Source organism: Equus przewalskii, chromosome 18 (genome assembly GCF_037783145.1).
Source record: "Equus przewalskii isolate Varuska chromosome 18, EquPr2, whole genome shotgun sequence".
Lineage (NCBI taxonomy): Eukaryota > Metazoa > Chordata > Mammalia > Perissodactyla > Equidae > Equus > Equus przewalskii.
In genome coordinates, this window is record NC_091848.1 from 39,290,583 (window position 1) to 39,409,421 (window position 118,839).

Below are 118,839 nucleotides of genomic sequence, written 5' to 3' on the forward strand. Positions count from 1 at the left end.
ATCATCCAAATTTTGACTTTAAGAATCTTCTAACAAGTAGGAAGAGGAGGAGAAAGGGTGGGGCATGAGATGGGAGCCATGCTATGTTTTCTAATCCTGACCTGGCCCCTGCACGCTCCCCATAAATTATGCTTGCCAACTGGTCTATTCTTTCATTAGCTCATTTTCTTGTAGTTTCTTACCATACTCATCTAGTAAGATATTTTTTTCCCCCAAAGTTTCATTGGTCATATGCAAAAGTTCATCAGATAAATTTTCACTCTGCCAATTTTCTGCAGGTTTACAAATAGTTTCACCACTACATAATATGAGTTGCCAGTTTTCCACTTTCCTTGCAATTTTTTAGCCTATGCCCGCTGCCTGGTCACAAAGCTAGTGCCACATATTACAAGATTTTTCATGGCAGCATATCATATCCAACTATCAATTTCAGTATCATTTATCACTGTATCACAAACTACCCCAAAACTTGGTAATTTAAAACAACCATTTCATCCAAGATAGAATAATGGGAACCATATTGACCCTCCCACCTGAAAAACACAAAAACAAACAAATAATATAGAAACAACAGGTTTGAGGACACTGAACTTTGAGCACTGAGGGAAAGTCTCTACAGGAAACAAATAATGTAAACCCAATGATTGCCCCAGTTTAATATCATAATCCAGGTCATGGCGGGTCTTTCCCAAGTTCTGCCTTCTCCTTCATTTCCTACACTTGCACTATAAATATCCTCCATCTCACATTTCTTTCATATTCCTAGAGGAGTTGGTGGCACAGCACAAAAAAATTTTCTTCATCTGTTCAGAGAAGTAAGGGGCTTCACATGTAATACTGTGGTCCTCTGCATCTCTCTAGAATGTCTTAAGAGGCATTCTTGTCCATGGTTTTATATATCCTCCTTCTAGTTATGATTATGCCCTTTGTACTCATGAGGAAGCTGGGGCACTGAGACATGATGATTTTTGCTCCAGTCACTCCAGTTACATTAATGTTCGAATGGAAAGACACAGCGAAGTGCTCAGAGATTTGGCCTAAACTCAACATCCTAGGGAGCAGGGCAGTGACAATGACAAGCTCAGATTTCCCCTCTTTCTAATACATTCTCCAGCCAAAGCAACATGCCCAGGAACTTTCCCCTTTTTCCTGTTTTGTGCCCTCTGCCTCCTAACTCTTTTCCCAGCTGTTTTCTGCTTCAAGCCTTGACAATCACTAGCCAATCAAAGTTTGCCCTACCCTTTCTCCTCCTCCTCCTACTTCCCAATGCCCCAAAGTTTCTATGGTGATAGCAAAGCTACAGACTGCCTGTTGATGTCAAGAGACAGAGATAGAGGGGTCTTGCTCTTGCCTAAGCAGAGACGCTGGAGTAACAGAACCAGAAACAGGGAGGAAGAAGAATGAATGGCAGGTGGTAGGTAGGTAAGGGCAGGTCTCTGTGCAGGAGAAGGGCTTAGGATACTTAGATTATCTGTGCATGAGGTTGCGTGTGTGCAGAGATCGCGGGTGTATATGTGGGAAGAATGTATTAACATCTTCTTCATCTTGCTTCATCGTGTTCAATGTCCCTATTGCTGACGGACAAAAAATGTGCAAGTAGACCCAGAAATTTATGTTTGGATACCTGTACCTTCTTCCTCAATCAGTAGGGCTACTATCTATAAAGACTACTATCCCCTTTTCCCAAGTCTCTCTCTGTCACTCTCTCTCTGGATCTTTGTTTTTTTTTTAAAGATTGGCAACAGAGCTAACATCTGTTACGCAGTACACAGTTGTATATTCTAGTTGTAGGTCCTTCGGGTTGTACCATGTGGGAGGCTACCTCAGCATGGCTTGATGAGCAGTGCTATGTCCACCAGTTTCCAAACCAGCGAAACCCCAGGTCAACAGAGCGGAGCACACAAACTTAACCACTCAGCCATAAGCTGGCCCCCTCTCTCTGGATCTTAACCCTTTGGGTGTGAAGATGGGTTTGGGCTCATTGTCCCGCTCTCTCCTGAGCCCCCTTGCCTGAGCACTGGGGCTATCCTGGCTGGCCAGTTCTGCTGTCTTCCATTTAATTTGCTCTCAGAGTCCGGTAAACACCAGAGCCTAAGGTTAGGAGGTGGGCTGCAGGGGAGCTGAGAGGGTCTGGGTTTCTGTTACTCCCCTTCTTCTTTCTAACACACACCAAGAGCTTACAGCTTATAATAGCCTTAGAGTTCCTCTGGTCTCATTTCTAAACTGCGGACAGACAGTTATTTAGCCTTTAAAACATCTAATGTGGAGATTATTGCCTATCTTAATTTTACAGAAAGGATAGTCCTCAATTAATTTTGACTTTAGGAAGGTAGTTCTTAATATCTAACTGAATTCAATAGCATTCAAAGTACCTTCTCTGGTTTAATTTTTTGGGTAGATGAGGAAACAACTGGACAGCAACTGTTTTTTTTCCTGGAATCTTTGTTAAATTACATGTTCCAACTTTAGACAGTATCTATTGACTCTCTGCTATAGAAGATAAGGAAAATAGCAAACGTTCATGGTTTCTTCCTTTCTTCCTTTAGGTTTTTGTTAGTTCTATTTTTTTGTTCTAATAACATTCATGTTCTGTTCTCTTGCTTTACCCTCCACGTTGTTCAATCTCCATTTTATATTGAGATAGATTCCACACTTACTACTAGTCTTTTACCATTATGTCCCCATTTCCTACTATTTTGATTCACCCCTTCCTTCCTTTCTTCCTTCCCTCCCGTTCCTTGCCTTCCCTTCCTCTTTCTTTCTTTCTTTGATCTTTTAGATTAAGAGAGCATGCATAATGTGCACTACTAGTACACAGTTGGGTGAATTTTTGCATATGTAAAAATAACTCCTTCAGAGCCAGCACCTTTTCATTTATAATTCATTATAAACTCTATTTGAAGACTGTTAAATGCCTCAGTAATTTCTCTTCTTTAGGCTAAGCAGTGCCAGCTCTTCTTTTTTCTTTTCTCACGAATACTGTTTTCATTTTTATTGGCTGTTCTCTGTAGATTTTCCAATATTTCTATAATTTCAGTATAATTCCTCAAATATTTTGGAGCACCTATCATGTTCCAGTGACTGTGCCAGGTGCTGGGGATTCAAAGAAAGTAACAGAGGTCTCTCAAGAGCTCTTCACCTGGAGGCAGGAACAAGATTTGAGAGAATGACAATAACATAGCATGATAACAGTATAAAAGAAGTGTTTCGGGATTCAGAGAGCAGAGAGGAGGCATGATTAACTTTCTGTCAGTAAAGGGATTGGAAAATTGGGGGCTGGGCCTAAGAATGTGAATAGGAGTATGGTGGAGGAAGTGTAAGTTATACCGGGTAAAAGCCTGTAGAACTACAAAGAGTTTGATCAGGAGAAGTTCCTCAGAGTTGAGAATTCAATGGCTGAAAAAGTTTTGTAATACTTTAGTGTTTAACTAATTCAGAATACGGCAAAAAGATTTCTTCACATGTTTGCAGTGCTAAATTCTGTAACACAATCCAATCTCTTCATATCCTCTAAAATAGCCTTATTTTTAATTTGATCCACTGGCTTCAAAAGTCTGGTTCTGCCCTCATATATCATATCGGCCCACATATGTCATAGCTGAACATCCACCCCAGTGTTGTAGACAGAGATTCCAAATTCTTATTTAAAAATTTGGGAGAGAACACTCTGCTTTTCTTAACTCATTGTTAATTATAAAATAGACTCAACCCGTCACTCTTCAGCACTAATTAGTGACAGCTCCAGATTTGTCAAGGCTTTCTCCTCTTCTTAGTCTCTACTTTTCTCTTGATTATTTTGCACCTTTCTACTGCAAATCTTAATCCATCAATAATTAACTTTTAGCAAGGCCTTCTTTGCTTGGGTTCTCAACTTTGATTGCCCATAAGAACCTCCAGGGCCTTGCTAGTGAAGTGTAGTCCATGGTCCGTGCCAGCAGCACTGGCATCACCTGGGGGCTGTTGGAAAGGCCAAATCTCAGACGCTCCTAACTCAGAATCTACATTTGAATAAGATCCTTTCGTGATTCATATTTACATTAAATTTTAAGATGCACTGACCTATGGTGCTTTTAAAAACTCAACTGCTGTGCCCTACATCTAATTTTATTACTTTAGGGTGGGAACCAAGCATCAATGCATTTTAAAAGCCCCTCAGGCGATTCTAATTTGCAGCCAGTGTTGAGAAACTACAACTTGCTGAGTTTTAGTGTGGAAAGAATAGCCACAATTTTCTGAAAAGGCTATTAAAATCTTCCTTTATTTTCTAATCACCCAGCTGTGTGAAGATGGATTTTCTTCAAATACTTGAAACAAAACAACAAATCGCAACAGATTGAATACAGAAGCAGATATGAGAATCCAGTTTTTTTCTCTTACACCAGATACTAAAGAGCTTTGCAAAAATGCAAAAGAGTGCCACTTTTTCCTTTAAAACTTTTGTTTTGGAAAACATAATTATTTTTCATAAAAATGTTTTTTATGTTAGCACATAATAGCTTATTATTACTTTTTAAATTAATCAATAAATATTTTTAATATTTCTCTGTTTTAATTCTAATACGGTAAATATCAAGAGATACAAATAAGTAGTGGTGTGCTAGAGCTTTCTCATACTAGTTTTTACCAAAGCCAATTGTTAAATTTTTCAGGAATATTATGAACTAGTTACTTATTAAAAATAAATTATATATAGAAGATTCTGGGACGATGGTATAGTAGGAAGCACGAGGACTCTGTCTCCCTACTTAGACAACAATTGCACCAGCAGAATCTGTCTAAAGTAGCTATTTTGGATCTCTGAAGTCTATGGAAGGCTTGCAACTTACACGGGAAGACTTGGACAGTAAATTGCTTTTAATTTCAATTTCAGCTCTAGGCACAATAGCAGTTACTATTCCCCTGACTCGCAGCTCCCACTCCCACCCTACAGCAGGCAGCTCTGCACATGTTCCTGGAGCACCTTGTACAGAATTTATGGGAGCCAAGATGGACAAAAAGAACCCTGTCCTCCGAATACTGGCAATCTCTTCTCTGATGGATGATTGCTGCTTCTGATCACAGAGGTCCAGACAAAGGACAGTGTGGTTATTGCTGCACCTCCTCACATTGTTGCAAGCCACTCCTCCTCTGGCTGAAGTGACTTACATGAGATTGAAAGGACTAGTATGCCATTTTCCCCTCCCTTCATTTTTCTCTTTTCCCTTTTTGGGAGCCAGACATTCAAAAGACTAGGACATTCAAAAGCAAATGCATATATGGAAAACATTAGAAAGTGACCACACATGCCCAGAGAAAGGCAAAGGCTCAGAAAAGACCCAAGAAGATCTTACGTTTACTACACTTTATGCTGACCCTTGGCACAGAGACAACCTACAACAATCAAAGAAAACAATAACAAAAAACAGCCAACACTGGGGAAGGGGGAGAATCTGATTTCTAGGGATACCACACTATTAGATTCAAATATCCAGTTTTCAACAGAAAATCATAAGGCATATAAAAAAAAGGAAAGAATGGACCCTACAAAGGAAAAAACCCAAAGCAACAGAAACAGTTCCTGAAAAAGATCTGATGGAAGATCTACTAGACTAAGACATTACAACAATGGCCTTAAAGATGCTCAAAGAACTAAAAAAGGATGCAGAGAAAGTCAGGGAAATGATGAATGAACAAAATGAAAAAATCAGTGAAGAGACAGAAAACCTAAAAAGAAACCAAAAAAGAATTACACAGCTGAAAAGTATAACAACTGAAATGAAAAATTCACTAGTGGGATTCAAAGGCAGATTTGAGCAGACAGAAGAAAGTCAGTATGGAAATTATTGAGTCTGAAGAAAGAAAAAAAATTGAGGAAAAGTGAACAGAGCCCAAGGGACCTGTGGGACACCATCAAGTGGACCAACAACACACACATTGTGGGAGTCCCAGAAGAAGAGAGAGACACGGGCAGAGAGAATATTTGAAGAAATAATGGCTGGAAACTTCCAAATTTGATGAAAGATATAAATATACACATCCAAGAAGCTCAATGAATTCTAGGTAAGATAAACTCAGAGACCCATATTGAGACACATTATAATCAAACTTTTGAAAGCCAAGGATAAAGAATCTCGAAAGCAGCAAGAGAAAAGTGACTTGTCACATACAAGAGATCCTCAATAAGATCAGCAGATTTGTCATCAGAAACTTTGGAGGCCAGAAGGCAGTGGATCAATATATTCAAAGTGCTAAAAGAAAAAAAACTCTCACCCAAAAATCCTGTATCTGGCAAAACTACCCTTCAAGAGTGTGGGAGAGGGGCCGGCCCAGTGGCACAGTGGTTAAGTTTGCACATTCTGCTTCGGTGGCCTGGGGTTCACCGGTTCAGATACCAGGTGCAGACCTACGCACTGCTTGTCAAGCCATGCTGTGGCAGGCATCCCACATAAAATAGAGGAAGATGGGCACAGATGTTAGCTCAGGGCTAATCTTCCTCAAAACAAACAAACAAACAAACAAAAGAGTGTGGGAGAAATTAAGACATTCCCAGATAAACAAAAGCTGAGGGAGTTGGTTACCACTAGACCTTCCCTGCAAGAAATGCTCACGGGAGTCGTATAGGGTGAGATGAAAGGATACTTGACAGTAACTCAAAGCCATATAAAGAAATAAATATCTCAATAAAGGTGGTGGCAGGCATCTGAGTGAACACAATAGCATCTGAGAAGATGGAATCAACCATTTGGATGATTCAGCGTACATATGGATGCATGGCTGTGGTTTTTCTGTAGCCTCTTAATCATTTCTTACTTAGGACTGTTGCAAAATAATTCATATGTAATGGGGATATTCAAAGTCCCAAATGATGCCAAAAAAGTTATACATTTCAAATAAGATCAAATAAGATGCTTTAAAATAGAAGCATCTATAGAAATTGTTCTCATAGGCCACATTTACATTTAAAATAAAAGCAACCACATGGAAATATTAGGCCAGTTTGTTTTTAAATGTCTTTTAGGCATCTATTCACTAAACATAATATTATAAAGAAATCAATTTTAGCAAGATGAAGCAAACATTCAGTTTCCAAATGTCTCAAAGAAATGAGGGAAACATGATGTTCTGAAAGGCCTATTTCTCTTTGCCAAAATGTCAAGGACATTCATGGCAACAGAACTACATTTATATAGCTGTTCTAATGTACTCATGAATTAAAGAAGTTAAAAAGTTTACTTCTAAAAAGTTATGTTCCCTATTTCTTAATAAAATTTTTAAAATTCTACTTACTTCACTTTTAGGGTTCTTTGAAGAGGGGTTCTACAGTTTTGTTGTCAGCCAAATAGAGGAGTGACTGAAGAGCTTGTGTTCCATGGGCAAAAGTTAACTGATGCATACCTAACATCTGTAAAACTAGAAAGGCTTGGAGAGTTGCTCATCTGCATATTGTAGAGGGGTAAATGAGTTTCAAATTAGGTAACATAAGCAACATAATTTTTTAAAAAATATTAAAGTCAATCTTTTCCCGTAGAGTCCACAGTATAGAACAATGGTTCTCAATGTGTGATCCAAGGTCCCTGTCAGAGGGGTCCCAGGGACCCTTTCAGTATAGAAGGGTCAAAACTATTTTCATAATACTACTAAGATGTTATTTGCCTTTTACACTGTGGTGATATTTGCACTGATAGTACAAAAGCAATGGTGGGTGAAACTGCTGGCACAACTCAAGGCAGGGGCACCCAACGCTTGTAGTAGCCATTGTATTCTTCACAGTCACACACTCACAGTATTGAAACCAAAAGACGACTTTCACTTAAGAATCTTCTTGGGGCTGGCCCTGTGGCCTAGTTGTTAAGTTCAGTGTGCTCCACTTCAGTGGCCTGGATTTATGGGTTCGGGTCCTAGGCATGGACCTACATCACTTGATGGCCATGCAATGGCAGCGACTCACATATAAAACAGAGGAAGACTGGCACAGATGTTAGCTCAGGGCTAATCTTCCTCAGCAAAAAAAAAAAAAAAAAAACCAACACAAAAAGAAATCCTCTTGATGAAGCAGTAAAAATTAATTTATTAAACCTCAATTCTTGAATATATTAATATTAATTCATATTTGAAAAACATACTAATATTAATAAAAAGGCATTAATAAAAATCAATTATATAAACTTATAAATAAATCCTTTTTAAAACAAAATTAATATGTCTACTGTACCTGTAAATAGAAGATACCGTGTGTGTGTTTTCCTGAACATCTCTGCATACTCAGTTATGACACACTGGTAGCTTGAAATCAGTCATGCTAGGTGTGCCCATACCACAGAAATCAGTAAGTGGTACATATCCAAAATTTCACCCCTGGAGAAACATTTCCCCTGGTTGTTAAACATTTACCAGCACATTACTGGATATAATCCACCTAAAAAAAAGTTCTTTGGGATTTATGATGCTTAATTTTACGTGTCAACTTGACTAGGCTAAGGGATGCCCAGATAGCTGGTAAAACACTTTTTCTGGGTGTGTCTGTGAGACTGTTTCTGGAAGAGATTAGCATTGAATCAACAGACTGAATAAGGAATACCCACCCTCACCAATGTGGGCGGGCATCACCCAATCTCTTGAGGGTCCTAATAGAACAAGAAAGTTGAAGGAATGGTGAATTCTTGCTGTCTCTTCTTGAGCTAGAATGTCTGCCCTCAGACATAGGAGCTCCCAGTTCTCAGGCCTTCAAATGGGACTGGATTATACCACTGGCTTTCCTGGTTCTCTAGTTTGCCAAAGGCAGATTGTGGGACTTCTCATCCTTCATAAGTGCGTGAGCCAATTCCTATACTAAATATCTTCTGTCTCTCTATATACATCCTATCAGTTCTGTTTTTCTGGAGAACCTTATATAGAGTCTTCATTAATATTTAAGTATATAAAGTGGTCTTGAAACCCAAAAGTTTAAGAACTACTGATCTAGGATGATTATTTCAGCACTAGTCTTTAACAGTTGGTCCCTTACCTAATCTATCTGAGAATGTAAGGATATGCTATTCATTGACCCTTCATCAAATCATCCCACCTTGACTCCTTCCAGGAACATAATGATATTACTACTATCACCACTAAATAATAACATTTATTGTGTGATATGTGCCCATCTCTGCTAAGTATTTTATGGTCATTATCTAATTTAATCATTACAACAACCCTACAAGATAGGAACATTTATTATTTCAATTTTATAGACGTGAAAACTGAAGCTGAGAGACACTTACTAACTTGCCCAAGTTTAGCTCTAAAATGAACCACTTACTCATTCATTTCAGTTAATCATTCACTGACTCACTCTTTTGGTACTCGGGATTTATGTAGGTATTTAATTAGTTGCATGAAAATGGTCCATCAGCTTCATGGGAGCCCTCTTGAGGGCTGGGATGATGCCCTACATTTGTTTAGTCCCTCCATTACGCATTATGCACTTTGAGGTATGCAATTAACTGTTAAATGACTGAGTTCTCAGTATTTGAACAAGTGTCTATTATGTCAGAGAGGTTAAGCTCTAAGATACAGCTATTCATTCAATGGATACGTATAAGCATTATAACATAAAAGATGCTGTGCCAGATGCAGAAGATAGATGGTGTCTGCAGATGGAGTTTACATTCCAGCGGAAGAAAAAAATATTAAACAAGTAAATGATTTTTTTTTTGAGGAAGATTAGCCCTGAGCTAACATCTGCTGCCAATCCTCCTCTTTTTGCTGAGGAAGACTGACCCTAAGCTAACATCCGTGCCCATCTTCCTCTATTTTATATGTGGGATGCCTGCCACACCATGGCTTGAGAAGCCATACCATGTCCGCACCCGGGATCCAATCTGGCGAACCAAGGGCTGCCAAAGTGGAATGTGTGAACTTAACCGCTGCACCATCAGGCTGGCCCCTAAACAAGTAAATGATTTAAAGTCTGGTGACTGTTATTTTGCAAGGAGTGATACATACATGAGAATCACTAACTTAGTCTGGGAGATGGACAGAAGCCCCTCCAGGAAGCGAAGTGAAGAATGAACTGACCAGGTGAAGGAGCAGAAGTGTTCCAGTCAGAGGGAATGAAAAAAAATACTATGTCTATTCAACCAATTTATTATGAAGAGGCACTGAGCGACTATTTGTTGAGTGTGGATTTGTCTAGCACACATGGAAAAGTGGGCTTGCCCTGACGTTAAGAGATCCAAGCAATTTTTAGCACTCTGGATTTTCACGTAATACACTCACAAGAATAAATAATAAGCAGAATAAAAATATTAATAAAAACAAATAAAATAATAAATATGGAATGAATAAACTGGCTTCATAGGATGCCCATAAGACATAGAGAAGACAAGAGAGTTGAGGCAAGGTCTTGGATGGCTGGCTCTTGAATGTGCAACCCTCAGCACTACACGGGCATAAAGAAGTCACACATTTTCATGGAAAAGAGACTTCCAGAGATCAGAGACTCAACACCTATGTCCTTACAGGAGTCCAATAAGGTGTCTTATTACCAGATCTATAAATTATGCAGCCAAGTCCTTCATTCATTAATCAGTCTGTATTTCTTGTGCCTGTTAGCCTAATTAAAATGTAAAGCAAGTGAATGAGAAGGTTGTTAATCTTGAGGGTGGAGAGGGATTAGGCAGGAGACAGAGGCTAAGGCTGCATTTCCTTCAGGGGTCAGAAGGGAGGCTAACTCCTGGTTATACAAAACCTATTAATAACTTGGTTTTGACTCTAGGTTGAATACACCTTCCTAAACAGCATGCTTAGCACTCTAAAGCAGTAAATGGAGAAAATCTCTTAATTGTTAAAGAAATCTCCTGATAAAGATCACAGGAAGTTTACTGAGTAGGACACACCTAGAACAAATTAGAGACAATTAGGAAGTCCATAGACTTGCCCACATTATGTGCTCTATATGCAAATCTCCAAATTTATTACTTATATCAGCAATGGTGGGGTGACTTGGTTAATTCTGGTGATGCTCTTTGCTAGGAATATCGGTGAGGGTAGGCTCAGTGATGCAGTCCTTGAAAGCACCTATGAAGAATATCAGAGATGTCAGTTTGATACATACTTTGAGTTCTAGTGGCCTCTTTGTGCTAGTATATTAAGTCATTAAATATAGCTGCATCCTGAGGAAATTTTATAGTACTTGGGAGTTCTCCAAAAGAGTGACCTGCCACATCGCCTAAGATTCATGATAAGAATACCCTTCAAACTGATGGGCTGGAGGAGCTCCCATCACAAATCTTGCTTAGAGGCCTAGGATTTATTCTTAGAGCCTAGATCAAAAATAAGCCACTCCAGTGCCTGGCACATGGTCTGTGCTTAGAAAGTATTTGTTAAATGAACGTTGAATAAGAGCTTTATGGTTACACATCCTAGGAATTTTCTTCTCTTTGGTTTCAGATTCCTCATTCCTTTGGCTCTAGGTGCCTCAGGGTGAGAAAGTCACTAATGCACCCACTTGTCTGAGCCATTCCCCACCCTTTGCCTACCATGGCTTCCAAGGTTGTCTGCCTGGCTCTACATGCTCCATGAAGTACCCAGAGCCCGCTGATGCTGTGGGGAAGACTCTTGAAGTTAAAAGAGGCCTCAGTCAATTCTCCTGGAGCCTAGCCTATTCCAGGCCTTCGAGTCAAACAGCTCTAGCATCTCTAGCTCCTGCAGGCACTGTGGGAGTCTTAACAGTGATCTCTTCTTTGGCTGTCAGAGGAGCAGCTCCCAGACAACCCCATCACCCCCAGGCTAGAATGCCTGGTCTGTTTCTTTAGCTCTCCTGCTCGCCCATGTGCCACAGTCCCTACTTTGCCCTGTCCACCTTTGGGAAAACTGCTACTGCTTGAAGACGCTCAGCAAGAGCTGAAAGACAAGCTTGGGGCCTTAACATCAAAGTAGGAGCAGAAACCGGCAAGCTTCTGCATCCCTCAGGCATCTCTGATGCCTCTGAGAAGGCTGGAACCAGGACACCTACCCATTCCACACTTACAGCCCTCCCAAGACCAACCTGCCACCCCTAATCCCCATCTCAAAGCTCATCCAGCAGGAGGCAAGGAGGCATCATAGACAGACTAGGTTCCCAAACCTCAGTCTCTTCCCTCCTCAAAGACAGACTATATACAGGGACCTGTGGAGACCAGGAACCTGGAGTTGGGCAACAAAATACACATCAAGGGCTGCGGTACATTCTAAATTTTAAGGAGTACAAAAGGATGAAACCTTTTACCACACCTAGTCTCAGTTTTCCTAAAGCCAGCCCAGTCTCTCCATGGGTCTGTGCCTACTCAGGAGTATCAACATTCCCAGGAGGAAAGTCAGGAGAACAAAAGTCCCAATCATTGTGGAAAGCCTCCTCTGGCATCTGTTTCTAGCAGTCAATTGGTATGAAGGATGAATACCAACTGTGATATGGAGACAAATGGTCCGAAATCTACCCCATGCCATATTGGCCCCCTTGGAACACCAGAACAGGGTTCAAACAATTCACAGAACAGCAGTCTCTCTGTCCTCAGCATAGGTGGGACCCCAGTTCCCATCTGCTACAGCTGCATCCTGCAGGCAGGCTCTAGTCAAGAAATGGGCACCAAAGTATAGACAGGTATCCACGCTTCCAGAGGAGATATCCATGACTTACTACCTATGAGGGTTGGGGAGTTCAGAAAAATGATCTTTTCTCAGGCTTTGAGTATGGGGTGTTTGATACTCTGGATTCTTCTGGGACTTTTGCTGATAAAGGGGAATATAACCGATAAGGACCCAGAGCTCTGCGGGGCAAGTATACACAGATAGTTTCATACAAAATCCAAATCTCATAATTTAGACTTTTCTTCACCCCTAGGGAATCCTGACTAATGAGTGTTTTATTTAACGAGAACTATATTTAAAATATAACTCAGACCCGATATGTGAGAGGTCTGCACATCATCAGGGAGCAATTTCAGCTGTCGATGCAGTGGGCTGGGTGCCTCAGCCCTAAACAGGTGCAGTTGATATTCAGCAACATTCCCTTGCCCCCGACCTCAATTAGAAGCTCATGGGAGAGTCTGCAGACTACGTTCCAAGCCCTGGCTCATGTCTCATGTTGGGCTCTGTAAGGGCTGCCCTGTACATTCCAAGTTTTTAAGTTCAAGAGCATGAAACAAGTCATCAGGCCTGGTCTCAGTTTTTCTAAAATGCTGTCCCCTGAGTGCACTATACCCCTTCTTGGCTTATTTTTTCCCTAAGCATTTCACCATCTGCCAAATTATAATTTTCATTTATCTTTATTTTCTCTCTCCTTACTAAATTATTACCTCCAAAATGGCAGGAGTTTTTGTCTCTTTTGATCTCAGCTCTATCGCCAGATCCAAAAGCAGTGTACACTAACCACAGGGGACTGCAATTTTAGACGGGTAGCCTGCAAAAGCCTTACTGAGTGGATGTTTGAACCTCAAAGGGGTGTGTGAGCATTAGGGAGAGGATGCATATAGTGGGCTAGCTGAATACCTGGCACACAATAAGACTCAATAAATTCAAACTAATACTCTTCTTGTCAAGAGTGCCTGAAATCACGGGAGCTTTTGTCCCTTCCCTTAGGGGCTTCCGGAGATAATGCATGATTTCGGCGACTGTTACTGGAGTTCCTCACTGACTCCCATTTCAGGACTGGAGCCCTCAAATTTCACCGTCTGCTTAAGGCCCAGCTCAAGCACCACTACTTCTTGAGACACATTTTCCTAGTATTTACTATTATCTCTCGCTCGTGTCCTTAGAGACATCTCTGACCCACTTTCATATAGACGCCGGGTTCTAGCCTGAGTTCCATCACTAGGTCGCTATTTGTCTTTGGGGGAGTCACTTTAATCCGGTTCTCATTTTTCATCCCTAAAAGGTCATATGAGACGACCTACTTCCCGGCTCTGATATTTAATAACTCTAAGAGCAAAACCCACATCCCCACGCCCTTCTCACAGCTCATTCAACAATCCTAAGGGTAGCTGGTGCCCGCTGTACCGGGTCTCCCGGAAAACCGAAGCCCTAGCCTAGGGCAGTCACCGCCTACGTGGCGGAGGAACCGGAGGAAGCCAGCCGACCTACCACCCTCTGCAAACACCTGACCTTTGCCAGAATGCCCGCCCTCCCGGCATTTCCGGCTCTCCCCCAGATTTTCTTCCGGAACGCTCGCTCGCGTCTGACCCCGCCCCTCCACCACTCTCTAGAGCCCATTGGCTGTGTCTTTGAGGAAGCGGAGCATTTCCTGACGTTGATTGGTTTCTGTCATTATTGATGGGGTAGTTACAAACAAGGCGTGCCTGGTCTCCCTGGTAACGCTCTGCCGACAGCCCTGATTGGTCCTTGTCCTAATTCCATCTCCGTCCCAACTGCGAGTGGTTGAGTTCCTTGGCCGGGTTCGGCGGCGGTAGGTGTCGCGTTTGGGATTCCCGAGCTGACGTGGCTTAAATTTGGGAGGCGGGGCAGCTAAAGCCCCCGGTGGCAGCCTCTTCCAGGTGAGTGGGGGGACGCTCCCCAACTCCTTCCCTTCTAGAGTCACCCTCACCACAGGGGCCGCGGGGGCACACTGGGGTCCTCTCCCTGCCCCGCCTTTCCCTGATTCAGTCCGGGATCCGGCCCTTCATCCGCTTCACTTTACCTACCAGGCCTAGTTCTAGTCGCCCACACTCTAGCTCGCCCCGCCAAGAGGGCCTCGGGGTCGCCCTGCGCGGCCTTGGGGACATATGTGCTGTCGGCCCCCACCCAGGACGTTTCTTCTCCGGAAGCGACGGAGAAAGGCGCTCGGGTCAGTCCTGTCCGCGGGGCCCTGCTCCCCGAGCGGCCTGCTTGTGCCGGCCTGGGTTCGCAGCAGCTGACGTAGGAGAGAACCTGCTGGGCCCGTGCGCTCAGGCCCGGAACAAACTTCGTGTCCGGAAGGGGAGGCGGGACCCAAACAAATCAAAGGTCGTGAGGGCGGAGATCACAGAAACGCTGGGGCTGTTAACGCCAACGAGGGCCTGTCGAACAATCCTGCTAATGAGTTTCTGGAGCGATTCGGAGACAAGGATGATCCTTGCGATCCTACCAACACAAAAATCCCAGGAATAAGGTGGGCAGGCTGTTAGAGGAAAGGGAGCCCTGAAGAAAGTTCTGGAGGAAAAAGAAGTTGATTTGGTGGTGTGCAGGATGTTTATTCCGCATAACGGGAGTGGTGTGTAGGAGTGTGAAGGGAAGGTTCAGCCCCTTGACGAACGAGGAATATATTTGTCTGACTTATTTAAAGAGCTCCAGCTGGTCTGTGGGGAGAGGACGACTTACGAGTGAGACAGAGATATTTAAGATCGCTGGGTAGATAAATACTACTTTTGAAGATAGTTGGAAACTTTATGAGCTTTTAAAGAATCTTACCCTTCTGTGCAAGATGGCAGTAAATTCTCTGCAAAAAGGCAAGAGGCCTTTCCAGAAGCATGAAGTAATTAAATTTGGATGATCAGAATGATTACGAATGGTCAAAATCAGGAAATGTTCTTCTGGAAAGTGACAGGATTTGGTCATGGAATTAGATGTCCAGTTGAAAGTTGAAGAGAACTAAAAAATTGCAAGACATTGTCAATTGACTGTTTCACAGCTTTTACTTCATCTCTCGGTCATGGACTGACCGTTTAATGCCTTCCTCTTCACTGCGTTAAATTTGACTACATTAGTAGCTTCCAAATATTTTTAATTGCATACCCTATGACTAAAACAGTTTTGAGCAAACATCCTCCAAATATTGTATATTTAATTATGGATAATATATGATAGCCCTGTAAATATATTACTTATATTATAAAATATTCAAAAACATTTAAAAAGATGAAAGAAGAAATTCTTGCCCATTCCCTGGGACCCTCTCAACCCAATTTGGAGATCACATAAAGCTGTTTCCTTATTTTTCAAGAAGTCTGTTTGCATCTCTGAGCACTTCCAGACTGGGGGGAACTTCCATTCTTTTTTTTTTTCTCTGAGGCCTGGGATCCAGCCTCTCCTAAAAGTAATCATCTTTAAGGGAAAATTCCTTTTTCCTTTGCTTGATTCTTAAAAGCCTCCTCTCTTTTTAACCCTTTGTGTTAATGGATTAATTAAAGGGATATAGGTTTTACTCTTGTTTATAAAAAGTAAGTCATAAACTTATGTAGGTTCACTACTATTAGGAATAAATTATTTGAGACATATCTCACCACTGGTCATTACATACTAGTCTATTGTTAGGAACCACTATATAAGAGGATGTTAGGTTCTGTAATACTCTATTTTTAATTAAGCTATTTTAAAATCAGCAATATGTGCTTTTGGCAAAATTCAATACGAAAGGATTTAATATTAAAAAAAAATCTTTTTCTCCTCTGTCTGCTGACCCTTTTCCCCATTCCCCGCTTCCCAAGAATAGGCACTGTGAATAGTTTGTTTATTCTTAAGAAACTTTCTGATCATATTCAAGCACATATATATTTATCCCCCTCATTTTCTCTCTCACACAAGTGGAATCATAATACGCATACTATTTTATACCTTTCTTTTGCCACTCAATACTATATATTAGGTATTTTTCTATACCCATAAGTATAAAACTACCTCATTCTTTTAAAAGTCTATACAGCATTCCCTTGTAGAAATATAAAAATGTATTTAGCCTGTCCTCTATTGATGGAGGTTTTGGTTGTTTTCAGTCATTAACCCTCACAAATACTGCTGTAGTGAACGTCCATGTTTGTATATCCTTGTGCCCTTAAGTGAGCCCATCTGTAGTATAAACAATATGGAATTCTTTGGGGTCATACTACTCTGAATCATTTCATTTTGGTCTGTGTATTGGTCAAAAATAGTGCTTATAAAACTGTAAGTAAATATAAAGGATATGTGTGCCTTCATGCCTCCAGCCCTATTTTCAGCCCCAGTGAAGAATGTTGGGTGATGAGGTTACTCAGAAAATAGATTATCTTCTCTATCTCGACCAGCCAGGAAGCTTTGTTGAGCTCTGTGACTGGCAAATTACTTAATCACCCTATGCCTTGGTTTACTCTCCCTAAAACTGGGGATATTGTAGGCACCTCCTCCTTGGGGTTGTTTTAATAATAAAGTGAGTAAAATAATAAGTAAGTTATTATATGTTAAGTAATTGGAGCAGTACTTAGTGCATAGTACTGTGTATATAAATTATAGCTATCATTTACTTCTAAATTTGTTATTGAAAATAGTGGAGTTTTGTGTCATGAAAAGGAGTTTTAATTTTCTAATGGTAAAATTATAATATTGCATTTGCTTTTCCCAGCTATATAGCACTATTTCCTGTCACCTCCTCAAACTAGTTGAGAATCACTTTGAGAATTAAGGAAAACTGCTGAGGCTTACCTAAATATGAATTAAATAAGTTTGAGGAATGACCTAGAGGTCTAACCATTTTCTGTGTTGTTGTTTCTGTGGGAAAATGTGATTTAAATTCCAAAGCAAATGGTGCACAGGCATGTGCACACAGGCATGCGCTCACTGTCTTCAGTTATTTCATTTTCCCATGCATTTTGTACTAGCTTCTCTGTAGTTGGGGACTAGCCTTATATTTCTTTTTATATTTTGATGGCTCCCAGTGTAATACTCTACATCAAGTAGGTATTTAGAAAATAATTATTGATAATGGTGGAGACTTTGAGAAAGTAAGCCTTATTGAATTCTGTGTGCCACCGCAACATACAAGTGTCGAGATCCTGTGGCAGAGTTTGTGGAGGGTGTGGCCGGCATTGACTTTGAGAGACTGATTTATTTGCCTACGTGTTTTATTGAAGCCTGGCCTTGGCATGAAGCTCCTTATTCTTTTTCCAAGTTGCTACTCATGATTCTCGTGCTACATAAAACAATAGCAAGAGCATTGCTTGTCCAGCAGTCACATATATTCCTTACATGAATTTATTACTATCAACATGAATTTTTCCCCTATACTGATTTTTATACATGCATTTGTCCATTTTTGTCTTACAGTGAACCTGAAGGGGAGATCCATCTTTCTTCATTTAGGTTAAGCATGGCTACTTAGTGGCTCTCTTGCCCTCAAATTCCCAACCTTTGAGCTACCTAAAGCACTTAACTGTGCCTGAGAAGCCTTTCCCATTTACATTTCCTTATTATTCCTGTCATGTCAACAGCTGTAGAAATCACTCTTGAGTCATGGAGTCATAATAACACTGGGCATTAGACTGCTCCTTGTCAGTCTTCTCCATTTTAAGATGAGGAAACTGTAAAGTGACTTACCCAGTATAATATAACCTCTTTGTGTTGGAACTCGGACTGAAAGCTCAGTTGCTGGCTCCCAATGTGGTGCCCTTTCCACTGTGCCATATGCTTTCTCACGTACCTCTCAGAGTGTTGAGTCAGTATATGAGATGCTCCTTTCACTTTGGCCTAGAATGGTACATCCCTGATACTGGTCTTTCCTTTCTTCAAATGTACATATTTTTAAATGGTTATGTGAGAAAAGTAACCCATTTTCCATTCAAAGAGCTTTTTAATCTTATTCAATAATGCTAATTTAGCTGAGGGACTTTGAAATGTCTTAACTTCTCTGACTGTCAGTTTTCCTCATCTATAAAATAGGGATGATGATAATACCTACCTTGCAGTTTTCGTAAGAATTAGAGAGAAATGTATATAAAGTGTCTGATACATATTGCTCAGTAATTGTTACCATTAATATTATCATTATCCTGTGTTCATCTGTATGTGTCCTTCACGTGCAATAATTTTCACTAGGATGCTGATGGAGACACACCCTTGTAGGGAGGGTGAATCAGAATCTCATGTGTGGTAGTGGTAGATTGAGGGGGAGTTTCAGTTTCAAAAAAAACATTCAGGATTTTCATTTTATATTTGGAAAATGAAAAAAATCATATTTTCACAGTAGAAATTACATATCCATCCCAATCTTCTCGGCTAATGGTGATATGCAAAAGATTTGATCTAGGGCATACCACCTTGGGTGTGTATGTGTGTGCCCATATTTGCTCACACACTGTAGTTTTACTTTTCTCTAAAGGGTGTATGGTTTAAAAATGGTTGAGAAACGTTATCACTGTGTCTAAATCTCAGTACTTTTCTGTTTAGCCCTAAAAGTAGTAGCAGTAGGATCCAAGCTACGTAGGGCAGAATGTGTGGGTGCAAAGAGCAGGGCTATGATAGAGGTGGGTTGGGTGTTGCTGGGGGAGTCTGAACTGAAAGTGAGGTATGTATAGATCAGGGTGTGTGACAAAGCTAGGAGTTAAGTGGAGAAACTCCCCTATGGACAGCTCTAGCTGTTAATTGATCTTTTAAAAACCTTTTTATTATAAAATAAAACTCAGGTTCAAAAAGACACACCAAAAAAATGTATACTTTAATGAATTATTATAAGGTAAGCATTCTTGTCAACCACCAGGTATATTGTCAGGACTGGCAGTATAACTTTGCTAGTTGTCAAGAAAACCCTCCCTGTGCCCCATCCCAATTATGGCCCTCTCTTTCCTTCCAAAGTAATCACTTCCTTGTGGTTTCTTTATGGTTTTGTCACTTAAATGTGAATCTTGTCTCCCTCCTTTTTTTAAAGAATAACTTCATATGTCTCTTACGTATTTTTCATAGTTTCTGTTGAAGAAATTAGGCCTTTTGACCTGTGGAGTTTCCCACACTCTGAGAATTGCATTTTCATGGGGCTGTTCAACATACTCCTCTGTCCTCTTCATTTATTGCAAATTAACAGCTGGATCCAGAGGCTTCACAGGACTCAGGTTCGATCCCTTGGGCAAGGCTATAGGTGGTGGTATATTCTTTCATCAGGAGGTTCATTATGTCTGGTTTTTGCTCTTCTTTGTTATCAGCTGTTGATGCTCAATGTCTCGATCCATGAATTCATTGAGACTTGTGAAATATTAGACTAGATATTCCAGTTCTACCATTTTGTTTTCCTTTAATAGCTGGAATAATTTTATAAGGAGATGTGTTCCCTCATCTACTATTTGCTTCCCAAATGGTAAAGTTCAAATAGAAAAGACAAGATAAATCCTTGTACTTACTGGTTTTCAACATAATTAGTTCAGATGGGGACCGGTTTATTATTATTACGAACTTGTGGATTTAAATATTTTTGGTGAGTTTCAGTTTGTCGCAATTCATATTCTTATTAGAAACTCATAATTGTTCCTTTGGCCTGTGGGAACCTCTTTAGTTTGGCTCCTGGGCCCTTTTGACATGACTCTAGTAGTCTTTGAAAGCTTCCTTGCTATTTTGTATGACAAGATGTTTCAGGCTCATTTTGTACATTTCCTACTTCAGGACTGAAATCAGCCATTTCTCTAAGAGGCCTTCCTGTTTAAGAAAAAAATATATATATATTTTTTAAAGATTTTATTCTTTTCCTTTTTCTCCCCAAAGCCCTCCAGTACATAGTTGTATATTCTTCGTTGTGGGTCCTTCTAGTTGTGGCATGTGGGACGCTGCCTCAGCGTGGTTTGATGAGCAGTGCCATGTCCGCACCCAGGATTCGAACCAATGAAACACTGGGCCGCCTGCAGCGGAGTGCGCGAACTTAACCACTCGGCCACGGGGCCAGCCCCAAGAAAAATATTTTTAAGTGGGAAAGGGTATTTAAAGATTCCAGTCTAGGCAATAGAAATGCTCATTGCTTTACAGTTTGTCATTGTTTTTAAGCCTTTTCAGTGGACAGAGATAGGAAAATATATATACTAAGGTAAGATAGTTTGTAGGTGCATGCTGATACTTTCAATTCAAATTCAAGATCAGTTTTTACTTTGGGGGTTCTTAATTTCTTCTGTATTATGTCTGTATTCTTTTTTCCTACTGAAAATATGGTAGAATTACTATGCCCATAATTACTCACTTACTTTAATTCCATGTGGCACATACAGTAGTCAAGGAATAATAATACTGATACAACCACCATCAGTTTTGGTTATTGAAAACAATTTTGAAAGGTTTCTTTTGCATATGGTATTCACATTCTCCCCCATCTTTTTTTCATGGCAGTCCCATGTATTGTCAGAGCATATAAACATTAAATATTATGCTATCTCCATTCCAGGCTTACTTTTACGAGTGACCATATATTGAATGCTCACCACCAGTCCTTGTGATGATGTTTCTTTAGTCATTTTGGTTGTCTCAAGCTTTCCCTCTAATGATTGCCTTAGGAAAGGCTCATAGGAAAATTTTTCATGAATTTTCTTGCATGTTCGTAACATACTGTCTGTGCTCTTTATATCTGAAGGTCATTTTTGCTGAAAATAAAATCCTTGGCTCGCATTTTCTTTCCTTGAATATCACAAATCTATAACTCCATTTTTTTCCTGGCAAAGGCATTGCCGTTGAAAAGTCGGATGATAGTCTTATTTTCTTTATCTTACAAGTTGCATGATCTTTTGGCCTAAATATCAAAAGATTATTTTATTTTTAATTTTTTTAGTTTTGGTTTTTTTTCTCATTGAGGTCATAATAGTTTATAACATTGTGAAATTTCACTTGTACATTATTATTTGTCAGTCACCATATAAATGTGCCCCTTTATCTCTTGTGTCTATCCCTCCAACCTGCATCCCCTCTGGTAACCACTAAACTATTCTGTTTGTCCGTGTGTTAGTTTATCTTCCACATGTGAGTGAAATCATATGGTGTTTGTCTCTCTCTATCTGGCTTATTTTCCTCAACATAATACCCTCAAGGTCCATCCATGTTGTTGCAAATGGGACGATTTTGTGTGTTTTTTTTTTTTAATGGCAGAGTAGTAGTCCATTGTATATATGTATTACATCTTCTTTATCCAGTCGTCAGTCAGTGGACAGTTGGGTTGCTTCCACTTCTTGGCTATAGTGAATAATGCTGCAGTGAACATAGGGGTGCATAAATCTCTTTGAATTCTTGATTTCAAGTTCTTTGGATAAATACCCAGTAGCGGGATAACTGGTTTGTATGGTGTTTCTAGTTTTTATTTTTATTTTTTTGATGGAGATTAGCCCTGAGCTAACATCTGCCACCAATTCTCCACTTTTTTTGCTGAGGAAGACTGGCCCTGAGTTAACATCCGTGCCCATCTTCCTCTACTTTATATTTGGCATGCCTGCCACAGCATGACTTGACAAGCAGTGTGTAGGTCCGCACCTGGGATCCGAACCGGTGAACCCCAGGCCGCCACAGAGGAACCTGTGAACTCAACCACTGTGCCACTGGGCTGGCCCCTCTATAATTTTTTGAGAAGTCTGCATACTGTTTTCCATAGTGGCTGCACCAGTTTGTGTTCCCACTAGCAGTGTATGAGGGTTCCCTTTTCTCCACATCCTCTCTAACACTTGTTAGTTTTTTGTCTTGGAGATTATAGCCATTCTAAAGGGTGTAAGGTGATATCTTAGTGTAGTTTTGATTTGCATGTCTCTGATGATTACTGATGGTGAACATCTTTTCATGTGCCTATTGGCCATCTGTCTGTCTTCTTTGGAAAAATGTTCATATCCTCTGCCCATTTTTTGATCAGGTTGTTTGTTTTTTTGTTGTTGAGTTGTGTGAATTCTTTATATATTTTGGAGATTAACCCCTTATCGGATATATGATTTGCAAATATTTTCTCCCCGTTGGTGGGTTGTCTTTTCATTTTGTTCATGATTTCCTTTGCCTTGTAGAAGCTCTTTAGTCTGAGAAAGTCTCACTTATTTTTTCTTTTGTTTCCCTTGTCCCAGTAGACAGGGTATTTGAAAGGATCCTTCTAAGACCGATGTCAAAGGAGTGTACTGCCTATATTTTCTTCTAGGAGTTTTATGGTTTCAGGTCTTACCTTCAACTCTTTGATCCATTTTGAGTTAATTTTTGTGTATGGCAGAAGATATTGGTCTACTTTCATTCTTTTGCATGTGGCTGTCCAGTTTTCTCAACACCATTTATTTAAGAGACTTTCCTGTCTCCATTGTATATTCTTAGCTCTTTTATGAAGATTAGCTGTCCGTAGATGTGTGGTTTTATTTTGGGCTTTCAGTCCTGTTCCATTGATCTGTGTGTCTGTTTTTGTACCAGTACCATGCTATTTTGATTACTATAGCTTTGTAATATATTTTGAAGTCAGGGATTGTGATGCCTCCAGCTTTGTTCTTTTTTCTCAGGATTGCTTTAGCTATTTGGGGTCTTTTGTTGCCAAATCTGAATTTCAGGTTTCTTTGTTCTATTTCCATGAAGAATGTCATTGGGATTCTGATTGGGATTGCATTGATTCTGTAGATTGCTTTAGGTAGGAGGGACATTTTAACTATGTTTATTCTTCTAATTCATGTGCATGGAATATCGTTCCATTTCTTTATGTCATCATCGATTTCTTTCAGTAATATCATAGAGTTTTCATTGTATAGGTTTTTTTATCTCTTTGGTTAAATTAATTTCTAGATATTCTTTTTGTTGGATTGTAAATGGGATTGTATTCTTGAGTTCTCTTTCTGTTAGTTCGTTATTAAAGTATAGGAATGCAACTGATTTTTGGAAGTTGATTTTGTACTCTGCAGCTTTGCTGTAGTTCTTGATTATTTCTAATAGTTTTCAGATGGATTCTTTAGGGTTTTCTATACATAAAGTTATGTCATTGGCAAACAGCAAGAGTTTCACTTCTTCATTGCCTATTTGAATTCCTTTTATTTCTTTTTCTTGCCTAATTGCTCTGGCCAAAACCTCCGGTACTATGTTCAATAAGAGTTGTAAGAGTGGGCACTTTTGTCTTCTTTCAAAGGATTATTTTTAAGTCTATTAATTTTATCAGAATGTTTTGTTAGTCATTCTGGGTTGATATTCTTAGGTACATGGTGGTCTCTTTCAGTATGTAGCTTCAGATCTTTTAAAATTTCAGGTAAGTGTTCTGGATTTTGGTTTTTCGTTCTGTACCTTTGCTTTGGTTTTTTTCTTCAGGGAATCCTATTATCTGCATTGCTTATCTTCATTATTTATAACTTTCTCTTGATTCTTTTTTATTGCTTATTTCTTTAAAATTTTTTTAAATGAACAAATTATTGGGCATAGTTTTAGATTTACTGTAGAAATTTGCAAAGATAGTTCAGAGTTCAGTGTACTGCTCACCCATTATTCCCTAATGTTAACATGTTACATTAGCAAAGTGCATTTGTCAAAACTAAGAAACTTAACATTAATTCATTACTATTAACTAAACTCCATACATTATTCAGATTTCACTAATTTCTCTGTTAATGTCTTTTTTCTGTTGCAGGGTCAAATTGTAGGACATCACATTGCATTTAGTTCATTTCTTTTTTTTTCTTTTTAAAATTGAGATAATTGTAAAGTCACATGCAGTTGTAGTAAATAATACAGAGAGATTCCTTGTATAGTTTGTTCAGTTTCCTTCAATGATAACATTTTACAAAATTATTGTATAATATCACAACCAGGATACTGCTATTAATATATTCCCCAGTTTTATTTGTATACGTGTGTGTGTGTGTATGTGTGTGTGTGTTAAGTTTTATCACCTATGTAGACTCCTGTATCCACCATTACAGTTAAGATATTACACAGATCTGACACCACAAGGATCCTTTGTGTTGCCTTTTTATAACTACAACTACCTCCTCCCCTCTCATTTCCAACCCCTCCCTGAGTGCTGGCAACCACTAATCTGTCCTGAGTCATTTAAAAAATGTTATATAAGTATGGAATTAAATAGTATGTAGCCTTTTGGAATTGGGTTGTTTTTCATTTACAATTTCCTGGAGATTCATCTAAACTGTTGAATGTATCAGTGGTTGGTTTGTTTTCATTGCTGTGTAATATTCCATGGTATGTATGTATCATAGTTTGTTTAACCATTTACTTGTTGACAGACATGCTTGCTGATTCCAGTTTTGGGCTCTTACAACCAAAGCTGCTATGAACATTCATGTACAGGTTTTTGTGTGAATTTAAGTTTTCATTTCTCTGAGAGAAATGCCTAGGAGTAAAATTATTGGGTCATAAAGTAGCTACATGTTTAGTTTATAGTTAATTTCTTTTTGATTCTTAAAATTATGCTTCATTTCAACTTTCTTTTTTTCTTAAGGTGTTATTTGTTGTAATTATTCATTTTCCTGTTCCTTGATTTCCAAAATGGTTTTTAAAATTTTCTATTATTTCTTGTGTTTCTTCTTCATTTCTGGGTTTTTCTGTTTTGAAGGAGGGGGTAATTGATAAATGTATTTGTTTTAAGTCATTTGAAGAAAACATCTTATATATATGTGTTCAGCAAAGTTTGCATCATAGAAAATGGTGAGAATGTCAAAGTTTGATTTTCCTTTTGTGAAGGTAAGTATGATGTATACCGTTTGTGCTCTGCTGTGCTACAGGTGCTGCACACACAGTTAGCAGTTAAGACCTGGCCTTTAATTTTGTCAAGGAGGTGTTAATATTGAAAGTAGACATTAGGGTTTTTTATAGCTTTTTTGAGGTATAATTGACAAATTAAAAAACGTATGTATTAAAGATACACAACACAATGTTTTGATACATATACATTGTTAAATTATTACCACAATCAAGCTAATTAATCTGTCCATCACCTCAAATAGTTACTTTTTTTGTATGATGAGAACATTTAGGATCTACTCTCTTAGCAAATTTCAAGTATGCAATGCAATATTACTAACTGTAGTTACCATGCTGTACGTTAGATTCCAAGAACTTATTCATCCTGTGTAACTGAAACTTTGTACCTTTTGACCAACATCTCCCCATTTCCCCTACCCACTAGGCTCTGTTAACCACTATCCTACTCTCAGCTTCTATGAGTTTAACTTTTTTAGATTTCATATATAGGTGAGATCATGCAGTATTTGTCTTTCTGTACCTGGCTTATTTCACTTAGCAAAATGTCCTCCAGATTCATCCATGTTGTCACAAATGACAGGATTTCCTTATTTTTTAGGGGTGAATAATATTCATTGTGTGTATATACTACATTTTCTTTATCTCTTGGTCTGTTGATGGACACTTAGGTTGATTCTGTATTTTAGCTGTTATGAATAATGCTGCAGTGAACATGGGGGTGCAGATCTCTCTTCAAGATACTGATTTCATTTCTTTTGAATATATACCCAGAAGTGGGATTGGTGATCATATGGTAGTTCTATTTTCAATTTTTTGAGGAACCTCCATACTGTTTTCCATATTGGCTGTGCCAGTTTGCATTCCCACTAACAAGGTACAAGGGTTCCTTTTTCTCTGCATCCTTACCAACACTTGTTATCTTTTATCTTTTTGATAATAGCCATTCTGACAGGTGTGAGGTGATATGTGATTTTGATTTGCATTCCCCTGATGATTAGTGATGTTGAGCATTTTTCATATACCTGCTGGCCATTTGTATGTCTTCTTTTGAGAAATGTCTTTCTAAATCCTTTGTCCATTTTAAAATTAAGTTATTTGTTTTCTTGCTATTGAGTTGTTTGAGTTCCTTGTGTGTTTTGGATATTAATCCTTATCACATGTATGGTTTACAAATATTTTCACCCATTCTGTAGGTTTTCTCTTCATTCTGTTGTTTCCTTTGCTGTACAGAAGCTTTTTAGTTTGATACAATCTCATTTGTCTAATTTTGCTTTTGTTGTCTGTGCCTTTGGGGTCATATCCAAGGAATCATTGCCCAGACCAATGTCAAGAAGCTTTTTCCCGTGTTTTCTTCTAATAGTTTTACAGTTTCAGACTTACATTTGAGTCTTTAATCCAGTTTGAGTTGATTTTTGTGTATGGTGTGAAATAGGGGTCCAATTTAATTCTTCTTCATGTGGATATCCAGTTTTCCCAAAACCATTTATTTAAGAAACTTTTCTCCGTGTGTATTCTTGGCCCCTTTTTGGGGCAGGCCCAGTGGCCTAGTGGTTAAGTTCACTGTGCTCCACCTCAGCAGCCTGGGTTCACAGGTTTGGTCTTGGGCGAGGACCTACACCACTCATCAGCCATGCTGTGGCGGCAACCCACATACAAAATAGAGGAAGATTGGCCACAGATGTTAGTTCAGGGAGAATCTTCCTCAGCAAAAAAAGAAAAAAAGAAGAAGATCAATTGACAGTAAAGGTGTGGATTTATTTCTGAGCTCTTTATTTTGTTCTGTTGGTCTGTGTATCTGTTTTTATGCCAATATCATGTTGTTTTGATTACTATACCTTTGCAGTATATTTTGAAATCAAGTAATGTGATGCTTCCAGCTTTATTCTTACTCAAGACTGCTTTGGCTATTCAGGGTCTTTTGTGGTTCCATACAATTTTAGGATCGTTTTTTCCATTTTTGTGAAAATAGGCGTTGGAATTTTGATAGGGATTGCATTGAGTCTGTAGATTGCTTCGAGTGGTATGCACATTTTAAAAATATTAATTCTTTCTATGAACATGGGGTATTTTATTTGTGTCTTTTTCAGTTTCTTTCCTTGGTGTTTATAGTTTCCAGTGTACAGATCTTTCACCTCCTAAATACTTTATGTTTTCCATGCTATTATAAATGGGATTGTTCTCTTAATTTTTTTGGATTGTTCATTGTTAGTGTGTGTAAGTATATTGATTTTTTTGTCCTGCAACTTTACTGAATTTGTTTATTAGTTCTAACAGTTTTTTGGTGGAATCTTTAGAGTTTTCTATGTGTGAAATCATGTCATCTGCAAACAGACACAATGTTACTACTTCTTTTCTGATTTGGATGTCTTTTATTTCTTTTTCCTACCTAGTTGCCCTGGCTAGGATTTCCAGTACTATGTTGAATAGAAGTAGCCAGAGTGGACATCCATGTCTTGTTTCTGATCTCAGAGGAAAAGCTTTCAGCTTTTCACTATTGAGTATGATGTTAGCTGTGGGCTTATCATGTATGGCCTTTATTATGTTGACGTACATCCCTTCTGTACCTAATTTGTTGAGAGTTTTTATCATGAAAGGATGGTGGGTTTGGTCAAATGCTTTTTATGCATCTATTGAGATGATTTTATAATACTTATCCTTCATTCTTTTAATGTGGTATATCATGTGGGTTGATTTGTGGATGCTGAACCATCCTTGCATCCCAGGAATAAATCCTACTTGCTCATGGTGTTTGACCTTTTAATGTGATGTTGAAATCAGTTTGTTGGTATTTTTTGAGGATTTTTGCATCTGTGTTCGTCAGGGATATTGGCCTGTAATTTTCTTTTCTTGTGGTGTCCTTGGCTGGATTTGGTATCAAGGTAATGCTGGCCTTGTAAAGTGAATCTGAAAGTATTCCTTCCTCAATTTTTTGGAAGAGTTTGAGAAGGATTGGCATTAGTTCCTTAAGTATTTGGTAGAATTCACCCGTGAAGTCTTCAAGTCCTGGGCAGTTTTTTGTTGAGAGGTTTTTAATTATTGATCCAATCTCCTAACTTGTTATTGGTCTGTTCAGATTTTCTGTTTCTTCATGATTGAGTCTTGGTAAGTTGTATCTTTCTAGGAATTTATCCTTTTCTTCCAGGTTACCCAATTTGTTGGCATGTAATTGTTCACAGTGGTATCTTAAGAATCTTTGTATTTCTTTGGTATCAGTTGTAATGTCTCCTTCATTTCTGATTTTATTTGAGTCTTCTCACTTTTGTTCTTTGTTAGTCTAGTTAAAGGTTTGTCAATATTATCTTTTTAAAAAAACCAACTCAGTTTTATTCAGCTTTCTATTGTTTTTCTAGTCTCTTTTATTTCTGCTCTGATCTTTATTGTTTCCTGCCTTCTGCTTTTGGCTTAGTTTGTTGTTCCTAGTCTTTGAGGTGTAAAGTTGGATATTTGAGATCTTTCTTTTTTATTGTAGGCATTTATTGCTTATAATATAAATATATTTATATTTTTATATATTATATATTATAATATGTAAACTTCTGTCTTAGAACTGCTTTTGCTGTATACTGTAAGTTTTGGTATATTGTGCTTCCATTTTCATTTATTTCAAGATGTTTTTTGATTTCCTTTTTGATTTCTTTTTGACTCATTGGTGTTCAGGAGTATGTCAATTTCTACATATTTGTGAATTTTTCAGTTTTTCTCCTGTTATTGATTTCTAATTTCATACCATTATGGTCAGGAATGATACTTAATATGATTTCTGTCTTCTTAAATATGTTAAGGCCCAACATATGAACTATCCTGGAGAATGTTCCATATGTGCTTGAAAAGAATGTGTGTTCTGCTGCTGTTGGATGGAATGTTCTGTATATATCTGTAAGATCCTTTTCATCTAATGTGTAATTGAAGTCCAATGTTTTCTTATTGCTTTTCTGTCTGGATGATCTATCCATTGTTGAAAGTGGGGTATTGAAGTTCCCTACTATTAGTGTATTGCTATCTTTTCTCCCTTCAGTTATGTTAAAATTTGCTTAATATATTTAGGTGCTCTGATGTTGGGTGCATATATATTTATATGTGTTATATCCTCTTGATGAATTGACTCCTCTATCATTATATAATGACCTTTTCTGTCTTGTGATGGTTTTTGACTTAAATTCTATATTTTATCTAAGTATAGTTACCCCTGCTTTCTTTTGGTTACCATTTTCATGGAATATCTTTTTCCATCCCTTCACTTTCAGCCCATGTGTATCCTTGGAGCAAAAGTGAGTCTCTTTTAGGCAGCATATAGTTGGTTCTTGTTTTTTTGAGCCACTCTGACTGGAGAATTTAATCTATTTAGGTTTAAAGTCATTATTGAAAGGTATTGACTTACTATTGCCATTTTGTTAACAGTTGCCTGACTATTTCGTAGTTCCTTTGTTCCTTTTTTCTTCTCTTGCTATCTTCTTGGGTTTTTCAATTTCTGATGCATATTTTTTATGGCTTAGATCATTTTTCCATGCCTTTCTCTCCTTTTAGTAGATTTAGTAGGTTATAGTTCTGAATTTTTTTTGATCATGACTCTTTGACATGCTTCCCTTTCTTATGAAACAGTATGGATATTATTCTTTTATTTCTCCTTATAATAACTTTGTATGAAAATTGACTGTGCTACTTTTCAGTTGCTTGTTTTTATGTTTATTGTTGCTAAACTTTTAGAAGGATATTTATTTTGGATAGCTTTTCTAACTTCACAGCACTCCTTATGTTGTTTTCCAATATTGTTCAGATATATGGCAGCTGGATTTCTGAGATTTTTCTGACTCTTTTTCCTGTCACCCTCACTCAGTCTTTATCTGGACTTTCTTTGGTCTCTTCATTCTTTCCTGATGAATTTGAATTCTTTTCTCAGTGAATTTTCCTCTGGGGACGCCATGTTCTGAAAGACAGGCCTGACTCTTCAGTTTTGAGAGTTCATGTGGCTTGAGCCTTTCAGACCTTGTAGGATCCTTGCACTTATGTGCTGTTGGAGTGGGGATACATCCTCCCTTTCAGCTTCTGCTGTCTAATTGCTCAGCACATCTTCCAGTACGTACCCACTGGCCTTTTGCAGTTCTCTTGGTATCACGTCTGTTGCACTCTTACAGCTGCTGTAGGGGAGGCAAAATTTTACCTCTACCCTCTTAGGGTTTTCTGCTGGGCCTAAGAATTAAATCGATATAAGACAGATTAACAGGAGAAAAGCATACAAATTTATTTAATATGAGTTTTATGTGATGTGGTGGCCCTCATAAGGAAATGAAGACCCAAAGAAGCAGTTAGAATCTGACATTTATATATTGAGTTGAACAAAGGGTAGTAAATTGTGAAAATGAGACAAGGCAAAAGGGGCTGGTTAATCATGGAGAAGTGACTAGGAAGATAAGTGTTAGCTTATAAGATTTGTTTATGCAAATTTCTCTTGGCCTCAACTCCTCATCCCTGGTGATAAGAATTTTACTTTTTTCCTGGTATAGGGAAGACGTCTTCCTTATGGGGATTTTATTTTTTGCTTTCAGGAAGAAAAAGGGGAGGTCAGAGCATTCTTCTACCTGCTGTTTTTCAAGTGCCTTTAGCTCAAAATAATCCTTATGCCAAAATGGCATATTATAGGGTGGCACATTCTGCCACCTTTCACTTCCCTCTTCTTCCTCCTGCATGGACAACAATGACACACAGATCTTATGGCTGTTGGTAGTTTGTCTAATCCATGTTTATTTTGGAGTTTGTGGGAAACTTTGTCACATAGTTTTTTTGGTAAGGCTGTCCATGGGTTTTTGATTTTATTACCTAGTTGCTTTGTCTGTTTTTATGTAGGAACTCAAGAAGATCCCAAATCTATGCTGTCTGCTACTACCATCTTCTCAGAGTCCCATTGTTTGATTTTTTTTTTTTTTGGCTTGTTCCCAGCAGGGTCTGAAAAATCTGAAGATAAGTGATTCTGTTTGATAAATTAGGTTCTATTATGACTTTCTTTGATTAGTGCAAGTCTATATGCTTAATAAAGACTCTTTAGTTATAGTGGTCATTTCCTTCATTAATAAGGTTACTATAGAAAATTGAATCTCTAGAGTTGAAAAGAAAGTTTAAGATCTGCTGGTGAGTTGTGGTTTCTTTTTTAGACTCACTGTAGTTATAAGTCTCAGAGCTTGAATGAGTGGTTATATAGGGTCCTATGTACTTATATATGACCCTATGTTGCCCTTCCAGTGGTTATATATATATAGTTATATGTGGTCCTATGCTGCACTCCTAGGAGTGGTTCTCTCTTTCCTTTCCTCTTTCACGTGTTTTCCAAAACCTGTATGCTACTAAGGTTACCAGGACAACCCGTTTAGAAACAAAGGTCTTCACAGTTCTTTCTTAGTTAAAGACCGTGGCTACCCTAAGCACTGTTACTACTCTGACTAGAAGAAAACTAGCAGAGACTAGTTTTATTCACATGCTTATTTTGTACAACAGCTTTTGTATTTCTCCCTCCCCAGGGTTTTAAAAGTCAGATAACATTTTATCACTAAGCATAAAATTCAGTGTAATCACTTATATTAGTGCTATGCACAGTCCAGTGTTATTTTGATTTTTCCTATGAAAACATTAATAGTCTTACCTTTAGGGAGTTTATGGACTGCCAATTGACACTGATCTGAATATGTAAATAAATGAGTAAGTGGTGTGTGTGTGTATATCAGCATATTCAGGTTGTCTGTTTCTTCTTGAGTGAGTTTTCTTCTTTTCTGGTACATGCATTTAATGCTATACATTTTGAACAAGGGTTATATTTAAATTTAGTGAACCCACACATGAAAGAATGGGGTTTATGGGGCACAGAAAAAGAAAAATTTTACTGAATCATGGTGTTTGACAAAGTAACAGTCTGGCAGGGGAAGGAATAGTTAAGAAGTTCATGTTTGTAAGTGAAATCATGATGAAAGAAAAGGCATTAAAGATATCCCGTAAGGTGCTTTTTTTTCCTGCTAAACAGTTATGCATTTGTATTTCATTTAGTGATGGCAATTAAAATCTCTGTGCAGTCTCCGCTGAAAAGAATAGTGTATGACTACACTGTGTGTACTCAAATGCCTTTTTAAAGACATCATCATGTACAATCTGTGTGAAATATATATCACCAGCACAGTTTTCTTATTTCACCTATAGTTGTTATAGTTACCAATGTAGGAGAAGCCTATATCCATTTTACTGATTCTTATGTTTTCTTTTCCTGTAGAAATGCTGAGCCGATTGTCAGGATTAGCAAATGTTGTTTTGCATGAATTATCGGGAGATGACACTGATCAGAATATGAGGGCTTCCTTAGACCCTGTGAGTAGCTCTGTTCTGAATTAAATTGGTGAGACATCCGTTCTATGTTCTTCTGAGGAAAGGAATTTAAGATAGAAGGGGCTGAGCAGCCTCCCTTGTGCTAGGTGGAAGAGAGGATTAAGAAAAATATTGTGACTATAAATGGTCTTTCTCCTGCAAGTTTGTAGCCTAAAAGCCACAGTGATGGGAGTCAAGTCCTAGATGAGATTCTAAAGATCTTTCTTATTTATTCCCCTGAGCCTTGTTTAGTACTAGATTGCTTTAACTCCTCCTCGGGTATATATCCCTGTTCCATAGGAAAGGTTTCTTAAATGAGGGTATGAGTTGGGCAAAAGATAGATGACGTGGGAATGAAAGAACTCCTGTTTGGAAGCTAATACCTTTTCCTTGGCGCATTGGCAACCTTTTGTCCAAATATTAGGAACTACCCCAAGCATCTGACATGGAGTTTAATGATAGAACACAAGAGGATGTTCTGGAGCGCCTGGCTTATGCAGAGCAGTTGGTGGTGGAGCTAAAAGAAGTCATTAGACAGAAGGATATTCAGCTGCAGCAGAAGGATGACGTTCTACAGGTACCGTTGTTTTGTTCTTTCTGGCCGAGCGTTTGATAAAAGACAGAATACTGGCTTAGATTATTAGAGACTCTGATTCTTACTTCCCCAGTACTATAAGATGATGCCTACTGAGAATAGCTTTTGTTTGTGCTAGATTAGTGGTGAATAAACATTTATGCATTTACTGTCATTGTTCTCTGACAGGAAGAAAGAAAAGCTGCTGATAACAAAATAAAAAAACTAAAACTTCATGCTAAGGCCAAATTAACTTCTTTGAATAAACACCTAGAAGAAATGAAGGCACAAGGAGGGGCTGCTCTGCCTGCGGAACCTCAGTCAGAGGAGCAGCTCTCTAAGGTATGGCGGCTGAGGATAACGCGTGTTTTCTGAGTGGGAAAAGCCTCCTAAGGTAGCACATCTTCACTACTCACAAACCTTTATGATGCCGAAGTAGTGTGGCACTAAAGTAAAGGCTGTTTTTTCTTGATGAGCTTGCAGTCTAGTCTGGCTCCAGGCCACGCACAGACTAAAAGGCTAACAGGAAACACGGGAATGAAATGCCAGTTGTGAGCCTAAACTTCTAGAGAATTAAAAAGGCTAATAGGAAGAAGTAAATAACTGAAGTGAGGCGTTTAGATAGGAGAGGCACATACCTTTTGGGGGGTTTCCATCATTGGTTAGAAGATTAAACTAGATGGTCTGGAAGGTTTCTGCCAGCCCTGAAATACTTTAATTCAGTGACATGATACAGAATATTCTGTGTCCTCATGTGGCCACATAGTAGTGGATTAAAGTTTGCTGCGTTGTGGGCTAACTCAGCTAGATTGCCTTGGGCTCCCTGTAAGGGGTGCATTCCAGGTTTATGACTGCCACCAACAAAACAGTTTAAGGTTGGGGATAGAGAGAGGAGTAAGGAAAGTGGTGCCTTTTGAGGAAGAAAGCATTGTCCCAGTACTCATTTTTATTACCTGTGCTCAACGGTTATACCCAAATATTCACATTCAGCCAGTCATTTAGAGAACAAGCAACTGTAGTTTTGTGGAGGGTTTGGTATGAATAGATGGAGGCTGACATATCACATGTACACACTACAGTTGGGCTAGACTTCACTCTGCATAAGAAACCTTTTTTTCCTTAATTTCACCGTTTTACCCTTTGACCCACTAGTATTGTTATTCTCAACATTTTTAGTTCTTGGGAAATGAGGTTTTAATTAATTCTCTAGGCACAACCCTTGGGGTCACTAGTTAGCTCTGTGGTACCTTGGTTAGTCTTTCCTTTCTGGGTCTAATGCTCAGAGACATTACTTTTCCTGCATTGATAGTCTTATTTAACTTCTCAAAGCTTATTTTAGACACTTCTCTTATTTTTCTCAAATAATTTCTTCATCTTGATTCATCTTTTCTTACTTTTTGGCTTTCCCTCTAATAATTCCTTCCTCCCCTGGCTGTTGTCACACCAACCTGTCTCTCCCCATGTTGCTTTGTTTCTTCTAACTTTCCCTCTGCTATGTTGTTAGACTTTTAAATTATCTATTTTATACTCTTTTTTTTCCTCTTTTTTTTTTGGTGAGGAAGATTGGTCCTGAGCTAACATCAGTTGCCAATCTTTCTTTTTTTACTTGAGGAATGTTGTCACTGAGGTAACATCTGTGCCAATCTTCCTCTACTTTGTATGTGGGACACTGCCACAGCATGGCTTAATGAGCAGTGTCTTGGTCTGCGCCTGGGATCTGAACCTGTGAACCCCAGGCCACTGAAGCAGAGCACATGGGCTTAACCTCTATGCCACTGGTCTGGCCCCTCTGCCTTTTTTTAAAGCCTCTGAGACCTTAAACAAATACAATCTTGCTGCTTCATTTCCTTCCTCTGTTAAATAAAAGGGTTGGATTAAATGATTTGGAAGTTCCAGTGATCAGTCACAGCAGCCCTTTAACCGTTGTCTACTTATTACAGAGCTAGGTATTCTGTAGGAAGTATTGTTGAAGAACTGGTGGCAATCCTCAGACACTTGACCGACTATTATGTGGAAAAAAGTATAAAATTATTTTGTGTCATTCCAACAAGCAGACCAGGTTTGTTTGGGGGTGGTGAATTCAGTAGGGAGGCGGAATCTGGTTCAGTCTAAGGAAGAGCTTTTGGGGAAAGAAATACACTGTTGAAAGATTTGGATTTCCCCTCACTGGCTCTTTTATGATGTTTTGCCCCTCGCTGACAGTGGCTGTGGTTTCCTGAATTCCGTCCTCTGGTTCTTCAAGGCAGTGAGACTATGAGTTTTCTATTAAGTTTTAGTCCTGCGTGGTGCTGACTGGTTTTGCCCTGAGACTAAAAACCATAAAAATGGGAAACTCGGTACCATATCTTCTAAGTGAACTCCCCTCTGTTATCCTCCTGCTTTTGGTTGCTCTCTAGCATTTTCAGATAGCTGTTTTTCTGTTTTGTCCAGAGCTTATAGGTATTATCGGAGGAGGGATAGATCTAATAGGAGCTACTAGGCCGTATTGAAACTGGAAAACTCTAAGATTCTTTCCTTGTTGTTAGGTCAGGTGTTATTTCTTGCTCCCATCAGTTTGGTAAAACTATAATCAAATAGTTGAATAGGGCAAATTAGAGCAAAAGGTCAAATATATATTAATTGTAATTCTTTTGAATAAATGACTTTATCTCTTGTATTTTCAGCATGGCAAGAGTTCTACAGAGGAAGAGATGGAAGTAGAAAAGATAAAACATAAACTCCAGGAGAAGGAGGAACTAATTAGCAGTTTGCAAGCCCAGCTTACTCAGGCACAGGCAGAGCAAGCTGCACAGGTAGGGGGGTGTGAGTCACCTCATAATCATTAAGAAAATCGCTAAAGCCCAGTGGATTATTACATGACAAATATATTATTCTAGATGCCCAACGGGTATTTATCTCTGTTATCTATCAGTTTCCTTCCTTCCTTCCTCCCTTTCTTCCTTCCTAAGTCTAGTAATTTTACTAGACTATGTGTTGATATTTGTCATTCTTGGTTGATAGTTTTAGACACCTAGTATGCTCTTACAATATATGGTTTCACGTATTTTTATTTCAGAAGAATTTCCTTGAATTAGATAGCTTGCAGTATTTGGTCTGTTTTCTTTGTTAGGGACTTCTGTTATCTGTATGTTCCATCTTTGATTGTCTCAGTATTTGTCACTTTCTCTCAATTCCTTATCTCTTTCTTCATTTTTTAAAAGGTTCCTCTTTTTTTCTTATTTCACTTAAGGCCTTTTTTGTGTTTATTTACTTTTGTGTTCATTCTTGTTTTATCTTCTTTTCTATTTTTTTTTTTAAAGATTGGCACCTGAGCTAACAACTGTTGCCAATCTTCTTTTTTTTTTTCTGTTTTTTCTCCCCAAATTTCCAAAGTACATAGTTGTATATTTTAGTTGTGGGTCCTTCTAGTTGTGGTATGTGGGACACCGCCTCAATGTGGCCTAATGAGCAGTACCATGTCTGCGCCCAGGATCCAAACCGGCGAAACCCCGGGCCACCGAAGCAGAGCTCGCAAACTTAACCACTTGGCCACGGGGCCAGCCCCTATCTTCTTTTTTAAAATGATATTTTCCTTTCTATCAAATTCTTCCTGAGTTCTGTCACCTAATTTCTAAGTTTTTCTAATTCTGTTTTATGTTGTACTTTCATGTGTTATATAATTTTCTTAATTTTTTTAGCACCTTTTGAAATAGATTGCAATTTTGATTTGATTTTTGAGCATGCCACTGATATGCTTTTGTCACCTGTAAGTATATTATTCTGCTTATTAGGTTTTTTTTAATCATAGCTTATGGGCTTTGACCTTGATTCTTTTCTGTTCCTTATTTTTGTGTTAAATTAACTTTCCTGAACTTTTAGAAGGAGGCTTGGTTCAGGAAAACTTTTTTTTACTTAACATACCTCTGTCTTCTGTTGTTTTTTGTGTTGTGTTCAAGGATGTGGCAGCTAGATTCTGAGGTTTCCTGGTTTTCTTCCCCTTGCCCTTCACTTTGATCTATACCAACATTGTCCAATAGTAATATAAAGGGAGCCATGTGTATAATTTTAAATTTTTTTAGCGGCTACATTATAAAAGACAAAGAAGAAATGAGTGAAATTAATTTTTACAGTGTATTTCATTTAGCTCAGTATATTCAAAATATTATATTTTCAAGATTAATATAAATTTTTTTTCCTCCACCCCACAATTAAATCTTTAGGGAGTAGGTAAAGGGTAGGGAGGGCCAGAGAGATTCAAGGAAACCTGGAGCAGGTGGGCATCCTTGTTCCTTAGGGCATAGCCTAGGGAAACTGCAACCCCTTTATTCAGTATGCAAAGCAGCCAGCTGTGGTTGATTTGAAATGTCTGAAGATATGGTCTAGGCAAATGAGCCTATGCTAGCACCTCTGGTTCCCATGGCATGTGTGTGTCATCAAGGGAGTCTAGAATTTCCTGTAGCACTGTAGGGCACGCACAATGCTAAGAGGACTGGAAGAAGCATGTGGTCGGGACAAGGAGGCTGCAGGATATGGGGACTATGTGACTGGAGTCTAGAGTAGGGCCTACCCATTTCAGCAGTGGGTACAAGTTGGAAGCAGGTAGGATGAGCCTCACTTCAGCAGCATGCCCAGCCAGTTGGGACAAGCTAGACCAGAGCATGTCAATGCCGAAACATCTCTACCTCAAATCTGCAAGAACTTAGAAAGTCCCTAGGGAGGAGGTCATCAGAAGGAGGGAGAAAAGATGTAGTTTACTGAGAGTAAATCCTGAAACAACTGAGATAATACCTGAAAAGCATTGGCTAAAACCGGAAGAGACTTAAGTTATGTTCATTGATGAGTTGAGGATAGTTGTTTTCTGTTGAGTGGGATCAAAAGCAAGATGAGGTTCCTTGTAGAAAATAATTACCTTTTCTTGCACATTTGAATTGTGGCATGTGTCATCAACCCTACTATATTTTTAATAATTCTTTCAGTCATTCAACAACTAGTTATTGGTCATCTACTATATGCAAGTTATTCTGCTTATAACACTTGCTGTTGTTTTCAAAACCCTATTTGAAACAACTCCCTGTGACTATATACTCTCTTGGAGACTTGTAGGCCTCTTCAAGCCCAGCTTCTGGAAACCCAACCCTGCCTTTCCTTACAGCAGAGGATCCTTACCCTTCATAATCCCCCTTTTAATATTATTTTCCTGTGGATTTCAATGATTTTTCAAGCAACTGACTTAAACAAAAGGTGTGGTAGGCCTATATATGTAGATGCGTACGATGTAAGTTTGAAACTTTTATTAAGTCAAATATACACGGATTCCGCTTACATCAGCTCTGTGGTGACCCCACCTCCTTTCCCAGATGTTAAGGCTAAAGCCTGGCTGGAGAGTTTTTGTAATGTAACTCAAAGCTGGAAAAGGAAAAGAAAAAAAATTTTGTGTGTTATTTTACACTTTTTTCTGCACTAAGTCTAAAATTTGGTATATATTTTACATTGGGTCTCAATTTGGATGCTGCATGTTATTAGGAAATAATTCATCAGCGTTTATATTTCATAAAATTTCCAGTTGAGAAAATATATTCATTTACTCAAGTTGTCCCAAACATACCTAAAAGCTTTCCAGCAACTGAACTGAGTGCCGAAACATCATTTTACTTTAATATTTACATCCACATTAAGAAACTGGTTCATTATTTTTAGAATTAATTTGACTTTGAAAAGCTTATCAACTACAAAGCTACGTCTGTGAGAAATGAAAGCATATGTCCATACAAAGACTCATATATGAATGTTTATAGCAGCTTTACTTGTAATAACCAAAAACTGGAAACAACTCACTTGTCTGTCAAAGGCAAATATTTAAACAAACTGTAGTATATCCACATAATCGAATACTACTTAGAAAGAAAATGGAATGAAGTGTGCATCAGTACTATGCCTTCATTTTCCACTTAAAAATGTGTCTATACTTGTTTTTGAACTAGAAAAATAATTCAGTTATAATTAAAATAATAATAAGCATTTTATGTCAATTTAATTACTAGTTACGATTTACAAAGGTATGAACCGTTACTCATGCCGTCTACATAGAGCATTCAAATAAACACGTTACAATGTTACATAGATATGTAGAAAAAATATCATTCAAACTGAATCAATCCATTGACACCAACTATAGATAGGAGATATGTTTATTATAACACTAGGAACAACATGCACACTTGGTACTTGCAAGACAATTCAACAGTATCTTATGTGAATGCCACAAAGTGAATGTAGTCATACCAAAACATAGTTGTATTTAATGGAAGAACAATATATATCTTCAGTTTTTAAATTTAAATTAATTAAAATTAAATAATAATTAAATTTCTTATTCATATTAGGCACATTTCAAGCCCTCTATAGCCGCATGTGGCTAGTTGATAATGAGTTATATAGCACGTGTATAGACCTTCTTTTTCTTCTGTTTCATTTATCCCTATTCTGCTTAATTTTTGTTTCATTCCTAGATGTTTCTTTTTACTGCAGGTCCATATCTTGGAAGGAACCCCTGATAAGTCAGTTTTGAGAGTCCAGAGGGGCTAGATTGTTCTAGCCTTTTAGTCCTTCTTACTGTGGACCCCTTACATATACCCAGTATTGGAGAATGGGAAAGTCTTGCCAATTTAAGTTACTGTTCTAAGACTGGGCAACTGCATTTTCCAATAAGTACTTATTGGCTATTTGGGAATCTTCCTCTTCACAAGGCCAGCCGCTGTTGCTCTGTTGCTCCTTGTTTCCTCTCCCACAGACTCTGATCCCATGTAGGTCTCATACCTTTTGGTGGCTTGTCCTACCTGCTTGTATTTTGGAGTTTGTGGGACTACTTTTCTAATTTTATTGTAAATATCATCCATGAGTTTTTGGTTTTACTTCTAATTGTACTGTCTCTTTATATGTGAGGATTCAGAGAAATTGAAAAACTGCTGCTATTGCTTCTATCTCTTCTGACAAATAGATTTTCATGATTACTTTTTAATTGCAGTACATGCAATTCCCTTTTGTTTTAAGTGGAAATTAGAAGCATATTGGCAGATATTTAGGGCAAATGAGAAAGGGAGGTCAAAGAATTAAAAGTGCCAATTCTTTTGCTTAAATATTTTTTTTCCTTCTGTGTCTTCAGTTTGATAAGAGTTCGAAAGAAATGGAAGAATTTTTAATGATGAAGCAACAGCTCCAAGAGAAAGAGGAACTCATTAGCACTTTACAAGCCCAGCTCAGCCAGACGCAAGCAGAGCAAGCTGCTCAGGTAGGATGGAAGGTACCTCATAATCAGAATAAAGAATCGTGAAAGTCTAATGGGTTATTACATGATAAGTCAATTCAGTCACTTTTTAAAACCTGAGTAGATGAAAGTATAATAGCTAGAGTATTACATTAGAAATTAGATGGATGTGGTAGTAGAAGAAATTAGAAGAAGTGGTATTTACCTAGATGAATTTGTGGTAGCTTAATTGATGGCTGTTTCTTAGTTCTGCAGGCCCAGAAACTTGGTTTTAATAGCACACAAAGTTTCAGCCTCTTAGCATTGGGCTCATGCTAAGTTCAAAAGAGACTGATAGATAAACCAAAAGAAATACAAATGATTAGATCCATTCTTTCCCTATAGTAAAGTCTTACTGGGAAGTTAAATTATAATCAGAAGATTGCTTACTAAGTATGTAATGAGAAGGTGGTGTAATTATATGATTCGATGTTAAATGGCACCAGTATGTAACATTCTTCTTCATGTTCATTTCTGCTACCAGGACCAGACTTATTTGGACTGGCATCCTCAACTCTTTCTATCTGACTATTTTTCTAAATTTCCAGTTTGACCACCTACTCCCATATTTTTCCTTTGGGAATGCTTTTGACTCATGAAACGTTTTTTGTTTTTTTGTCTGAAGTGCCTTTGCACAATAGCTAATCTTATCCATCGGGTATTTGGTTTTTACTTTATTGATAACTTGTAGTATTAGTGGTGCCTTCTGTCTGTGGATGGCTTACTGCTGTCTATACAGTTAAAATTATGTATCCGGAAATCTTTAATTTTACCTATTAGCTTTTATCGTGTCCTTTTATGTACAAGCATTATTATACAATGTAGGATGGAGAAATACAAAATATGATTTTTACCTGCAAGTGGCTTAAAACATGGAAAGCCAAGATATATAAATGTATTAGATCTATCATAATGCAAGCTATTCAGAATAAGTGCATCGCAAACAGCAACTCAAACTGAGTGTATTTGGAGAGGTGAAAGAGGTTACTATGAGTGTGACAACAAGGAGGATATATGGAAAAGTTAGGATTTAGGCAAAACTGTGATGGATAGATGGTATTCCAGACAAGGTAGGGGAAGATATTCTATCTGTGGGGAATGGTGTGAGCAGACTCAGAGAGGAAAAAGAATATGGTACATATATGAGAAAAGATGTGTAGATGTGCTTGGCCAATGAAGGCCTCTAATGCCTATACATTTGAAACACAGGATTCCAAACTCATAGTGATGTCAGAATTCCAATAATAAAAAAATTATGGAGATTGTTTTGTCCTACATAGGATAGCCAAGGTCAGTTCACAGTGTCAGAAATTGAGAAATCAGCAATAGTTAAGGACCAGTGCAAAATGGGCAAGCTAAGAGCTGACTGGCATGCCCAACCACAGATCTTAAGGAAATGAATAAGCACACACACACACAACCTAAAAACAAAACAAAAATATTGGGACTGAGCAGCTCACAATCAGTCAGTAGATTTCCATTTCATTCTGTTAAGAGCCAGTTATAATGAAGGTGGTCTAGCAGCCCGTAAGTAACGGCAGCTGAAAATAGCTGTCTGGAGAGCTGGTGTGGATTTGGGAATATGCCAAGTTCTTTGGTAGAAGCAATTCTTTGAAAATAAGACTAGAAAGAAAGATTTATGTTTCCTGTTGTAGAAAATCTTGAATAGAAGATCTATTAGTTTGAAGTTTGACTTAGAGGGCATGAGAATTTCCTTAAAAGTTTTTGAGCATGAGTGTGATATTGAAAGAAGTGTCTAGGACTTAGAAATATAACTTCACTTTGTATGTTTAATATTCTCATCTCCTTAGAACTTATAAAATATACCTCTTGTATATTTAAACATTTCTGGTGACCATGCAAATATAATTTTTAATCAAAATTTATATTTAGGCTGACTTCTGAACTTGATAATAGGCTTTCTCTCACATTTGGAAGCTACTGTCAGGCCTGACTGTATCTTTCTTCCAACATTCTCATCCTTGACATTCAAAATCTGATTTAAAAACCTGTCGTCTATCAATTCTCAGTGTATCTTTGGAGAATAGTCTGTGAGTTTTGTTTGTGCAATATTCGGGGAGTGTAACTTGTATAGTTTCTCTGGTGTGTGTCTTTAGTTGAGTTCCATGCAGCAGGTGGTCCGAGAGAAAGATGCCCGCTTTGAAACACAGGTTCGTCTTCATGAAGATGAGCTTCTTCAGTTAGTAACCCAGGCAGATGTGGAAACAGAGATGCAACAGGTGTGTTGCTAAAACTTAGTAGAATGATTGTCATTTTGGTTAATGTTTAATTAAATGATCACAGCCACTTTTCTCCTTTTACCCACTGCTTTCCACTTGGTCCTAGTGTGCTCCTTAATTGGCTTCTTTTTGGTGTTTTTGTCTTCTGTTGCATATTAATTATTTACTTTTTCTTATCCTTACCTTGCCTCTTACCCTTCTAACCAGGTTGTCGGTACTCAAAAGCTGAGTTTAATTGGCAAATGTATGTGGTAGTCAGAAATTGGTTTTTCTTCAGTTTGCTGATCGTAGATGCATTAAAAATGTGATCCAAAGCTTCAAATCAATGAAGCCAGTTTTAAACTTTCAGAAAATTAAAGATGAAGGGAGTGATTTTGAAGCCATAAAGTCTTTTATTAAATCAATAGTTCTTTTTAAAAAAATGCATTGAGTATATTTTGAAAAGTGGCTTCATTGTTTTCGAGTTTGTCATCTACTAACTCAAAGGTATTTGTTTCTATTTAGTGTGTAGTGCAGTGTGGTACCCAAAGGCACTCCAGTGGTATTTCCTGGTTGATCCATTTAATTGTTTTTGAGTGAAAACTTCTTTCAAGTTCTAAGCAATCCTTCAGAATACACCACTAAATAAGGTTTCAGAATACAACACTTTTTTTAAGTAGAATGTTAACCTATACATGTATCATTGATTTATTCATTCAACAAATGTTTATTGAGTGCATGTCTTGTGCATGACACTAGAAGAGAAATGGTTCTTGCCTGCAGAGAATGTTCTCCTTGATGAGTGAGACATACATGTACCTATGTTATTTAGGTACAGGATATTGATTATATAATTTTAAAAGTGGGTATGTGTCATTTTCTTTAATTTGAAAAGGCTCCCTAATTCAGGGACTTGCTTGTTTCTCAGTTTGGTTGTTGTCAGTGCTCTGGAGAAGACATTTTTGGAGACTCTTTGTTGCTGCTGGATGGGGAGCATGGCATGCTTGGTGTTTCCCTCTTTAATCTGTCATCCTCAACATCCAAAAATCTTAAGTACACAAATCTACGTGACATTTTGAAAGGTAAGCAGATAATGGTCCTCATTTGTTAGCACATTGTGTCTCAAACATTTTCTTTTCAGAAATTGAGGGTGCTGCAGAGGAAGCTTGAAGAGCATGAAGAAGCCTTGCTGGGTCGTGCTCAGGTCGTGGACTTGCTGCAACAGGAGCTGACTGCTGCTGAACAGAGAAACCAGGTACTGCCTTATGATCTTTACTGCTTGCCTTGGGAGTATTCATTTCCGCTTAGTTGGCCAGGCAGTGGGTATAAAATCCTATTATAAACCTTCAGAGAATTGCTGCCATTTATTCATCCTTTCAGCAGATTTGCTGTCTTAAGTAGTGGTCGTACAATGATGAGCAAAACAGATACAGTCCTTCCCTCATGAAGCTTACATGTCCCGTCTTTCATTGTTGCTCTCTCCCTTTGTGGTTCTAGGTCTAGGGTCCTAGTTTCTCTAGAATGTCATATTTTCCTCTGGTGAGTTTCTTTTCTGTCAGTTTACCCCTTCTCTGTCTTGAATGGTTCTTGTTCTTTATGTTCTGTCCCTTCTTTGCTTGTTGTTGTTGGTTGACTTTCTGTTGGATTGAAATAATCCTACCATGCTGTATTCCCTTGAGTCTAAAGGTAATCCAGGACACTGATGTTCTAAAATCTTGTACTGAAATATCTCATTCCTGACTGTAACCCATCCTGTCATTGCCTTTCTCAGACTGTCCTGACCGTCAATCTCATTATGATCCCTTGATCTTTTCACTTTGTTCCTCTAGTATGTTAGTTTTTTCTTGGCCTCTCTCCTTTCCCTGTGTGGTGTGGAACTGTGTTTGACCATTTGGGCTACTCTTTTACCACACCTTGGATTCCCTGTGTCTCTGTCCTATCACATCCAAGTAGCCAAATCCTAATGTGGAATTGGTGTCCACATTCTCTGCTCGTTCATCTGGTTGCAGTGTGCTGCTGGAGAAAGTCACATCCTTTCTTTTTAATTTTCAACTCTCCATGAGAAGGACTTTCTTTCTTGCATAGAAACGTGTTCCCATATCTCCCATCCTAACAAAACCCATACCCTGACCCTGAGGGCCATCTCTGGCTGTCATCAGATAGGTTCAAATCCCAGTTGTTCCACTTAATGGATAGTTACTATATAGATAGTCACATTTATGTGTCTTTTGGCAAATTTTCCTTCTTCTCTGTGCCTGTTGATACCTTATAAGCGTCTCTCTCATGGCCTCTGTCATTTTGTATTATAATTATCTGTTTAAGTGTGACTCTCCCACTGAACTCCTGAGTTCCTTGAGGGTAGGGGCTGGATTCATTCATTCATTCATTTGTTCATTTAGTATTTTTTGAGTACCATATCCTCAATATGCTATATATTGTGCTAAGTGCTGGAGGACAATGTAATGAAACAGACACAGTCCCTTCCCTTAGTGAACATATTATGTAATGGGAGAGACAGAAATTAAAAGATGACACAAATAAATATATATATGAATACAAACTGTCAAATGTATCAAGAAGCAAAAACAGAGTGTCTTATGCAATTGTAGGTTTGGTCCTGAGTGTCTAGCCCCATGCTTCACCCAGAAGAGGCACTTCACTATGCTTAGTGAAATGAAGGAATGAATTTATGGCTCATGAGGCTTTTGTCTTTTTTTCTTAGATTCTCTCTCAGCAGTTACAGCAGATAGAAGCTGAGCATAATATTTTAAGGAACACTGTGGAAACAGAAAGACAAGAGTCTAAGATTCTGATGGAAAAGATGGAACTTGAAGTGGCAGAGAGGAAATTATCCTTCCATAACCTGCAGGAAGAAATGCATCATGTACTGGAACAGCTTGAGCAAGCAGGCCAAGCCCAGGCTGAGCTACAGTCCCGGTACAGTGCTTTGGAGCAGAAGCACAAAGCAGAAATGGAAGAGAAGACCTCCCACATTTTGAGTCTTCAAAAGACTGAGCAAGAGCTGCACTCTGTCTGTGATGCCCTAAAGGATGAAAATTCAAAGCTTCTCCAAGATAAGAGTGAACAAGCAATTCGTTCAGCCGAGGCCATTCAACAGCTGGAAGGTCAGTATTGGAATGCATTTGAAGCCCACTTGTATAGCACCTGAGTGGCTCCTACTTCAAAATTTCAGGGATCTGTTAATGACATCATTAGTTCAAATCAATTGAATCAATAGAAAGATTAAGAAAGTCATCTCTTCTGAACTCTGTTGTATTTCTCCTTTCTCTGACTGAAGTTATAATATGGCTTAATATTATAATTGTCATTACAGTGCCAGAAACTATTGATAGTGGTGTGTCAAATATTTAAAAGAATGCTATGTGAAACATGACTCTGGTCTGAAGGGTTCAGTGACTGAAATGAGTAGGACTCGAATTAATTTGTGCAAAACTCAGGCCAGATTTAGGTGCATAGGTAGGGAGACTGCATTGCATGGAGTCATCCTTACTTCTAAAGGTGGATCTGAATGCTTTTCTCATAATTGAAAAAAAGCAAAAACTTCTTTTTAAAGAAAACTTTTATCCTTTAAGAATTCAAGAAAACTTATTTTTTAAAATGTTTTATTATTAAAGTAATATATGCCTCTAATTTAGTTTAGTTCTAATAGATTGGCATTTATCTAAAGGAAAGATTTTAGAATTAAGTTGAAGGTCTGTACTGAAGAACTGAACATTAACCAGAAAGCCTTGAGGGGCATTACAAAGGAACAGTGTGTTACATGAGCACGCTGTCCTCTCAGCTGGACCATGTTCATGTTTAAAACTGTGCTGTAGAATCTGGGTGGGATAACTTTTGAGTGAAGAGTGAAAAAAATAAAAAGTGCTAAAGGCATTTTCAAGGGGGGAAGGAAAAATGACTTTTTAAAAAGTGCCGGGTCCTGTTTTATCTTACCTTTGAAGGAAGTGCCTTACTGAGATCCCATTTGGTCCTTCAGAGCATGTAAACAGTTAAAAAAAAAAAATGTTGTCATTGGCATCATAATTTTGATTCAGATAACTGAACTAGAGTAAACAGCATACGCTGTATTCCTAGAAGATTGTAAGTCACTAAGTTTCAGACTTGAGGCAGAAGTCATTTATGTTTACTTATTTTGTTTTCCTTAGATCAACTCCAGCAAAAATCCAAAGAAATTAGCCAATTTCTAAATAAACCAACCTTGCAAAAACATGAAACAGCATCTCAAACTTCTTTTCCAGATGTTTATAATGAGGGCACTCAGGTAATTAAATGTGCAATTCTTATGAATATGATCTCTTTGTGTTTGCTATATCTATACGTGGATGTTCAAATGAGAGTTTATTCCAGAACGCCGTATAAGCCTTCTGTCCTTTCTGCTTGATAAAAAGCTGTTTTTGAGGTGATTCCATTTGAAAGGAATCATGAAAGACATTAACGTAGTATTTCAACAAATAATGAGAAAAAAGTAGATAATAAGCACCATGGTTTTGGGAGCCTTTCTGATTCCAAGGTTTAGAAATCTGTATTGGAGATGAAATATTATTTTTGCTCTTATAATCAGTTTTCCCAGTTGAGAAGTGAATTTAGTTTTTGGTAGATTGAGTTTTGATCAGGTTTAATGTGTACAATTTGGTCTAACCAAACTTACAAGTGTATTAGAGAAATCATAGTGCTCCTATTAATTAATTAACAGTAAAAAATTTAATTGCTAAGTGGCTGTTGATTGGCCAGTATATTCTCTCTTCCTCCTATAAAAATCTCTGTGGGAAGCTGGATTATAATTACCAGAAGTCTGCTTATTAAGCATGAATATCAGAACAGGGAGAGTTAGATGATCTTAATTGGTTAGTGTCAAGCTGGGATAACTGGATTCTTTCATCTCTGTTATAAGATTATACCCTTCCAAACTGACAGACACATTGGCCAGCAGAGTCCCATGGTTCCTGGACAGGACTGTGCACTGATGAAAATTTTTGCTACCTGGTTTCTAGCATCTAGGCTTTCCAATCTCTTCTGTTCCACCATTCTCAACTTTTTCCTCCAATGTTTTAAGGCATTTTTCAGCAATTCCAAAAAATTAAACAAATTTTATAGTGAGCACCTGTATACCCACCATCTAGATTATATCAACATTTTAATATATTTACTTTATCAAATATCCGTCCATTTGTCCATCCACCAATTCATCTTAATTTTTTATACATTTCATAGTTAGTTGTAGACTTCAGTACATTTTTCTCTAAATATTTCAGCCTTTTTTCTTTTGAAGATTTACAAAACGTGATATATACAAATATTGTGTGCCATTCATTGAGTTTTGTCAATAGTGTACACCTGTGTTACGCAAATCCCTATCAAGATATATTATATATCACCATCACCCCACAAAGTATCCTCATGCCCTTTTGCAGTCAACCCCAGCCTTTCCCTCCAGAGACGACCCATGTTCTATTTTTTCACCATAGATTAATTTTGCCTGTTTTACATCATATAAGTATAATCATATAATATGTGCTCTTTTGTGTAAAATTTCTTTCACTCACCGTGTTTTGAGATTCATCCATATTGGTGTCTGTATCATAATTTATTCTTTTATATTGCTGAGAAGTATTCCATTTTATGAATATACTCCATTTTCCTTTTGCATGATTGTGCTATAATTTCCTTTTGATGGATACCTGGTCTTTTTCATGCTTTGGCTGTTATGGATTAAACTGCTATGAATAATCTCATACAAGTGTTTGTTTGGACATATGTTTTCATTTTATCTTCAGTAAATACTAGTTGAGGAATTTCTGGGCCATGGAATAAGGATATATTTAGTTTTATAAGGAACCGCCAGATTTTTTTTCCAAAGTGATTGTATTATTTTGAAAATAAAATATATGAGAGTTCTAGTTGCTCCACATCTTCAACAAGATTTGATAATGTCAGTTTAAAAAATTTTAGCCATTCTAATGGTGTGTAGTGGTATCTCCTTGTGGTTTCAATTTGCATTTCTCTGATGACAAATGATGTTGAACATTTTTTCTTGAGAATCTTGGCTATTTGTCTATCTTCTTTTGGTAAAGTATCTTTTCATTTATTCTCCTATTTTAAAAATTGAGTTCTTTGTCTTTTTGTCATCAAGTTGTAGGAATTCTTTATATATTCTGAGTGCCAATTTATTATCAGATATATTTGGTGAGTATTTTCACCTATCCTGTGGATTGCCTCCTATTCGTTTTCTTCATGTCTTTTAATTAGCAGACATTTTAAAGTTTGGTAAAGCCTATTATTTATCAATTTTTATGGTTATAATTTTCTGTGCCATGTTTATGAAACCTTTGCTTAACCTCAAGTCATGAAGATGTTCTCTGTTTTCTCCCACAAGCTTTATGGTTTTAGCTTTCACAGTCAAACCTCTGAACATCAACAAATTTTTGTGTGCAGAGTGAGATAAGGATCAAGGTTTATTTTTTCCCCTGTGTATCCAATTGTTTCAGCAGCATTTCTTGAAAAGATTTTACTTTCCTCATTGGATTGCTGTGGTACCTTGTTGAAAATCAAATAATTAATAGATCCATTTCTGAGCTTTCTATTCTATTATATTGATCTATTTGTCATTCCTTATGCCACTATCACATTGTCTTCATTATTGTAGTTTCTGGTTCGTCTTGAAGTCAGGTAATATAAGTCCTCTACTTTGTTCTTCTTTTCATGATTGCTTTGATTATTCCAGGTCCTTTGCATTTCCACAGAAAATATGCAATCAACTTTCTCAAGTTCTATTAAAAAAAGAAAAGCTGGATCGGATTTAGAATTGGCATTGTGTTGAGTCTATAGAGGAGTTTAGAGAGAAATGACTTCTTAACACTACTGAACTTTTCAATCCATGAGTATAGTGTATATCTCCACTTATTTAGATCTTCTTTCAGCAATGTTTTATCGTTTTCTTTGGAGTAGTTGTGCACATTTTAAAATTTATTCCGAAATATTTTTTATCTTTTGATGCTATTGTAGACGGAATTATTCTAATTTCATTTTCCAACTGTTTGCTGCTAATATGTACATATACATTGAATTTTGTTCATTAACCTTATATTATGTGAACTTGATAAATATTCCTTTTGTTCTAGTCTCATTTTGTGGATTTCTTAGGATTTTCTATATAAACAATCATATCTGCAAATAGAGATAAGTTTTACTTACTCCTTTCTAATCTTTACGCCTTTATTTCTTTTTCGTGCAATGGCTAGGATCTCTATTACACTATTTAAAAGAAGTGGGAGGATTGGGCCTTCTTGCATTGTTCCAGATCTTTGAGGAAAATGTCCCATATTTTACCAGTAGCTGTTACTAGCTTTAAGTTTTCTATAAATGTCTTTTATCAGATTGAGGACATTCTCCTCTATTCCTAGTTTGTTGAGAATTGGTATTGAATTTTGTCAAAGGCTTTTTTTTAATTGATTGAAGTGATTATATGGGTTTTCTTCTTTATTCTGTTAATATGGTACAGTACTTTAATTTTTTAATGTTAAACCAACTCTGCATTGTTAAAATAAACCCTACTTGGTCATAAAGTATTATCCTTTTTATATATTAATGAATTTGATTTGCTACTATTTTGTGAAGGAATTTTGTATCCATATTCATGAAGGATATATTGGTCTATAATCTTCTCTTTGTTTTGTAGTGTCTTTGTCATATTTTGGTGTTAGGGTTATGCCGGGCTCATAAAATGACTTGGGAAGTGTTCTTTTCTATTTTCTAAGAGTTTGTGTAAGATTGGTATTATTTCTTTCTTAAGTGTTTAAAAGAATTTACTAGTGAACCATCTGGGTCAGGAATTGATAATGATTTGAATTTCTTTTACAGATATACAGCTAATAAGATTTTCTTTTTCATCTTGTGTCTGTTTGGATTTTTAAATTTTTTTGGAGGTTTTGACTGTTTCACTGAAGATGTCAAATTTTTGTCATATGTTGGTTATAATATTCCCTTTTTATCCTTTTAATGCTTATAGGCTCTGTAGTGGTACCCACCCCCTACCCCAATCTCTATTCTTGTTTTTTTTAAATTGAGATATAATTGACATATAACATTGTGTAAGTTTAAGGTGTACAACTTATTGATTTGATACATATATATATTGAGGTATGATTACCACCATAGCATTAGCTAACACCTCTATCAGGTCACATAATTATCATTTCTTCTTTGTGGTGAGAACATTTAAGATCCAGTCTCTTAGCAACTTTGAAGTATATATACAGTATTGTTAACTATAATCAGAATGCTGGTTAGATTAGATCTCCAGAATTTATTCATCTTCTAACTGCAAGTTTGTACCCTTTGACCAATATCTCCTCAATTTGTGTTCATTTTCTTTTTTTTTAACTAATTAATTTTTTGTTTTATTGAGGTCATGTTGGTTTATAACATTGTGTAATTTCAGGTATACATTTTCTGTATAGACTGCATCGTGCACACCACCGATAGCCTAGTTTTTATCTATCACTGTACATATGTGCCCCTTTACCCCTTTTGCCCTCCCCTCTTCCCCTCTGGCAATCACTTATCTATTCTCTTTATTCCTATGTTTGTTTATCTTCCACATAGGAGTGAAACCATATGGTGTTTGTCTTTCTCTGTCTGGCTTATTTCACTTAACATAATACACTCAAAGTCCCTCCATGTTTTTGCAAATGGGATGAATTTGTCTTTTTTATGGCTGAGTAGTATTCCATTGTATATATATACCACATCTTCTTTATTGATTATGAGTCAATGGGCACTTGGGTTGCTTACATGTCTTGGTTATTGTAAATAATGCTGCAGTGAACCTAGGGGTGCATAAGTCTCTTTGAGTTGTTGATTTCAAGTTCTTTGGATAAATGCCCAGTAGTGGGATAGCTGGGTTGTATGGTATTTCTATTTTTAACTTTTTGAGAAATCTCCATACTGTTTTCCATAGTGGCTGCACTTGTTTGCACTGTCTATTACCCAAATACCACATTTGTTTATCCATTTACTTGTTGATGGACAGAGTTGGGTTGTTGACAGTTTTTGGCTATTACAAATAAAGCCATGAATATTCTTTTACAAGTCTTTATTTGGACCTAGGCTTGCTTTACTCTCAGTGAATACCTAGAAGTGGAATGCCTGAATCATATGGGAGGTATTTGGGAGGATTTAAGACACTGCCAGACTGTTTTCTAAAGTGGTTTTACCCTTTTGCATTCCCACCAGCAGTGTATGAGAGTTCCAGGAATAAAACTCAGTTGGTAATGATATGTTATCCTTCTATTTTGTTGGACTCAATTTGTCAGAATTTTGTTTTGAAGTTTTGCATCTATGTTCATAAAGAATGTTTGTCCGTAATTTTCTTTTTATCTATGTGAGTAATGCTGGCCTTTTAGAATGAATTGGAAATATTCCTTCCTCTTTAGTTTTTTTGAAAGATTTTTTGTAGACTTGATATTATTTCTTCCTTAAATGTTTTGTGAAAACTCACCAGTGAAGCCATCTAGTCCTGGAGTTTTCTTTGTGGGAGCATTTTTCTGTACAAATTCTATTGTTTAGTGGCTATCTGTCTATTCAGGTTACATATTTCGTTTTTTTTTTTCCTGCTTTTTCTCCCTAAATCCCCCCAGTACATAGTTGTATATTTTAGTTGTGGGTCCTTCTAGTTGTGGCATGTGGGATGCCGCCTCAGTGTGGCCTAATGAGTGGTGCCATGTCTGCACCCAGGATCTGAACCTGTGAAACTAAGCCACCAAAGCGGAGCACACAAACTTAACCTCTCGGCCACGGGGCCAGCCCCCTATTTCTTCTTGAATGAGCTTTGATATTTTATATGTTTTAGGGAATTTGTCCATTTCTTCTAAAGTGTCAAATTTATAGGCATAAAGTTATTCATAACAATCCCTAATTATTCCTTTAATATGTATAGAATCTTTAGTGATGTCACCTCCCCCATTCCTGATATTAGTAATTTGTATTTTCTTTCCTGTTCAGGTGAGACTGCCCAGAGGTTTGCCAACCTTACTGATGTCAGAAAAACCAGCTTTGGCTTCATTGATTTTCTGTTGTTCTCTGTTTTCTATTTTATTGATTTCTACTTTGATCTTTATTATTTCCTTTCTTCTGTTTATTTTGGATTTGATTTCCTCTTTTTCTTAGCTTCTTAAGGTGGACGCTAAGGCCATTATTTTGAGACCTTTCTTATTTCTAATATGGAGATTTTTACTATAAATTTCCCCCTAAAATCTGCTTTAGCAGCATCCCGCAAATTCTGTTGTGTTTTCATTTTCACTCAGTTCAAAATACTAATTTTGCTTTTGATTTTTTCTTTGACCCTTAGGTTATTTAGTTTCCAGATGTGTGGGTGTGATATGTCTAGAGGTCTTTCTGTTACTGATTTTTTTTAAAGCTTCAGTGCTTGGTTGTGTATCCTTGTTATTAGTTTAATTCTCTATGTGAGCCGCCTGGTTCCACGACCAGGAAACGAACCCAGGCCCAGGCAGTAAGAGAGCTGTATCTTAACCACTAGACCACTGGGGCTGGCTCTGTTACTGATTTTTAATTTAATTTGATTGTGGTCAGAGCACCTGCTTTTTAAACTTGAATCTTTTCAATTTGATTGAGACCTGTTTTATGGTCCACAATATTGTCCATTTTGGTAAATATTCCATGTGTACTTGAAGATAATGTGTCATCTGCTGTTGTTGGCTGGAGTGTTCTATAAATGTCAATCGTGTAAGGTTGGTTGATAGTGTTGTTGAAGTGTACTATATCCTTGCTGCTTTTCTGCCTACTTGTTCTCTCAAATTATTGAGAGGAGTTTTGAAGCCTCAGATGATAGTTGTGGATTTAGTTGTAGTTCTATCAGTTTTTGCATCATGTATTTTCAAGCTGTATTATTGGGGGCTTAAACATTTAGGATTTTTATGTCTTGATTAAGTGACCCATTTATCATTATGAAATGACTTTCTTTATCCCTGCAGACATGCTCTGCTCTGAGATGTACTTTTGTCTGATATTAATATAGCTACTCCATTTTTCTTTTGACTAGTGTTAGCATGATGTTTCATTTTTTATTTTTAACTTATCTGTATCTTTATATTTAAAGTACATTGCTTATATGCAGCATAGAATTTGATCCTCCTTCTTAGCCAATCTGTCAATCTCTCCCTTTTAGCTGGAGTGTTTAGACCATTTACATTAGTGTCGTTATTGGTATAGTTTTAAGATTCTCACTTTGCTATTTGTTTTCTATTTTCCCAACTGTTGTCTTATTCTTTTCTACTTTTCTTTCCTGTTAAAAAGTTGGCTGAGTATTTTTTATGATTCTATTTTTCCTCCTTTTCAGCTTATTAGCCGTAATTCTTTGTTTTGTTTGTATAGTGGCTGCATTAGGGAGTATAGTCTACATGGGTATCATGGTTTACCTTCACATAATATGCTTCATGTATCAAATAAGAACCTTACAATCATATACTTGCATTTCTTCGCTCTTGGAATTTATGTTATTGTTGTTTTACTTATACATATGTTATAAACAAAAAACATAAAGTGTTATTAAAAATTCTATTTTTGTTTAATCAGTTACTTTTAAGGAGACTCAAATAATAAGAAAATAAATCTTAACTACCATGGCAGTTACCATTTCTGGTACTTTTCATTCTTTAGGGTAAAAAGTTGGCAGTCTTTTTCTGTAAAGGGTCAAATAGTAAATATTTTCAGCTTTTGGACAATATGGTCTTTGTTGTAACTACTCAACTCTGCCATTGTAGAGTAAGAGCAGACATAGAACAGAGGGAAACAAATGTGCTGTGGCTGTGTTACATTAAAACTTTATTACAAAAGCAGGCGGAAGACCTCCACAGTTTGCCAGTCTCTGGTGAAGTTTCATATTTTCAACTGGTATCACTGTCCTTCTACCCGGAGGACTTCCTTTAACCTGTGTGTGTGTGTGTGTGTATGTATATGTGCAACTCTGCTGGTGATGGGTTCTTAAAGCTCTTGTATGTCTGAAGACATCTTTGTCTCTGCATTGTTATTGATAGATATTTTTACAAGCTGACTAACGAATTCTACATTGATAGTTTTTTTTTTCTTCTGGTGCTGTAAGGCTATTACTGTACTGTCTTTTTTTCTTGCATTTTGTTTTTGATAAGAAATCTGCTGTCATCTTTGTCTCCGCCTCCCCATTCCCCTGCCCCCCGCCCTCGGTGCTTTTAGGATTTTTTCTTTTTAAAGATTTAATTTTTTTCCTTTTTCTCCCCAAAGTCCGCTGGTACATAGTTGTATATTCTTAGTTGTGGGTCCTTCTAGTTGTGGCATGTGGGATGCCGCCTCAGCATGGCTCGATGAGCAGTGCCATGTCCACGCCCAGGATTCGAACCAACAAAACACTGGGCTGCCTGCAGTGGAGCGCACAGGCTTAACCACTCGGCCACAGGCCGGCCCCAGGATTTTTTTTTTTTTTGAGGAAGATTAGCCCTGAGCTAACTGCTGCCAATCCTCCTCTTTTTTCTGAGGAGGACTGGCCCTGAGCTAACATCCATACCCATCTTCCTCCACTTTATACGTGGTATGCCTACCACAGCATGGCATGCCGCGTAGTGCCATGTCTGTACCTGGGATCTGAACTGGTGAACCCCGGGCCACCAAAGCGGAACGTGTGCACTTAACCGCTGCGCCACGGGGCCGGCCCCCACTTTTAGGATTTTATCACTGGTTTTAAGCACTTGGATTATGATGTATCTTGGCATAGTTTTCTTCATACTTCTTGCGCTTGGAGTTCATTTGAACCTTTTGAATCTCTGTTTATAGTTTTCATCAACTTGGAAAACTTTCTGCCATTAATTAGTCAAATATTTTTTCTGACCCTCTCCCCTCCTTTGGGGACTCCAGTTACACATATATTGGATCACTTGAAGTTTTCCTAGAACTCACTGATGCTCTTTTAATTGTTTTGGATCCTTTTTTCTCTCTTTCATTTTGTTAAGTTTCTATTTCATTATCTTCAAGTTCACTAATCTTCTGCAAAGTTCAATCTGTTGTTAATTCCATCTAGTGTATTTTTTTATCTCGAACACTGTATTTTGTTCTCTAGAGGTTTAATTTGGGCTTAAAAAATATCTTCCATGTTTTTATTTGGCTTTTTGCATATGTAGAATGCAATTATAACTGTTTTAATGTCCTTATCTTTTCAATCTAACATCAGTATCAGGACTGGGTCATTTTCAATTGATTATTCTCTTCATTATGGATTATATTTTCCTGATTTTTTGCATGCCTAATAATCTTTTATTGGTTGCCAGACATTGTGGTTGCTGGATATTTTTGTACTCATGTAAATATTTTGGAGTTTTTTAATGGGATGCAGTTAAGCTACTTGAAAATAGTTGGTCCTTTTGGATCCTGCTTCTTTGATTTGTTAGGCAGGTCTCAGTAAGTGCTCAGTCATTCCTTGCTACTGAGGCAAGACCTTGCAGAGTGCCCTGCCCAATGCCCTACAAAGTGTAAGTTTTTTCACATTTGGCTATGGGAATAGGCACTCTTCCAAGCCCTGTGTGAGCATCACATATTGTTCTCTAATCTCTTCAGAGAGTTTTGGGGAGTTCAGATAGCCTTGGATAATTTCCTCATATTCATGTGCTGCTCTGTACTATGCTCTGTACTATACTAGGGTTTTCTCTTTATGCAGATCTCTCCTATCTGCTACTCTGTTCTGTGAACTCTAGCCACTTTGATCTCCCTCCTCAACTCAGGGAGTCCACCAGGCTCTGCCTGGGTTCCCCCTTCTTGGGCCACAGCCTGGAAACTCTCTTAAGGCCTTAAGCTTGGTCAGTTGTTGGCTCACCTTATTTCTTTCTGACCTCTCAGAGAGCACTGTAGAGTTTTGATCACATTTTGTCAGCCGATAATCTGCACTCAAACCACAAACTCTGGCCCATGGTAGGTACCCACCCAGTTCAATTATTTTTGTCTTCACTGGACTGCCTCAAGTCAGTCCTGCAAATGCATAGTTCATTGTTCAGCCAGAGATTTGGGCTAAGTTTATACATAGAATTTAGGGCTCCCCCTTGCTGAAATATTTTTCTCTTCTCTCTGATTGCCTCCCTCACATTCAGGCAGCTGTGTTTGTCCCAAAGTCTGTCTTCTCATTCTTCAAGCCAGAAAGACTTGTGGCTTTTCTATTGGTGTTTCACTTGCCCTGTGTAATGCAAACTGGGAACTTCTCTCAAGAAAGAAACCATAAAACCCTTACACTCATCCCTTGCCATTTCTTTAATCATCAAGAGAAGGTTTGGGGTGGGTGAGCTGTAAAGACCCTTAAGGCTCAAAAATTCTATACAGTTTTAAGAAAAACTATAAAGAATAATCCCCTTGGAGAAGGAAAACATATAAAAAGACATAAAACTAAAGATGTAGCATAATTAGATATTTGCATTTCATTAGGAAAACCAAACATCATGGATGCATAAATTAAGTGTGAGAGAAATTTAAGTGTGAGAGAAAAAAAACAATTATGACTCTTCTTCCTTGGTAAGGAATACATATTACTTTTGCCTCTGTTCTTTGGGAGCCTCTCTTCATGTGCAGTCTCCTTCAGGAGAATGATATTGTTACCAGGTGGCATTAATCTAATTTTATAATGTTATTTGTTTGTGGACCTGAAAATGTTCTTTCTTATGCAGTAGACTTGGAATTTCTGTCTTTGTAATCCCGGCTTCAGTCTTAAATTCAAAAGCCAATGAATGAACTAGAAATTTATGTGAAAGATTTTCTATCTTCAGATAAAAAGCATTACTTTAAAGATTGCCAAGGCAGATGAGTAGATGCTAATTTTAAAGTATTTTCATGGCTGGAGAACTTTTAGAAGACAAAAGTACTGGAGGCTATCTGGGCATTAGTATGAGAGTTTTTCGCTGGAGAATCATTAATTTGTTTCTTTCTACGATTTAGGCAGTCACTGAGGAGAATATTGCCTTTTTGCAGAAGAGAGTGGTAGAACTAGAGAATGAAAAGGGAGCCTTGCTCCTTAGTTCTATAGAGCTGGAGGAGCTGAAAGCTGAGAATGGTACGTATCAATGAAAACCATAATTCCCTGTCTTCTTAACCCACGAGTACCTCTACTTTTATCACTATTTGTATATAACGTGTAGATTCTCTGATTCTCTGATAATAAAGATCTTAGCAGAGTTGGTAGTTATCGAAGATAGGGTTAAAACACATTAAACAATTCGAGCACAATATCTATGTTTACATAAGTGTAACCTTTTGCAGTATGGCCTATAAATGCTGCAGAATTTCTGTATTATATTCATTTTGGAGTGGTCAAGGAATCTTCTAGGAAATATGGCTTGAATAGGTTCTTAATAAGATGATGAATTTTTAAATAGGTAAAATGAAGAAAGAAGGGACATTCCCGGTAATACATTTGTGGGATGAGGTATCAGAGATCAGTATCAATAAAGGTTCAAAGGTAGAAACCATGTTGGTTTTTTCTCATGCTGTGTACTGCTTAGAACCCGATCCCTTTCCGTTAACCTGGCTAATTGTTATTCATCTTTCAAGCCTCAAGTAGGGCATTATCTTTTTAGGAAGTTGACCCTGATCCTCCAAGGTTGAGTTAAATGCATTTTTGTATTTCTGTAACATCCTTGCATTCTTTTAACATTGTATTAAAATCGTTTGTTTATATGTTTATATTTTATACCAGAAGCTCTTTAAAGGTAAAGTGTAAGCTCTTCAAGGGCTGGGGCCATTTTTTTTCATCTTTGCTTTATTAACCTTTGCCAAGAGCTGGTATTGCACCTGGCAAATAGCGGCTGCTAAATAAAGTTTTGTTTGTTTAAACTAAACTTAGCATTTTATTGTATTGAGCTGTGTGTAAACACTTAGTAAGAATGAAGACATTCCTTCCATTTGTCACCTGCTTCACAAGGACCTTATGATTTTGGTAGCATGTAGTTAATAATGCTTTACTGATCTGTTTCATCCCGGATTAACTGACTACTATGCTTTATCTTCTAAGAGTGAGAATGAATACCAAGTAAAGTTTGTACCATTTTTTAAACTCTAAACCCAATATTTCCGGCTTAACCCCTTTACAGTTCCACTTGGCTCTCAACTGGGGATTATATACCTTTAGACTCTTCCCACCGTTGCTAATCCATAAAGAACACCACAAATTCAGCTCATTATTCAACCCACTCAAAGCACTTCTTTGAGACCTTATCCATGATGCTTATTTTGCAGACAATGCTTGTCACTGTCTTGTAGCTCATTATGGTTTACAGGTGTTAGGTGAGTTTCATTCTCTTTGTTCTTTTCTGTGGGGATGACTGGACTTAAAGTTTTCAGTTATTAGTTTTTGTGCCTGGTCTCATAGGTTACCTTTGCTTTATGTGTTGCGTTCTATTCAACTTACCTTTTGTACTTTCATTTCTACCACTGTTCCTCTTCTTTGAATAATCTTGTGAAGTGTCTTAACATATTATATACTGTCTTGAATTCATTTGTTTCATGAATGTTCATTTATTCATTCAATAAATTTCTGTGGCGCCTTTCCTATGTGCCAGACACTAATCTAGTTGGTGAGGATGCTGCTCTGAACATATTAGAGGGGAAGACAGGCCATAAATGTGTATTTTAATAAGAAAATGTCAGAGAGTGATAAGTATTAGGATAAAAATAAAACAAATTACTGAAAATGTGCCTGGGGGAAGAGGAAAGCAGCATTAGAGTTCAAGCTGGGCCTCTCTGAGCTCTTGAAACCTGAATGATGAAAGGCAGACAGCCCTGCAAAAAGGCTGAGCAAAGTGCATTCCAGGCAGAGAAAAGAACAGTGGAAATATCCTGAGGTATGAATAAACTTGATGTTTGTGGACAGAAAGAAGGCCAGTGTTTAGGGAGTGGAGTGAACAAAAAAGGGTCAGTGCAAGAAGAGGAGGTTGGAAGATAAGTGGGGTTAAATCACGAGTGCCCATCTAGGTCATGCTAAGACATTTGGCTGTAGTGTAAAAAATACGCTTTTTTATTTTCTGTAGTATATCTGTCTTAGCATCTCAGAAAGAGTATAAACTCCTTGGGGGCATATTATACTCAGTATTTTTATTTTCCAAGGTACTACTACCCTTTTTAGGTATATGCATTGTGATAGAACATGGGGTAGAACTCAGAAGACTGGATTCTGATCCCAGCTCTCTGTGCACTAGCTGTAGGTCATGTCATCTCTTCATTTCCTCATGTGGTCATTGAGGAGATTGGATAGCTCCCTTCTGGTGCTAAAATTTGGGGTCTTTATGAACATGTGTAAAACAACATTGAAGGCATAATAAGTACTGTATTAATGTAAGATGTATATTGTGAACATAGTAGGGGTTATGGATAAATTAAGGCAAATTTATTGCCCTAGAAGTCCCAAATTATGCCACAGAAATAGCTGCTGCTTATTACGTGCTCTGTCATCCTTCTCCTTTAAAGCCTTCCACTATTTATTATACTTCACTCAAGTTAGTTACTATCACCCAGTAACATTCTTTTTTATTATTATTTCTTTTTTTTTACAGTTTTATTAAGAAGTAATTAACATACATCACTGTATACGTTTAAGGTATACATCATGATGGTTCAATTTACATATATTGTGAAATGATTACCACAATCTGTTCAGCTAACATTCATCTTCTCATATACATACAATAAAAAGAAAAGAAAGGAGAAAAGAATAAAGGAAAAAAAATTTCCCTTTGTGATGAGAACTCTTGGGATTTACTCAGTTAACAGCTTTCCTGTGTATCACACAGCAGTGTTAGCTGTAGTCTCATGCGATGCATTCCATCCCTATTACTTATCTTATAAGGCAGTTTGTAGCTTTTGATCACCTTCCTCCTGTTCCCCCTCCCCACCCCTCACCTCTGGTAACCACAAGTCTTTCCATTCTATCTTATATCTCATCTTTTCATCTTCTCTTGCAATTTCTTTATCTTACTAAAATAAGCCTTTTATCTCCCCCAACCTGCTTTGTCTGTTTCTTTCCTCTTAGTTGTTTCAGACATCTCAAATAGCTTCACACACAAGCATGCCTCTGGTTTTTCAAACACTCTACGTATGTCTTCTAAGGATGTTTATTTTGTGACTTTCAGAAAAACTGTCTTCTCAGATTACTCTCCTGGAGGCTCAGAGTAGAACTGGAGGGGCACATGGAGAAGTCAGTGAGGTAAGTGATGTGTTCTTAAAATAACCAGAATATGAACTAGATCAAGAAGAGGTAGCCTCAAACCTAAACATTTCTGCAATTTTCTAATGTTGACAGAATTACATTACCTAGAAAGTGAGATTTATTTAAGAGAGTCATAATGGTTATTATTTTTCGTTTACTCTCATTTGTTTTTGAATATTTGGATTTTTTTTATTTGTCCTGAATCAACACAAGTACCTTAGTCACTTATTTGGGATTTGATAACCCATTTCTCACACTAGGTTGTCATTTATCTTGATTTCTTTGCCCATCTCAGAAGTTTCTCAGTGAAGAGATTAGATAAAAATCTCTAGTTCCCTGCCATCAATTGGCATTGTTTCACTTAGGATTATATTAAAAAGGGTATCTTTGGAGAACAATGCTTTTATAGAAAATTACTATAAGAGATGTGTGGTTGCTTAATATTCTGTTGATTTAAGATTATTATAAGTTCTATTGTTAACTGAACTCGGTGGATATTGTAGGGAGCAGCAGAGGGCATGACTAAGGGAAGGAAGAGAGTGAGTGAAGTGGCATGACAGTTAGAAAAGAGGAAATAAGAATACTTAGGTAAGAGAGATCAAAAACGGAGTTGATATATTGAAGTCTCCTGGCAGAAGTGATGCCTTGACTATATCGGGTTGTTAATGTATGTAGGGATGGATAAATAGGAGTGTGACATGAAGAAATTATAAAAGAACTTTTTCCCTCTGTTAATACTGTGTCCTGTTTGGGTCTTTAGAAATTTGCATTCAAGTACTACAGAGAGTAAAGAATTTTAAATGATTAAAAATAATACTCTGGGGCTGGCCCCATGGCGTGGTGGTTAAGTTTGGTGTGCTCTGCTTTTGTGGTCCAGGTTTGCAATTCTGGATTCCAGGCATGGACCTACACCACTTGTCAGCCATGCTATGGCAGTGACCCACATATAAAGTGGAGAAAGATTGGCACAGATGTTAGTTCAGGGCTAATCTTCCTCAGCAAAAAACAAAAAAATAATACTTATGAAATATGATGAGATAACTTTTCTTAAAATAATAAATAATTCTAAAATAGTGTTTTTTTCTTATTCAGTGGCTGAGAATGATACCAAGATAATAGCTAATATTCATTGAGTACTTACTATGTGCCAGCTTCTGCTAGTAATGACAGAGCTAAGATGTGGACACAGGTAGTCGAACTCAGAGCTTGTCCTCATGGCCACTACATTATTTGACAATCCTATGGAATTTTTTTTCTCCTATCAAGTTGAAATTTTTTTCTGGGGGAAAAAAAGGTGCTGACGGCAAAGGTAGAGATTTTATTGTGTACGCTGCCCCCAAACTCATTTAATATGATACTAGTTAAATTTACTATGAGAGTCACTGATTTCATTTCACAGGAAAACAACTAGAGAAAGAATTTTTATGGATTGAACAGTCTAACACAGTAATCTTTGTAATAATTAATAACTTGGTAATTATTTTGTCAAAGTCCATAATTTCATACCCAAGCCCCAGCAGAACTCCTTTTTAATTATTTGATCCTGGTAATTTATCTCAGTCTACTTGTTTGATAATCTACTTGTCTGTTATTGGCTATCTTGTCAAATATTTCTCATTTCAATGGATAGTTTAGGAAAAGGAATCCTGTAACTTCTTCTTTGGTATGGGATAAAACAAAAATTTAATTCATTTCGTGCTTCTCTTTTTATTTTTAAGCAGCTCTTAGGAGAAACAAGTAGAAGTTTTAATCTTAAGAAGAAAGTTTCCCAAATAAGGAATGTCTAGAAAATGAGTTGCATGTTTCCTTAGGTCTTATGAATTTGGCTTGACCTCAGCGCAGGATTGACACGGTACCCTTAAAGGTCCAATTTGAGAAAATGAAAACTGATTTTAAAAGTATTTGGCAGTTTTATGGTAGGAAGTAGGTTTGGACTGAAAAATTTCAGGTTTGGGAAAATGCGCAAAATACCAGATTTCAGTTAGGCTGTTTCTTAAAAAACATTTGATTGAGGCTTTTCTTTCTTTTTTAAAAAATAGATCAGCATGGTTGATATTACCAGGCTCAACAAGAGCAGCTCTTCTGCCGAGGAAAGTGGACAAGATGTTCCAGAGAACACATTTTCTCAGAAACATAAAGAACTATCAGTTTTATTGCTGGAAATGAAAGAAGCTCAAGAGGAGATTGCATTTCTTAAGTTGCAGCTCCAGGGCAAAAGGGCAGAGGGGGACACTGAGGTCCTTGACCGGAAAGAAATGAAGCAGAGAGAGAGTGGAGGAATATCTCCAGTTAGAATGACAGAATTGCCTGAAGATACAGGCCAGCATTTGCCCCCAGTGCCAAAAGAAGAGGGCAGGCTACCAGCAATTGAAAGAGAAGAGCAGATGAGCACTACACATGAACATAGAACATCTGAGGAAATATCTCTAAATGACAGTGGAATGGAATCAAAATCAACAAAGCAGGATGAGGTTGATAACCTCACTCCTGCTGTACCAGAGATTTGTCAGTGTCACCAGGATGAATTAGAAAGACTAAAAAGTCAAATTTTGGAGCTTGAGATAAGCTTTCATAAAGCAGAAGAAACCTATGAGAAAAATTTAGATGACAAAGCTAAGGAAATAAACAACCTAACCCAGTTGATTGAAGAGTTTAAGAAAAATGCTGAAAACACCCACAGTGCATTTGCTGCTTTGTCTGAAGAAAGAGACCAGCTTCTTTTGCAGGTGAAGGAGCTTAGTGTAATAACAGAACTGAGGGCTCAGGTACAACAGCTGGAAGTGAACCTTGCAGAAGCAGAAAGGCAAAGGAGACTTGACTATGAAAGTCAGACTGCTCATCACAGCTTGCTCACTGAACAGATCCACAGTCTCAGCATAGAAGCCAAATCTAAAGATGTGAAAATTGAAGTTCTACAGAATGAACTGGATGATGTACATCTTCAGTTTTCTGAGCAGAGTACACTGATAAAAAGCCTGCAAAGCCAGCTGCAGACAAAGGAAAGTGAGGTGCTTGAGGGGACAGAACGTGTGAGGGACATCTCCAATAAGATGGAAGAGCTTTCACAGGCTCTTTCACAGAAGGAACTTGAAATAGCAAAAATGGATCAACTCTTACTAGAGAAAAAGAGAGATATGGAAACTCTTCAACAAACCATTGAGGAGAAGGATCAGCAAGTGACAGAAATCAGCTTTAGTATGACTGAGAAAATGGTTCAGCTTAATGAAGAGAAGTTTTCTCTTGGAGTTGAAATTAAGACTCTTAAAGAACAGCTGAATTTATTATCCAGAGCTGAAGAAGCAAAAAAAGAGCAAGTGGAAGAAGACAAAGAAGTTGTTTCTGACCTTAAAGAGAATTATGATGAGTTGAGCTCAGCAGGGCTAATAAGTAAAGAAGAACTTCAGCATGAATTGGATGTTGTAAAGAAAGAAAGTGAGCAGAGAAAGCGAAAGCTCCAGGCAGCTCTTATTAACAGAAAGGAACTTCTACAGCGAGTTAGTAGATTAGAAGAGGAGTTGGCCAAAGTAAAAGATGAATCTAGGAAAGAGATCTCGCTCAATGAGAGTGAGAGGGGGGAAATGGAGGAAGATAAAGAAAGCAAAGAAGACTCAGAGAAATGTGTGACTTCTAGGTGCCAAGAAATAGAAATGTCTTTAAAACAAACAATATCTGAGAAAGAAGTGGAACTGGAACACGTGAGGAAGGATTTGGAAGAAAAGGCAGCAGCTGAAGAACAGTTACAGGCTGTGGTCAAGCAGATGAATCAGAACCTGCAAGAGAAGACAAACCAAATAGATTTGCTCCAAGCAGAAATCATTGAAAACCAAGCAATTATCCAAAAGTTAACCACAAATAACAAGGATGCTGGTGATGGAGAATCAGCAGCACCTGTAAAAGAAACAGTGGCAATCAGTCCACCTACTGCAGGCGGTGGAGAACACTGGAAACCACAACTGGAAGAAAAGATATTGGACCTTGAAAAAGAAAAGGAGCAACTTCAGAAGAAGCTACAGGAAGTGTTAACCTCTCGCAAGGTGGTTCTAAAAAAGGCACAAGAGAAAGAAAGACATCTTAGGGAGGAGCTAAAGCAACAGAAAGATGACTATAATCGCTTGCAAGAACAGTTTGATGAGCAAAGCAAGGAAAACGAGAACATTGGAGACCAGCTAAGGCAACTCCAGATTCAAATAAGGGAGTCTGTAGACAGAAAACTCCCGGGCACTGACCAGCAGGAACCAGGCTCTCCCACTCAAGGTTTAGAAGAACCTTTATTCAAGGCCACAGAGCAGCAACTTGCTCAACCTGTTTCAAAATCTGACTTGTGCCCAGACTGGTCTTCTCAACCTGAAGATGCAAGTGCTCTGCAGGGCAAGACTTCTATTGCCCAGATTAAGACCCAGCTGCAAGAAACAGAGGCTGAGAAAGAGGATTTAGAATTGAAGCTTAGTTCTGCAACAAGTGAGCTTACTAAAAAATCAGAAGAGGTGTTTCAGTTACAAGAGCAGAGAAGTAAACAGGATTTAGAAATCCAAAGTCTGAGGGCAGCATCCCATGAAGCTGAAGCCCACGCAGAGAGCCTGAGGCAGAAACTGGAAAGCTGTCAACTAGAAATTGCTGGATTAGAACATTTAAGAAAATTACAGCCTGAACTAGATGAATTGCAAAAACTCATAGGCAAAAAGGAAGAAGAAATTGGATACGTTTCTGGACAGCTTAGCGAGAAGGAAAAAGCCCTTACTAAAGTGCAGACAGAGATAATAGAACAAGAGGATTTAATTAAGGCTCTGCATACACAGCTGGAAATGCAAGCCAAAGAACATGATGAGAAGATAAAGCAGATGCAGGTGGAACTTTGTGAAATGAAGCAAAAACCAGAAGAGACTAGCGAAGAAAGTAAAGCAAAGCAGCAAATACAGAGGAAACTGCAAGCTGCCCTTATTTCCCGAAAAGAGGCACTAAAAGAAAACAAAGGTCTCCAAGAGGAGTTGTCTTTGGCTAGAGATACCATTGAACATCTCACCAAGTCTCTGGCAGATGTGGAAAGCCAAGTTTCTGCTCAAAATAAAGAAAAAGATATACTCTTAGGAAAGTTAACTCTTCTTCAGGAAGAAAGAGACAAACTCATTGCAGAAATGGACAGATCTTTAATGGAGAATCAGAGTCTCAGTGGCTCTTGTGAAAGTCTGAAGTTAGCTCTGGAGGGTCTTACTAAAGACAAGGACAACTTAGTGAAGGAAATTGAATCTTTGAAATGTTCTAAGATTGCAGAAAGCACTGAGTGGCAAGAGAAACACAAAGAGTTGCAGAAAGAATATGAAATTCTCCTGCAGTCCTATGAGAATGTCAGTAATGAGGCAGAGAGGATTCAGCATGTAGTGGAAACTGTGAGGCAAGAGAAGCAAGAACTATATGGCAAGTTAAGAAGCATAGAAGCAAACAAAAAAGAGACAGAAAAGCAGTTGCAGGAAGCTGAACAGGAAATGGAGGAAATGAAAGAAAAGATGAGAAAGTTTGCTAAATCTAAACAGCAGAAAATCCTAGAGTTGGAAGAAGAGAATGACCGGCTTAGAGCAGAAGTACATCCTGCAGGAGGTGCGTCTAAAGACTGTATGGAAGAGCTTCTTTCTTCCAATTCCAGCATGAAGGAGGAACTGGAAAGGGTCAAAACAGAGTATAAAACCCTTTCTAAGGATTTTGAGGCTTTAATGATTGAGAAGGACTCTCTAAGTGAAGAGGTTCAAGGTTTAAAGCATCAGATAGAAGGTAACATATCTAAACAAGCTAGCCTAGAGGCCACTGAGAAACATAATAACCAAATGGATGTCATTGAAGAGGCGACACAAACTGTCCCAGGTGAGGCTAATGAGCAAGACTTTCCAAGTATGAGCACAAGGCCTGAATATTCAGAATCTATTCAATCAGAGAACAGTGCCAAGCCTGACATAAGTGCGAATGTCAGCTCACGTGATGAAATTAATAACTACCTGCTGCAGATTGATCAGCTCAAAGAAAGAATTGCTGAATTAGAGGAGGAGAAGCAGAAAGAAAAGGAATTTGGCCAGACTTTAGAAAATGAGAGAAACACTTTACTGAGTCAAATATCAGCAAAGGATGGCGAACTAAAAATGCTTCAGGAAGAAGTAACCAAAATAAACCTGTTAAATCAGCAAACCCAAGAAGAACTTGCCAGAGTTACCAAACTAAAGGAGACAGCAGAAGAAGAGAAAGATGATTTGGAAGAGAGGCTTATGAATCAATTAGCAGAACTTAATGGAAGCATTGGGAATTATTATCAGGATGTTACAGATGCCCAAATGAAAAATGAGCTGCTAGAATCTGAAATGCAGAACCTTAAAAAGTGTGTGAGTGAGTTGGAAGAAGAAAAGCAGCAGTTAGTCAAGGAGAAAACAAAGGTGGAGTCAGAAATACGAAAGGAATATTTGGAGAAAATACAAGGTGCTCAGAAAGGACCCGGCACTAAGAGCCACGCAAAGGAACTTCAGGAGCTGTTAAAAGAGAAGCAGCAGGAAGTAAAGCAGCTGCAGAAGGACTGCATCAGGTACCAAGAGAAAATTAGTGCCCTGGAGAGAACTGTTAAGGCCCTCGAATTTGTTCAGACTGAGTCCCAAAAAGATTTGGAAATAACCAAAGAAAGTCTGGCTCAAGCCAATGAAAACCGCAAGAGGGCCGAAACCGAATTAGCTAGCTTCAAAGTAGTGCTAGATGACACTCAAAGTGAAGCAGCAAGGGTCCTGGCAGACAATCTCAAGTTGAAGAAGGAACTTCAGTCAAATAAAGAATCGGTTAAAAGCCAGATGAAACAAAAGGATGAAGATCTTGAGCGAAGACTGGAGCAGGTAGAAGAGAAACACCTGAAAGAGAAGAAGAATATGCAAGAGAAACTGGATGCTTTGCGTAGAGAAAAAGTCCACTTAGAAGAGACGTTTGGAGAGGTTCAGATTACTTTGAACAAGAAAGACAAGGAAGTTAAACAACTTCAGGAGAATTTGGATAGTACTGTGGCCCAGCTTGCAGCTTTCACTAAGAGCATGTCTTCCCTCCAAGATGATCGGGACAGGGTGATAGATGAAGCCAAGAAATGGGAGAAGAAGTTCAGTGATGCTATTCAAACCAAAGAAGAAGAAATTAGACTCAAAGACGAGAATTGCAGTGTTCTCAAGGATCAGCTTAGGCAGACGTCCATCCATATGGAGGAATTGAAGATCAACATTTCCAGGTAAATGAATAATAACTTTTTTTTGCTCTTCTGAAGGTAATTGAAGGCAAAGAAAGTCTCTATTTAAACTATTTCTATTCCCTTTAATATTGTGGGACTAATTTTGGCTTAAATTCCCCTAGAAGATTTATTTTCTCTCACTTCTGACTCTCTCTCTCTCTCTTTTTTTTTTTTGCAAATTACTTTCTGCTAAAACTTGTATTAACATGGAAATTTCATGTCTGCTTCTCTTCCCATCTTTCTTTTGACAGATCGCTTAGATTTCTCCCTTTTCATTTTCATTTCCATTACCCTTGTCTGGATTTTTACCACAGGACTCCCAAATTATTGCCTTTGCCTCCTAATTGATCTCCTCTTTTCTATTCCCCATCATTTCATACTGCATATGCCTGTTAGAGTTCCAAACTCCAATTTTATGCCACTTTTCAAGCTCAAGAACTTACAATATCCCCCACAGTTTTTACTCCTCCACTTTTAATGGAATCCTTGTGTTCTGAGACAGGCTTCCTCATTGTCTCTTATACCAAGATTATTCCTTTAAGGGGCCAGACATTAGCTTGTCTAGAGCAGAGTAAACCAAAATAGGGGAAAGTATTACTTTTTAGAGTGTCCAAAGCCACGTCACTAAGATAAGCAACATACTTTGGAGTTTGTGATTTAAATATATGAATCCTTAGGCTCTGTATCTTTAATACAGAGCATTCCATAGAATTAATAGCTTTTTTTTTTCTTTTGAGAAAGGTTAACCCTGAGCTGACATCTGCCGCCAATCCTCCTTTTTGCTGAGGGGAAAATTGGCCCTGAGCTAACACCTGTGCCCATCTTCCTCCACTTCATATGTGGGACACCTGCCAGAGCGTGGCTTGATAAGCGGTGTGCAGGTCCGCACCCGGGATCCGAACCAGTGAACCCCGGGCCGCCAAAGCGCAGCAGGTAGACATAACTGCTACGCCACCAGGCTGGCCCCGTTAACATCTCTTCATTATAAAGATGAATATTTTCAATTATGAATATTGATTATTTTGTAGATCTGAGTACATGTTGTATTATGTGTTCCTTAAGCATCAAGTATTTTTTCCTTGAAATTTGTAATTAATGACCATCTCTCCTTTTCTTCTAGGCTTGAACATGACAAGCATATTTGGGAGTCCAAGGCCCAGACAGAGGTCCAGCTTCAACAGAAGGTGTGTGATACTCTAAAGGGAGAAAACGAAGAACTTTTGTCCCAGCTAGAAGAGACTCGACTTCTGTACCACAATTCTCAAAATGAATTGGCTAAGTTGGAATCAGAACTGAAGATTCTCAGAGACCAGTCGATTGATTTAAATAACTCTTTAGAAAAATGTAAGGAAAATAAAGAAAATTTGGAAGGGATCATAAAGCAGCAAGAGGCTGATATCCAAAATCATAAGTTCAGTTATGAACAGCTAGAGACTGATCTTCAGGCCTCCAGACAACTGACCGGTAGGCTACATGAAGAAATAAACTTGAAAGAGCAGAAGATTATAAGCCTGCTTTCTGCCAAAGAACAGGCAATCCAAGTAGCTGTTGCTGAACTGCATCAGCAACATGATAAACAAATTAAAGAATTGGAAAATCTGCTGTCCCAGGAGGAAGAGGAGAATATTGTCTTGGAAGAGGAGAACAAAAAAGCCGTTGACAAAACTAATCAGCTTATGGAAACACTGAAAACCATCAAAAGGGAAAACATGCAGCAGAAGGCTCAGTTGAACTCCTTTGTTAAATCCATGTCTTCTCTCCAGGATGACCGAGACCGCATAGTAGGTGACTACCAACAGCTGGAAGAGCGACATCTCTCTGTAATCTTGGAAAAAGACCAACTCATCCAAGATGCTGCTACTGAGAATAATAAGCTTAAGGAAGAAATTCGATGCTTGAGAAGTCATATGGATGATCTCAATTCTGAGAATGCCAAGCTAGATGCAGAACTGATCCAGTATAGAGAAGACCTGAACCAAGTGATAGCAAGAAAGGACTATCAGCAAAAGCAACTCCTTGAAGCTCAACTTCAGCAGAATAAGGAGCTGAAAAGTGAATGTGCTAAATTAGAAGAAAAGCTGAAGGAGTCTGAGGAAGCGAAGGAGGATCTGCAGAGGGCCTCTGTTGCCCTACAGGAGGAGAGACAAGGGTTATCTAAAGAGACTGAGAGCTTGAAAGCATCTCTATCCCAACTAAAGAAACAGTTGACAGCCTTGCAAGAAGAAGGTACCTTAGGAGTATTTCAAGCCCAATTAAAAGCAAAAGAAGAAGAGGTACAGAGGTTAAATACTACCCTTTCCTCCTCTCAGAAGAGGATTACAGAACTGGAAGAGGACTTGGTTCGTGTTCAGAAGGAAGCTTCCAAGAAGGTGGGTGAAATTGAAGATAAACTGAAGAAAGAATTAAAGCATCTTCATCATGATGCAGGGATAATGCGAAATGAAACCGAAACAGCAGAAGAGAGGGTGGCGGAGCTAGCAAGAGATCTGGTGGAGATGGAGCAGAAGTTACTCATGGTCACCAAAGAAAATAAAGATCTCACGGCACAAATCCAATCTTTTGGAAGGTCTATGAGTTCCCTACAAAATAGTAGAGACCATGCTAACGAGGAGCTTGATGAACTGAAGAGGAAATATGATGCCAGTCTGAGGGAGCTGGCACAGCTGAGAGAACAAAGCCTCTTAAGCAGAGAGAGAGATGCTCTTGTTTCTACTGCTGCATTTCCAGTGAACTCCACTGAGGATAATAGCCTGCCTCACCTTGAGAAACTTAACCAACAGCTTCTATCCAAAGATGAGCAACTGCTTCACTTGTCCTCACAACTAGAAGATTCTTACAACCAAGTGCAGTCCTTTTCCAAGGCTATGGCCAGTCTACAGAACGAGAGAGATCACCTGTTGAATGAACTGGAGAAATTCCGCAAGTCAGAGGAAGGGAAGCAGAGATCTGCAGCCCAGCCTGCAACCAGCCCAGCTGAAGTACAGAGTTTAAAAAAAGCCATGTCGTCACTCCAAAATGACAGAGACCGACTAGTGAGTGTCTCATTTTCTCTTTCTGATCTTCATGTGAGAGTTTTTGAACCTTTTTTAAAATTGATTTTCATTTCTATGGAAAATAGAAAAGGATAAACAAATTCTTATACGTCTTATCTGCACACTCCAGGACCATATTATTCATCCCACAGGTTCTGTTTGGTCTTAGAGAAACAGAAACATTACTTAAATTTCTTTAAATCTGTCATTACCATTTTTTTAAAAACTACAAATTTCCTTTGCACAAAACTCTCCATTGGTTATAAAAGGACCAAGAGATGGAGAGCTGTTTTATGTATTTTATACACACACACGTAAATGTTTCCAGAATTTGTCATAGTTTAATTGAACAAAGATATAGGGATCACTCAGTGCCTTTTTAAAGTGACAGTTCAACAACAGATCATCTGGTAGAATTAAGGGTAGGGAGGACTCAGCTTGTCTCATACTTATGTATAATTCAACCCTGATTTGTCAAAAAAAAGTTAAATGCAAAAGGGGCTAATTTAAGTAAGTCTAAATGACTATTTAGTAAAGTTTTATTTGCAGACTGAATCATTTACCCGCTTCCTACTCAACTTTTTTTTCAATCTGAGAGAAAGATAAGGAGGAATCTCTAATGCTAAACTTTTGCTGCTTTTTGTAAGGTCCAGTAGTTTAATCTAGGTCTTTTGTTCTGAACTTTCAGGTCATCAAGATTTAGAGGCAAAAACTGGAACTCTATGAGCCCAGCCTGGTTGTCAGGGGATTCTACTTTGTGACATTCCTATCTTCACTTTCATGACAGTCTCTTAACTCTGTCAAGGCCACGTACTTAGGCCAAATAGGAAATAAATTGAGCTTTAAAAGGCTGGATTTTCCATTTTTAAAAGAGACCCTGTGCCCAGAATATGAAAATTCTAGTTTTTAAGATTAGCCCTAGTAAAAAGATCATTTCCCCTAGCAATAAAGTCTTTGTGCAAATTTTTCTTTTTCTTTGTAGGTGATGTGTGCTTTCGTGTTACTCTTAACATCCAATATTTATACACAGATCTTTTCCCTCTTTTAATCTAACAAAGCCCCCTTTTCAGCTGTGGTTTTGATGTCAATAGAATTTATGCATATTTGTGTTATATTTTTTAAATAGTTTGAGTTCATCTGACTTTGTCCTAGGAACCTACCTTTTGTCATTGCTTTCAGAATGCAAATGTAAAGTTTTCATCAGGATAGTATATACCTCAAAACAGTAATTTATAGCACCCAGGTGTTGATTATCTTCTAAGTGAAGATCTTTTTCATGGAAGCTGTTAGGATAGATTCTGAATTAACTATGTTTCTTTCAGTGAATTGCTTTACTATTCTTATCTATTGTAAACACTAGGGACTAAACTTTGTATATCTCAACCCCGATTTCACATTTTTGTTTGCTGGATATTTACAAGTCAAGCCAGCATTTTTTTATTTCCATGTTTGTCTAATTCATGGTAATGTTCGTCTGTTCCATAAGGCTATGATTTTATTTCATTTAATTGCCAAAGTCTACCATTTCTTTATTCACAACGTGCCTCAAATATCTTTTTTTTTCCATCATCAATATCTTAGGTAGGGTAATTTCTGAACACCTTACCCTTAAACGGTTTTAATATTGCTGCTCCAGTTTGTCACCTCTCCAGTACGTTTTATATCTTGTTGCTGAATAAATCTTTCTGAAACTCCTCTTTCTTATTACTGCACGATTCAAAAACCTTTAAAAGTTGTACTATCTCTAGAATAGGCTCCTAAGCCAATTCAAACCTCTTAGTCTGGCAGTTAAGACTATAATTTGTCCTTACCTTCTTTCCAGCCTTCCCTTTTATTGTCTCCTGCTCATCATCTTCATTCCAGCCAAACTGATCTACTCAATATGGGATAGTCATATCTAGTACCTCCTACTTATCTGCAGTACCATCCTCTCAACCAAAATGTCCTCCCAATTTTCATTTTTTGGGCAAATATTTCCCAATCTATAGAGGTCACCCCAGAGCTCAAATCCTCTGGTTACATTTCCAGATCACTTGATTGTCTGTTACCTTCTGTTTGTTGGGGTGTGTGCACGCGCATATGTGTCTGTGTGTTTAATTTCTGTACACTTATTTTTTATTTCCCCAATTAGGTTGCAAGCTCCTGGGAAGTAAGTGTCATGTCTCGTACTTGTTTGTATTTCCCATGGTTTTTAGCATCAGGGTAATTAATCATATGGTAGGTAATCAGCAATTGGTGGTCATTCTCTATATTTGTGGTTGTTACTGAGAACGCTATTTTCTCCCTTTTATAATACTGTCACATAGGGGAGTTATGGGAACTTTTGAGCCTGAGGCTGTTACCTCTGCCATGAAGGAATCGTAAAGCCTAGGCAGGGTTATAAATCACTTGAGGGCCTGACAGTCTGACTCAGTGATACCGCATACGTGGTCTGCTGCAGTCTGCTGAGGCCTTCTGCATACTTTCTGAATGGATTGTTGACTGTCCATCAACTCTTCTTTTCCACATATTTTGTTTTCAGTCTGTCTCATGGGCATTGAAGTTTCTAGTCTCTCAGTCACTGGCTGTGTGTACAATAAATATATTTTATTTCAACCACTGTCAGTGTAAACATTCAGCATAGACCAACCATTTATCACCTCTGCCTACAGCACGCTCTTTCCCTCAGGACCACCCCAGAGATGATTTAGGTCTAAAAGGGACTTAGGTTACTTTGGTTCTCTTCTTTACTTAATTAGTCAAGGGGAACTTTCCCATATAAAATCTCAGGGTCCAAGTGGCAGGTAATTAGCCCAGGGAATTCTACTAGGGTATAACAAACAACTGTGAAAACATTCTGGAGTTTTCACATCTGTCCAGACTCCCTTAGGACTTTCTCATAATCAAATGAAGCACTTAGACAATTCCTACGTAAGGGTGGAGAGCAGATCTCTAGAGGTGCCCATATTCATCTATACTCACTTCATTCTGAAAATGACTTGAGGTAGCATATAAAGGTATGAACAGTTTTTCAAGATAATCTAATACAAGGAACTGGGAAGGAAGAGAAAATGAGGATAGGAGAGAAGAAGATTAAACCAGGAGTAAGTTTAGTATCCTAAGGAGATGTCACAATATTCTGTTAGAAAGGTGGGCCACTAATTTTGCTCTGAGCTTTCTGGCAGCCATCAGAAATAGGAAACAAAAAAACCAAGTGCATGAATTACAATGTCCATATTTTAGGAAAAAGGAAGAAAGGAAAACTTGTTCAAGATAGGAATAGTTGTTATTTAAGTATTGAGGCCTGCAAGAAATTTCTTCCGTGTTTCCATAGAGAGGACATTATGAAGTGAAACATCCTTTACTTCTCTACAGTAAATATAATAGTTTCATGGGATTTTTATTTAGCTGTCCCTTGATGTAAGTGCATAGCCAAAGAATTCTGTACAATTCACTAAAGGTACCTCTACAAGTGGCTAAAATGCAGTCCCAGACACACAGCTTTCTGATGATCCGGTCTGTTCCAAGCATTATATTTACAGTATCTAGATTAGAGGAGTGAGTGGATTGCATGAAGAATGTATTTTTGCTTTGAAACAAAACAAAAATATGTTTTTAGTTAAAAAATAAAGTTATACACATATTTAGTGAGTCACTAAATTCTACAATGTTTGATGAGAAAAACAAACAGTAGCACCCCCAACCCTGTTTCTCCTTTTCCTGAGGCAATTTGCTTTCAACCCTTTTAATTTATTATTTTGATGTTTCCTCACTATCTAAATATCATGGTCAGAGTGCATCTCGGCTTTTCATTCTTTGCATTAGCTGCTGACTTTCTTTTGTGCTAACAGGGTTTAGTTCTCTTTGCTTCCATAGTACATATGCACATTCATCAATATACAGCCCCTTCCCCATTCTCCTGGTGTTATTTTTAATTTTAGTTAAATTAATATTCAGTGTTTACATTTTTATGACTATAAATGCTATTGGAGCTGAGATGTGTTTATTTTCTTCAACATCTTTGTTTTTCCTAGAGTTAATAATTATGTTTTTGTTACTTAGTTTTCTTTGTACTTATCAATGTAATTTCACCCCAGATTTATTGCCATTTATCCACATCTCCTCTCAAGATGTTAATTCCTATCAATTTTGTCTTTATGAAGAAAAGTTTCCTGGAGTCTCTTTCCTGCTTTTATGTGAACTAGTTGTCCTATACTCCTGGGACACAGTTTTCATCCTTGAATATCCCCCTTTACTTCTCTCCTGTATTAGATCTCCTGTTTCTCGTATTCCATGTCTTCCTCGTCTTGGTTTTGTGCCATCATTCTGTTAGAATAAATCATTCAGGAGTTCCCTAAGAAGAGATAACAGGGGAGGTAAATTTATTGAAAATGTCTTTTCATCTCTTATACTTGACAGGTAATTTGGGTGGGTATAGAATTCTAGGCTGAAGATAATTTCCCCTCAGAAATGTGAAGACATTGGTCTGTTGCCCCTTAGTTTACATTGCGGTTCAGGAGCCTAAAGTTATTCTGATTCCTGATCCTTTGTATGTGATCTGTTTCTCTCTCTCTCTCAAACTTTGTAGAATCTTTTGGTCCTGTGTGTCCTGAAATTTCATGATAATGTACTTTGGTGTGAGTGTATTTTCATTCATCATTCTGTCTAATTCTTTGAATCTAAGAAGTCATACTCATCAATTTTGGGAAATTCTTTTGAATTATATATTACCATTTCCCCTATCCTTTTTCTCTGTTGTCTTTTTTTTCTGAAAATCCTGTTATTTAAATGTAGAACTTTCTGGATTGGTTCTATAATTTTCTTACCCTCTCCGTTATTTTAGCTATACTTTGGGAAGATCTTTGCACCTTCATCTTTTGAACCCTATATTGAGGTTTTGTTTTTGCTGTCATCTTCCTAATTCCTAAGGATTTTTTTTTCCCCTTGTCTCACGGATATAGAATCTTATCTCTTCAAGACTAGTAGTGATAGTTTTGTCCTTTGAAGCTTTCTCATAATGAGTTTTTCTTTTTAGTTTTTTATTTCTGCTATAATGTTTCTAATTTCCAATATTCCCTCTTAAATCTTTGAGTGTATTACATTCTTTCCCTTGCTAGTCTCTTCTGAATTAGTTTTCTTCTAGTTTCTTTTCATCCCTGCCTTAATGTTAGCTGTTTTTCAGGTGAGGGTTAATCCTTGGTTTAGTCTTCATATTTAAGGGTATGATCCAAAAAGCTTGTGAATAGGGCTTACCAACTGTGAGTGTCATTGCAGAGTGATCTCGCTGAGCTTTTTGTGGGTAGCCTCCACGTTGGTATCTTTAGTTCCTCTTGGGCTGGTCAGATTTTCTAGAGAAGACTTCTCATTTTCTGCATGGAAAAGCCTGTAAAGGCTTTCTGTAAAGGCCTGTGTGCCAGCACTCTCCAAGCTGAGTAAGAGAAAGGCTTCAAGCATTCAGAAAACACATGCACTTGATCACCCTTGTTTTAGAGCAGCACCCTTACCTTCAACTGTGCCTGTAGCGTCATAGTCCAGAGACACTTCTTTTACTTTCTCGAGAGAATAAAACTCTAGTTGTCTGTCAGGATAACAAAAAAGTGTGGAGCTGAGGAGGGTATTTAGGGAATGCAATTGTTTCTTAAGCAGCTTTCATCTAATCCTGCTTATTTCAGCTACCACCCCCTTCCTACCCCCATCATCATCTTTTCCAGAGGTACCTGATGCTGTTAATTCCTGAGCCTTTTGAAGATTCTGCAGAGTAAGTTCTGTTGGTTCGTGGCTTTCCCTACTGCCAGCTTAAGATTTGGCTGTCCAAGATCTGTTAAGTCTGTTAACCATGTATGTATCTGCTTTTCAGCTTCCAAAATTAATTTTGTTGCTGCTGACTCCTCTCTTGTTCTTCCTGTTCTTGTGTTTCATGCTTAAAAAATGATGCTTTTATTGTAGCTTTAGTGATATATCCAGAGGGGGTAACAAGAGATGTGTGTTCAAGGCCCCCTCTTTGCCCAGATGTCCTGACATCATTTCTTACTACCAAGCTTTTAATGAGTATTGGGAATAAAGATATACCTGGAATGTAGATAGGCACTTTTGCTAATTAAAGGCAAGTCCGTCATCATTGTATCATTATCATCATCATCATCACCAGTAACTTTATGTGTGGAGTACATTAATTTTCTCATTTCTCAAAATCTTATGAGAGGTACTGTAATTATCTTCATTTTATAGGCTTAGAGAGTGTGAGGAAGTTGCATAGGGTCACACACCCATGTGAACAGGACATCTGACTCCAAAGCCTAAGTGCTCTTGACCAATGGGCCTGAGCATCACTGCATCTTTATAATCAACATCAGCTAAGCTAGAGTTAAGGCACATGGCTAAGTAGAAAGCTGGTCCATCTTTGTACTTCTTGTTCTAAGGAGTTACCACCCGCAAAGAAGCTGTAGGTCCCTTAAGTCTATCCCATGTCAGAGTTGTAGATTTAGAGTAAACTTAGGACGTCAGGGACAGGAAAGTGGGGTAAAAGTTGCAGGAATGATCAGGCCCTGTAGCCTTGGTGGCAGCTCTGGGATGATTCCCACCAGCCTGGCTGCTTGTATTTCACTGTTTTAGAGATTCATGCTGCAATGATAGGTCAAAGGACTGTTAGGTGCTGGTGGTCTGTTGTGTTGTCTGACTGACTCAGTAGGAAGCTGCTGGTGACTTAGAGCTGGGTGAATGAGATGTGATGAATCACCCTTTCACTTTCCCTTTGGTTAAAGCTGAAGGAATTGAAGAACCTGCAGCAGCAATACTTACAGATTAACCAAGAAATCACTGAGTTACGTCCATTGAAGGCTCAACTTCAGGAGTATCAAGATAAGACAAAAACATTTCAGATTATGCAAGAAGAGCTCAGGCAGGAAAATCTCTCCTGGCAGCATGAGCTACATCAGCTCAGGTATGATAATCCCTGCTTCTCAACTTTTTTCTTTTTTCTTTTATATTATGAAATAATTACAGATTTATAGGAAGTTGCAAAAATAGTACAGAAAGCTCTTGCGTACCCTTCACCCAGTTTCTTCCAAGGGTAACATCTTATGTAACTGTAGTACGATATCAAAACCAGGAAATTGACATTGGTGCAATTCAAAGACCTTATTCAGATTTCAGCAGTTTTGCACCCACTCAAGTATGTGTGTGTGTATAGTTCTTTACAACTTTATCATATGTGTAGAGTCATGTAACTGCTACCACAATCAAGATATGCACCTGTTCCACCACCACAGATACATCCCTTGTGCTACTAGTTATAGTCACATTCTTCCCCTCCCTCCCACACTTGCATCCCTAACCTCTGGCAACCAGTAATGTGTTCTCCATCTCTATAATTTTGTCATTCTGAGAGTGTTTTTTAAGTGGAATCGTATAGTATGTAACCTTTTGAAATTAGCTTTATCACAAATCATAATGCCCTTGAGATCCATCAGCATCATTGCATGTATCAATAGTTCATTCATTTTATTGACAAATAGTAATCCATGGTATCAATGTACTGCTTTAACCTTCACCTGTTGAAGGGCATGAGCATTGTTTCTAATTTTTAGCTATTATAAATAAAGCTGCTGTAAACATTGTGTGAGGTTTCTTTGTGGACAATAAGTTTTATTTCTCTGAGATAATTGCACAAGAGTGCAGATGCTGGTCATATGGTAAGTGTATATTTAGTTTTTTAAGAAACTGCAAAAGTATGTTCCAGAATGACTGTACCATTTTATATTCCTACCAGTATTATATGAGTGATCAAGTTTCAATTATCAAATGCTGTGTCCACATCAGCATTTGACATTCTAACTATATTTTAGTTGTTTTTAAAAGGTATGTAATCTGTCCTCTTATGGTCATAATTTCATAATGGCTAATAATGTTGAACTTTTTTTATGTGCTTATTTGACATCCCTGAATCCTTTTGGATGAAATGTTTGTTTATGTATTTTGTCCATTTTCTAATTGAGTTGTTACATTTTTTACTGTTGAATTTTCAGAATTCTTTATATATTCTAGATACAAGTTCTTTGTCAGATATGTGGCTTGCAAATATTTTTTCCCAGTCTGTAGTTTCTCTTTTCATCCTTCTCAACAAGGTCTTTTTAATTTTGATGAAATCCAATTTATTGTTTTTCTCTTTATTCAGATTCAGTAGTTTCTATTGTTCTATCTTCAGGTTCACTGATTCTTTCCTTCATCACCTCCATTCTGCTATTGAGCTCATTGAGGTAGCTTTTTATTTTGGATATTGTATTTTTCAGTTCTAAAATTTCCATTTAGTTCTTCTGTATGCCTTCTATTTCTTTGCTGAGGCTTTCTCTATTTTCATTTGTTTTCAGTTTGTTAGTAATTGCTTGTTGAAGCATTTCTATGATGACTGCTTTAAAATTCTTAAACAGCTAGGGGCTGGCCCCATGGCCGAATGATTAAGGTTCCTCATGCTCCACTTTGGCTGCCCAGGTTTGCAGGTTCGGATCCCCGGTGCAGACCTACTCCACTCATCAGCCATGCTTTGGAGGTATTCCACATACAAAATAGAGGAAGATTGGCACAGATGTTAGCTCAGGGCTCATTTTCCTCAGAAAAAAAATAAAAATAAATTTTTTATATATATATATAATTCCATATATATAATTCCAACATCTGTGTCATCTTGGTATTGTAATCTGTTGATTTTCTTTTCTCTGAAGTTGTGATTTCCCTGGTTCTTAGTATGATTAGTGATTTTCAGTTGTATCTTGAACATTTTGGAGATTTTAAAACTCTCAATCTTAATTTAAGTCTTCTGTTTTAGTAGGCTTCCACTGATACCACGCTAGCAGGGGAAGAGGAATGCTGCCGCTTTACTGCCGGATGGAGGGTGAAGTCCAGCAGGCTCCTTACTCAGCCTTCATTGATACCCTTAGGGGAAGGAGTGCCCTGATACTGCTAGGAATAGATGAAAGTCCAGGCTCCCCACTTAGACTCCACTGACACCACAGTTAGTGGAGAGTGGTGCCTTGATGCTGTTAGATGACAGTAGAAGTCCAGGCTCCAAATATGGCCTCCACTGATACCACTGGGGGATATGGAGAGGAACACCTCATGATCACTGGGCGATGGTGAAAGTACAGGCTACCCACTCACTCTCCACTGACACTGACACTGCAGGAGGAGTGGTTGAGGAGGGGCACTTCATTACCACTGGGTAGTGCCCGAAGTCCAAACTTCCCTCTTGGTCTCTTCTGATACTACCTCTGCAGTGACAGGGAGGAACACTTTGTTATGGATGGAGGTGGATGTCCTCCATGTTGTGTCTACTGACAGGACAGTGGTGGGGGGGGGGGGGTGTGAGAGAGAGGCACCTCTTTATCACTGGTGGTGATGGTCCAGGGTACACACTTGGCCTCTCCTGTTACCACCCAGCAGGGAGGGTGAGATGTACCTAGTTACCTCCAGCAAGGATGTAAGTCTAGCCTGTCCACTAGGATTTTGTTAAAGAGAGTAGGGAGGGACTGTGATTTTTTCAGTGTTTGCCTGGAGTAGGGTGGTTATTGTCATTAACATTTCTGTCTTGCTAGGCTGCCCCTTCCTGGTCCTTTGGCAAGAGAGAGCAAACTTTTCTTGGCACTCATTAGTGTTTTCAAGTTGGTGGATCCCCCTTCACCCAGTTTGGGATATACAGAATTAAAAAGACAAACCAGCAAGTTCACTGCCATGTCATTCCTTAAGTCCTAGGGTCCCTAGCTGTTCCACCTTCTCTCCGTCTTTCTAAGACTTCTTATATTTGTCTATATACATACATATATATGTATAATTCCCAGGGTTTTTATCTACACTTAGTGGGAGGAATAAGGAGAAATGCGTCTACTGCATCTTGTCTGGATCCAGACATCCAAGCCCTTTTCTTTTAAAGATAAATAACTATATGGTACTATTGGAGCAGAAAAATTTACGATGGGAACTAATTCTGGTTGGTTTTTTAATTCAGTTATTTCTAACAAATTTGATCTAAAGAGAAAAAGTAAAGAATAAACACTTAAAAGTGTATAAAAACAGGTCCTGTTGTTGCAACCTCATTGTTGGGACTTTATTCCTGTTTAGGTGGTGCATGCCACTTTAATAAAATCAAACCCAAAGCTTTCAAGGTTTGGTACTAAAAGGAGAATTTCCATGTTGGCAAGTGCTGCTGATCAAGCAGTACCTGCTTTGTCTCACGTGTTGCTACAGGACAACCACAAGGAATGAATACAGAGAATACGAGGTGGAGTCTAGATTCCTACCCAGCTTGCAGTGGGGCTACCATGATAACAGATATCAATAGAGTAAAATAATTATTGGTACAGCCCTTAGAGAGCTCTACAGGAGATTTGTTCCTTCACAGATCCTAGATAACGTGCACTGTCTTGACATGATATTTCAAATAAACCTTAAGCAAAGTTTATAGAGCAAAACACTTTTTAGAATTTGGTGATTTAAATTTTGTCCAAAACTAAATTTGAAGTAAAGTTACATCCAAAAATTTTTCATATTTAACGTCTTTATGGGTTTTCTTGTAAGTGAAAATATGTCAAACTTATTCCATGGAGTTGGCAGCTTCCCCAGATAATACAGGAACACATTTTTAACAAATGGTGGTGATGGCAGAGAAGGTAAAAAACTGTCAATTTTTGCTCTCTGTGAATACAAATTTCTTCTATTTCTTCTTTCTGGAATTGAACTTCAAGAGAAAAGATGAACTGCTCTGTTTCAACCTCCTCTTTTTGTCGCCTCAGGGAATAGCTGCCCTAGCTTTATTCTGTTAGAGTCTCAATTCATCATCAAGAGATCGGACTCAGTCTGTCTTCCTCCACATGTACATTAATGCTGACCATTGGATTTAGGGCCCTCAAAAGGTGATTGAGACCACATTGGAGCATCATCTTGATGTCTTCCATATTATCTCCAGATCACATGGAACTACAAAAATTTTAAGTATCTAGTTACCGATGAAAACATAAGAAGAGCTGCAAAGCCCTAAAGGCTTATTTTCTGCAGCTGCTTGTTCCTATTTAAATTTCCTCACAGGGCATTCCGAAAGGATACTTTCCTTGTAAAGTTGACCCCTGGGGAAGAGAAAAAGAGAGAGAAAGAAATCATTTCTGGTTTATTGTGTTTTTTTTCCCCTCATTTTCTCCCTTTCCACCTTTCTCTTAGCCTTTCTCTCTTTACCTTTCACATTTGAGCAATTTTGAAGAAAATTTAAAATTATGTATCAAGTAAATTAGGAGAAGGAAAGGAAGACATTTTACTTCGCTTTTAGAAGGAAGAAGAAAATGAGGACACAGATTTGATTCATTGACTTGAGAACAGCTTCTTTAGCTTAATATCTTCAAGACTCCCTTTCTTTTGCTCTTGAAATACTTGGGAGAAATGGGCTTTTCAGACATGAAAAAGCTGCAACATCTTGTTCAAGCTTTTGTTGGTCTTGGGGTTGGCTTATCAGGAAAGCCTCAATTTATACCATAACCCTTCTCTTCCACTTGTGGCTACTGATTTGCACATTCTGCTCTGGTTCCTGTGCCCTCTTAGTTAAGGGATAAGTGAGACATAGGCCCTTTATGGCTGAATTCTATTAAGGAATCAGGTTTGTTCCTTAGCCTCTATTCTCCACTGAGGATCTCTTTGGACCATAACCACTTGTCCATCCTTCCAAAAAATGGCAGAATCCTTTTATGGAAGATTGCGATCTTTCTCATGCATTCTCACTCTTACACTCCATCTTTCTTGTTCTTTCCTTTTCCACAAATATCAAAGAAAGCGTTTCAGAAAATTCCTGTGCCTTTTACATATAGTGACCTTGTAATAAACATTTGTTTTAGTTTCTAAGTTTTATCTCTACCTTTTCAAAAAAATTTTGACTATAATTCAAGTCACCTCTTAGCAAAGTAGGATTATTCCATAAAAGGTATATGTCATTTAGAAAAGAAAGGACCATCTTATCTTATTTCTAAAGAGAAAGACAAAAAAGTCACATTCAATTCAAACACAACCTTTTATTATTGGGGAAAAATAGAGACATAGGTATTACTCAAAGTGAAGAGATGCTGCAGAAATTTGATTACAATTCTAATGTGTTTTTTCAGGCATAGAGAGAAGTAGGACTAAAGAATATGGCAGAGAGGCGGTTTTTGCTAGCACTGCAGAAAATTAGCTGAGGTCAAATAGAAGCCTCCCTCTTGACCAAATTTAGAGAATAAATAAGTAGAAATAGCAGCAGCTAATATTTATCAGTTTATTATGATGTGTCAGACTCTATGTTTGGTGCATGACATATAATATCATTTAATCCTCACAATAATCCTAAGAAATAGTTTTTTTCCCATTTTACCAATTAGCCTCAGAGAGATTAAGCAGCTTTTACTCAGGATCTCATGCCTAGTGTATGATAGAGCCAGGATTCGAACCCAGGTCCTTCAGACTCTGCAGTTGCAGTCTCATAACCGTGATGTTGTACCACATCATGGCACTGCCTCTCTGAAGGGACACAGTGGTTTCCCACTGCTGCGGAGTAAACTCTATTTAGCATTCTGTTCAGTGCCCCACAGGATCTGACCTCATTCTTCTCCATCATCATTTCCTACCGTATCCACTCTATACAGCATCTACTACCACAATTCCAAAATTCACTATCTATATTCTTGTGTTGTGCCTTTTGTTAGTTTGTTCCCTGAACCTGGAATGCTTTTCCATTATGGAAAACTGACTCATTATTCAGGGTTCAGACCAAATGCCTGCTTTTCTGTGAAGTCTTCCCTGGTCCTGCTGTTGAAATTCTTTTTCAGTTCTGCTCCATCATCTTGCTCCACAGTTCTATTTATAATGTAAATTTCACTCTGGTTATGTATTTTCTTTACTACATCTCTACAGCCCCTTATTCTGTTTTGAATATGTAAGTATCCATCTTTGTCTCACAAGTATATTTTTTCCTGTGATTATTTCATGTTTTTTCTAGGATGGAGAAGAGTTCCTGGGAAATTCATGAGAGGAGAATGAAGGAACAGTACCTTATGGCTATCTCAGATAAAGATCAGCAGCTCAGTCATCTGCAGAATCTTCTGAGGGAGTTGAGATCTTCTTCCTCCCAGACTGAGACCCTCCAAGGGCAGTACCAAAGACAGGTGAGTAATTTCAATGCTGATTGCTACTCAGAGGAAACCACTACTCAGCAAGCATCAGTTTCCTGCAAGCTAAGTGCCCATCTGCCACTAATAGGCAGGCCATCTTATGACTTCCTATGAGGTGGACAGGGTTTCTGGAGGGAAGGAATTAAGCTTGAACAATATTAGGAGAGAATTTCATCAGTGCTTGTATTCTGGCAGGCATCCCCAGAGACATCAACTTCCCCGGAAGGATCACAAAACCTAGTTTATGAGACAGAACTTCTTAGGACTCAGCTCAATGACAGCTTAAAGGAAATTCACCAAAAGGAATTAAGAATTCAACAACTGAACAGCAAGGTAAGTGTTTCCTACTGGACTGGAATTCAATTTCTTGTTTCCATGACTGGAAGCATGGATGGATGTTTGTATGTAATATAAACTTAAAACCTGAAACTTAAAACTTAATAACATGAGAATGATAATTGGCATAGTGTAGTCTAGATTATTCCCTCCTATTCTGTTTTTACAAGTATAGATATGATGAAATATGGTAGCTTATGAGCCAGACCAGAGGTCAGCAGACTTTTCCTTAGAGGCCCAGGTAGCAAATATTTTAAGTCTGTAGGCCTTCTCTGTTACAACTACACAGCTCTGCAGTTATAGCACAAAAGCAGCCATAGGCGATACATGAACACATCAAGTGATTATGTTCCAGTGAAACCTTATTTCCAAAAAATGGGGCAGTAGGCCCTGAATCGTAGTTTACCAACCCATCATAAAAGATGCTTTACATGAGGGTAGCTTATAAGCAATTAGACTTCTCCACTTAAGGGAGTTTTTGCTTCCAATGAGTTTTATAAGACTATCCTTTCTCCTCTAGATCTACCAAGGAAAAAGTGTTCAATTTTTTTCAATACTGAGGGATGTTTTTGTTTTTTGTCTTTGTTTTGATTTTTTTCTAATGGTTTGTGCTGTTCACCGTGACCAGGAAAATTAACTTTCTTCTCTGCTAGGAAAGGATCATGTTACTCCCTGTCTCAGAAGCCAGTAGTTGTCATTGTACTGAGCTGCTTCTATCTTCACATTAGTGTTGCTTCTCAAACATTTATATGACTTTACTAACTCCTCCCACCCCGCCGAAAAACCCCTAACCTGCTTCACTTCATTTGGTGAACTCTCAGATGGGACACGATTAGGTAGTATATAGAGCTCTAGACTTGGAATCAAGGACCGTACCTGAGCACAACCAGACGCAATCACAACTGGAATATACAACTATGTCCTGGGGCCATTTGGGGAGAAGAAGAAGAAAAAAGAAAAGACTGGCAACAGATGTTAGCTCAGGTGCCAATCTTTAACCTAAAAAAGAACCATACTTGAGTCCTGGTCTGTCATCTGCTAGCCACATGACCTTGGGCAAGTCACTGCTCATCTCTTTGCTTGTTGGTCATTTGTCCATGGGAACAGAAATCCTTCGTCTGCCTTTCTCAAATAAGATGATACTTTTGAAAATGCCTTGTAAACTGAAAATTGCTCTTCAGAGGTAAAGTTGTTTGTTGTGTTTTTCATTCTGTCTATTAGGCAAGTTTTTTTGTTATACCACATGGATTTCTTATTATAGTTTTCTGTATGTGTCAAATGTCCTTCCAAGTCAGAGTATCTCTAGAAGACTGTTTATCTTCTCTTCTCTGAACATTGATTCAACTTTTTTACACAAACTTGAACCCAGAATACATACAAAAAAGAATACTCAAGAAAAGATTGGACGTGCAGCCAGGCACACCAGTTTCCTTTCATATAATGTACATAGTCCTACAATAGGTACTTTGGAGAGGCATCTCTGTGGTTGTTAATGTATCTGGATGTTAATCATAACTAAAACTTAAAACTTGACAGCCTGCAAGTGAAGAATTAGAATTACACTTCCGGGCGAACGAGTTCAAATCATTGGGTAGAAGCTACAATGGGTTAATTTTTCATTTAATATAAGAAATAATTTCCTGTTTTGACATGGTGAAAATTGGCTTGGGCTGCTTTGTTGAGTAGTGAGCGCCCCTGACACTGGACATGCTCAAGGAAAGACTGAGTAACTACCTGTTACTCATGTAGTAGAGGAGAGCCTTGCCTTGAGTGACTGAAATGTTTCCACTTGTGAGAGTCTGTGTTCCCAGTATAGTTTCTTACATGTACAAAGGCATATTAGGATTGATTCTATTTCTCCCTCTTACAACATACTACAATTTCTTATTCTACTTTCTTGGCAACTTGTAACTCTCTACTGCACTGAAGAATCTGTCTAGTAATGTTAATGTATGAATTTTTAGGTGACAGCTCTATCTCCAGCCATATTGAGCTCTGAGGATTACAATCATTTGTTAGTAATTTCAACTTGAAGCCAAGCCTTTCCCCTCTTACGTCCCCGGGATAGCCTGTCCTATTAGAGCGTTTGTAGGCTTCTGCTTCCTGGTTTTTCAGTCAGGTTTCCTAGTACTCCCCCAGAACTGTTTTCCTTTCTCAGTTGAAAAATTCTGAGTTTTCTCACTTTGAAGGAACACACAGTGGTGGTGTTGTTATTGTTGAAATAATGGTGTCGCATAAAAAAATTAGATCCTTAAAACTCACAACAGTTTCCCTGCAGTGAAACAGTCCTGTGGGGTGGTGCTTATCCTCTCCTGTATTTCAGTTCTCTCAGCTACTCGAAGAGAAAAATACCCTTTCAGTTCAGCTCTGCGATACCAGTCAGAGTCTTCGTGAGAACCAGCAGCACTACAGTGACCTTTTTAACCACTGTGCAGTCTTGGAGAAGCAGGTTCAAGAGCTGCAAGCGGTGAGTAAGAAGGTCAGAGGCTGGGAAATTGAGTGCAAGTGACAAAAGCATAAAGAGCAGCATCGAAGAGGTGGATGTGTTCAGGCTGAAGGTTAAGGTGTGATGGAAGAAAGAGAGAAGAGGAGAGTCTTCACTGAGATACGGGAATAAGGTCTGGGAAAAATTAAAGAGTGAAGGGATTAGAAGAAAAAAGATCAGAGAGAGAGTGGGAGAGAAATCAAAAAGTGAGTGGGAGTCACTGATGACTGAGGCTTTTGGAACTCTGAAACTAAGAATGATTTTTCTTCAGGAAATAAGAAAGCTGTAGGAAGATTTGGACCTGAGAAACCAAGTAGGCAGAGCCATTGCCAGCAGTGGAGAGGAGTGCATCGTTGAAGTTGGAGGAGACCGAGATTAGTATGGAGATGAGTAGGACGTGGAAGGTGGAGAAGGGGTTTGGGAGTAGCTTCTGAAAAATCCATGAGCCACCACTACAAGAAAGCGCATTTCTGCAGGGTAACCCTTTAAAGTTTTAAAAGGAGATATTCAAGAATCAGAATCTGGGAGAAATCTACTAAAGAGTTTTACGTAGGAGATTATTAGAGCAGAAGATTCTCACTTCTAAATCTGCACTTGAAGAGAATGATGAGCAGAGGTAGTCCTCTCCAAGAGGTCTCATTCTCTCTGCTGTTAAATGAGTTCTTATTTTGCCCAAGTACAGTTTCTTAAGCACTTTCATTGCTGAATTACTAAACTTATTCTTCTAGGGGCCACTGAATATAGATGTTGCTCCAGGAGCTCCCCAGGAGAAGAATGGAGCTCACAGGAAGAGTGATCCTGAAGAACTGAGGGAGCCACAGCTCAGGTAGGGGAGCAGCTCTCAACCCTGGAGTGGGCACTACGTCTATAGAAATGGGGCAGTCATCTAGATTGAACTGGAGTTCACTGTGTGGATTTAATATGTCCTCCTATCTTATTGGCCTCACAGAATTGATGTGAGGATTAAATAGTAACAGTTATAATAACAAATTATGAGCGAAAGGTGTGTAAAGCAAAAACACCACCACCACCACCACCACCACACAACACACACGCACACACACACACACACACACACACTCTCTCTCTCTCTCTCTCTAATCTTGTGCTATGCAAATGAAAGCTCTTTAGTCAATCCCTGAAAGCTCTTAAGGTGTCTTCTGTGGCTTTATTTAATCTTGCTGCAGCTATGCTTTTAAAATAGTCTTTGTGTTTGTGCAGCTTCTGTAAATTTTCCTGCTTTGTAACCTTTTGAAGACTTTGAATCCCTTGTGTCAGCAACTGTATTCTGCCTCTAATGACGTTGTTTGTTTTCCTTTCATCTTGAAGCCTTTCTGAAGCCCAGCTGTGCAACACTAAACAGGAGATGAACGAATTGAGGAAGCTGCTGGAAGAAGAACGAGACCAAAGAGTGGCTGCTGAGACTGCCCTCTCAGTGGCCGAGGAGCAGATCAGGCGGTAAAGGGCTGAGGGCGAGAGCCTCTTCTCAATTCTCGTCCTTCCTAATCATCCGCTTGTGTGTTTCAGTGGCCAGCCTTGGGAATGATTAGCATCTAATTCTCATCTTGAGATGGGTGCTGCAGTGAGTGTAGGGTCAAGAAAAGCTACATTAATCCAAGCTGAGCTCCTCTACGATTCCCTCTCTGAGGCAGCCGATCAAGTGTGGCCTGCCTAGGCCTGGTCCTGCCATTTTAGCATTAGAGCTTCACCGCATCCTGTAGTGCATATGGAACTCAGGGGACTTGCAGTTCAAAAGCAACCTGTACTGCTTTGCTCACCAGTCCTTCCAAACATCTCACCCTTCCTTAGCCTAGCCTACAGAGGTTGACAGACTGCGGCCGGCCCCATGGCCAAGAGGTTAAGTTCGTGCGCTCTGCTTCAGCGGCCTGGGGTTTTGCTGGTTTGGAGCCTGGGCGCAGACCTAGCACCGTTCACCAAGCCATGCTGAGGTGGCCCACATAGCACAACTAGAAGGACCTAGAACTAGAATATACAGCTATGTACTGGGGGGCTTTGGGGAGAAAAAAAAAAAAAAAGAGGAAGATTGGCAACAAATGTTAGCTCAGGGCCAATCTTGGGAAGAAAAAAAAATACTATTAAAAAAAAAGTTGACAGACTGACCTACATAGTACCAGACCATCCTGTTCCAGATCAAAGCTGCCCTGAAAAGCTTATCGTATAGAGGAACAGACACAGAAGGTGTACTGTGCAGTCAGCCTGGCTCTCAAGAGGAAGACAGTCAGGATAGACCTAGGCTGTGCATGCTCAGTTTCTCTTTCCAGACTCACAAATCAGATTAAAGCATCCCTTCTCTTCTGGAGAAAAGTAAGAGAGGCCACAAGTATTAAGACATCCCTTCCTATGGAGGAAGCATCAGCAGTAGAGTTCCATGCTCCCCACCACAGTTAAAAAGTGCACTCCTCTAGGCAAATGCTTGATCAAACGTGCTGTGTTTCCTGCAGCTCCTTTGATACGCTTCTTGTTTTTGCAAGAAACCATTGAGTGGATAAAGGCAGCTTCTTCATTAAATGGAGAAGTTCCAGTATTAAATAAGCAAATCAGCAAGAAATGAGGCAGAAAGCAGTAGAGGCTGCCAGTGGAGTTTAATTCTAAGAACCCCACAAAAATCTTTCCTGGGGGCCAGCCCAGTGGCGCAGCGGTTAAGTGCACACCTTCCGCTTAAGCGGCCCGCGGTTTACCGGTTCGAATCCCGGGTGCGGACGTGGCACCACGTGGCAAGCCATGCAGTGGTAGGCGTCCCACATTGAAAGTAGAAGAAGATGGGCACGGATGTTAGCTCAGGGCCAGTCTTCCTCAAAAAAAAAAAAAAAATCTTTCCTGGATGCTTTTGCCTATTCGCCTTTAATAAATGAAAAAAAAATTAACGAATTTCTATGAGTCGGGTGTGGTGTAGTAGGGAAAAAGGGCATGAAGTTTAGAAACAAACCTGGGCTTTGAATTCTGGCTCTGCCTCTTAACTGGCTGTGCCACCATGGGCAAGTAATTTTCCCTCTTTAAGCTACTTTGAAGATAATAACCCCAGCCTCAAACCTGGGGATTAAATCTATGTAAAGCACCCAATCCAGCACCTGATACATAGTAGGCAGTCAGCTCCTGGTAGTTATCTTCACCTTTTACCCTCTGCCTGTGCACTCCTTGCCCGGGGACAGGGACTGTGGGAGCAGCCTTTGCTGTAAGTCCCTTGTGCTATATCATGTGGCAAGATGACTGAGAAGACTTCGCCTCCTCAGTCTCTCGTGCTGTAACCCATGCCGTGCCTCTTTTTTTCTCCACTCAGGTTGGAGCTCGGTGAGTGGGACTCTGCGCGGTCTCCTATCATTGGCTCCTGTGGCACTCAGGAGCAGGCACTGTTAATAGATCTTACAAGCAGCAGTTGTCGAAGGGTAAGCAGGGAAGAAGGATCAAAAGAGGGGACTGTGCTATCAGACAGTGCTGGCTGTGTTGAGGGCAGGTGGTCAAGGAGAGGGAATGTGGAAGTCCAGGCACTAGCCTGGAAGGGTATGGAACATTGGAGGAACCTCATAGAATTTGCTGAGTTTTTGACCCTGAGGGGACTTTCTCTCGGGATACCTCTTTATTATAGTGGTTGGAGAAGGGAAAGGGACATGTCCCTAGAGGATAAAACTCTCTGACTTTCAAATTTTTCTTTCAGACCCGGAGTGGTGCTGGATGGAAGAGGGTCCTGCGTTCGCTCTGTCATTCCCGGACCCGAGTGCCATTGCTAGCAGCCATCTACTTTCTGATGGTTCATGTCCTGCTCATTCTGTGCTTCACGGGCCGTCTGTAAACTTAGTTCTCACCTTTTGGACCACCCCCCTCAGAACATGGAATTCCCTCACCTCTAACATCAAAACCATCAATTCCAGTGGAACAGTCTTCCCACTTACAGGTCCCCTCTCCAACTCTCCACAGAAAGTGCCTGCAAAAACAGAGGTGGATGTGAGCACAGGTTACAGCTGCAGCGACCAGCGAGTCTGCTCTCTCCTACTGAACACTGCATCATCTGAGGAGGGCCCACACTTGGTTGTTGAGCCAAGTATTTGTTCAGATTTTGCAGGGCCCTGATCTTTCGTGGTCTTGTGAAAGATGCTGAGGAATGTCTTTCAGCCAGGAAGATGATTCCAATAAACCTCATAATCTGAAGTACAGTATCATTTTCATTGATAGTTCTTTGCTTTGTTTTCCTTATATTTCCTCCTTCAGAGGGAAGGTGGACCTGCCATAAACAAAGTTCTGGGCAATGTTATCTCATAGTCTCTGATTAGGTCTCCTGCAGAATAGAGTGGGAGCTGAAGAACTCCCCAGGGGTTTCAGCTGTTGGACCCCAGGGGAAGATAGCATCTCCCGTGGCTATTCACACATAGCTGGAGTGAGGCTTGGTCCTGGACTGTAAGGATAGGATCCCATTGCTCATGCCCTTGATCACACGCATACAAAGGGAGTGAGGTGCCCATGCCTTTCGTTTCATTGAAAGGCAGGAATACCTGGCTGTGGACAGCACAGCGTGATTCAGGCTCTTGTCATTCCTTTGTTACTGGATATGCCTCGAATGCGGGCCCTAAGACAGTACACTAGGAGCCAGTCCTAGGTGAGGCCTTGACTCCCGGCTGGGAATATCTGACTGGTCTAATGACCACTCCTAGCCTCTTGAAGTTTCGTGAAGCTACTTTACTGTTGGTGACAGTTACTCCAGTTTCTCAGTCCCAAAGTCATCTGCCCTCTGTGTTAACAGAGAGCTGAGGAAAATGGAGGGAGAATATAGAGGAGACAAAACGTTTAAATGTAGGCCTGAGAATGACAGTCAGGATTGAATTCCATTTGTGCTTATTCCCTGCCTCCTCTCCCCCTGATCCCTTACGGCTGGTTGTTTTCTCATTATGCACATGATGTGTTCCCTGCCTGCTCTCACCACCCAAAGAAGAGAGAGAACTGATGGACTGACTGATCTGCTCTAATCCTTTTTTCTGTGGTGACCAAATGTTGGTCACAGCAACCCAGGAACTTTCCTGAACAACTGTAAAATAATAAAATTATTTTCAGAATGAAAAGTTGTGGTGGTGTGTGCGTGTGTGTGAATGTATGTATACACGGGTGCTTACATACATGTGTTTACATGCTGAAGGGGAGGAAGGCAGATAGGGATAGGGTAGCCAGGATTGGATATGCGGGTAGAAAGCTCTATGTGTTCAGGCCTCCTCTCACTGGCCAATGTCAGTAATGGCTGCATGCGTCCTTCTGACCTTAGCCACTGGACCCCAGGATGATGAAGTGGAATGAGGAAATTCCATCCTAATACTGAACCAAACAAGCTGGGCCTTCGGGCATGAGATTCATGCAGGTTTTTGTTTGGGCCTGCGAGAACTCGAAAATATTAGGCCCCTAGGGATCCCTGTGAGTGGGAGTGGGGGGAGGGAATCTAACAGAGTATGGCAGGATGGGCGTTGTTAGGATTTTATGTTAAGTCGCTGCTTGGGAAAAGCTAACTCACTTTCTCAAGGTACAACAAGTGAGTTGGACCAAGTCTATCGGGCTTCAAAGCGGATGCTATTTCTATGTGCTCTGCCTCACTGCCTCTCATCAGGAATGAACTTGGACATTTGCTGAGGAGAGATGGGGTTTCTTGTCATCGCTGATTAAATTCTGTGGTTTCTCTGAAGAACTGTCCCTGGATGGTGTGTCACAATATCAGATCTGATCATTCCTATTTTTGACACTGACTTAGAATTTGAAATGATCTAAAAGATGTTTTTCCCCTTCTACAAATTTACTCTTCCTTAAAATAATTCTGGTGCTGTCATAATAAAGAGGTCATGAAGTAGGAGAGCTCAATAAATAAAACTGCCGCAATGGGTAGAATCCTTAGATTTGGAAGTGACTAAAGTGTTACTATTCTTTTAATGCAGAAATCCCTTATGTATCTTGGACCAATTCATCCAGTCTCAGCTTGAAAGCGTGGAGGGGCTCACGACTGAGCAAATCAAGTTAGAACTCCCTGTCAATCAAGGTAGAGAAATCAGACACAGTAGCAAACACCCCCAAATTCTCAGTAGCTAAAACAAAGGATTACATGTGTTGTAGTCACTGGGGACATTGTGCTGGGGACCTTCTTGGGCTGCCAGAGTAGCCACTCTGGAGAATTGCAGGTTGCCTTGGTGGGCAATGTGCGAGAGAACATGGCAAAGCTCATGCTGGCCTTAAAGTCTCCGCCAGAAGGTGATGTATTTCACTTCTTGCGTTTCACTGGGCAAAACAAAGTCCCCTGAGCAAGTGTGACTTCAAGCGGGAAGGGAGGGGCAGCAAATCGTGATGAACAGTGATACAGAATACCACAAAGACCTCCCATTATCTGGTACCACCTGGTTTTTTCCAACTTCTTCCTTCTGTCTGGAACCAGATCTTTCTACCAGTTAGCTCAGACTCCTCACTGTCCCGTGAATAATCTCTGAACCTTTCTCCTTCCGTGTCTTGCGTTTCCCTTTGTGAGCTATTCCCTTCCGTCATTCAATTGATCAAGGTTTATTTGAACATCTCCTATATACAAACCTCTGTTTTAAGTGTGTGGGTAATGTAGAAATGAGTTTCTTTTTAAATCTTAACTTTCCAAGTCCACATAAAAATCATTTTTCCCTTGGGGTGGCCCGGTGGCGCAGTGGTTAAGTGTGCATGTTCTGCTTTGGCAGCCCAGGGTTCACTAGTTTGGATCCCAGGTGCGGACATGGCACCGCTTGGCAAGCCATGCTGTGGTAGGAGTCCCACATAGAAAGTAGAGGAAGATGGGCACAGATGTTAGCTCAGGGCCAGTCTTCCTCAGCAAAAAGAGGAGGATTGGCAGCAGATGTTAGCTCAGGGCTAATCTTCCTCAAAAAAAAAAAAAATCGTTTTTCCCTTTAAGCCTTTTTTGATTACTTCGGACCATACCAAATTCTCTAAATTCTTTGACTATAACAGATGCAACTGCCCACCTATTTAGGACACAAATGCTGTCCTACAGCATTCTTTTGTGTGTTTCCTGGTTGCATATTTTGCTTCCCTGACCAGATTATAAACTCAAGAGTAAGAGTTTTTTGATGACTTACCAGCGACTCTCAAAGCCTTGCAAAAGAAGAGGCACAGAAGCATTTAATCCTTTTTTTATTTAAGTGCCTAAGCAGAAGGAACTGACTCAAACTTCAGGAAGTAGCTGTGAGGACAGGGTGGCAGGAAATGACAGAAAACCTGAATACGGAACCGAAGCAGTAGCTCAGAGTTTCTTGCTCTAAAGAGGCAGCAGCCAGAGAGGGAGCCGAGTATCGACGCGAGGAGCTGGGAGCTTGGAGCAAACACTCGCACTGTTAGAGGTGGGTACTCTAAGGGAGGGGAAAGTCGGGTTGCACAGGACAGGTGTTGAAGTAAGAGGGTCCTACCTGGCTCTTGGTCCCTGCTGCGAGGTAAAGACACTGCTCCTAGGCTTTTAACCTTTCATGGCCAGAAGGCCTGGGTGTGAGTGGTTGTAGATAGTGATCATCTAGGGGTGGAAACGAGTGGGCTTGAGCCCAGGGAACATGATTCAGCTGCCATCTAGGACCCCTGGTTTCTGCTAACAATCTACAACCCTCTCTAAGTCCTGTGGCTTCTAGGCATCGAGTTGAGAGGAGGACCACTGGAGATGAAGACAAAGTCTCTGCCCCTAGAGAACATATGGTCTAGCAAAGAGACAAAACTACCTAGGAGACATTGTAACAGATCAGGAGGTAGTTGCTAATGTACACCAGTGCTGAGAACTGAGTGCTGATGGAGGCCAAAGGAAGGCGTGATGATTCAACCAGGGCTAGTTTCTGTGATTGTAGGATCGCAGAATGCCAGAATGTCAGAAATGGAGGGGACTTGATGGATTAGCTGGGTTAACCTCTTCATTTATTTTCCATTGGGGAAAACTAACTATCAGAGATGGTCAATTATTTAAGTTAATATTTGTGAATTGCCTAGCCTGGTACCTGGCAAATAAGTATACATTCTGTAAGATTCCCTTACTCATGTTCCCACAGGAGCTTAGTAACAGAGCTGGAGTGATCTGACTCCAAGGTCATGTACTTGACTGATGTTATAAGGCAGCCTCGTGATGAGGCCCTTCATTGAGCCTCCAATCCTGAGCACCAGGCCTCACCAGGTTACTCTCCGCTCTCCCAGCTCTGGATAGCATCTCTCAGCTTCCCTATTTCTGGCCAGTAGCTCCCAGATACTAGATTGTCTCCATGTCAGAAACTCTTCCTCTTGTTTCAAAAATACATGAGGATGGGAGGTTTATGAGAGTCATGCTGAGGCCTCAGAGGAACGGAGGGGAAAGACAGGACTATCAGTCCTCCTTGCTTCCTTATTGTCATGAATATTTCAGAAACTTCTCCTTTCCAGTTTTCTGTGTGAAATCCCTTTGTTGCAGAGCAGCCCAGGAGCCAGGACCATAGGTCTCGTCTACCTGACCCCTCATTCGTCACTGTTGTGCCAGTGGGGAAGGCAGGGCATCTCCCGGCACTGACTCATCCCACAGGGCAGCTGACTCAGTCAATGCTTCTCCAGTGTCCTCTTTGCATCTCTTTAATCAATCTACCCCCAAATTTCCCTTGGGCTGATTTCCAAGGGGTTTTTCAAAGAGCATGGAGAATGATGGAATTTTCAAGTGGAAAGGAAAACAGAGAGTCTGAGGGTCTGGGTGGAGAGACTGGAGAGTCCTGCCAATGGTTGTAAGAGGGACTCCTTAAAGAGACCATGAAGAGCCTGGGGAAAGTCACCAGTGTGGTGAGGAGTCTGACGAGGGAAGGATGGGCAGGGGGGTTGCCAGCTACTAAGTGGTACCAGGGTCAAGAAGGCTCAGCGGCCACCAGAGCTGGTGAACGTTGGCCGTTGTTTCCTCTTCGCACCAAGATCCAGGAGTCCACAGATGCAGAGCAACTGCGCAGCTCCTCCTTGTACACGATTGGCAGGGCCAACGGAAACATGGGGGATGCCTCAGTAGAATAATAATTTGGTACCCCCCTCAAACTAGTGTTCTCTAAATATTTATCATTTCCTTAGTTAATAAAAATCTAATAACTTTCAATGTTCAAAATAAGAGATTTGTTACGTGCTATTTTTTAACCAGCTATCTTCTTTAGAAATATAATTGAAATAAAAATTGAAGAATAAATGACTTATTCTCAGCAAATAATGCTTCCGCATGTGTTGTTCAGTATGAGTTTCAGCTGACTGCCCCTACTGACGTCATGCAGCTGTGCAGTGGCCGATGTCAGAGCAAAGGCAGGATAGCACTCGCACTGGGGTTGAAAAAATTCTCAACAGATTTAAGCAGGTTGTAGAGAGGACTGTAGACATTCATTTTATCAGGAGCTGGGCCAATTTATATGTTGACAGTTATATAAGGAGTCATATGTAGCGTGAAACGGCACTATAATTCTAGGGATGTTCTAGCTCCCCTCATTGACTACCGCTTCAAGCCACTGCCTGGCTGGCCACTGGACACAAGCTAATGATCCCAGGAGTTTCAACACCGAGGTTACTTGGTGTTACCTACAACCATGAAGACTTCTCTCCAGACTCAGATGTGTCTGGGCCATGCCAGTTTGTCTTAAATAAACTCCCATCCTCCTCTCCTCTAACTGAGCAGAAGTGCTTTCCTAAAACTTCCATCTGCTTTGCTTCAGCTTCTATTTTCTTCCAAGAAAAAATGGCAAGAAACATTGAGCTGCTATATCATCGACTTCAGCATGCTTGTTTTCTGTCCTCTTGATTTTTTCCCCAAATTACTCCCATCTTTTGTCACCCTCAGATGTGGAAGTCTGTAGTAGGGCATGATGTGTCTGTTTCCGTGGAGACCCAGGGTGATGACTGGGACACAGACCCTGACTTTGTGGTGAGTTTGGAAATAGCTTTGCTTGGACACGAAGGGCAGGAGAGGGGGAGGCATATGGGCCACTCTGTAAGCTTTGAGGGGACTTAGGAAGGACAGACTGAGATAGCCTTCACGGTGGGACTGACTGGTAGGACAGTTATCTATGATGAGTGGAGCTTGCACGACAGCTGATATTGAGGATGGAAGGAGACAAGCATAGAGGAGTTTGACATTGTGATTGACGGGCAATGACAGGCTATGCTGAGGTGAGGAGCACATTAATCTGGGTCTCCTTTGGCCTATAAGCCAGGATTTGGGCTGGATGTATGTAATTTGGGAAGATTGAGAAGTTGTAGGAGACCTGAAGCAGAAATTGTGAGGGATGTGGAGAAGGAAGGGAGGTTTCAGAGCTCACCAGTTCAATTTTAACATGGGGGTCAGAGTGGGATAAACATAGAGAGGAGTCTAAGTGAAAACCCTGAATGAGGAGGCAGCAGAGGCAGGGGACACGGAGGACATATGTGTCAGCTGTATGGCCTCTCAGTGAGGCACATCTCTTGCCATCCTTATTGCTGAATGCTGTCTCTTGCAGAATGACATCTCTGAGAAGGAACAGCGGTGGGGAGCCAAGACCATCGAGGGCTCTGGACGCGCAGAACATATCAAGTAAGTGCCAAAAGGACTGGGGAGCAGGAACGGGGTATGGGAAGAGCCCAAAGAAAACTCGGAGACTCAGGGGAAGGTGATGGAGGAAGGGAAGAAGAAAAGGTAGTTCATGTCTATGTGTCTTTGTGGTTTTTTTCTTGAGTCTGTTGCTGTATGTCCCTATGTGTGTCACTGTGTATTTCTATTTCTTGTCTCTCCACTTATTCCCTCAACCCTATTATCTCTCTTTTATTTCTAACGACCATGGTATTTCCCCAAGTGGGACTATTATAAGGGATTCAGAGAGGAAGTGGATCAGATGCTGAGGTTGTATCACTGTATCTATCTGTCTGTCTGTCTGTCTGTCTGTCTATCTATCTATCCATACAAATGTAGATGTGTGTCTAGAGTATAGGGTGACTTCAGATGGGCCAAGGAGGATTCAGTAAAACGTCAAGGTAAAGAACTCAGAATAAATATTGCAAAAAGAGGACAATATCAGATTCCACACCTGGCCTGAAGGACTTTTAAAATAAAAATTTATATTTGGCTACTTGACAGAACTTAGAAGACATGAATATTAATGAAGAAATGTGACACTTGGAAATCCCGTTGATTAAAACTATTTTGGTAATGGTGTTCAAGGGTCTTAAAGATTATAACCCAATGTTCTACTGGAAAAAAAGCAAAACAAACAAAAAACTGATAGCATAAGAGAAAAGGAACTCACAGACATACCCAGAGTTTCTGTGGGACATAGTGTGTATTCAGATTGAAGGATCCCCTCTTCTTTTCCATGGATTATTCTAACCAGGGCTATCTGCTTTGGAGAGTATCAGAATGTCAAATGTTAGTAGCAAGGTAGACACAACAAACAGTATAACAAGAGCAAAAATTAAAAAGCAAAAAGCAACAACTACACACAAATTGGCAAAATTAATACAATTTTAATCTCCATTTTAACTTTTTCCCCCCACACTCTAACAACAGTGTGTTTACCTCTTTTCCCCCTGGATTTAAAAAGTGTCAGTGGATGACCACATTGCACAAACAACACACTATGAAAACTTGGCGTGTATTTATATAATTTGAAAATAATCAGTACTATGCCTTGTTATTTAATTAGACATAAATAGTTATCTTAAGTAACTGTAATGAATATTATTCTTAAACAAACCAAGCAATTCTGGAAGCACTTGGAGAGATGAAAAAATGGAACATGTCATACAGGAAGCTTCTTGACATTCCTCTGTAGGTTCCAAAAAAATTAAGACCCCCTTTCCTTTTCTGAGTAAAGGCCACTCAGCCCTAGTGTCCTGAGAACTGTTAAGATGAGGATGCAAACTCTCCTTGTACCTTTCCTCTCCCAGTGCCTGTCTCACGCATCCTAAGAGCAGAACATTTTAAGGAAGACTCCTAAATCCCTGCCATGATCTTATGGACAGAGCTTGAGTATGGATATCAGATAGATTTAGATTCAATTCACAGCTCTGCCATTACTAGCAATGTGAATTCAGACATATAACCTTTCTGAATCCCAGCTTATTTATTTATCAAATGGGGATAATGATAGCTACCCTGCAGATGTATGGTTAGAACTCAACGGGCCAGCACATATCAATGTCTAGTGCAGCGCTTAAGCACCTCTTAGCAGCTCAATAATGTGATTTCTCTTTCTTGTTAACATAGATTAATCAGATTTTCTTCCTAAAAACCTAACAAACATGTAAACAGATGACAACCTTCCTTCTTCCTACGTGGTGTTACGGGGACTGCTGTGTTGCACAATCCACTACGTACATTACTCTGACTGGTGCCCCTGGAGTCGTAAAATGTGATGACCTGGATGTTTCCTTATTAGCCTAACTGGATCTACATCTGAGAGAATAAATGGTGGGGACATTTACACAAAACCCCACTCCCTCCCATTTACCCAAGCTACCGAGGTGTAAAAGCCTGGTCTTTGCTAGTAACTAGGCAGGTGATCTTGGACAAGTCACTTTTCATCTCTGATTCTCAGTTTTCCCATCAGGATCCAAAAGACCTCTGGAGGACTTCCCGGTAGTTAGTCTCTAATATTCTGAGATTCTCTCTGGCTAGTGTGGGCTAAGACAATCTTTAAGGTCAGATGGGAATCGCTGAGGTCCTTAGGAAGGAGGGGGAAGTTAGAGAAGAGAACAGTAGCTGCAGAGCTCACGTGACTCAAAGCAGGAAAAGGAAGTGATTGTGGTTCTCACTAATCTCACTGTCTACCCCCACACTGTGATCTTTCTTTTTTAGGTCTGCCTAAAATAAATTTAGTTTGGGGAGTGGTTTGGTAATTTGGTAAAAAAAATGATCCTACTTCTCCCTCCTCTATTGTATGGAGGAGTCCTGGCCCAGGCAGCTGCAAGCAGCCTAGTGTTTCCTAGGAACTGCCTGGTTTCCAAGGGCTGCTGTCCTTTCCTGCATCTTCTTCTCACCACTCTTGCCCACTCATGCTCTCATGCCTCTTTACAGGCCATATACCCCATCCCCACCCCTGGCTGGATGTAAACACTGATCTGCTTCTAGTCACTATAGATTAGTTTTGCTTGTCCTTGAATTTCATGTAAACGGAGTAATATAGAATTCTTTTGCATCTATCTGTCTTCTTTTGCTCAGCATAATGTTTTTGCGATCTGCCCGTGGTCTTGTGTGTATCAGTCTTTTGTTCCTTTTTATTGTCAACTAGTATCCCTTTGTATGGATATACCACAGTTTGGTTTATCCATTACTCTGTTGATGGACATTTGGGTTGTTGACAATTTGGGGCTATTACAAATAAAGCTATCATGAACATTTGCGTCCAAATCTTTGTTGACATATATTTTTATTTCTCTTGGGAAATACCTACAAGTAGAATTGCCAAGTCATATAATAATAGTGTGCTTAACTTTCTAAGAAGCTGCCAAACTGTTTCCTTAAAGGAATTTACCATTTTTCATTCCTACCAATAATGTATGGGTTTCAATTTTTCCACATCATTGTCTACATTTGGTACTGTTAGTATTTTTAATTTTAACCACTCTTGTGGATGTGTGTGATTTTTCTCATGACTAACTTTATTGAGCATCTTTTCATGTGTCATTCATGTAGCTTCATATATCTTCACTTTGGAGTGTCCAAATCTTTTTCTCACTTTTAAAGTGGATTGTTTGTATTCTTATTGAGTTTGAAGAGTTCTTTATATACTCTGGATACAAGTCTTTTGTGAGCTATGTGTTTTACAAATATTTTCTTCCAGAGTGTAACTCATCTTTTTACTTTATTAATGGCATTTTTTGAAGATCAGAAGATAATAATTCTGATGAAGTCTAATTTATCGAAATTTTCATATGGTTAGTGCATTATGTGTCTGAGAAATTTTTACCTACCTCAAAATTGTGAAGACTTTCTCCTATGTTTTGTTCTAAAGGATTTATAGTTTTAGCTTTTATATTAAAGTCTATGATCTATTTCAAATTAGCTTTTTTCTTATATGGGTATTTCATTACGCAACACCATTAAAAGAATATTTTTTTCCCCATTGACTTACTTGACATCTTTGACCATATACATTTGGATCTATTTCTAGACTATTTTATTGATCTATATGTCTACCTTGACCCCTACCTACAAAAATGTCTGTTGGCATTTTGATTGGAATTGTATTGAATCTATAGATCATTTTGGAGAGAACTGACACCTTAATGATCTTGAGGTTTCCAATCCATGAACATGGAATCTCTCCCCATTTATTTAGGTCTTCTTTAATTTCTTCAGAAATGTTTTTAAGTGTTCAGGTCTTGCACATATTTTATTAAATTTAGGCTAAGATATTTCATGTGATGGTAAGTAGTATTTATTTTTAACTTTCAGTTTCCAAATGTTAATGGCTAGTGTGTAGAAATAAAATTAATTTTGATAGTGACCTTGTATCCTGTGACCTTGCCAAATTTGAATAGTTCTTAGTAGTTCTAGTAGTGCTTTTTTTGTAGACTCTTTAGGATTTTCTACACCTATGATCATGTTGTTTGTGAATAAAATCTTATGGTCTGAGTCACTCACCTTTGTGCTTTTATTTTTGTAATAAAAATGAAAAGATCTGTTCCGTCTTTTAGCTCATCTTTGAGGTCCTGGATTTCGCTTGGTTCCCATAAACTGCATTGCTTTATCAATTCCAGGATTTTTTAAAATTTAATATAGGTATCCAAGAGTTAATGTGTCAGAAGTTTCTTAGGTATGCCACTTAGCCCATTGAATTGTAATTTTTGTTTTCCTTCCTGTCTCTTCCACCTGACCACTATCTCCATATGTTAATCATCTTTGTGTCCTCAGAACCTAACAGTACCTCACACCCAAAAGTTTAATTAATGTTTATTGAGTGAAGAGATGATATACTAAGATGTATTTAGAATGGCTTCAGCTATATTCTAAATGATTTAATAAGAAGTTGGTCTTCTTGGCCCCAACATTTTCATTCAAAGTATATTATTTATTGGCATGATCCTCTGCCTAGCCTTGATGTCATCCATTAGGTGGATATTCCTGAATCTCACTTTCTAATCCCTTTTAAAAACTTGTTTCAAGAGAGGAGGGAGGAGGGCAAAAGATGTGACAGGGCACATGTGTACCATGATGGATGGTAATTAGTCTTTGGATAATAACAAGATGTAGTCTACACAGAAATCAAAATATAATGATGTACATCTGAAATTTATATAATGTTATAAACCAGTTACCTCAATAAAAAAATAAATAACAATTGTCAAAGTCCTCCCCACCCCCCCAAAAAATATATATGTATAAACTTATTTTACCTATAAGATAGTTATGACCCATGAAGCAATCATCAGACTCATTAAAACTTCGCAGATTTTTCCCATTTGAAAGTAATGTTTAGACCCATTTTCTTCATTCTTCATCTGAATACTTTCGTTGGGAAATATCAGTTACTTACTTGTTTTTGGAACCAAAAGCTTTTTTGACACAGACTGTACTAAAGTGTTGGTGGTGTTGAACTAGCAACGTAGGCTCTCTCCTTCGCTGCTGCCAGAGGGTTTAGAGCATGCACAGAACAGAGGGTTCTTCCAGCACTTAGCTTAATTTCATCTGGTTCAAGGCCAGCTTTCTAAAATTAACTGTAACTAAAGCTGAGAAGGCTTTTTAAAAAGACCTTTGGTGGATTTACACTACAAGGCCACGAGGTGGATCTATTCTTCCCTGCAAGAGGACCATTGCCACGTTGAGAGGCTCATTCTACCTATAACCGATGGATCTGGTTTCTCGAGCTACTGGAGTCTCAGGAACATCGCTATCTCAATTCCCTCAACCTTCATTTCTTGCTGCAAGAAGTCAAATATTTTGTTTGGGGTTCTCTTGCCCAAATGTTTATAAGAATCCCCAGGGCTCCTTATCTGTGTCCAAGTATCCGTTCTGATTGTCACTTATTGGTGCTGGTACTAAGCTATCACTTCATATGCTCAGGCCAAAGAGATGTGCAAAGGTGATCTCTACCCTCACGGTAAAGATGAAAGTGAAGGAAGAAAGAGAATGCCTCCTTTTAGTGCTACGTTCTCTTAGGGATAGGGGTGCCCCAAATCAAGTTATTTGAGACTTAAAGTGTTCTAACAAGTAGTAATAAAAGTGAATTTTATTAGTTAGATTTATTAGTTGTTAGTTCTCTCAGGAATTATCATATTTGGGGGTGGGGGTGAAGGGCATTCATTTTTGACAAGAAAATTTGAAATAATGTATAGATAAATTCCCTAATGCTACGTTTTTCATAACCATCATTTTTAATGACTTCCTAAGATGTCATTGAGAGATATTATTGCAATTTACTTAACTATTCTCAAGTTGTTGGCCATATTAATTGTTTCTTGGTTCTCGTTATGATATACAATGTTTCAGTGAGTATCATTAGACCTTAAGCTTTGCCATATTTTGAATTCTTTCCTTGGGGTAGACTCCCAGGACTAGAATGTATGAGTAAAAGGGTATATGAATATTTTTGTGCTTCTTGAGATAGAACATGTAATTTCTAGAAAGCAAATCCATTCAGAGAGGAAAATAACTTCCCAGTTACTAGAACATAGGTGTCACTTTCCTCTAATATTGAGGAATATGAAAAGTGGGACTAAATATTAGAAGGCTATTTAGTGAGCAAAATAATGGACTAGAGGAAATACTATTGGCTTATGGAGAGTTTAAATCAGGCCATGTATAACAGGCCACACATATCTTACTCCCAGACTCAGCATTGTCATCCCTTGGGGACTCAGGTTATTCCTAAAAATAAACAGAACACATCTCAAGATTTCTGTTTTCCTGGGAAGGAGTGTTCGTTGACTTCTCTGTGCTAGATGGGTCTCTGTCATGCGGTTACTTCCAGCATCCACCAGCTGAGGAACAAAGTGTCAGAAGAGCATGATATTCTCAAGAAGAAGGAGATGGAATCAGGGCCCAAAGCATCCCATGGCTACGGAGGTCGATTTGGAGTGGAAAGAGACCGAATGGACAAGGTGAGTTGAAAGGGAGATATTTGCTTAAAAAAAAAAAAGATAGATTGATTCATCTGTTGGTTTTATGGTTTAAAATTTGTTCAAAAGTACAATATTTATTTGGCCTTTAAAATAGAATGTCCACATACTATTTGTATCATTTTTTTTCCTGATCTCAACACATAAAACATAGATGGCAGAAAATGGGAGCCAAGAATTTAGAAGGGCTGGTTTATCGTAGGCCCAGCTAAGTCCTAGACTGTAGAGACAAGAGCAGAAGCTGAGAAAGGAAAAATGTGCTTTAAAATCATTTACTGCTTTAAATGTTTTTGTTTTTTGTTTATGTTGCAACTTCTCTTATTATTTTCTATACTGTGATTTTGGTATTCTTTTTGTATATATATTATACATTACTTACATTATGTGCACACAGGTGTGAGAAATATCGATGTGAATTTATCCATTAGATGTCCTCAAACATGAATATTATTTTTCCTTTATCCATTAGATACTCTAAAAGTATGATAAACGAAGGCTGGTATATTGAATCATATTTTTTGTTGGCTTCCCTAACCTCAAAGATAGAGATATATTTCTATAAGAAGAAAGATTTTATCTCCAAGGAGAAAAAAATAATCCAATGAAAGCCTTTAGTTTGTCCTCAAGAAGTGTTTTGTTTTGTCATTGTGTAAAGTGCCGTGGAGGCTTTGTATTCTCCCACAAAATTCCTAGGAAAAAAGTGAAATAGATAAGCAGTCATTCATTCTTAAATTCAACAAGCAAAGTTGACCCACACAGACCCAAAAATACTACAAAATGAGTTCCCAGGAGCTCACGTAGGGCAGTGCTTCACGTCAGTCTCTGTACTGATGTTGTTTATCCCAGCATGGGATTGGAAATAAAGGAGGAAGGAGAAGCTTTCTGATTTCTTCTCCGCTGAGACTCTGCAAGGTATCGTTATTTGGTTTGATATATTACTCAATTCCAAGATTATTAAAGCATCCAAATCTAAATGTTAGAAGAGACATCCCATTCAAAACCAAATAGAAGATACAACAGTAGATAGAACAGGAAAGATTTAAGCTACGTGCCATCTTGGACTACTCACAGTATTGTCTACCAACTCCTTTGGCATAAAGAGTCAGTCACTTTTAAACATCAGGGCTCAGGTGGCCCTTCTGAACTTTGATGCTCATACAGGAGCAAAGATCCAGAACAAAGCACCTGGCTGTTTTAGTGAAATATGCGATCCTGGCTGGTGCCTCCAGTCAGTCCCCTTTGGTCTCTTCCCAATAAATACTCTCATTTCTCTTCTGGTGCACAAAGCCTTTGTTTTAGCTCTCCTTTTGTTTCTGGTTTAAATACTGCTCTGTCTAGTCTCTATCTTTCTGGTTCCCGGCCATTCAAGGGGAGTTTCCTGAATGAAGGGTTCTTGATAGTGTTGTAGAAGAATCAGGATGTGCAAGGCTCAAAAAAAGTCACCTTGCTCTCCCATCACATATTTCTTGGCACCACTGTCGGAGGCTATGAGTCTGACCCAGAATGGAATTTCTTGTATTCTTATATCCCATCTCATCTCTACGTCATTTTTCTTTTCATGGTCACTTTTATCTTGTCACTCAATCCACCGTTGATTTTTCTCAGAGTGCTGTGGGCCATGAGTATGTTGCAGAGGTGGAGAAGCACTCTTCTCAGACTGATGCTGCCAGAGGCTTTGGGGGCAAATTTGGAGTTGAGAAGGACAGGGCAGACAAGGTAAGTGACAACTCTCTCCCCACACCACCCAACTCAAATCATGTGGGTTTAACAACACTCACCCTTGAATGAAGGTCTATGCTTTTCCTGTGGAAAGACAGGCCAGTGAACTCCAGGAGGGTCGATCACGAGAAGGATAGCTCCCATGACCACCCTCAGCAAGTTCCTTCGTGCCATTGCTGGAGGCCACATGCTGAGCTGAGAGGCGTTGCTTTAAATGAGACAAAGACTCTTAAACTCTATTGGTTTTTATTATACCTGTACACATGGGAAGAGGGAAATTCCAAAGCTCCTCTTTTGATCAAACATCCAAACCTTATAAATATTTATGCCTTTTAAGAATGCATAGATATCGGCTTAAATATTATTACGATGCAGCAAATAATCAAGTAAAACAACTATTTGGGATTGCAATGTTTTTAGAAGGTGAAAGTTACTTTTCACAGGACTTAGCATCAAATCCTTGAAGTCCAGGTGTTTTAAAGACTTCTTTGTACAAAAAAGTAGTTTTAAAGAGGAAAAAAAAGGACAGTATGATTACTAATGAGAGAGTGGTCAGGAGAGGACGATTGATAACTCGTTGATGTTCTCATTTTCACATCTTAGTAGATCAGATTCTTTGATCTCACGTTTTATCACTTCCTCTGCAGCTGCACACAGAGAGGACAGCTCCTGCACAGCTAGCTGAGATTTTTTTTACCTGCAGTTGTTAATTAGGTGGTCCCGAATCCTTAAAGTTAAGTGTTAGAATGTTACTTGCAGTGTAGGGGGAAAAACCGGAAAAGTTCAAAACGTATTGTAAGGGAAAGGAAAGACGCAGAAGGTCATTTTTAAAGACAGTAATGAATACGGAGCATGTCATGTTCTTTTCTAATCAGGATGGACTTTCCTTTTCATCTTGGCCCCCCTCCTGCCTTTGCCTAATCTTTCATTGTTCTTTCTTTCATCTTCTGCCTCAAGAGTCACAAACTAAATCACCTAAACATCATCTTCTGCCTCAAGAGTCACAAACTAAATCACCTAAACAATCAGTGTACCATGAAAATCAAGAAACAATACATGTGAATAGCTCTTAAGAAGCAAAATCTAGACTTGCTTAGAGAGACTCATAGTTACTGAGCCAGATGGGGAAGATAGGAATTGGCCAATATATCCAGTCCCGGGAAAGCTAGGATCCAGACTCCCCTGGTTGCCTCCCCTCCCACCAAAATCAACATCTGGGTTTCCACTTTTGCATAGGGAAAGAGAAGAGACGCAGTATAATCAATTAGGAATAGGGTAATATCTCTTACATGTACATAGTACTTTATAGTTTACGAGGCACTATTCTAGCTATTATCTCATTTTAGCTTCACGAGAGTTAAGAAGAAAAGCACTTGTTTACTGAGTGACCCAATGCAGACACTTTCTATACCTTGCCATGTTTAGTTCTCACAATATCCCAAATAAAGAGGATCGTTTCTCCCATTTTATAGTTGAAGTTAATAAGGCAGGTATACCTATTTTCATTTCATATTTGAAGAGACCGAGGCTCAGTAATATCAAAGGACATACCTAAAGTTAAACAACTCTAAATAGGGAAGGTGGGGTTAGGTTTGAATCTAGAGCTATCTGTGTCCAGAGCTCGTGTTTGTTGCTGTGTAGCACACTGCGTCTACACCAGCCTGTCAGGCTACGGTCTGTTTCTACATTAAACCCCATACTCAGCCCTGAGCCCCTATAAACTAGCCTCTGGGCTGAGCTAGGAGTAAAGGTAAGTGAGGGAAGGGAAAAACTGTCAGCTCTGACTCTAACCAGTTCTCTCTCCTTTTCTCTGTAGTCAGCGGTTGGCTTTGATTACAAAGGAGAAGTGGAGAAACACACATCTCAGAAAGGCAAGGACCCTGCCCTGCATCCTTAGCAACCTGACTGCCCTGCTGTTCTGCTCAGACTTCACCTCCCAACAGCTGTCATCAACTCCCTTTTGTTCCATGACCCAGTTCCCCACTATTTTATCTTTAAATTCAAGTGTGTACTTGCTTCTCTCTTCCTCTTTCATTGCTTTCTGTGAGACTGATCGTTTTCTTTAGTCCCCTTTTCCCTCTCATGGATTGAAAAAAAGGTATTCTACTCCTTTATTTTAGGAAGTTATTCCTATATTTTAACATACATCTTCGAGTTAAATTTAAAGTTAATCACTATCTCTTCCTGAATAATACAGGAAATGTAGAATAGTTTAATTGCATTCCTTCTGCATTCTACATTCTTTGTACCAAATGGACAGTTGTTGTTATCCAGTATATTGGTTCCATGTGTTTTTAAACTCCACAAAAATTAGTCATTATTATTACTTAGTGAATGCTTATTTAAAGTGACCGACATGTTTACCAACTTCTTAGCTCATCATTGTTTATTGTATTTTATTGTTTCCTCTTTGTTTCTCCTATTTCCTTCTTGCTAAAGTATATCCTTTGATAATTCTTTCAGTGAGACTCTGGGAAAGAACTCCCAGGTTTTGTCAGAAAAGTGTCTTTATTTTGCTTCATTCTTCATTGTTATTTTCCCTTCATCACTTTGAAGATCTTACTTCATCATCTCTGGCGTCTCTCTGGTGTCAGTCTAATCATCATTGCTTTGTAGGTGACACGTCTTGTCTTTGTTTTGTTTTATTGTCAAAGGTTTTCTTTTTGTCCCTGATATTCTGAAATATCATCAGGATATGTCTAGGTGCTGGATCTATTTTTATTATCCTACATGAGATTTATCGCTCCTCTTCAACTTGAGAAATGACTTTCATTATGGGAAGTTAGGCATTTTCTCTGGATAGTATTCTCCTCTCTTCTCTTTTATTCTTTCTTCTGGAACTCAGATGTATATTAAAACTTTTCATTCTCTTCTCAATGTTTTTTTTAAGACATTTTTTTAGAGCGATTTTAGGTTTACAACAAAATTGAGAGGGAGGTAGAGAGATTTCCTATTCACTCATACCCGTACACATGCATAGCCTTTCCTATGATCAACATCACTCACCAGAATGGTACATGTTTTACCAAAGATGAACCTACATTGACACATCATAATCACCCAAAGTCCATAGTTTACCTTAGGGTTGACTCCTGGTGTTGTACATTCTATGGGTTTGGACAAATGTATAATGACATATATCCATCATTATAATATCATACAAAGTATTTTCATTGCCCTAAAAATCCTCTGTGTCTGCCTATTCATCCATCCTTCACTCCCCGCCCTCTCTGGGATCCACTGAACTTTTCACTGTCTCCATAGTTTTGCTTTTTCCAGAATGTCATATAGTTGGAATCATATAGTTTTAGGCTTTTCAGATTGGCTTCTTTCACTTAGTAATATGCATTTAATGTTCCTCCACGTCTTTTCATAGCTTGATAGCTCATTTCTTTCTAGTGCTGAATAATGTTGCACTGTCTGGATGTACCAGTCCTTACCTGATCTTAGTGGGAAAGCTTCAAGTTTCTCACCGTTAAGTATGATGTTAGCTATTGGGTTTTTGTAGCTAGTCTTTATCAAGTTGGGAAAATTTCCTTCCATTCCTAGTTTACTGAGAGTTTTTGTCATGAATAGGTGTTAGGTTTTTTCAAATGCTTTTTCTGCATCTATTGATGTGATCATGTGATTTTTCTTTTTTAGGCTTTTGATGTGATGGATTACATTAGTTGATTGTCAAATGTTGAACCAGCTTTGCATACTTTGGCTAAATCCTACTTGGTCATGGTCTTTAATTGTTTTTATACATTGTTGGATTCAATTTTCTAATATTTTGTTGAGGATTTTTAAATCTATGTTTATGAGAGATATTGGTCTGTAGTTTTCTTTTCGGGTAATGTCTTCATCTGGTTTTGGTATTAGAGTAGTGCTGGCCTCACAGAATGAGTTAGGAAATATTCCTTCTGCTTTTATCCTGAAAGAGATTGTAGAGAATTGATATAACTTCTTCTTTAAGTGTTTGGTAGAATTCTCCAGTGAATCCATCTGGGCCTGGTGCTTTCTGTTTTGGAAGATTATGAATTATTGATTCAATTTCTTTAGCAGATATAGGCCTATTCAGATCATCTATTTCTTCTTGTATGAGTTTTGGCAGATTGTTTCCTTTAAGGAATTAATCCATTTCATCTAGGTTATCAAATTTGTGGCCATAGAGTTGTTCATAGTATTCTTTTATTATCCTTTTAACTTCCATGAGATCTGTAGCAATGTCTTATCTTTCATTTATGATATTAGTAATTTGTGTTTTCCCTCTTTTTTCCTTAGTTAGCCTCGCTAGAGGCTTATCAATTTTATTGATCTTTTCAAAGAACCAGCTTTTTCTCATTAATTTTCTCTGTTGATTTCCTGTTTTCAATTTCATTGAGTTTTGCTCTAATTCTTATTTCTTTTCTTCTGCTTACTTTGGATTTAATTTGTTCTTCTTTTTCTGGTTTCCTGAGTTGGAAACTTAGACTATTGATTCTTACTTTTGATTTGATTGATTTCTTTTTTTCTTCTTTTCTAGCATATGCATTCAATGCTATAAATCTCCTCCTAAGCACTGCTTTCACAGTATTCCCCCAAATTTTGAGGAGTTATTTTCTCGATGTCTCTTAATTTCTCTTCTCTATTTCATTCTCTTCATCTCCCGGTGCTGCATTCTGGGTAACTCACTTGGCTCTATATTAAGTTTGCTATTCTCCCTTCAGCTGTATTTAATTATTGTTTAAGTGTTCTGTTAAATCTTTAACTTTCTTTCAGATATTTTCATATCTGGAAGTTGCCTTTGGTTCTCTTGCAAGTCTGCGCATTCTTTTTTCATGATGTCTTGTTGCTTTCATTATGTTTTTTCCCCCTTCTTTATGCTCTTTAATTATTTTGAAAATATTTATTTTATAGTGTCTTTCATATTATTATATTATTTGCAGTTTGGAGATGCTAATTCTTCTGTTTGATTAATCTGCTTTCCCTCATGGTTATTTCTTTCTTTTATGGTTGTAATTTTTGTTTGTGAACTTCTTTCAGTGGGGGAGAGGGACGTTTGTTTTACGGGAGTTTCATGTGCCCTGGGTTGAGTAAGTCTCCCATGCAGAGAAATTTTGCCTTTGTGTCTGGCTGAGTTAGGACTCTTAATAGTAATGAACCATTTTTTCTTTCTTTTTTTTTTCCATTATGAATTCAGTTTCTTAAATAGATATAGGTCTATTCAATCTTTCATTTTTTTTCTTAAGTTGGTTGTGATATGTTGTGTTTTCAAGGAATTTTTTCATTCTATGTTGTCAAATTTATTAGCGTAAATTTATTTATACGTGCCCTTATTTTCTTTTTAACCTTTGTAAGATCTGTACTGATATATTCACTTTCATTTCTGATATGGTTAATTTGTGTTTTTTCTCTTTTTAATTGATTATTCTTGCTAGAAGTTTATCAATTTTATTATTATTTTCAAAGAACTAACTTTTGACTTTGTTCGTTTTCTCTGTTGTTCACTTGTTTTTTAAATTTTGTTGATTTCTGCTCTTTATTATTTTTTCCCTTCATTTTAATGTGAATTTGGTTTGTTCTTTTTTTAGCTACTAAATGTAGAAACTTAAATTTGATTGTAATCCTTTATCACCTGTGTAGGCACTAAAACCTGTATATTTCCCTCTAAACACTGCATTTGCTGCAGTCCACAATGTCATGTGTGTTTTAAGTTTTATTCAGTTTAAAATATTTTCTATTTCCCTTATGATTTCTTCTTTGACCCATGGGTTATTTAGAAGTATGTTATTTATTTTCCAAGTATTGGGGACATTTTCTAGACAATTTTATTTTCATTAACTTCTAATTTAATTCTATTGTGATCACAGACTATTTCAATCTTTCGAAATGTATTGAAACTTATTATATGGATCAGCATATGGTCTATCTTGGTGAAAGTCCTATGTGCATGGAAAAAAATGTGTATTCTGCAGTGTTTAAGTGTAATGTTCTGTAAATGTCAATTAGGTGTCTTAGTTGATACTGTTGTTCAGGCCATCTATAATTTTAGATTCTTTTGTCTAAATTTTCTATCAATTAATGAGAGAAGGATGTTGATATTTTCAACTGTGATCATGAATTTATCTATTTCTGTTTCTGCTTCTGTCAGTTTTTGCTTCATGAATGTTGATTCTGTTAATAGGTTTATACCAGCATACATGTTCCTGGTGAAAGAATTGTTTTCTTATCACTGTGTTATGTCTCTCTTGTCTCTTACAGTGCATTTTGTCTTGAGGTATACTTTGTCTCATATTCTTGCCATCTTTCTGATGTTTACTTCTTCTGCGGTATATATTTTCCTAGATCAGTATTAAATAAATTTCTCAGTTTAGAATTCCTGTATAATATTAGAAGTATAAAATTGGATGTTTGTATTCCCTGCACTTGGGTGTAGGCCTGGAGTTTCCAAATCTTGTAGGTAAATTTTCCCCCTACCAAATGTTGAACAAACTACAAGTGAATTTTTCTAGAGCTCTTTTATAGGACGGGCAGAGCCTCATTTCCTGCTCCCCAGTCCCATGTTCTTGTACAGAAATTAGAGCCCCAGGGGCCGGCCCCGTGGCCAAGTGGTTAAGTTCCCGTGCTCCGCTACGGCGGTCCAGGGTTTCACTGGTTTGGATCCCGGGCGTGGACATGGCACTGCACATCAGGCCACGTTGAGGCAGCGTCCCACGTGCCACAACTAGAAGGACCCACAACTAAAATATACAACTATGTACTGGGGGGATTTGGGGAGAAAAAGCAGAAAGAAAAAAAAAGAAAGAAAAAAGAAGATTGGCAACAGTTGTTAGCTCAGGTGCCAATCTTTAGGAAAAAAAAAAAAAAAAGAAAGAAATTGGAACCCCAGACCCTAGACCCTAATCCCTAGGCACCGATTTTGGGGATTTCACACACCCTTGGTTTCTGTGGCGTCAGCTCGTAATTACCCTCATATCTACTGCTTTGATTCATCTATTTGTTTTGGGAGCCAGGAATTTTTTTCTTCTTTTCTTTTGAGCTTCAGTATTAAAAAGAAAAAAGCAATTGTGATACTTTAGCTGAGATTTCTGTGTTTACATAGGAGTAGGGAAAGGCAAACATTTCATGTATATTTGCCCTTTTTTTCCTGGAATTCTGTCCTTATACTCTCTATACTTTCCTCCTGAAATGATCTTCTCATCTTGGGATGAAAGTAAGAGAGGGAAAGGAAAAGAGGAAAGAATGAGCAAGATTGAATTAAAGCATGTAAAAGATGGCTTAGAACACCCTTTCTCTTTAATTCACCTATATTTGATCCTTGCTCTCTTTCCAGGCCCCTATCACCCTGCACCCATTCCTCCTGACTTCTCTCTCCCACAGCACTTCCCTGTGGGCTGAGAGTGGGCGCTCATGACTGCTCCTTCCACCATAGATTACTCGCATGGTTTTGGTGGCCGTTATGGGATCGAGAAGGATAAACGAGACAAGGCAGCTATGGGATATGACTACAAGGGAGAGACAGAGAAGCACGAGTCTCAGAGAGGTAAGTTGGAGTTGGGGAGGAGGGCGGTCACAGAATAGCATACAGCCCTCCTTCCTTCCTTTCTGGAAGCTGACACAGAGGACCCAGAGGTACAGTGGGGGGGGGGGGGGGGGGGTTAAGAGTAAGTGTATGTATGTGGGTGTGCATGGGGGAAACCAAGAAGGGCGGAGAGGAAACAGCAAGATTAGGAGTAAGACAGAGGAAGGAGGCCAAAGAGAAGCGATCATTGAGAAAGGGGTGAAGACAGTCTAGGTGATGGCAAGAGGGTGATTTGGCTATGAGTCTTAGAGTCACCTCTGCTCCACAAAGGACAGAGAGACCTCCTTCTTCCCTGAGACACATAGGAGATGGCTGGAGGGCTCCCCTTATTTTTCCTGTTCTTTCTTTATATTTTCCCCTTTTCTGTCACTTCTCTCTTTTTGTGTTTCCTTCTTCCCATCTCTCTCCCTTCCATTCTCTCCCAACTGTTTTTCTCCCCATCCTTTTCCATCTCTTCCCATCCATGCTTCTCTGTCCTCTGATGGCACACTTCCTCATTAATCTCTGTTTTCCACATTTCAGTCTTCCATCTTTCTCCCTACTGCTCCCTCCTCCCACATATTTCCAGCATTTTAAATCCTCTTATGACTCTCAGACTTTTTCATCCTGCAGATTATGCCAAGGGCTTTGGTGGTCAATATGGAATCCAGAAGGACCGAGTAGATAAGGTAAAGCTCCAGAACACCAGTGTCTTAAGAAGAGTTCCCTAAACTGCATCTGAAGTACAGAGAGAAGAATGAGAGGCCAAGCCGGAAAAACAATGGGAAAAATTAGGTGCCCTGGGCTGCACTCCTCACTGACTGCCCTCAGCATCTAATGGGCATGTCTTCTAAAGCCTGAGCTTTAACTAAGGAGAGTGTAAGGAGGCAGAAAGAGACAGAGAGACAGATAAATTCCAGGGAAAGGTGATGTTTGAAATTTCATTGATTGCTTGGCATTGATTAACCCAATCCATAATCTCTTTCCACTCCATTTACTGTCCTCCCCTACACCAGTTCCTCTTTATGCATTGACCAGGGGCCCTACTGCGTTCCAGGCAACTGGACTTAGAGATGTGAGATTCTAGGTGCACTGAGCTTTCAAAAAGAGGAGCTGAGCTCACCAGTTTAGAACTTCTTTACCCCTCTCTGCTGCAAACTGACAGTATTGGAATACCCTGTTCAGCTATTGAACGTCAGATGAATAAGGATACCTCCTACAGTAGCCCCAACCCCCAATACTGCCTTCTGGGTCATTCCCATTCCCTTTCCCTCCCCCACACTATACATACTGTTCTACCTGCAGAGTGCTGTTGGCTTCAATGAAATGGAGGCCCCAACCACAGCTTATAAGAAGACGACACCCATAGAGGCTGGTGAGTCTTGACCATTCCCTCTCTCTGTGCTCCTCAACCGTCTCTTCTTTCTCATTCTTTCTTCTTCCTAGACTACCTCCTCCATGCCTTCAACTACCTAGGTTAGCTGAGGTAGACTTGATCCCTACCCTCATATTCCCAGATTCTTTCTCCCAGAAAAACTGGGTTAAGCGGCTAGAAAGAAAGAGTGACATTGAGGAAGGAATTGTGAGCAAAGAACACAGGGAGGCAGGGAGGAAAAGCCATTTGGGGAGAATACATATGGATAGGAGCTTGGGATGAGGGGTACATGTGGGTGGTAGTCTAGAGGGCATACAGATTTAAGGAATGTGAACAGGGAGAGATGCAGGTTAGGGGACCAAGGCTTATCATTTAGAAAGGACAAGAGTCTGAGATCGCATGGCCTGGCTATATGGAAGTCTAGGATTGAGGGCTACGCCATCCTCCTATAATCCCCTTATTTCTCTATCAATACCTCTTTACTTTCCCTCCCATGAGTCTCTCTGCATTTGCTTTCCTCCTGGATATTTAACTGATTCTTTTTCTTCCTTCATGCATCACCTCCCCACCCCCCCACCACCCAAGACAACCCTAATTCTTCTTGCCTGTGTCTGTAGCTTCCAGCGGTGCCCGTGGGCTGAAGGCAAAATTTGAGTCCATGGCTGAGGAGAAGAGGAAGCGGGAGGAAGAAGAGAAGGCACAGCAGATGGCCAGGCAGCAACAGGAAAGAAAGGCCCTGGTAAAGATGAGCCATGAGGCTCAGCAGCCGGCCGCCACTGTGGAAGAGCCAGTGGTGCCAGCCCCATTGCCCAAGAAAATCTCCTCAGAGGTGAGTGCTTAGCCCTCTGGGATCCACATCCAGGATATCTTGCCTAGACAGGAACATGGGGTCCAAATCATTGGTTGAAAATGAGACACAGGTCTTCCCTGTGTTAGGCAAAGTCTATAACTGCTGTCCCTGTCTTCAGGAAGATTTCAGCCTGGCTATGTAAATGGGTCTCACATATACCAGAATGTTATAGGGTAAACCCCCAATATTTACATAGTATAACAGAAGAGAGGTCACCAGCCAATGCAGTCAGTCACTAATGCCGGAGCAAGAAGAAGGAACCATCACTTGAGGTTGGAGCCCATCTTGAGGGATGATTGATTTGGGTTGGCAAAGATAGGAGGGAGTGTTCCAGGCCAGAGTAAGAGAGAAGGTGGAGGTTTGCCTGCCTACTGGAAAGATGCTTCATTCTCCACAGGCCTGGCCCCCAGCGGGGAGTTGTCCACCGTCAGAGCCTGAGCCTGTGAGAACCAGTAGGGAACACCCAGTGCCTGCCCTGCCCTCTAGGCAGAATCCCCCAGAGGTAAGCAGAGCCCCAAAGATTTTCTGCCCCTTCTCTATCTCCTCATGTCCTAGGAAGGGGGGCTATACAGGGTAATCAACCATCCTGGTTTGTCTGGGACTGTTCTGGTGTTTGCGCTGAAAGTCTTGTATTTGGGAAACCGCTCAGTCCTGGGCAGACTAGATCAGTTGGTCATCCTAACTGTGGTATATACTTCCAGCAATGTGTTTTTGCTTCAGTGTTTTCCTGGTCTTCCAAGGAGTCTGACTTGCTTTCTACTTCCCTCTCCTCATAACTTTTACATTCTTCTTTCATCTCTTGGTAGGTATTTTGAGTGAGTAGGGATGGGAGGAGGCTGAAGAATGAAGATGGATGGAACAACTGTGTTCCCTAGGAGAGGTTGTTAGATGGAGGCAAGGATGGAGGGTAGAAGTGGTAGGATGGTGATGGGCGGGGTCTTAGCAGTCCTCCATTGGGAGAGGCAGCTCCTGGTGAGTGAAAGTCACCCTGCTCCATGCTGTCTCTTCTCAGGACAATGAGGAGCCCCCAGCTCTGCCCCCCAGGACTCTGGAAGGCCTTCAGGTAGAGGAAGAGCCAGTATATGAACTAGAGCCTGAGCCCGACCCCAAGCCCAAGCCCAAGCCTGAGCCCGAGCCTGAACCTGAGCCCGAGACTGAGAATGACTACGAGGATGTTGGAGAGATGGACAGATATGAGCAGGATGAGGGCGACTATGAGGATGTGCTTGAGCCTGAGGATCCCTCTTTTCCCTCCACTCTGGCTGGTGAGTGGTGGGGGGAGAAGCAGCTCCCGAATTTGGTCAGGTCTAGGGGAGGCTAAGAGGAAGAACAATCCCCTCATTACCCAGAAGAACCTGGGTTTTCCTGTTCCATGTTGGTGAGATCATGTTTATATTTCTCATATTGCAGGATCATCAGGCGGCCCAGCAGGGGCTGGGGCTGGGATCTCAGCTGTAGCCCTGTATGATTACCAAGGAGGTAGGTTGGGAGGGGCCTGAGAAGTCTGGTGCCTGGAGGCCCTTGATACATGAGAGGAGGATGAATTCTTGGGGTCAGGGAAGGTCCTGGGCTTGGCATCAAGAAGAAAAGGCCTATTTCCCTCCCTGAGGTTTAGAGTGGGCACAGGGTTGGAGGGATTCCTAGCTGACCATCCTAATACACTGTCCATTTCCTCCCCAGAGGGAAGTGATGAGATCTCCTTTGATCCAGATGACATCATCACTGACATTGAGATGGTGGATGAAGGCTGGTGGCGGGGACGTTGCCACGGACACTTTGGACTCTTCCCTGCAAATTATGTCAAGCTCCTCCAGTAATGCCCGTATCTTCTGCACTGTGACTTCCCATGTCCAAAGTGGCTCTGCCTCCACCCCATCCCCTTTCCTGCTGCAAGTGTCTAATAGGATGTCCCCCATTCCTGCTGCAAGTGTCTAATAGGATGTCATGAATTGCCTGAGATTCTAGACAGACTTCCCTCTCCCTGTCCATTAGAGCTCGGGGCAGAGACAGAATGAGGAAGGGGATCTCCTTCCCCTCCGTGTCCTCCCTACCCTGGATGAGCTTGTGGATGTTTATCTTTTGTTCCTGCATCCTTCCCCATGAATGCACCCCTCAACACCCCAAGCTCTGCCTTCCTCTGTTTTGTGAGCTCTGAGCTTCCCAGTTTGTTTACCTGGAAAGGTACGTCCAGATTGCCTGGTTTTCTTAGTTGTGCTGTTTGCCCATTTCCTTCTCTGCAGAGATATCTCTGAATCTTCTCTCTGCTCAGTGCTAAATTTGAAATAAAGTGAGACTGTGGCTCACCTCTACGTTGAGGTAAACAGTACTTTTTACACAGCCCTCAATGACTCTGACTCTCATGGCTCCAATTCTCCTTCCCTCTTTCAGGCGTATCCAAAAGTCTCCCTCCTACCACTATCCATTGCCCTTCACCCTGGATGTCAAGGGCTGAGCCTTTTCCTTAGACTGTACTTAAACCCAGTCCAAAACAGATTGTCCTGGGGAATGGCAGTAAGGTGGGGCAACAGGGGCCCAGGAAGTGTCTACATTGAAGCAGTTCAACTTCTACTGGCTTCTGCAGTTGTGAGAGGCCAACCACTTTCTGCCTGGGAGTAATGACTACACTCTTTTAGGACATGATGATTTTTGAGGAAGAAGCACAAATTAGGGGATAGGAAGGAAGAAAAGGGAGATTTGGCCAACAAAAAAAAGACTAAAGCTAAGAGGCTCCAATCAGATGTTAAGAGGATTTAGAGTCAGAGAGAGTGGCCTCTACTAGGGAAAGTCCAGGCTTCCTTGTAACTAGATGACTGAAATTGATGGCCAACAAAGAGGGTAGATGGAGGAAGCTCATGAAACTTCTGTGTTATCCAGGGCCAAAGCTGATAGGAAAAGAGGTGAGGATATTTGAACAACCACTGATGGGCAAAAAGAGAATCACCAGGTAAAGCATGGAGATGAAGGAGAATGAGAGGCCAGGGCGTGGTGAGTTTACTCCAGCCCCAGGCCATTGGGCTCAGCAAGGTCTGAGATAGGAGATTCTAGGAAAAATCAAATAAAATCTAAACAAAAGTCA

General features: G+C 39.1%; 2 protein-coding genes and 1 long non-coding RNA gene across 8 annotated transcripts; 2 read left to right on the forward strand and 1 right to left on the reverse strand.

Moving 5' to 3' along the window:
* Nucleotides 1-10,902: 10,902 nt before the first annotated feature.
* LOC139077130 (uncharacterized) lies at nucleotides 10,903-14,770 on the reverse strand. Its single transcript, XR_011529461.1, has 2 exons — nucleotides 14,634-14,770; nucleotides 10,903-11,037 (listed from the first exon to the last, which is right to left on the reverse strand). It is a non-coding gene; the product is annotated as an uncharacterized lncRNA (long non-coding RNA).
* GOLGB1 (golgin B1) lies at nucleotides 14,142-92,296 on the forward strand. Of its 6 annotated transcripts, XR_011529459.1 has the most exons (23): nucleotides 14,142-14,486; nucleotides 32,579-32,673; nucleotides 33,095-33,247; nucleotides 33,434-33,586; nucleotides 35,908-36,036; nucleotides 40,386-40,511; nucleotides 42,644-42,766; nucleotides 43,887-44,000; nucleotides 45,468-45,870; nucleotides 46,912-47,027; nucleotides 57,725-57,839; nucleotides 60,910-60,983; nucleotides 63,026-68,223; nucleotides 69,344-71,255; nucleotides 76,946-76,992; nucleotides 77,996-78,174; nucleotides 84,235-84,400; nucleotides 84,602-84,739; nucleotides 87,066-87,209; nucleotides 87,956-88,053; nucleotides 88,557-88,685; nucleotides 90,526-90,631; nucleotides 90,901-92,296. XR_011529459.1 is itself a non-coding variant. In XM_070583788.1 (22 exons), exons 2-22 carry the CDS (start codon nucleotides 32,581-32,583, stop codon nucleotides 91,033-91,035), a joined length of 9,804 nt encoding a protein of 3,267 aa, XP_070439889.1. In that variant the 5' UTR covers nucleotides 14,142-14,486; nucleotides 32,579-32,580; the 3' UTR covers nucleotides 91,036-92,296. The 6 variants fall into 6 exon arrangements, 4 of the variants coding, with proteins under 4 accessions (XP_070439889.1, XP_070439892.1, XP_070439891.1 ...); XM_070583788.1 differs by lacking the exon at nucleotides 76,946-76,992; XM_070583790.1 differs by lacking the exon at nucleotides 76,946-76,992 and having other exon boundaries at nucleotides 14,373-15,079.
* A 1,960-nt stretch (nucleotides 92,297-94,256) lies between these two features.
* Nucleotides 94,257-118,103, forward strand: HCLS1 (hematopoietic cell-specific Lyn substrate 1). The gene is made up of 14 exons (XM_070583816.1): nucleotides 94,257-94,585; nucleotides 97,048-97,131; nucleotides 97,703-97,776; nucleotides 104,150-104,279; nucleotides 105,903-106,013; nucleotides 107,833-107,887; nucleotides 113,410-113,520; nucleotides 114,172-114,227; nucleotides 114,844-114,913; nucleotides 115,531-115,742; nucleotides 116,161-116,265; nucleotides 116,776-117,028; nucleotides 117,174-117,242; nucleotides 117,444-118,103. The coding sequence occupies exons 2-14, from the start codon at nucleotides 97,048-97,050 to the stop codon at nucleotides 117,578-117,580; spliced, it is 1,467 nt and encodes a 488-aa protein (XP_070439917.1). The 5' UTR covers nucleotides 94,257-94,585; the 3' UTR covers nucleotides 117,581-118,103.
* Nucleotides 118,104-118,839: the final 736 nt, after the last annotated feature.

Bases quoted from the DNA above. Each gene is read 5' to 3' on its own strand.
- GOLGB1 (XM_070583788.1), top strand. From the start codon at position 32,581: ATGCTGAGCCGATTGTCAGGATTAGCAAATGTTGTTTTGCATGAATTA. The intron at 60,984-63,025 runs GTAAGTGATGTG...TTTAAAAAATAG, and splicing joins CACATGGAGAAGTCAGTGAG to ATCAGCATGGTTGATATTAC. The intron at 84,401-84,601 runs GTGAGTAATTTC...GTATTCTGGCAG, and splicing joins AAGGGCAGTACCAAAGACAG to GCATCCCCAGAGACATCAAC.
- HCLS1 (XM_070583816.1), top strand. From the start codon at position 97,048: ATGTGGAAGTCTGTAGTAGGGCATGATGTGTCTGTTTCCGTGGAGACC. The intron at 113,521-114,171 runs GTAAGTTGGAGT...TTCATCCTGCAG, and splicing joins GAAGCACGAGTCTCAGAGAG to ATTATGCCAAGGGCTTTGGT. The intron at 117,243-117,443 runs GTAGGTTGGGAG...TTTCCTCCCCAG, and splicing joins CCTGTATGATTACCAAGGAG to AGGGAAGTGATGAGATCTCC.